Consider the following 115,874-nt stretch of genomic DNA (forward strand, 5'->3'; position numbering starts at 1 on the left):
CACTGCAGAAGCTCAAGTTTCACTCCCCAAAATGACGAAACACTAAACACTTTTTTAGCTGGACAGAGCCATGCAGTTACTCAACTCTGCCGAGGTTTCACCATGAGAAAAGACCAAACAGTTGAGGACCAGGGCTTTTCTTTGATATTTAAATAATTCCAGCAGAAGAAGCACTTGCCTAACGCTGAGATGAACCAGGGCATGCCCAGGGCTGTGCAGCACAGTGGGCACCACAGCTGCCACCCCAACACTGTCAGCGTGCGGCCAGCGCCGCGTTGAAGACCTGCAAAGGGTCTCCCGTTGTAAAAGGCCACAACATGAGGTGCCAAGGGCTTCCCACGGGTCTGGCAGCTCCCTCCCAGCACAGGTGGGGTTTGTAGGAGGCAGAGCAAGCAGCAGTGTCTTCTTTCTAGTTGGAGAAGAGATGGCTGCAAGGTCAGGCTGGGAAGGAGGGTGCTGGGAGTGCCGTCTGTGCTGCCAGCGCGGCGACGCCGAGGGAGGGAGGAACGGTCTGTCAGCCAGGGAGAACACCAGCCCAAGGACAAAGGAAGGGATATCTGCCCAGGAAAAGGAGGAACTCTCTTCCCCAGCAGACCCTGCAGGCTCACAGGCCCCAACAGCTGGTGACGTGGACCATGCAGACACCTGCTGCCAGCAGTGCCCCGAGCCGTGCATGCACAGAGGTCACTATGGGTGCAGCAGGAACATTTGGGCTCACCACGGGTGCAGTGGGGACATTTGGACCTCCCCAAAGCCCATCACCTCACTCTTGCCATGGAGAGGCCCTGGATCTGTGGGTGGGTGCCTCACTGGGATGTCAGGCACTGCCAAACCCGCATCCTGGGAGCAGAGATGGGAACAGCAGGGAGCACACGACTGCATGTGACCTGAGTGACACGAGGCTGCAGGCACAAATTACACACTTTGCAAGTGACATTTGCTGTCACGGGGGAAGGTTGGAATGAGGCTGTTTAAAATTCAACTAAACTCTGCCCAGAAGCAGGGCAGTACGTGGTCTTCTTTTCTTTTCCACCCTCCAGGGTGACACTGTGGTGTTTCCAGCAAGGAAGCCCCTCTCCTGCTCACAGATTTGGGAGTGGGTTTTGCCCCAGGGAATGTCTGGCTGCTTTGCAAGCTGCAGGCCAGAATTCTTGTCAGTAAGTACCACAGCAATTGATTTACACCATGAGAGGTCTGATTTAGACCAGGTAGACACCCCACAGCTGAGGAGATGCTCATTAGCATCCTACAGCTCCGCTGTGCAGATGGAGAAACTGAGGCACAGCAACTCTGTGCTCCATCAGGAGAACTTATAGCAGGATCAAGACCTCTGCAGAGCAATTCTGTTCTTTTTCTTCCTCTAGAAATGATGAGAAAGACCTGAAGGTTGTTTCTGAATTCACAGCTCAAATCCATTTTCCAGACAACTCAAGATGTGAAAGTAAAAGGAATTACTGCTCCCTTTCTCTCCATGCTCTCAGCAAATCCTAACAGCATTCCTGTGACTACATCCATTGGATATTCTCCCTCCATTTTTCTGGTCCTTCTGACTCTCTTTGGACACACACACACCTTAATATAGTTTCCCATCCATGAGTTGCTTGCACAAAGCTTTGCTCTGATTTGTCATAGATGTCTGTGCCATGACGATGCTATTAGGGCAGTTATCTCATAACACAGAATTACTTAATAATTTGCTCCATTTGTCCTCATTGACAGAAACAATGTGCTCAACAATATCTTATCTCAGTTCTCAAGGATTTTAAGCACTCTGTCAAAGCCTTGAGCAGCTCCAGCTCTTCATTTTATCAATGGGAAGATCAGAATATGTGACTCACTGCAGTGCTGAAGGATCCTTCAATCTGCAGAAGAGGAGCAGGACATAAACTGAGCTGGGCAAATTCAGATGAGACAATTACCAGTCACAGAGAATATCTATCAAAGGAATTGGTGGACTGTCTATGTCCTGAAGGTGCAATTCTTCTGATTAATGCCTGTATCCACAGGGAAAAGCCAACACTAACTCTGTCTTGATGTGCACATTTAGACCCTGGAGAGTTCTAGTCAAGGTGCTCAGGAGAGCCAAGGGGTTATTCTGATCTCTCTAGAGGACACTTCTAACAGGGCAGATGAATTGTGCCCTTGGAGTGCACATTTCCCACCACCTATGGTAAAGAAGCTGGGAGCAGCCACATTAGATATAACTGTATAGTAAATGTCTAGTTAGGAGAGATGATCTCCAGTTTTGCTGCTCATCTCCATTTCCAAACTGCCCAGTGCTCTTTGGGTGTGTTGGGTATCTGCACACATTCCTGCTGGAATGATAAAGGACCTATGGAGACCTTCATCTCCCTGGAATTTGATGTCATCCAGACTTGGGCCTCCTTTAAGTCCTTTGTCATGTCTGCCACTGCAGATGCCAGAGGAATCCATGGTATGTGCTGGCTGGGACGGACTGGAGCACCTCACAAATTAAAAGATGCCAGTGCTCAGAAAGCTGAGTCCCTCCTAACACAGCCAACAGTGCTGTTCTTCTGGCCAAAGGAATCACTCCCTGGGGTGCCTGGACAGATGGACAGGCACCCATTGCTCACTGGACACCATCCTGCAGACACTGTAATTCAGCTGGGTCTCCATCTCTGAGCTCTACCCTTCACACCGTGCAGGGAGCTCAGCTCTGCTGACAGCACGTCACTGTCTCTCACCCCTGGAGGGTCTTGGGGCTATCTTGCCCAGCTTTCAGCAGCTGCTCCAAGAGGGAGGGAGCCTGTAGGCCTGCATCATTTCCTGCCAGATTTGTCTGGCTGCCTCAGATTCTCACAGCATCCCAGAAAACCCCCATACACCTCCATTTAGACAAGTGAACAGTGCCCTGTATGTTTTCCAGGAACACACACATTACTCAAGAATGCCTTGCTGGATACATTGCACAAATACGGGGGTGAGTTTTTGTGGTGTGTGTACACAAATGCTCAGACTCAAAGACCTTGTTTCTGGCCATAAAATTTCCAAATGATCCCTACCTATCGTCCAGGATGTTTGCTTTGCTCAGTTCATTAGTGCAGGCAAGACACTTTTCCTGTGTTTTATCACAGGATCTCAAAGGGTAAACTATTTATATGAATACCAATGTTTATTCTATCATCGGGAACATTCAGTGAAGTTAAAATACAGTCAAACAAGATGCACTAGGACAGAAAACCACAAACTACGTTTCATGCATGGCCATAAACAAGCTCAGCTTATCAGAAAACCAGGTCCAAATGTGTCAGGAGCCAGAGAAAGGTTTTGATTACACAGCATCGAGCCCGTGGCCAATGTGGCTGTTGGCCTCTTTTCAGAGGAGCAAGTTATAATCCATGTTGGCATGTGTGAAATAAGGAATTGGCGGCACTCATTAAGAAAGAAAAGGAACGGAAAACCGTGAAAAGGAAAGTAGCTTTACCAGTATTTCCAGTGTGAATCACTGGCATTCAGGGCTGTGGCCTGGTTAGGGCAAGGAGGCTTCTAATTTGGGTGCCCAACTCTGACAAATCCTGCTAGGGAAAAATGCTAACCCTCTTCCCCTGGAAGCAGAGAGGGAGGAGGGTTAGAGCTTTGCTGTTGCTGCAAGGGATTATTTTTCTCCACTCCCCCCAGGAAAGCCATCCCCTTTTCAAGCTCCTGACTCCACCCTGGCCAGATCCCAGCATTCTGTTCCCAGCCCCACGAGCTGTCTTCAGCCCTGTCTACAAAGGCTGCTCTAAAGGTGTTCAACCCCTCCTTTTCCAACAGAGAGAGTAAGTCCTGGTTCCTTGAAAACCAATGTCAATATTCTCAGAGACTGCAGGGAAAAATACAGGGAGCTTTAATGTTTTCACCATCTTCCTGAGTCTGAGCTCTTACTGGGAGCAAACTCTAGTCCCTCTCACCAACAGTGCTTTCCCTATAAAAATAGGAGTTTCCAACAGAACAAGTTTTCCCTAATTGTTCCTGGCAGGCATTTCACCATCACCCTCTCTGTGGGCAAACCTGCTCCTGGTCCCTCCACTAAAACCACAGCAAACGAGGTCTGGAGAACAAAACTCAAGATGACAGGGAGATCCTTAAACAAAAAGAAGGGAAGAACAAAACCCACAGCAGGAACATAATCCAGAGAACCAAAGGGCTTGTCCAAGCCACCAACAGCTGTGTGACAAACCTGCCCGTCTGGCACGTAAGAGCAGAGAAAGTGGCTCAGCAAACCATGCAGGGGCTGAAAGTCAGCACCCTGTGATGAGTCACTGGGGCCAGGACTTGAATTTTGGGTGTCTGGGAGTGAAGAGGACAACCCAGTGCTGCCTGGAGCACTGAGCTCTCCAGGGAGATGCCTGTCTCCCAGCTGGCCCAGCACTAGAGGGTAACAGTGAGTCAGGCCAGCTGAGAGGATGGGTTGTGTTGGTGCTGATGGAGGGGATGGACGTGGTGGTGCCAGGGAGGTCAGAGCAGGCAAGAGCAAACGAAGGGAATGGTTGCACTGCCCTCATTGTCCTTGCTGTGGGGCACCTGTGGGGCTGGGCTGCCCCAAGGACAGAGCCGTGGGGTGCTGGGAGGGGTCTCTGTGCACTGGTGGGGGAAGAAATGAGGTGACATCAGAAATGGGTCACTGAGAAGACATGAGGTGACATCAGAAATGGGTCACTGAGGGAGCTCAGGGCCATGGGGTGGGAGCCCAGGGAAGGGAATGAGGAGCCTGGTGGAAGGTGCTTTCTGCCCTCACAGGATGGTTTTAAGCCCTGCTCTGCTTCTGCACCCCCTGAGCTCCATGTTTTACTCTCAAAGCCCTGGTTGCTCATCTTCAGCAGCTAGACCGCTCTTGAACACATAACACAACCAAAACCCAGCGTGAGGTGTAGACACAGAACTTCCTGCTGCTTCAGTTCAAGACCTCATCTTCTGGACATGGAAAGCAGAGCCCTGGCAGCCACCTGAGCAGCCTGTGGTGGCAGGAGCCAGACCTGTGCCAGTGTCTGTTGGCATGGAGCCTGGGACCTCATGTGTATGCAGAGCATCGAGCAGAGCAACTCTTCTTTAACAGTGTCTGTGCTCCCAGAGGGGCTGTGCCCAGTCACACATCACTTGGTAAAGTTGTAGTGAATTATTTTTTCCTTTAAAGCTTCAATATTTTTTGAATATTTAATCAAAATTGTAAAGCCTAAGAGCAGGTTCTCTAGCAATTGAAGTTAGGTATCTAGTGGTTAGGAAAGACCGGCAGTCAGGACTCCTGGGTCCCATTTTCAAATCTCCCACTGACTCTTTGACTGACCTTGAAGAAGTCAATTAATTTCTGTGTCATTTTCCAGACAGGTAAAAATGAGGAAATAATTCTTCCCTAGTTCACTGGGGGATTCTGAGTGTTAATTGTTTGCAGGGCACTTCTCTCTCCCCAGATGAGAAGTGAAGGCTGCAGGAAGGCTGAAGGTTGGCATGGCAGGCCATGAACACTTCAGGACCACAGGGCAGTGCTCAGAGGGCACATCTGTCTTTGCTGCAAGGAGGGGAAACTGCTTGACCCTAATTCCCATGCCCTGTACACCTGGATAGGAACCTTCCAGCACTGCACCTGGGGTCCAGGTCTCCCCACAGCTGCCCTGCCCCAGCCTCTCAGCAGCTCTGGATGCTCATGTCTCCTTGCAGTCATTTAAGGAGGCAGAGGCAGTGAGAAGGAGCCAGCTGTCTCCATCCAGAGCCTCTCACACATGTCCATCTCTCATCCCCCCAGGCTCCCAGCCTTGGCACGTTTGCTGATCCTCACCAATAACATGCTGATACCTCACCAACGGGGATGCATCACCAGCTGGCAGGCTCTCAGCAACCAACCGCAGCTATGAATTCCCATCTGGGCTATCAGCTGCTTTGTAGACCCTACCAAAAAATCCTTTGAGGACTTGGCTTTGTTCTAAAATGGAATATTTTCTTATCTAGAATGAGGTGATTCTTCTTCTGCTCTGGTGAGGCCAGCAGAGCTGTGTCAGGCCACTCCAGCCTGCCCTGGGGTGGGAATGACTCCTGTGGGGAAGGATCTCTGAGTTCATAAATGTGGAAGTTTATTTTTGCCTTGCAGGGAGGCTTGTCACTGCCCTGTCTGCAGAGCTGATCACTGCACAGGTTTCCCCAGGCAGGAGAGAGGACGAGGAGCTGCCACCCGGGAACCCCATCCAAATTAACCTACTTACCAGGCTGCTCTGCTGGCTGCTCCAGGAGAGGGCTGTTTGTTTGCTTTGGGCCATTTCTGTGCAAGCAGTAACCAGAGAGGAGCAAAATTCAGAAAAATTCCCCTCCCATGGGAAATTTCAGCCTTTCAGAGGTGGTTTGCATCCCAAATCAGGCCACTTCAGCAAAATGAAATTCTGGTTCAACTCACTTGGAGCAGTCAGATTCTCCCTGGTGAAAAAGTGCAAGCTGGAGAAAGAAGGGAGGACAGAAATGGGGGAGATTTTCTTTTACTTACAGGAAACTTCCCTTTATTAAAAATTGTATTTTTTCACTTGTTCCAGTCCCAAACTGCTCCAGAACTAATGCCAGGAATTCCCTCATCTATTTATACTGTTTTGCTGTCTGGGTCTTATTGTACCTGGCATTTGCTGTGACATATGACTGTGCTGCAAATAATACCAGGAACATTTACCTTGTGGAAGTATCATGGAGGGAAGGCATCCAAGGGCCCTTTGTCAGCCTGCTGTCAAAAACCTGCAGGGATCACCCCAGGCCCCCCAGCCCTGCCAGCAAGGGTCCAAAGCCCTGTGGATTTTAGAGCACTGCAGCTGCAACAGTGTGGGCGTGTTTTGGGCGGGATAAATGCTTTTTCTGGTGAAAGAAAGCAGCAACACTTCGAATTTCTGTCAGTTTTGCCAAGTGAATTCATTTAGAGTTAAAAAACATAAGTTGCTTGAGATGGATTTCACTATGAAATGTGTCTTTGTTCAGAGATTTCCTTTCACTCTGTTTTTCTTCTTAACGTGAAAAATCCTTAAAGAGTGAACTGAAATGTTTTCTCTGGGATGGAGTGAAACTTTTTTATTAGATCAGGAACAATATAGACATTTGCAATTATCTTTCAGCATCGCCAGCAAACCAAAACATCTCTTACTCACCTCATTGTAATTGAAAGCATCGTGGGACACCCTGTTAAAACTGAAGCGCTCGCAATTGGCTCAAATCCAAACAAATAACTCTTAACTGAAACTCTTGTTTTTACAAAAGGAACCATGAAAACATTACCATAATGAAGATCTGTCAGAGCTTACTTTGGGGGACAACTGCCAAGTGGCAGCTCTGTACCTAATCTCATCAACACTGCTGTAATTACAAGCAAAATCAGGCCCGTGGATTGCTGTTTTCTTGGTATTAAGTTAATGTCAGCGTGAGACAGACCAGATCTGGGATGGAGTTTGGCTGATTGTATGTAAATGTCTAAATTTGAGCTCCCTTCACAGTCACAGAAGTCTAATTATGACAGCCTGTGGTGTTTAGGGAACAACTCACTGAAGTAGGTGTCTAAAACAGTTTGGCTAAACCCCACCTTGAAAGAACTCATGTCACTGCTGCAAAAACAGCCCAGCTCTGATGGAGACAGAGGGTGTAGATGTGCAGGAAGGAAAACAGGTGCCTAAACACAGGCATTTCAAGACCTTTGGGATGCCCTGGTGTATCTTACCTGGCCTCTGCTTGCTTATAGAAGGACACAGGTGTCACAGAGGACTTGCTCCAAAGCAGCACTTGGTCACTGATTTAATTCCCCTGAAGCTGCATGAGCTTAAAATCATTCCCAAAGTGCCCAGGTCAGCAGGACCTGGAAATACCCCATTTGGAAGCTCTCCTGATGGGCCTCCATTTCCAAAGATGGATCATGTAGCAGCAGCCTGCAGCGTGACAGCCCTGCCCAGAATTTCGGGAGGCTGCCCAGCTGAGCAAGGCAGTCTCCTGTTACCTTACATAAGACACACGGGCAGAGGAGGAATTGCTGTGGGGCTGTCTTGGAAAGTCCTGCATTAACTTCCAACCTTTTGTCACCTCCTGCAGAGTCGCTTCCATGATTTTCCTGCTGACAAGTCACACCTCTTGCTTTGTGGGGGCAGGGCCATGCCAAACTGCCCCCAGTCTTTGCAGAGGCAGAGCTTGCTTGCATCACGCTAGGAAGCAGGAGATTTACACCAGTGGGATTGCACAATCACCCCAGATAAGGGGAATGTAACATGTCAGCAGTGTCCATGTCTTTATCTCTGTAGGAAAGACATACAGGAACACTCAGATCTCTGTGGCATTGATAGAAGAAATATCCTTCCCTTGCATTTCATCTGAACATGAGCACTGAAGAGTGAGCAGCGCTGTTTGACCAACAGCCCCAATGCTGCTTATCTGCTGCTAAGCCAGGGCTGGCACTGCTTTAAATCACACATTTCCCTTTCCCTGTCATTTTTAATCAATGCAGATAGTTTATGTTTGTGCAGCTTCCTTCATCCCAAGGATCCCTCAGTGTGTTATGGGGCACGATCCAGATGCTGCTCTGCTATTCTGCAAGTACATTCACTCATGAGGACATCCCAGAATCATGAAATGGTTTGACCTGGAAGGGACCTAAAGATGATCTCATTCCAATCCCCTGCCTTATGCAGGGACACTTTCACAATCCCAGGTTGCTCAGAGCCCCGTCCAACCTGGCCTTGGACACTTCCAGGGATGGGACACCCATAGCTTCTCTGGGAACCCATGCCAGGGCCTGTCACCCTCACAGGCAAGAATTTCTTCCTGAAAACTCATCTAAGCTTGACCTCTGCCCATTTAGGCTTATCCCCTCTTGTCCTAACACTACATGCCCTGGTCAAAAGTCCCTCTTACAGGGCACCTTTAGGGACTGTGGAAGGTTTGAGCTTTCTGCCCTGGTGGCTTCTTTGTTTATGGATGTACTGGTCAGTGGTGGTGTCCCAAGCAATGATGGAAAGAAGCACAACCATCCCATTTATATTCCTCTGTTAAAAATACATCCTAGAGGATGGTTGGAGAGACAGGTATGGCCCAGTACAAGAAACCTGTGAAAGCACGACTTCTGCAAAGAGCCACATGTGTAGGTTTTAGGGACTGAGTTCACATCATGTCTTTAAAAGAGGGCAAATCCATCTCCAAAGGTGACTTACTGAAGGGAAAATAGACTGAACAGAGGTTTGCTTTAAAATCTGAGAGCCATTAATAACTAGGCTCTGAACCTGAGGCTCTCCAACCCAATGTGAATATCTCAGCTGCAGATGTCTGTCCATGAGCTTATTTGATAGACCCCACCAGAGTCCAGAGAGACAACCAGGGGTTTTTAGGGCACAACCCAATAGGGCAAGTGGTGAAAATGTCTACTCCAGGGTGAGGTACATTGCTGGACTGTAAAGGGAGTCCAAGATGACTGTTCAGAAGTAAATATCCACGCTGCAGATGTCTGAAGTTAGGAGAGAGGAATCTTACCATATAATAGCACCTGTGAGCCCAAAACTAAACAAGGGATCTAAGCAGAAAACCAAAGTCCTTCTTTCATCTCAGCCAACACCTTTGTGTTCTCTGTCCTACACCTTTCAGAGAAACGGAGAAGAGGTGGCACACAGCACTGGGCTCTTTGTTGCTTTGGATCCAGGTGAAAAGGCAGTGAAACAGGCCTTACCAGAAAATAGTAAGTAAGTAATAAAAGTAGCCAAAAGCTTGCTTGGTTTAATTACCAAGGCCAGAAGGGGGTATAGAAATCAGCAGGGGCAGAATGAGGTATTCAAGCCCAGAAATAACAACCTTGATATTTAGTCCACTGAAATAAACAGAATGGAGATGGGAAGAGAAACTATAATCTTTGAAACACAACCCATTTTAATGTTTCTTTGGAGATCATCATGAGAACTGTGGAATTACAGGAGGAGATGAAAGTTTCCTATTTAGCAAATTAAAGAGAGGTTTTGAGGCTTTCTAAGAGCTTCACCCAGCTTCAAAACAGAGTGGACCAAAACTAAGCATCACCCAGACTAACCACAGCTCTGGTCAGAAGAACAGATCCAAGAATATTCTCTCTGAGCACCTGAGTCACAGCTGATGGGAGCATTCCCACTGACTTCCCTGGGTTTTGGACGCATGTGGAGTTTTTTCCCCTCAGACAGACGATCTTAGACCCCTGCCTAAAGCTGCTAACAGAGGCAGTGTTTGCCTGTCTGCATTCCAGAGCACATTCCAGCCCCTGAGGAGGACTTTGCCTCACCTCGGATGCACAAGGTCACCTCACCTTTGATCCTCTGCCTCGGTGTCAGGCTACCCGACGAGGGCTGGGGAATGACTCAGCAGCTCACAGCCCGCTCTGCTTCTCCCTTTAACCGGATTTTTTGCTCCAGTGGAGCTGTTCCCAGCCTGGCTGGAGCTCGCATGCCCGATCTTGAAGCGAGCGAGAGCGCAGTGACGCAGCAGGTGTAAAGCCAGCGCAGCACCGTGAGCTGGCAAACCTTGCCACGGGCAGAAGAGCAGCAGGTAACAACAAACTGCCACATGTCACCTTCGCCTGCCCCACCTCGGCAGGAGAGACAGTGAGCTGGGAACGCTGGGGATCTTTGGGAGAAGTTTGATGAGTCCTATTGGTGTTGCTGAGCCCCAGCAGTGAGTGGTTGTCCTGAGCTCACGGCATGTGTAGCAGAAATTTAAGATGGTCAAAAGCCACAAGATAAGTGAGCAATGGAATGACAGATTGAGGGTAGGGCTTGAGAAGTAGCACATGGACCAGGTTTGTCAACTGCTTCCCCTTGTGGGAAGGTGTCTGGCCATCTGTTTTAGAATCACAGAACGATTTGGGCTAGAAGGGATCTTAGAGACCATCTAATTCCAACATCCCTGCCATGGGCAGGGACAGTTTCCACTAAGCCAGATTGCTCAAAGTCCCATCCAACCTGGCCTAAAACATTTCCTGGGATGGGGAATTCACAACTTCTCTGTGCCTGTACCTCACCACCCTCACAGTGAAGAATTTCTTCCTAACATCAAATCTCTCCTGTTCAAATTTAAAACAGGTAGGGGTCAACATACAACCCTGGGTGGTTAAAGACAGTGACTTCAGTAGGAATCTTGCCTAGTTTTGCTTATCACTGGCCTCCCACAATCACAACTCATAAATCCCACAGGTCACTGCCCCACATCCCACCACACCACACAGCTCAATTCAAAGCCCATCAGGACCTGGCTCTGAAGACACCACAAGTACTCCCAACACACCTGCTGCTGAAATTCTCCCTGAATTTCAGCCATCATTTATGTACACTAATTAGTACTGGTTGGAACCCTTGAGAAAAGCATGGATAAATACTAAGAAACTACTTAATGCCCCAAAGCCTAAAACATCTTGGCTTTAGCTAGTTTATGCTGTATCATAGTATCCAACTTGCAGCACAGGGCACAAAAATAGCTTCCAATGATATTATCACTTTGTTCTAATGGGCTAAATTCAGCCCTGAGGGGCTGTAAAAATTAACAGGGCTTGGCCCAACATGTAGTTAATGAGGATGGTCTATTTCAAACCCATAAGGTACCACATTCTGCCACTACAGATTGGCTGGGAATAACTCACCTCTTTAGAGACACTGTATTCACTTGCAGCCCTGGCTATGTTTGCTCTAAATAGAGGCAGCAAAAATAGACATCAAAAACAAAAACATTTCTTTCAGCCTCCAAATGCCTCTGGCTCTGATTTTGATCTTGCGTGCAGTAGAAGCTCAAGTGAGTGGAGAGGTTTATTTCTCATTTGTGTCAGTAAAAATGAAATGGGCCCACTATGCTTAACACTGCTTTAGGATGCAGAACATTTAAGACAGTATCTAACAACATAGAAATTGTTAATCTTTGTTCAACAAGGCTAACCAGTACTTCTTCCAATCTCTTCCTATGGATAATCTCTTGGCATCTTTTGATTTCTGTACCCACTTAGTTATTAACTTCCCCTGCCCATACAGCCAGACTCTCCTTGGCAGAAGTCCCTTCTCAGGAGCTTCAGTATCAAACTCATCAGATTTCTAGTTCTGCATGACCCTGTTTTCATCTCTACAGAGCTTGTTCACCTAGCCAGGCCAACATGTGTTTACATATTAGAAAAGGTGCATAAGCATGTTTTCTTGGAGTCTGCCCTGCTTCTCCCTCCTTTTGCATGTCCGTCTTGGCCCCCAGCTTGAACTTGACCTTTAAGCTTTTGCTGCTGTTTGTTTGTTTTGAAATAGGGCAAAACCACAGAGCCTCAAAATGTACCCTCAATTCCTGGATGCAAACTCTCCATCATGCCTTGTATTTTCGTCAAAAACTCTTAAAAAAAGCAGAATGCTCCAGAAAGTACTAAATTTCAAATCGAGTGGTGTCAGGTCTTCCAAACATTCTTGTCATTTTTAATGTGGATGATTTGTGTAAGAATTCTCCCACCTTCCCTCTCCCGCTCATATCTTATCCCAGATGTTCTTAGCTGGAGAGGAAACTGAGGAAGGATCTCTCCTAAATGTCTGTTTTGGCTTTCTCTTGGAGTGGAGTAAATTCGACCAGGGGACATTTTCTGGTCCAGAAGCCAACTGCCACAGTCCAGCTGTGTCAGAGTCCTCCAGCCTCCAGAAAAGGGTGACTCCGTCCAGACTGCCTGTGGGGAAAGATCCCTCAACCATGTGAACTTCCAAACACCAGCTGGAGACGGTTTGGGACAGGTCTAGGTGGTCTGGGCCAAAAGTTGTGCCAGGGATAATTCTAACATTAGAAAGCAAATTCTAGGGGCTCAAAACTATTTCACTATTTTAGATGTGTGCTTTAAAATCTTCCCATCAGTATATAATGGAAAACCACACTGGATCTCTTTATTTCCTGGATTACTTACTTTTATCTTATGAGTTGTTTTCCTTTCCCTAGAAAGAAAGAGAGGTGTTTACTGCTGATGAAGGCTGTGCTGAGGAGGAGCACATCCACCTCTTTCCTTTGGGATAAGTTTCAGATTTCATTCTTACAGCTCGTAAACTGAAGTCCCCAAACTTGCTGACTTCAGCCAGACAGACAAGGGTGGGACTTGGGACTGTGAGTGTGGGCTCACATAGACTGCAGCTTTGGAGATGAGGGTTTTCCAAGCAGGAGAAAGAGCCCACCTCCCTCCCAACCCAAAGGTTCTTCCCTGATACAGACAGCACCTCCCAGCACCACTCCACGTTCCAGCAAAGATGAATGGGGTGATAACCAGTTTATTATATTTGATCTTTTACCACATCCAAACACAGTCCATTAATTACTTGGATCACAGAAAATAAAGAGCTGATTTGAGATTCTTGTCTACTTAGTCATTTGTTAACTTCTGATAGAACTGAGCTTTGTCTTCTTATCTCTCTTTGCCAAACAGAGAGGCCAAGGCCAGCAAGTGAACCTCATCTTTCACACTACCCTCCTGATTCAATCAGTCACATATTGTAGTTGATCATTAAATTTTTTAGATAACAACTTGCCCTCTATTCTAGGATGTAAGAAACGTTTGGTGCACTTACCAGCTAATAGGAAGGAGGAGAAAATGCAAAGCTCCACTGATATCACATCTTTGTTATCAATTTATTTGGTGTAAAACTGGCAGTAATTTCACAATTTATTTGGTCCCTAACCAGATGGAATAGCTTATCTGTCTGGAATGAAAAGAGTCTTTATCCTCAATATACATCCATTATACCTCATTCCCCAGGGACCATTCTAATACAAGTTTCTCAGCAAACAAATGTCACCATCTTATCTTTTATCATTATAAAAAAGCTAGTCTTTCTTCGAGGAGTTGTGACACCACTTACTACATCTCACAACTCAGGTTTAAGGCCTAGCCCTTACTCATGGATGCCCTGTGAGTATCCAAACTTTCTCTCAAATACAAACATCATCAGGTCCATTCTTCTGGCCAATGCATCTGTTCACGTCTGTCAGGCCTCTCATTTGGAGGACATTGGGGACAAGATGACATCTCTAGCCTACACTCTTTGAAGTCACATTCCTAATTTGTCACCACATCTAAGGGAAAATGGAAATCTTGAAAATTTTGAAAATCAACTTTAGAAACTTTACCATCAACTCTGAAAACTTCAGCTTTGGGCTGATGCCTTAACGGTGGAAAGACCTGACTTCATTTGGTGGCAGTTGATAAAATTTTTCTCTCATTTTGAGCAGCATAATTTTGCAGCAGATTTAATTATTCCCTGCAAGCATTTCCTTTGGCTAAGGAAGGGTAGATTTACATGTGTGTGGCAGATCATGACCTTTCTCCCACCCACCCCAAAGCTCTGGCACCATGTGTGTTCATGGCATGGTGCGCACATCACCCTGCAAGACAGGAAGGCAGCTCTGGAGAGCGAGTCCTTGCCAGCAGCAAAGAAGTGGTTGGTTAAAAGGATGGTTAATGTTCTGACATACTGAGTGGTTAACAACACGTCAAGTGTGTGGAGAGAACACTCATATTTACTCAGAGGTCAATTATTCACTCATAAATTTATTGGTTTAATTTCCTTGTCGTCTATTTCCTCTATTACATATTCATAATCATCTTCTCATAAGTTCTCCTCCTACAGCTACTAATTATTCTCTATGTTCGCCACACACCCTTTTGTGCCATATAGATGGGGAATATTAATTTCTGTAGAGGAGAGATTTTTTCTTAATTAAAGCAACGTTCTTTGGAAATAAATGCAACAACCATCAATTAAATTCAACAAATAAGGAAAAGTCATTACACAAAAATGCCAATCAAGATGCTGAGCTGAAATTCAAATGACATCAATCACACTTCTGTCATTCCAAAATGCTGATTTAATCAATGCAAAGTCCACAGGGCTTCAGTAAGGGAACCATTCTCACACATTACTTTTTATTTCTCTGGAAGATGCAGTTACAGCTCAGTACCTGGAGCAATCAAACATCATCTCAGCTACTTTGTGCAAAAGGTGTGCAAAAGGTGTGCTCCATGCTCTGGGTGTCTGAGAAATCAACACAGGACACATCTCAGACTCTGCATGGTATCTTCACTCCTCCATGTGAATAAGAGCAAATAACAAAATAGGTACAAATAACTGAAGTATTTTAAATATTCACTGAAAATAAGGGCTCACATCCTCTGGGGACTCACAACTACTTACTTCTATGGCAAACAATCAGGTGTCACTCCTTTTTCAATGAGGATCTTCCAACATGCTTGAGGCTTTTAAGGTCTGCAAGGGAGTATTTCTGCATCAACACTTCTCTGTTGTATTTAACCAAAGCAGTAAAGAGGGAAGAACACGGTCACCAAGAAACTAGAACTAGATTAAGAAGAGTACTCTGGTGGGTCTTAAAAAATTTACGGGAACTGGGTAAGAAACTCACAACTCTGTAACTGGTGATGATGGAGTATTTATTTCATACAGCTACATGTTACATAGGACAGAGCAGTTTCACACGGTCATCGTGCTGTAGTTACACAGAACAACAAAAACCATAATGTGCTTCTTGCCAATTGTGTTTGGCCCCGAGCTAGAAAAACTTCTGCAGTAGACGAGCCTCTTGGTCCAGAGGCTGGATTGTGTCCTGGAGCTATCTCATAGATCTGTTTTCCAGAGTGGCAGCCAGACGCACACAAGTCCCATTAAAGTAATTGATTGCTCTGTGAGCTTAATACTTCAATATCCCGGGATCCATAGATTACAGCGCCGTGATATACGGCAAATTGCACTGGAGTCACTTGGCACTGGCTAAGCAAAGACCAAAGAGAAGATGGATATCAGAGTCCAGGAAGAGGCACCAGGGATATGTCAGAAGCCAGTAGCCAGCTGTGCAGAGTTTAACCTGTCTATGATATTTCTGTGAGGGCTGCACGCAGAAAATCCCATCCCATTATCTCCAGAGAGGGAAGAGGGATCATGAAGAGAGAAGGGTGAATTATTAAAGGATAGGCCGAGTATGACTGAGAGCTTATTAAAAAGGGAGGAGGATGGGTAAGTGGAGAAACAGCTTGCTTGGCTGGTTCTATTAAAATCTAAGGCCAGATCCTCTGTGTAAATTAGCATAGCTCCATTGACTCGGGTCGACTGGTTGACTTCTCTGGCTTTATGGCAGTTTACCAGCTGACATTTTAGCCCATTAACTTGAAGCATTGCATGTTTTCCTGGGAGCTTGGTCTTTGTTCTGTCCCCCACTCTTTTTTTTTTCTGCCAGAACTGACAAAATTCTTCAGCTGAAACATCTGAGGAACGACATCTCATCAAAGATGGACGTTTCCATGGAAATATGTTTCGGATGAAATTTTTTTGAGTCTTTCACAGATAAAATATAAATAACTGGTTGGACAAGTTTTCAATAAATCAAAATAGAAACTTTGCTGGAGAAACTGAAATGTTGTTTGGGTTGCATTTTTCCTCTGTTTGCTCAAATAAAGAACATACAATGCCTGAAGAAAAGAAATGGCCAAAATGAAAATTCGCTGAAAAACTTCCAAGAGGAGACAAAACCCTGTATTGGGTTATTCCTCCACAAATGCCTACATTTATACCCCTGAGGGCAGAAAGAGATGATGAAGAGCTGATGGCAGTGAATGCAAGGCAGAGGAGGGAGAGGGAGAGATAAGCACTCCTGGTTTTTCTCTGGATGAGAGCCTTTTTTTTTTCTCTCTCTCTTTCCCCTGCTCCTTCCCTTCCCACTCCTTGCAGCTAGTGCATCAAAATGTAATCTGGTGGAAAAAAAAAAAAAAAACAGAGCAAGCTCTGCCTCCCCTGCACCAGGCATTGCTGATACAGAGATCCTCTGACATGGATCCAGAGGGTTTTTCCTTGCTCATTTTGAACCCTGATTCACCCACACAAAGGGACCAACATTTAATCATAAGGGGAAATACATTCCAGGGGTGAAACTGCTGGGCCTGTTTCCCAAAATGTGATCCTCAGGAAGAAGAACTGGTTATGGAAGATTATTCCCTGGAAACCATTTTAAAAATGAATATGTAAAATAAAATAAAGAGCTCTGTTCAAACACATAGAGGAGTCTGACCACAATGGAAGTTGGTAACTACATCCCTGAGGGTCTTATGGGGAGTTTCATCCCATGAATATTAGAAGAGTAAGAATGCATTGAGGATTCTGGACATATTATTACACCTCCACATGTGCTGGTAGTCCCATACCCCAAAACAGCACTGGGGAACCACTCCTGGGAGTCTTGACCTCATACATGCAGCAACAGCCAAGGCTGTGATTTGCAATGCTAAGAGATTATCAGAGATGCAAGACTCAGTTGAATATTTCCATGGCTTTACCTTACATCAACTGCCCAGAAAGCTCTCCATTAATGAAATAATAAAGTTATGGAATCATAGAATGGTTTGGGTGGGAAGGGATCTTAAAGACCAGCTCATTCCAACCTCCTGCCATGGGTAGGGACATCTTCCACAAGACCAGTTCAACCCGGCCTCAAATGCTTCCTGTGATGGGGAGTCCACAACTTCTCTGGGCAACCTGTGCCAGGGCCTCACCATCCTCACAAGGAAGAATTTCTTCCTGATATTTAATCTAAACCTGTTCTCTTTGAGTTTAAAATCACTTCCCCTTGCCCCATCACTATCTGCCCATGTAAAAAATGAGCTTAATCAATCCCTGGTTCTGGGAATGAAGCACCAGCTTCCTTGGCACAGCTCAGAATACCAAAGAAATTAAGACGCCTCCTACGACTGGGGAAGGGAGTTTGAGCTACCAGCTGCTTTGAACATTTGTAGAGGAATACTTGGGGACTGGGTTGCAAATACACTGCTATATTCCACTTTCCAGCAGCCTGAAGTGTGTTTGGCAATATACAAGAGAGAACTGATGTTGATGTGAAACACCAACCAGAACAGGACCTAATCCTACACATGGGTGAATATGGCCCTGCCATTTTACTGCCCTGCATGAGGTCCCATAAAGAATATGTCACTCGACTTACTTTCCCTGCATAAAGAATAAAAGGTGTGCTTAAGTCAGTGCTTAGCTTTAGGCAGTGCTTAGCTGCTGACCAGCATGGAAATCCCATCTGGAAATGACATGCAGATTCATCAGCACTGCCAAAGTGGTTTTCTACAGCAAGTGCAAGTGCAAAATGAGACAAGAACTACTTATTTTGGGGCAGGCAAACTTCAGCTTTTTCTGTGAGCCTGTTGGGTGAGGTCAGCCAGATTAAAAAAAAAAAAAAAAAGAGTTTGCTAAACTATAAATACAATTAAAACCAAAGAGGGTGAGAGGGTGCATTGGGGGTAGGTTATTCAGAGTGTTTGAGGGGGTGCCAGAATCTGGATCTGAATAGTTTTGATTAACAAACCTGGGTCTGATTTGCTGGAGAACTGTTCATTTCGTTAAGCCATTATTCATGGCCTGTGACTGGTCATAAGTAATGTTCTGCATCCTGATGAGAGGATTGAAGCTTACGCTGGCATGATGAATGCCTGACAGCAGATAATGAATAGTGTACTTCCCTCACAATTCACAAGTGCTCCGGGGTTTCTGAATTGTAAACTACCAGGCCAACTCACTGAACAAGTACATTGAAATAACATTCCCAAAAGCAGCAGGATTTCGGCTCTTTCTCTATGGGGTAGAGTTTAATTTCCTTAAATCAAAGCAGTACAGGTCAAGCAGGTGTCCTAAGAGCTGCTTGTTGGTTTTGTCTCAGGCCCAGGCACCCTGCAAATAAAACCCAACCCCTGAGACACAAATCCCTCCTCAGGGAGAGAGCTCGGGGTCCCCACCAGGTCAAAACCCAACTCTCCCAAAAAGTACCATCTCTTCATGACTACCGGTCCCACTTGTAGCTGGAGCTGTTTAAATACTTGCAAACAACAAACCACATGGTCCCATAAATAGCAGCCAATGGAAGCCCAAGTAATTCATTTATCAGTATATTGGCCAGTGGACTGTCTTAATTATTTAACTATTCTGGTAAAAGCTAATGCATAAAGAACTTAAACAGTGTGTGGATCTTGCACAGGGCCTTCAGCCAAGGGGAAAATTCAGGCTGTTCAAAGCCTCCCCTGCATGCAAATGTGTTGGAGAATGTTCCTGCTGCATGGAGCTGTGGGATGACTGGCCAGGGGCAAAGCCTTGCAAGGGATGCTTGGACCAACACATTGCCACGCTGTTTTCCAGCTTTATCACAGTCTCTAAATACCAGTTTGACTTGTTACCAAATATATCCCCAACTGAACACAACACAAATATGCAAGGAAAAATATTTCATTTACTGACCCAAGGGGAAGTGAGATGTAGGATCGCTGTCCTGTGAAGCCTGGAGAAAATCACCTGGGAACATCAAAATGCAGGTGCTGCAGCTGAACACTTGACAGACAGCCATGTGTAGAACACTTTACCCACAGCAGACAAGGAAAAAATTGTTTGGCTTGAGATATTTGTACTTCACAGGCTGATCTCTCAACCAAGCCGAAGAAGCAATTAATTGAATTAACAGGGCATATCAGTCTCTGGAGCACTCAACACTGTTGCTGTGACAGGCCTGCTGCCCACACATCTTCATCAGAGTGCTGCACCTCTTTGCTTCCACTCCAGCCACGTCTTTGCCATGCATGACAGCCCTGGCACTCATGAAGTTGGTGGCTTGGGACAGGCTTTAGGTTGGGAATGGCTCCTGTGAGAATCCCAGTTCAGCGGGATCCTGCTGGCATGGTGAATCCAAAAATAAACAAGTGGAGGCTTCCCACTGACCCACTGACCCAGCATGGGTTACGTTTTCACCCTTGGCACCTTCCTAACAATGATTGCTCTGGGGCTGCGTGAGGCCATCGTGCACGCTCCCTGAGCCCTTTGTGTCTGCTCACAGCGCCGAGCTCCCACTGATCCCCACGGGGCTCCTCTTCCTCACAGCTGGAGGACAGGAGCAGGAATTATGGACACTGCCTCTCTCCCAGGAGGGGTACACACCTATCACACCACAGCCCTTCCTGTGCCTTTACCAGGTTGGTTTTCAAGCTAGTAAAGGGCAGCTTCAGCCTCAGACAGGAGAAGGAGCAGACTGGGTAGTCCCAACCTTGCCAGAAATTCCCTGTGTAATTGCAGTCCAATTACTCTTTCTATGTTTCAGTTTTCCACAGGAAATGATATTTCCTTTGACACTTAAAACTGTAGCTCTTTATGCTGTGGGTCACTTCCTACTACGTTTTGTACAGAACCCAGCACAATGAGGCTCGTTTTGACAGGATTACTGAATTATCTTGATCTCACAATCAAATATTTTTATTAAGCTCAATTTCATCCTGGTCGTCCTACATAAGTGCTTCTTCCTGAGGCTCAGACACTTCTGTTATTTGTAGATATTTATCAGGGAACATTTTTCATGGCCTTTTTACTGGAACACAAATTTTACAGTAAAAAGTGGATGATATTGCTCCAAACTATTGGTGGGTGGCCAGTGCCTCTGGCTTTGGAAACCTCCAGAAACCAGTCAAGCAGCAGCACCTGTGTTGCTTTACATATTCAGGAAAGCAAAATTATATGGAGCCCTTGGTGCATTCAGAACTGGATTCCTTTTTATTACACAGGCAGCAAAAGAGACGATTGGAGAAGACAAAATTACTATTTCCAAGGACAGCCACAGAACTCCTTTAAATAATCTCTGCTTTTCCAGTATCTAAAGTGCCTTTTCCCAACAAAGGTCACCAGGTTTCTTTGCAGCTCTCCAGCAACCAGGTGCTGAAGACCACCCTACATTTGAAATTCTGAGGGGAAAGACACTAGGATTGAAATGTCAAGATTCCTTAGGAGTTTTTATTCAAGAATTTCCTATTTCCTCCTCTTTTTGAAGTCCATTTTCCTTTCCTCTGCCTTACCATTTCCTCCATCTACACTTTCCCCTCATAGCTTGTGTACAGAATTCACAGACGCCTTTCATAAATCTGTCCTCTTTCCTTCACTCAAACCTCCCCACTTTCACTCTGATTTCTCTACTTCCAGCCACACGGACCACACCACATCATGAAAAATGCTCTTTCACATTCCTGACACTCTCAGGGTCCACTAGCAGCCACGTGAATGAAATTTCAATTAGACGAATGGTGCGAGTGGAAGCATCATAGCTCCAAAGGCTTCAAAGAGTGCCTGTGGTTTCCATGCCAGCATTTTTTGTGGTACTCACTCACTGCTAGTAGGGTCTAGTATCAGCCTTAACCAACCAGGCCACTTCACTTTCCACAGCCAGCCCATAATTTTAAAAGGCCAATGGACTCTCGATGATGATGCAATGATGAGTTCTCAGGTGCTTCTCTAGGCATGAGGCCAAAAGCTAAGTTACCATTTATGCAATTTGAAATGAAAGGCACAGAATTAGGCAGTGACTAGAATTTCTCATTGCAACTCTTAATCGTTTTGACTTTATTTTTCCGACAGTCAGCAGGTTTTTCCTGTGAGGAGTCCTTTAAAAAATAAATTAGATGGCTACTTACCATGACTATCAGTTGACTCAGATGACAGGACATTGAACTTACAAGACCTTTCGTGTTCCTCACTCCTCCTTTTCTGTTTCTCAATTAGGCCAGATTCTACTGCCTTTGTTCATACTATTGCTTTATTCCATAGCTCACACGAATGATTTCAGCAGTGACTCCTGGAATAAATTATTGCTCCTGTGTGCTGAGATGACCTGAAGTCCTTGCCGAGGGCTGTTTCAGGTCTTTGTCATGACTTTCTTATCCCGTTTCATCCTCCACAAAGCCAGGACTTTCTCACAGCTCATCAGCTGGTTCCCCCAGAATCGGTAGACAAAAACCTTCCCATGTTTGCTGTGCCTCATGGGAAACCACAACTGTGTCACTAACGTGTCATGTGTCAACCTCTGCTCTCATTAACTCAGCAACCCCACCATGTACCTATCAGTAAGAAGGTGTGGTCCTGTTTTATATGTGACAATGGTCAATGCCTCACTGAATCAGGTATTACAGGAACATTTCCCACATTTGGGGGATAAAACACTTTTAAAAATGGGTACCAGCAGTTGGAATAAGAATGCTGAACATTTAGAAGCATTTGAAAATATTAACCTCTAAGACTTACGAAAGCACCATGGACCCATCCTATTTCCCTCCAGTGAAAGTCCAGTCAATCCCTTTTAAGTGCTATGAAATCCTCACTGGAGCTGGCACACAAGGTAGAGCCTAATTATGGAGCCTCCTTTAAATCAGTTGCAATCTTTGTAAGCATAAATCATAGAGCAAAATCAATTGTTTCCGAATCATGTCTCAGAAAGAATTACCAAGAGCATGCAGGAAGTCAAATCCCCAAAAGATAGGGAATGCCAGAGCTAAGATGATCATGACCTAGTCTGGAAAGGACAAGCTGCTACACTTGATGCTACGTAGCCTCAGGGGAATGTGCAGTAACTGGTTACCCCAGTGCCTTATAAAATCCACTCTCAGGCTTTCCACAGTTGCTATTAATAGGAGTTATAAACAGCCACGGAACCATAACATGAGATTAGCTGTTGTTATATCTGTTTCACAGATAAACTCTCTGACAACCAATGAAACTGAAATGGAAACCAAGTCTCTGCAGCCGTATTGGCAGGAATGCTGCAGCAGGATACTGGAGAACAGAGTGCTCACAATGGGTAACCAGATAAGGGCAAAGCCACCTTTTATCCTGTCCCACTCTTGTGCTCAAGTGAAACAGCAGAGCAATCAAAAGTGAAGCCCTGCTACTGTTGACATGTTCCACTTCTCATCTCTCACCAACATCAATCGGTTATAAAATCATGGAATGGTTTGGGCTGAAAAAGACCTTTAAAAGTCACCTAGTCCAACCTTCCTGCCATGGGCAGGGGCATCTTCAACCAGATCAGGTTGCTCAGAGCCCCATCCAACCTGACCTTGAATGTTCAAGGGATGGGGCATCCACCACCTCTCTGTAGCATTAATATGGTCTAAGGCTGCAGAAAAACAAGTAGTTGCACTGCTTGAAGTTGCTGTTGCCTCCTAAATGGTTGGGTTTTGGCCCTGTACTATTGCTTCTGGAGTTAGAAAGAGTCAGAGTAATCTCTGATCTGGTCTAGGACAAATTATTTGGGCTAAAGAACTCAACCTGCTGCCTTCAGTCACCTGGGTTGGACTGAGAGAGAGCTTTGTTACAAATGTTTCTGCCAGCTGAATCCTGGCAGCAGCTCCCCTCCAGCTCCAAAAGGTTGAGGAACATCTTAGGGCAGCAGGAGACAGTTTAAGCTTGGCCAGATGAACTAGAAGATGCAATGAGCGCATAAATGGGACTTTTCACCAGCCTTTGACAAGGCTGGAAGGTGTAGCATTTGCAAGGTAGAACTGGATATGTCATTTGTAGGTCACCTGGTGATGAGCCCTCAGAGCCTTCCAGCTGTGGGTCACCAGCTGACTTCAACCCAGAACCAAAATTACAGCCAGGCATTTTAATTATATGTTTGCTTCCCTCTGGGTCGAACACTCTTCAGGCATCGTTTCTCCTGGGGGTATCTGACATCTGGCACAGTCAGGCTTCATTTTAGTTGGATTCCTTAATCAAAGCTTCTGGATTAGGAGTCTACGGAAATTTGGGATTAAACATAAATTGTTAATGTTAGTAAAAAAACCATTCACCTTGTCTTCAGCACTAATTTAGCCCAAGGTAAGGAACTACATTTTCTATCATGTGCACAGTAAAAATCCCAGGAGAATAAAAAAGTCACAAGAACTCATAATTTCCAATGTTATTTTTCTCCCTAAAAACCTTTATTAGGGAGAAAGAAGAGAGACAATTTCTGTTACAGTACTTGAAAGCCAGTTTCATGACTCTTTCTCAGATTGACAGTAATACTGATTCCACCCAAACAACTCAGCCTGAAACAGACAACTCATAATGTTAAAGTTCAGGACAGTTACAGCTGACTGAAAAAGGGACTCGGAATGGAAATTGTTGTACAACTGCTACGTTATGACTTGCTGCCAGATCTGGAGATAAAACTAAAAGCAGCCATTTCTTCTGATTGATTTGGTTCTCTCTTATCCTTCTGTGGAATGACAATAGTAACATCTAAATGACAGCACTGCTCGGAGTTTTCTCATTTTTTTTCCACAGGAATAAATGTATTGTATTCAAAGGCATGAAATCCTCAGAATTCACAGCACTCAGTGAAACCAAAAGTGATCAAACAAGCACTAGTTTAATAAATTCTGATATGCGCATATATTCCAACAGGGAATATGCTGTGTTTTACTTGGGTAAAAGTAGAGTCCCAGCACACTTAAAGCTCAACTCTTTTCTTATCAGAATCTCTTCTGTCATAGCAAATAGGTCACTGTGTGGAAATCACAGCCACATTTTGAGTAGATTGAGTTAATTTTATGAATGCATCATAAAATGGGAACTTCATAACTTCCTATTGACATTGTTTTACTGTTGCAATTTACCATTCTAATGGCACTATTTAGGAAACAATGACTGAGTTGCAATGAGATAATTAAGGAATAATGTCCATTACTTCAAAGTATACAAAGCAGTAAACAGCTGCCAAAAGTGATTAATAGCTGAGGTGAAGTTAAGACATTTAATCAATCTAATAAACCATTTATTGCAAGAGTATAGCTGCTTACACTAAGTATGAGACATTTATCTTATTGATACAAACTGCAGTATTTTCCTTTCTTTAGGATGTAATATCACGAGACCTTGATTGTTCTCCCATTAAAGTCAAGGATAAAACTCCCATTGTGGGCCCAGGGTCAAGACTTCGCAGAGCTGATACCAATGAAAATAAATGCTTCCTTTTAATGTAGAACAGTTCTGCTAAAAACAACCCCCCCTGCCCCCCATTATAAAACATCCTGTGGCATTGAGACAGGGACACATTTTAGTAGCAAGGACAAATGTCAGAAGTCATGATGAAAACCTGGATCTCCTGTTAGCTGGTGCTGCAATTCCCTGCTAAGTATTGCTTTGTCTGTACCTCCACCTCTGATCTGTGACAGGGAGATGAAACCATTCCCTTGTTCCGTGGGATTATTTAGGATTTAGCTCGTGTAGCACACAAAGAAACACAGACAGAAGATACTGTACACACTTCAGAGCGTTCCCAAAGTAAAGCCACAAAGGATACAACATGGATTGCTCTTGATTCTGTAACATCTATCTCATAACCGGCACAGGGATGGGAGTGGTGGGGGTGGGAGAGGCTGATCCCACAGCCAGGGAAGGTTTCCGAGGTTACAGCAGTGCTGCTGGGACAAGAACAGCTGCGTTTCCTCAGCTTCCATTCTGCTTCCCACTGCCCTGCAGGAGTGTGGACTTTCTACAGCTCCTTGTGTGCTGCCAGTATCCTGCTTTTTTTGCTTTTCACCTTAGGCTGGAGTGGTGAGGGAGCTTCATGGCAGCAGCAAAGGGACGTGGGGAGAGACAGCCCCTCCTGGCACATCCTCTCACCCTACTTCCCCCTTTTATATCACCACAAACAGCAGTTCCCCCTCCAAACTGAAGCAAATACCAAATTCCTGATGAAGATGTACACACAGTGAGCTGTTGGACTGGAGTTTTACCACATGAGGTGCAGAAACAATCTTACCAGCGTTAAAATCACACAGACCGCATTGGCTCGAGGTGAACATTGTATTTGTCAAGCCTTGCAAAACGTGCTTTTCATCCGACAAGATGTTTCTGCCTCCTCATCCCTGCATAGAAAAGAGGCATTGGAATGCTTGTTCTCCCACCACACATTACAATTTCCCTTTCCCTGCAAAGAAGGGGAAGGTGTTCTTAGTGCTGGCTGACTCCTGAACTTGCTCTGAAGCAATTCTTTTGTCTTAATGGTAGCAGGAAGCTTCTTTGGTTTTTACCCAAATATAAATATTGATACAGAAACTCATACCAGATAATAACAGAGGTATGAATTTATTGTTTCAGCAAAAGCTCCTATGCAAATGAACCCTCAGATAATTAAAAATGCCTGCAGTGCCTGGGCGGGTAAAAGATCAAGCACTTGCAGGGTTACAACATAACCAGGGCTGCGATAAAGCTGCATAATAGCTCAGGAGCAGCAGCTCCCAGCCTTCACAGGCAGCAGGGCTAATTCCACCAGCCAACATGTACCAACTCCTGCTCCTCTGTGCCCGATCCAGCCTGTGAGGGACTGTTTGTAACTGCAAGACTCCTGTCTGGAGAAGCCAAAGCCAAGGAGCAGGTTGGAACTTGCACAGCTGGATGCAATGCAAGCAGTGGCATCGCGCTCACTCCCCGTGCGAGTGTTTGTCATAAGAGCAGGACAGGAAAACCTAAAATACAAGTCCCAGAAACCTGCAATACAGGTATCTCTGCCTGTACTGCTCTGTAGGGAGTGTTAGTTTTGGAGACAGAAAGAACAGGTAGATTTGGAATGGCTTTTTCTACATTGAAAAAAAAAACCAAAAAAAAACAAAACACAGTGATTTGAAGGCTCGCAGCAAAATGTTTAAATCTGTTGACTGCAGGAATGAAACAAGGCCCCCGAGCTGTTAAGTCATTTTCTCCAGAATCTGGATGTGGCACTGCTGCAGAGCAGAAATTCCTCAAGGCTGGGCCCATAGTTCTCTCTCACAGCGAGGAAGAGCTGCAACAAAAGCAGCTGGTTAAATTGCTGGAATTAAACAAAATGGTCATTTCTGCAACCCAGCTTGGCAGCTGAAAGGAATCCCAGAATCCCAGAACGGCTGGGGTTGGGAGGGACCTTAAAGATCACCCAGTTCCACCCTCCTGTCATGGGCAGGGACACCTTCCACTGTCCCAGGTTACTCCAAGCCCTGTCCAACCTGGCCTTGGACACTGGCAGGGATGGGGAGCCAATGCCATGGTTTTGATACTGTCAGGCAAAACTGCTCATAGATAAATTTATAAATATTTTCTAATGCAAATGGTCAGTGGTTTCCTGCTTTAGTGCAAAAAGAAGATCATTGTAACCAACATTACTAAAATTCATGTTGCCCGGGTCTCTGCTGGCTACAGAAGGATTTTCCCATTTATTTTATTAATAATAAAATTACACCTATCTTTAGTGTAGCAAGGTTACAATAGAGGCTTGAATATACATTAGGGTTTTGGTTTTTTTTCTAGGAGGTAAAGGAGGTTACAATTCTTTATTTATGTAAAATACACCACCATGCTTTTTAAAAGGTTTTCTCCTGGTTTTACACTCTGGCAGCCCCACAAGAGCCATTATTTGGGGTGGGTTTCCCCATGTACTTTCCCCACCACTGGGCCCAAGGCCCTGGCTAATGGCAGGTACCGAGGAGGGTGGGAGCAGGACAGGTACACCATAATTTATATCCTCATGCACCAGCAAACAGCAGCTCTGGGAATTCCTGGAGAGCCAGACATGCCTTTTAGGAACAAGACAGAGGATATTTGCTGTGACAGAAGCAGCCAAGCCTGCCATCGGCACCTCTGCAGTACAAGAGGGACATGGAGCCCCTGGGGTGGGTCCAGGAAGATTAATGGACTCTTTTATGAGGAAAAGCTGAGGGAGCTGGGGCTGTTCAGCCTGGAGAGGATGCACTGAGGGGACCTCACCAATGTCCCTCAGCATCTGCAGGGAGGGCTCGGAGCAGGGACCAGGGGTCCAGCAATGGCACCAGAGGAATGGACAGGAATGATCCCAGGAAGTTCCCCCCGAACATGAGGCAGAACTTCTTTTTGTGCGGTGACCGAGCCCGGAACAGATTGTCCAGAGAGGGTGTGGGGATATTCCAGAACCATCCAGACACAACCCTGTGCTCTGCTGGGGTCCTCTCTGCTGGAGCAGGGACATGGGACCAGGTGACCCACCGTGGGCACTTCCAAATGGAGCGATTCTGTGATTTGAGTGCACACTTGCTTCTGAAAAATACACCTTACAGACACCTGTAAAAAGACTTCATTCCACACGTCTTCTAATAGATGGCTTATATCTGTTCACGAATCCATTAACACTCAGATCCAGAGATGGGAATGGAGCTGGGAAGTGTCTGGAGCATCAGGGGAGGCTGAGGGAGCTGGGAAGAGGCTCAGCCTGGAGAAAAGGGGGATCAGGGGGGACCTTGTGGCTCTGCACAACTCCTGACAGGAGGTTTAGGTTGGACATTAGGAACAATTCCTTCACAGAAAAGTTGATTAGGACGCCCCAGAGTGGAATCACCGTCCCGCGAGGTGCTTGAGGAAAGCCCTCACGTGGCACTCGGCGGCTGACACAGCGGCGCTGACCCACACCTCGCACCCACCAACCCCACATCCCTTTTCCCACCCAAACAATTCCGACGCCGTGATTTATTTTTTCCCGCGCAGCCCGAGGCGGGAAATGGCGGCCGGGCCCGCCCCGCGCCCTCACGGCTCCCCGGCCCCGCCCTCCGCTAAGCCCCGCCCCTGCCCCACCCCCGCGGAGTCGTGCGCGCTGCCCGCCCCGTCCGGCCCAGCCCGGCCCGGCCCGGCCCCGCCCCGTTGTTTACCGCGCACCGCCGGGCGCTGCCGCTCCCGCCCCTCGCTCCGGACCCGGCGCGGGGCGGGCCGGGCGCGCTCACGGGCTCGGGGCGCGGCGGCGGCAGCGGCGGCAGCGGCGGCGGCGGGCGGGTTGTGGCGCAGCGCGGGGAGCGGCTCGGCCCCTTTCCCCTCCCTTCCTCCCCTCGCGCCGCGCTTCCCTCCTCACCCGCGACCCGGGATCGGGGGGAGGAGGAGGAGGAGGAGGAGGAGGAGGAGGAGGAGGAGGTGGAGGGGGCGGCCCGGCGTCGCTCCGCCGAGCGCTGCCCGCGGCAGGAAGGGGGGCGCGGGGATGAGATAAGCGCGGGGGCGGGCGGCGGGGGGGGCTATGCAGGGGCGGCTCAGGTGGGCGCGGGGGGCGGCGTGAGGCCGCGGGGGGAGGCGCGGAGCGCGGGGACGGGGGCTCTTCCCCCGCCTCGGGAGGCGGCGGGGGCTCGGGGGGAAGCGCTCGGCGGGCTTCCCGGAAGGGTGAATTGGATTAATTCGCCTTTTTTTTTTTTTTTTTTTTTTTTTAAAGGGGGGGGGGATTCGCGCTCCTTTTCTCCCCCCCCTTCGCCGTGCGGAATTGGCGCCGGCAGGAGGCCGCGGTGGCATCGCGTTTGGCGTCGTTCCCACCCCCTTCCCCTCGGTTTCGCTCCTGGAGCAGTTGCTTGTTGAGGTTTTGGTTGTTTTTGGTTTTTTGTTTTTTGTTTTAGGGTTTTTTTTTTTCAAATACAAACCTGCGCCTTGATTTATTTTTTTTAAAACAAACAAACCAACCCGCTCCCCCCCCCCACCACCGCCACCCCCCCGCACACAAGCCTGCCTCTGAGAGGGAAATAGCCAGGTGGAATCTCACTCTGTTTCCATGGACAACCCGTCCATTATCACCCAGGTGACTAACCCCAAAGAGGAGGAGATCCTGTCCTGCACTCAGGATAAAGGTGAGCTGCTTTCTGTCTTTCTCCATGATTTTTTTTTCCCTCCTCCTCTGTTTTAAAATGCACGTAGTAACAACTCGCATTCTTCAGTGGCCGTATAATCCTCTCTAGGCTGCTGGGAATAGAGGAGGGCTTGTTGGGGTTTGGGCTGGTTGTGTTGGTTTTTTTTCATGTGATGAAGGTATTTGTGTGAAGGGTCTCTGAAACTGCCTGTTGGATACAGCTGAGAACTTGTTAAAAGTGTTTAAATACCTAATTTCCTCAGTCATTTTAAAAAATACTCTTGTTCCGTGCGGTTTGGGGAGGTAACTTCATAAGGTGGTCACTGTGAAGTTAGTGCCCTGCTTCAGGGAAGGGATACCTGTGCTGGGTGTGTTGGAAGGTTTTGAAATATCCGCTGGAAAGATTTTAAATTCTTCTCCCCTCTCCATTTTTTTTTTTAACCAGATTTCTTTCATATATTCCTGCCCGCCTCCCATTCCAGAATCTGTGCAGCTTTCGTGTTTGTTGGAGGTTACTTGTGCTTCTCAGAAAGAGACACAGGCTGCTTGTAAAAGCAGGCTCTGTTTAACTCCTTAGATAAATAGTTGTTGCTTGCGTAAGGCATCACACTTGGACTGAGTTTTACTCCCAAATGAGAGGAATCCAGGCTGGCTGAAGGATTCCTCTGCTTCCCTCCAAAGTCTGGATGTTGATGAGTGCCTTTAACCTTGTTTGCTTTTGGAAGCTTGGAGCACTCTTGGGGCTGTAAGTGGTTGTGTTCTTGTGTCTGGTGGGTGAGCAGGAGGGGTTCAAGTTTTGGGGGCTTGTTCATGGCTTTAGGAAGTTATTTGGGTGTCACTTTTATGCTTTGTTACAGGTAGTGCTGGTAAATAGGGGAGAAAGGGCAGAAATTAGAATTAAAGAGTTACATCTCCATGTTCCTTGGTAGGTACGGTCAGATCTCTGAGCAGTCATCTAAAATGGTAGATTGGTAAATCTCCCACTGGAACTGGTGGATTTAGTGCCCAGAAAGCTTTTTATTTTTGTGTGGCTCATCTTGGAAATAGTGAGGGCTCCTGTATTGTTGGAGAAGTTGCTCCCAGTCACTTTTGACTGTAAGGCCATACATGAAATCTGTGTCTTCTTGCTTCACTAGTGCAGACTGCAGAAATATGGAGGTAGATCAAAAAAAAAAAAAACCCAAACCATCAGTTTTGGGGGGCGTTTGAACAAAAAATTATTTATTTTCGACATAGGAGCGTTTATGTAACTCTCTAATTCCTTTTGCTTGTGAGGTGGTACTTCCACCACGAGGCCTGGTTTGGCTCAGGAGATTTTTGATGCTTTGGCAATGTGGAGTGTGGGGTATCTGCAGTAAATAAGGTGCTGTGCTCTGCCTACCACTCCTCCTAAGACCTGTTTTGGGGTAGACATATGTGATACTGTGCTCAGATGTTGTGGCTTTAATGGCTTAGATTGTTGTATGTAATGGGCTTTGTTAATATCTGTGGCAACTGCTTGAAATTTTGGTGTAAAAAAGCCAGTTGAGACAAGCAGAGGAAGATTTGACAGCTCGGAATAAGAGTAGGCATCCACATCAAACAAGTGGCTTCGGAGTCCTCGGCAGAGCGAGTGAAAATATGCATCTAACTTGCATAACTCTGCAGTAACTTGCATAATGTGCATTGTGTTCTTGCTATTGGTTTGTCTTTGGCAGAAAATCGTGATGGTCTTCTTAGCAGAGAAGGAGCTTTTCAGGCTTCGTGTTCAGGGCTGGGCTGGGGGAGAGGGGAAGGAGGGGACCTGGAGTTGGAGATGAGGAAACTCCAGCGTCATCTTCAAGCAGGAGGTGAATTACCATTTTTTTTTCAGCTTTTGGGGTGTGTTTTTTTTTTAAACGTGGTTGGATTGACGATGAGCTCTGTGGTAAGACTTTCACATCCCTCCAGAGCAACTTTTGCAGCAGGAGATCCGCGGGTCTGTCCGTCCTGGGCTCTGGAAGGAGAGCGCTGCTTGCTCCAACCTCTTCCACGACAGGTTTTCCCCGTGCTGGAGGTAGGGAGCTTGTGGGAAGCCGTGTCTCTGCCTGCCTCCCTGGCGTGGCTGCACATCCTCACCCAAATTTCTGTCAGATTTCAGAGCGGTTTTAGCAGAGCCTTTAGGTCCAGTGAGCTTCGAGAGAGAGAGAGCCCGGAGCGGAGATGGGGAGTCCAGATAAAGCTCCTAGCAGGAGGCTGTGCTGAGTCTTTGCTGCTGGTTCAGGGTACTGGTACAAAATGGCTCACAAATGTGTTAAGGCATGATGAATTAACTCTCTGTTTCATGAAATCCAGAATCAGCTGAGGCTGAATTCTGGAATTCTGTGATAAGGTGAAATGCAGCAGCACTGTGCAGTGTGAGGCAAGGCTGTTCAGTTTAATGAAAAGCTGTTTTTTTTTTTTTTTAATCTGAGTTCAGGATTTGGCTGCAGAAGTAAATTCCAGGGTACTAAGTGGCATGTATTGGCTTTGGGAATCGGGGTTTTTGAGACCTTGTGTTGGTGTTTCTTGTGGGAAAAAAAAAATATTTTCTTGTTCAGCTGGAGAGAGGCAGTTCCAGAGTAACTGAGCAGCTGCTAAATAATGCATGTGTATACCTTTAAGGTTTTGATTTTTTCCCAAGATTTTTTTTAAAGCTTTTAATCAGATGTGAGACCAGCATTTAGCTTGATTTATTTATTTTAAATGTATTTATGTTTTAAGAGGAATTAGATGTGCAGTATAGGCTTTTGCCAGATTTCTCCTGTGCGAGGGAGCGAGGTTGGCAAGAAACAGAGCTGGTTCTCTGGTCCTGGGGCAGTTGTGTTTTTAGGTAAATAATGTGTTTTACAAATAAAAATGTTCAAGCTTTTTCTTGCTAGTCCAGGTGTATTAAAAAACAGCCTTTGAGATGAGTGAAGCTGTGGCAACTTGTTAAGGGGGATCTTTTAAACACTAAGAAGGATTTGTTAACATTTATTTTTTAAGAAATAGCAAAAAATTTTGAAGGTGGAAAAAAACAGGTCTTGGTATGTGAACCATTCCCTAATTTGTTGCCACATGGTGGTGCACTGGATTTAGTTGTCTGTCAAGATGAAAGCTGAGCATGGAAGGTTTGCTACAATCATATTTTATTATTATTATGTGTGTAATGTTCTCAAATGCCTGTGGTGCTGCTGGAGGATTTTGTGTTGTATTTGTGTTGTTAAATTAGTTCTGGGAAATAGGAACTTCGATTCTCCCAACTGGAGGTGATTCGTGGGTGCCTGGAAATGCTTTGGACACTAAATGTGCAGAGAATTCAATTCTCTGTTAGTTTTCTAAGTAACAGAAGAATAGTTCTTTGCAGAATGTTTTATGTTGTGGTCATCTGGTGCTTCTGGAAATTGGGAACATTAACAAACTTGAAGCTAAAATGGAGACCTAAGTATGTGAAAAGGAGGGCTTTTTTAATTGGGGTGAATGTGAGCAACTAAGAAAAATATAAATAAAAAGTATGAAGAAAAAGTGAAAGTCTGGATCTTTATGAATCAGTACAGATAAAATCAACCGGTTATTTTTAAATTTGTATTAATTCATATTACTCACAGACCTCTAATGTAAAATCTGTATTGTTAAATGTATAGAAAACTGAGCAGTGCTGGCAGAGCTGCTCTGAGTGTCATGTTGGGAGTGTGGTCGTGGATGGGCAACAGGCATTCAGTCCAAAGAAATGAATTTCCCTTTTCTACCTGCCTGCATTAATTTGATCCTCATAAATGATGCAGATTCTTGGCTGTTTCCAAGTGCCAGGTTCAATAGGAGTAAAAAACAGTCCAGTCCTTCAGGTCCCTCCTTCAGGCTGTGGTGGTTTGTTTTCTGTCTTCAGCTGCATCTTTCCTGACTTCCCTAAAATTTTCCTGTCAGCTGAGTGTCTATTTTCAGTTATTTAGAGTAACAGAATGTTTTAGTATCCCTACAGATGTGAATTGTCTTCTGCAATAAATTATATGAAAAAGGTTCACAATGGAACCTGAACCATTAGAGTTTTTTTAAAATCACAGTGTGAGTGAGTTTCTGGGGATGTTTTCACAAACTTTACCTTCTTTTCTTTCAAACAGTTGGAAAAAACCAGCAATGAGAGCAATACTCATTATAATTTTAAATAAGGATTTCTGAAGATCTCAAGTTAAAAGCCAAAATAAGTGTCTTTGTGTCTTCAATAAAAAAACCATTTTGAATATAGCTGAAAATATTTTGAATGTACTTTTTTGCCATTACATCACCAGGATTCAGAGTGCTCAAACACTTGAACATATGTTAATGATCCTGAGACATTGTCTCAACAGATTTTTATAATATTGACTTCAGAATTTTAACACTAAAGTAGCATTTAAAGGGGAGGGAAAAAAAAAAAGATGTGGAAACCACTCCAACAGTCCACTGGAATGTGAATTGCTTGCAGAGGGTAAAATTTTAAATCATTAACTAATGACATAGTTGTTATATGAAACCAGAGTAGCCATACAGTAGGTTTTATGTTCCAGGGGGACTGTAGTAACCTGTAGTAACCCAAGATTTGATTTAGGGTCACAGGTAACAGGCAGAAGTGCACTGGCAGATGGGAATGATAATCTGAATATCAAATATTCAGCCAGTCTGTAACCTGCAGTGTGATCATTTCTTCACAGTGCTTGTTGTCACCTGGAATTCATACTGGTTTCAGTGGATTTAACTGAAGTGTTCAGAAGTTTAATGTGCCTTTAAAAAAAAAAAAAAAGAAACCCAACAAAGTTGACCTACATTTTGTTAATTCAGTATTCAGAAATGCAAATAGCATTTTCTGACACAATCAGTAAAACGCAGTGTGATCGATGCCACGCTTCAGCTTTCAGAGTTTAAGCTGAACATTCCAAATAAGCCTCTGGATAACGGCCCCATTTGTGTTTCTTTAAAGGGATGAAAACTGAAATGCTGAGAAGGCAAAAGGCCAGGAGAAATGAAACTCCCTGACTTGGTCATTGTTGTGAAGGACGTCCCTGTTGCCCTCATAGATAGGTTTGACTGTGGGAAGTTTGCTTTCCCATCATGGAATGATTAATTTATGAGCTTGACTGTCCTGTAAAAGTCATCATTCCAACATGAAAATGGCTGCAAATTAGATCTATCCCACAATTTTATGTATATGTCAAATCTTAGCTCTTCTCTCTGTAAACAAGTGCACTTTTGATACTTTTTGAATTTTGAATTGTTGGCAATGACCACCATGGTTGGGGCTCAGTGTTACGTTTTCAATTCAAAATCCAGTTTCAGGCAATCCTGGCTATGGAAATGACAACTTAGGGGTTGAATTTGTCCATTTCTCATGCCCAGCCAACAGAGCATTAGACAATTTGAAGTTTTTCTGTCAACAAGAGCTAACATTTTCTTTGAAAAAAAAAAAAAAAAAGAGTAGGAAAAGCAAAGACAGGTCTAATTACCTACATTCTTGCTTAGGTTTTGCCCACTGTGTGAATCAGAAAGGGAAAATGTGGCTCATCCCTCTTTCTCCTCCCTGCCTGGGGGATATATCTTGCTGGGAGGGCAGAGGAATGTGGATGTGTGGAGGACCAGGAAGGAGCAGAGGGGTGCCAGAGTGCTCCAGCCTGTTTGGGGGATGGAGCAGGGAATGAAATCCTGCCCTTGGAGGCTGCTGGTGGGACAGGGAATATTCTGGTGCCTGCCCTGACCACTCTTGGGCAGTGGGGCCTCCCCTGATCAAGTCTGAGGGTCTCTGCCCACACATTGGGGTGATTTTGTCTGTCCCTTTATCCCAGCTCAGAATAATTTCCAGAAAGGGCTGGAATCTTCCAAGCTGAAACAGGAGAAGGGCTGATACAACTACGACGGGCCAAGCCTGTTTAGATGTTTATAAAGATCACATCTGGATTGCTGGTGAGGATTGTAAACCATCCCGTGCCTCTCAGCAGTGGAAACCTGGCTGGAAAAACCTCTCAGAAATATTCAGCAAAGTCTCCTAAATCTCCATGAGAAGGTTGTAGTGGATATTCCTGGTCTAAGCTCTGTTTCCAGCGCTCAGCTCAAACATCTCACTGGGTTTAAATGATTTGCTCAACTCCCAGAGCTGCAGGCAGGCACAGAGGAAGAGCCTTTTGTGCTTTAATGTCATCACAGACACTTTCTAGAGTTCCACGTTGGAAATGTTAATCTTCTGTAAATTCTGCTTTTGCTGGAGTTTGAGGGGAGCTTGCTTTATTTTTACTTGGAGAGGTTGAGGCATGAAACGGACATGGATGGGATGAATATGGAAAGCATAAGTAACATCTAAATAGATCTGAGTGAAAATATATTCCACGTGCTCTGCCATGGTATAATTTTGGCCTTTTTTTGTATTTCTGGAATGTTTGCTGTAAGACAAGAAACAAAAAATCTAAAGAGTCTTATACAGTTCAGTCCTTTCAGTGCCAGCTGCTACTGTGTAGCACAGATAGAGGCAGTAAAAATATCAACTTTAACCGAATGAGCAGAGAAAGTCCTGTTCTAAAGCTTGTAGGCTTTATTCAGCCTGTTATCAAAATGATCACTTGCAAAGTGCCACTTATTGTTTTCTTTGTACAAGATAATAAAGTATGATTTGTAAAAAGAAGAACCCAGTTATTAGAAGTGATTGGCTGCACTAGAAATGAGAATTCTATTATCTGCAAAATTTATGGCTAGTTAAAGCTGAATAAATATATGATAAACTTGGGTTCTGAGGGTGTTGGGGGTTGAAATGAGATTTTTTTTTCTTTATTTATGTTTTCAAGAAGCTGTTAGTCTCTTCTGAATGTTTATTAATATATTTAAAGCCTGACAGATGGGAAAATAAGACTCTGCAGGACCTATTTTGTACAGAGGAGCAGCCCCAAATAATGGATGCCTCATCTGTCAAAATCTAATGCGTATGTAACTTCTAAAATGTTTCTAAAAGATCAGAACAGGTCCGTAGGAGGCAAATATTTCCTGACCCTCAGCCTGCAGTTACAGTTTGCATATTGATGATATTGTTTAAAGTCAAGTCCTCTCTGCTCAGTAGCTGGCCAGTTGTTTGCTGCCACTGTTGCAAACCTTATTTTCCTGGTAGCAAGAGAAGTATTGATTTTTATTTGCTCTCCCCACCCCCGCAGCTCTCTGCTTCCTGACTTGTCCTCCAGGATTCCCAGCGGAATTGGCAGTAAAACGAATCTTGCTGTTTCCTGGCCTGCTGTAATCAGCAGTAAAATTTGAAACTTTCTTGTTTATTTGATGATTTGCAAAGCTTGGCTGTTCCCTTGGTGTGTGGGACTCCTCCCCTGGCGTCCAGGAGCCAGAGGGAGGGATGTGCTTCCAGCTCTTGAGGATGAATTCTGCCTTTGGGAACACTTTGGGGTAGATAAATCAGTTTGCATCCTCATAATCACCATAAAGAAATTGTGCCACAAGGGTGCTGTTACAGTGGACACGTGTAGAAAAATTCAGGTGTGTTATTTTTTTTAAGCAATGTTAGTAAAGAGTTTTTTTAAAATACACAAATTTTATACAAAGTCATTCTGAGCATGCATTTAACAATTGGCAGACAGTGCTGCTTTATTTCTGTCCACAAAAGCTGTCTTGTATTTTCATGCCTGAATATTTACATACTTGCATTCGTTACCCATGAGTGCACGTCCATGTGGTTACCAGGGATCTGATTACAGGAGAGCTTTCACAGGATCACAGAATGCTTTGGGTTGGAAGGAACCTTAAAACCCATCCAATCCCACCCCTGCCATGGCAGGGACACCTTCCACCATCCCAGATTGCTCCAAGCCCCATCCAGCCTGGCCTTGGGCACTGCCAGGGATCCAGGGGCAGCCACAGCTTCTCTGGGCACCCTGTGCCAGGGCCTGCCCACCCTCCCAGGGAAGAATTTCTTCCTAATATCCCATCTAACCCTGTCCTCTGTCACTTCTAAACCATTTTCCTTTATCCTGTCATTCCAGCCCCTTGTCCCAAGTCCCTCTCCAGCTCTCTTGGAGCACTTCAGGCCCTGGAAGGGGCTTCCAGAGCTTTCTCTTCTCCAGGCTAACAGCCCCAACCCTCTGTTTGTCTCCATGCCAGAGGTTCTCCAGCTCTCAGAGCTTTTTTGTGGCCTCCTGGTGTTTCTGCAGCAGGTCCACCTCAGTCCAGCTCAGAATGGTGGGTGTAGGTTTTGGAGTTGGTTTGCAGTGTGAGCATTCCCAGTTTTTTTCTAGTGATAGTCAGGTAGAGGCATTCTGCAGAGGAGAGGTCAATCGTGACACATTCCTAGAAAATATTTAATCATTTATATACTGGCTTCAGCCAAGCACAAAGAAAGGTCTAACATTTACCACCTGGAGAGAAGGGTACAATTATAAAGCATCTCATTATGCCTTCATAAAACCCTTAAAAATTTTTACAAATGGGCTTATGGGACTTTTTTCAACTAAAATTGGTTAAAGATGCACATTAACAATTTGATGAATGCAGTGTAAAGTGAAACATTTCAGGGAAAACACTTCAAGTATGTATTTCACAGGGATTTTTGGAATTAATCTTTGACCTTTCGGGGTTTTTTTAAAATTCTCTTCCTTGCCTTGTTTTACTTTCTTGCCTTTTTATCTTCTCCTCAGAAGATCTGGACTGCAGCAGCTGTCTCTTTGTGCTCTGATGCTGTTGGAGCTCCAGGGGCTGAGGTGTTTGGTGGCTGTGTGCAGGGGCAGTTCTGGTGTGTCAGTGCTGGGTTAAAGGTTGGACTCTACCTCAGAGATATTTTCCAAGCTTTCTGATTCTCTGAGAAGTTGAAGTGGATGTTTGGGGCTGAGGAGGTGCAGTGAGAAGGAACCCTTACTGTAGGGATAGATTGTTTCCTGGGAAGTTGGTGATATAGGAGCAGTCTTATAAGGAGAGATGTTCTATGTGTTGAAATTTAGGAATATAAAAGTCTTTTATCACCTCCAGTGGATGTTGTGCTGCATTTAAAGGGAGGAAATGCATGGAAAATAACCAGAATAATAGAATAAATATACCAGGACTCTTCCCAGGGTACAGCATGGCTTCAGAGTGAAAGGCAGATTGTTGCGTTTGGATTAAAGGAAATATTTGCTCATGCCTCATACAGGTGACCTGCATAACCTGTGAAGAAATGATTTCCAAAACTGTTTATCTGGGAGTTCCTAAACAGGATTAACTGGCAGCAATTTGCATTTGTTATAACTGATGCAACCTTTTAAAGGTACTGAAAACCAGTATTATAAAGATACTGATTGTGTTTCAGCATATGAATTGTGTGTCATCAGTCATAGAAAGGTTTGGATTGTAAAGGACATTAAACATCATCCAGTTCCAGCCCCTGCCGTGGGCAGGGACACCTTCCACTAGACCAGGTTGCTCCAAGCCCCATCCAGCCTGGCCTTGAACATTTCCAGGGATGGGGCAGTAGAGGCAGGAAGGGTAAAATTTCATTACAACTGAGCACATCAAGTGTTTGTGCTTCTGTTTATCCTGAACTCACTGACACTTTTCCTGTGCTGGGTTATGGGTGCTCCAAGATGATCACCTTTGCCAAGTCATTTGTTGGCCAGCTGCCAGTTCTCATTACTTTTTATGATGTGAAGCTGATTTTGTTGAGAATCCACAAGTTGAAAGTGATTTTGAGAGTTTTGGAAGTGGGCAAAGTGGGGAAGGTTATGTTAGTTGGGGAATTAAGAAAAGAGAAGGAAAAGAATACTGAATGCAATCTGCAGAGCAATTCATTTGCTAATTACACATTGACATAAATTGGAAAGTCCCAGAAGGAGGGGGTTTACAGCATAACTGGAAAACAATTTGCATCTGTGTAGAGGTCTTTGCTTATCCACAAAGGAATGAGATTTTAACTGGATTTGTTTAATCAGGTTTATGGTGAGTGCATAGGCCTTCCTTTTTCCTCACATTGCAGGATCTCCTGTCTTTCTGGAAGATTCCCTCTTGTGTTGAGATTAAATATGTCAAAGAAGGATGTATGGTGAAGTTTAATGGGATTGAAAGTGAAACCTAAGAAAAACCAGGAAGCGTCCTTCTGAATTTTAGAGTGGATTGAATACACGAATGTTTCTGGCTCCAGATTACCATGATAAAACTGACAGCTTAATTCAAACTTGGCCCTGAAATTCAAATGTTTTTTTTTTCTTTCCCCCTGCCCTCTAAGAAATCTGAAACACTCCAGCAAATTCTTGCTGTCTCTGCTGGGAAAGTTGCTAATAACTAATTGTGCACACTAATTACATGCTAACTAGTGTTGCTACAAAGAGCATTCAGTGTTGCTATTATGATAGTTTGGGGTTTTTTTCCCTATAAATCTTTCATATTTGTTGGTGCTCAACATGTTACCCTACACTTGCCTCCACTTTCCCTTTGGTAAACATGTCATGATGAGGAAAAGACAAAAATTTGAACAAAACTAGAAATCAAACTCGACAGTTTTGAAATAGGAATCTGTTCAGGTCTCATGCCTGTATTTACTTGTGCTGTTGCTGCTGCACATGATTATAAATTACCTGTTTAGCATCGTTCTGGCAGGCAGGGGAGCTGTGAGAGCAGAATGTTTTTAAAAATGTCACTTGTGGCAGTGATGGATTCTTTTCAGTACCTTGAAATCAATCAGTTATTTATCCTAAACATAAGAGCTAAATACTGTTACTAGCTCATGATACACAACTGTAATAACATTAAAAGGGGAAAAATGAGCTTTCAGAGCAAACCTGGCCCAGATGCAGGGAACAACCTCAGCAGGTTCCTGGGGACCAGGTGTCCCTGGATCCCTCAGCCAGGTGCCATTCCACGGGTGCAGAGTAGCCTTTAGTAACTAAAAACAAGAAATCAGAAGGTGGTTTTGCTTTATAATTTTTCTAAGTGTCCTTTCAGGAAAAGTCCTCAATAGAATGAAACTCTGCCATTTCATTTTGTGTGATATGCTGGATTAAGCCCTGAAGTACAAAACTTTTTGTTGACCATGTGCAGTTGTGGTTCTGTTCAAATACAGTTTCCACAGTGGTGAATTTCTGATGTCCCAGATGGTTCTGGCTCTTTCCCTCATCACCCGAAATTATTTATTTCACCAAAGTCTCCTCAAATAACAATTGCAATCTTCTTAAATTGTAAATCTAAAAATATTGATTATGGCTTTGCAACATAAAAAACAATTACCTGTGCTCCTAAATCCAGGAAAACAAAAAAACCAACACAAACCCCAGCCAGGAATAAAATCAAGCAAACCAGACTAAAGCACAGAAAGAATTCCCAGTAATATTAGCAGGGGTACAAGCTGTGAATGTGAAACTGCTCCTGGAAATGTGGCAGGTGACCTTGTGGTGGTGACCAGGAGGACACAGCAGTACAATTTTCAGCAAGGTGACCTGGCACTCAGCCTGAACAAACCACTCTGCAGCCCCTTGAGAAAGGGGGATGCTGCTGTACGAGGGTGTGCATTTGTCTGAGTGTTGTTTATACTAAAACACAGAAGTAACTCTGGTTTTATTTTGGAAATGCCTTTGATGGGCACTAAAAGACAGATAAGAGTGAAATAAGTCTGGGCTGACTCATTGCAGAATGTGCTGAGATAATCTTGAGTTCCTGTTAAGGTTAATATCTGTTTAGTTTAGGCTTTGTTTATCCTTGTACTGTGGATAGGGGGTGTTGGAATTTGCTTGAAATAATTCTAGAAATTCATAGGTAAAAGTTCATTATTTTTTCAGCAAACAATGCACATAGTAATTAACAAAAAAAAACCCTTGATTTTTTTTTTTTCTATTGCTGATGGTGAAAGGCTGAAGTAAAGTGTTTCCAGTGGCCACTTAAAATATCAGGTGGAGTCAATGGGAAAACAAAACTTTATGGTGCTGTTTTTAAACTGTTTTCCAGTAATTGTCAGCCAAATACATGCTGCTCTTTAAAAAAAAAATATTGCAGTTTTTGTTATGAAGATGATTTCTGAAGTCCCGCTGTAGGTGGTCCTGGTATGAAAGCCTTCAAGTAATAAATGGCTTTATCTTCTCTTCTGCTAATAAGGTCAGTAAAGGTTTCTCTTTTGGATATAATAACAAATTTCAAAGGCATAAGAATCCTGAGTGGAAAACACGTTCAGAGTTATCAGGTGATTGGCAGCTGCTGCTGCTAGGAAGTGTTGTACAGGAATAAACTCCTTTTCTTGCTTTAATTAGGACCATGTGTGTACAGCAACTGTGATTGTCTGGGGAGCTGCATCCTGTATTTTCAAATAGCTGATAAAATGGTGCAGTTGTGGAAGTCACTGCTAAGTCCAGTGGGCAGATGTCTTTGAAAACTCTTTTGGTTTTGCTATTTATTCATTCAAAGCAATCAGACATTGATTGAGGTTTGATTTTTTTTGCTGGAACAAAGTAGACGCAGTATTTTTTCCTCAGGTGATAAAGCAACTGTTTGGGCCCAGTTTCCAAGAACATATAAAAAACCCACCAAATTCCAAGTTTACTAAGCAACTAAAACACCTGTAAATTGTTGTTGTCTTTGCAGAGTCTGCATGGATTAACTTCTCTGTAGTGAGTTTTGTTGCATGGGAAATAATAGCAAAAATAACAAGAAATGAACAAGAGAAATTAATATGAACACGTTAAATTCTTGATCTGTGTTCTGGTGAAAGGGACCATCAATATTTACTAGAAAATTTTAGTTTTAATTCGAAAATTAAAATTTTAATTCTAGGATTTTTAATTGTAGAAACAAAACCTGTCAGCTGAAGGGAGGGCTTGGATGCTGGACCTAAAGATACTTCTTTGGAAATGTTTGGGTAGAAGTGACCACTAACGCCCTTCCCTCTGGAAAACATCCCATCTATTTATAGCACTTCCCAGAGGATAAATGCAGCCCTTGGAACGCTCACAGGAAATAATAGCAATGTGCCTCTAGACCATGAGCTGCCTTTTGGTCCAAGTGGCCAAATATGTCACTTTTCTTGATTGCTGGGGTGACCACATCTCGTTGTTGCTGCCTCTTGTGTGGAGGCAGCAGGTGCCAGGAGATGTCCCAGGGCACTCCCTGCCCATCCCTCTCTTCTGGGGGAAGTTTTTTGTTGGTTTGGTTTGGTTTTTTTTCTGTGTTTATTGACAAACACCACTGTGTTTTCACAATCCATTTCAGCCTTTTTCAGGAGAAGCTGAGCCAGATGTTGTGTTGTCTCTCAGCTGTGGATGTGTGACTGAAAGAGGCAGTGTCCTGCTCATCTCTGCTCATCCCAATTTGGCAATAATTGTCTCCCAGACCAGGCTTTCTGCCATCATTGGTGTTTTCAGTTCTGTCATTTGGCTTGCTTGGAGGGGTCCTAAATAATGCAGTACTTAAAAATCTGGTAGGTCTTCTTCAGTCAAGTATTCAAACTGTTGCTGGAACCATTTCCATATCTGAAAAAAGGAAATATTGCTGTGCCTGTTCTTTACCAGGTGCTGAGGAACAGGAGAATTTTCCTTCTTTTTGGTTGAGAAAAGTTTGAAGTGAGGGCATCTTCCATTTTGTTCCACGTGCTTGAATAGTTTTTGGTTTTGGTAGGGTTTTTTTGATAAAATAATACATGATAATAAAAATTTTAAGTGTGGCTTTGTCCTGTGTGCATGTAAATAAATTGGGTTTGTCTTAAAATTTGGCAGAGAAAACACAGGTGCTGTAGGATGCAGCTGATCCCAGTTGTCTGGTGAAGGATGACATGAATCTTGGGGACTCCATTAACAGTGAAGAAGATTTTCACTGACTTCTATGCAGAGATAAGTTAAATGGAGTTCAAAATCCTAATTTGACAGCTTTACCACCAGCTTTGTCACCCTGTGTTTCAGCCCTGAGGTTTGGCTCCATGTCTATGGCACTGGGGATACGGACCTGCAGAGTTCCACCATTCAGCTCCTCTTCACAGGAGAAAGGAGAAGAAGAGGGGAAAACTTGGCAGAAGAAATTCAGTGGTTGGTGGTGGTGTTCTGCTTCTCTAAGTTTAGCAGCCTTGGGGGTGGTTGTTAAAATGAACTTTCAGATTTTGAAAGCCAGCGTTGGGAGCAGCGTTAGGTAACGCGATGCCTCAGCGTGCTGGAAGCCCATCAGTGCTGCCAAACCCCCAACACCTGGGTGAACTTACAGTAATTCAGTAAAAAGGGAAGAGGTTTAAAAGCTCTCCCCGTTACAGGCAAGAATTTTATGGTTTTGTCATGGATGAGCTCGAGGCAGAGTATTTAAATTGGGATTTGTGGAAGTTTCATGTCACAGCAAAGTCCTGTAGCTCTGCTCCATAGAAGCAAACCTGAACCCAGCATCAGCAGGGACCCGTTGTTTTGCCACTGTAGAGAAACTTCTTGTGTCTGTTACACAGGCAGGAGAACAATATAGAGGCTTATGGAAAGGCTGCATTATCCCAGGGGCCTTTTGGAGGGATGTCACTCTTTCTATAGGATGGTAGCAAATGGCCCATTGCAAAAAGCTGCAAGTGAATTGGATAAAATATCACCTCTCCTAATTCTTTCTCTGATGGATTTTGTCAGCTGCCTTCCTGAGTGAGTACCACCAACTTTCTGTGTTTATCCTTCAGCATTGCCATGAAATCTTTTCTTTATTGCCTGTTTCTGAATTAAATTATTTTTGCAAGATCAGGAGCTTTGCATGATTATTCAGGATAATTCTTTGTAAGAAATTTTTCATTTCCTGCTTTTTTGAGGGAAGAGCATTTCCTGCTCTTTTTCCCATGCATCTGAGGGAAATCAATACTCAGGTCTGAAAAGGGAGGTGGATTCATCTGAGATAATGACTTAACACTGGCTGTAGTGGGAAATGGGGTGCTGTTGTGAAGTGAGGGAAGAGGTCACATGGACACTGGATTCTGACTGGATTTATCTTCCATAAATTTTGGTAGTCCAGGGAACTGCTAATGAAAAAGTCCAAAGCCTGCATCCTACTAGAAGAATTCCATACTGTCCTATTTTGTGCTGTATTTCTCTTTTAATGTATTCAGGAAGCATAAATTTACTGCACTCACGGTGAAATGAAGTTTTCACAGCTGTTTAGAATGTAGACTTTATATTATTTTTAATGAATTTCATTGGATTTTCAGTGATTTTGGTCTTCAGAGTGCTCTTGTCAGTGGAGAGAAAGATGCAGCAATGGGGAATCCTTGGCAGGGCTGTTCATGGCTTCTGTCTCCCTCATACCCACCCTTCTCCTCTTGTGAACTTGGAGCTAGGGTATTTTGGAATCTTGTCTCATCCTGCAGGTATTTGTGCCTTGGCTCCTGTACAGGACTTTGTGTGAGCTTAGCTCTGGTTCAGGGGGAGGCATTAACACAGGTATTTGTGTTTTGGGTTGGATTTACAGCCAGCTTTAAACTCCTGCCCTGAAATTCTCCCTTAGGACCAGATCAAATCATTCTGCAGACTCAGCTGGGAGCTCAGGGGTGTGATGTTAGTGGGGCTGGTGTGTGGCACTGAGGATAAAATTCAGCTCACTGCTGGAGCTTGGCAGGGTGAGATTCATGATCAAAGTTCTCAATGTAGGAAATATTTACGGGGCATTTAACAGATAGTGAAACTCTAACACTGTTCACCCTTTTTCTGTGATCACTGATCAGCGAGGTGGTGTTTTATTTCCACTGGCAGACTGTGAGATTGCTTGCTCTACCTCTACTGTTAATGTCCCAGAAAGTAATTTAAGGGAATGGGGATGCCTGAAAAGTTAGGATCTAGAAAAAGAGGATAGGCCAGTATTTCTACAGTAAATAGAAACCTGAGAAAAAGGAGAGCATGGTAACTAAGAGAAAACTGGAGGAAAGATGGAGGAAAGCTTTTAAGGAATTCAGTGTGATGTAAATGTCAGTTTGAAAAAAAAAAAAGTCACCTTTCAGGTGTCACACAACCCCTTTTAAGGTTTTCTTCCTTGGCAGTATAGGTTTTCAAGATAAAAATACTAAGCTTTAATTTTCTGCTGTAGAAAAGAATTTAAAAGAAAAGGCTTATTGTTCATACAAGACTGGCAGACTAATGTTAGAGAGGGATTTTTTTAAAAAGCAGTAGGGTTTTTAACCCATTAATGTTATTTCAGCCATTGTAAATAATTCTTTGAGTAGCTGAGGGTTAGTTTGTGCTCCTGTGATCACATGGAACAACTGTAGGTAAATACCTGTTGCCTACACTTGAGTTAATTATTGTGAGAGGAGGTTCCAGGAATTCAGGTTGGAAGGGACTTCTGGATGTCCTTGTTCAAAGCAGGGCTGAGGGTGCTCTGAGCATTCTCCTGTCAAATTTGGAGCATCTCCAAGAATGGAGATTTCACAGCCTGTCTGGAACCCCATTTGAGTGTTTGACCACAGAAATTATTAATATTTAGGGCAAATTTATCCTGCTGCAGCTAGGATCTGCTGGTTCTTGTACTGCTCCTGTGTCTGTAGCTCCACAAATCCCAGTCCATGTTCTACATAACCTCCTCAGAATCTGTATCTGCCTGAATTGTTAACCTGGTTATTAAAGGACTAATAAAATGCTTGTTTGTCCAGTGTTTCCCTCTTACTCAGGCAGTTCTGTGTTTACTTAAATATAATTAATTTGCACAGATCCTTCTCTTCCACAGTGTTTGTGGTGATTTTCAGTTTAAAGCCAGTGCTTCATTCTGTCCTCACACCTGCCTTGGCTATATGTGTTTCCTGTAGCTGTAGATTCCTCCTTAAAAAAATAATAACAATTTTGTTATGCTCTCATCTAAGCCATTTTTTGGTGTAGTATAATTATCTGTTGGAAGTAGGTGCCCTGTTGTACATTCACAGCTTTTCAGGTTTTCCAGAGTAAACAAAAATCCCACTTTCAGCTAAGTCATACTGCATGTCAAAACCCCCTCAGGATTGTTAAGTCACTTCTTTTGAAAGGGATGTTCTTCTTTTCCAGCCCTCTTCTGATAAAGATTTAAGGTGCTGCTTCTTGAGATGCTCTGCTCAAATTACTGAGTATTCCAGAAAAATACACTGTTCAACTTTTTAAATTTGCCCAATTACATATCCAGAAAAATGAATAATGTATATTCATCCTCATTCTTGAATTCAGCTGAAGTTTGGATTCAAAATTTAGATGTCATTCTTTACCTCTGAAATTCTACTTTCTCTGCTTTCAGATTCAGCAGTTCTTAATATCCTGCAGCAATTTTGTGTGGCACTTTGATACATGTTCTGTAAAGCACACAGAATCTGAGTCTTTTTAATTTCACTAAGTATGAGAATGGCTCTTCCGTAGTGCAGAGTGAACGTGAGGAGGCTTTGGGCAGAAGTGTTCCTGCTCTGCAGAAAATTGGTGATTGTGGCCTCTTCCAGAAATGAGATGATGATCCATAAACAGCTCAGTGCAGAAGCTTAAATGATGGGTTACTTCTAAATAAATTTATATCTGACAACTTTTTCCATTTTTAATGGTGTTTGTGGGTTTTTTCCTAAATGTATAACAGTTTAAAATAGAATTTGAGGTTCTGCTGTAAGGTGGTGTCTGTGGGGGATTCTTGTAGGGAAGGTTGGGTTTGGAGGGATTGGCAGCATAGGAGACCTTGGTGCTTTGTGTTTGGGGGGCATTTTCAACCCTTCTTCCCTTCTGTCTGTCCTCATTTGCTGAAGCTGCCAGTGACATCTTCCTTCTGGGGTTACAGAGAATAACTGTTGAGATTAAGTAGGGAATTATTTTGTGGCATTAGTTCTGAGGGCTCTTTGTATTTATTTTTTAAATTTTTTTCTCTCTTTTTTCCTTTTTTTTTTTCGGTTTTTATGTGTAGGATAATTTTCCTGCTGTTTGATTTTCCTAAGACGTGTAGGACAGCAGTGTTCTAGGTACTACTTTTCACCTGTAAGATCCTGTGGTCTTATTTTACCACAGGACCTGCAGAGGTAAAATAACTTAATTCATCATACAGCCTGCTATTCTCACAGCCTCAAAAAGAATTTTAATAATTATTATTATTATTGGTGTTACTCAGAATATCATGAACATTATTTTTCAATGCAGAAGATTGAGAAAAATTAGAGGCGAGGTATCCCTGTTGAAAATCTGTACTTCATTTTACAAATTCCTGTGAATTGTCTTCAAAGAAAAAAAAAATATAAAATTACCTTTGTATCTCCCAATGAAATTCTGACATCTCCTTATTTTTTTAGCTTCAGCTTTCCATTTTGCAGTGCCCTTTGTTTTACTGCTGTAGCACCAGCCAGTCCATAAGAAGCCAAGCCCAAACTGCATCATGATGGCAGGTTGCTTGTATTCTGTTAATTCTCTCAAATAAAACAATTTGTGTTAATTACTGCTTGGGTTTCTCACATTATTTGTGCAAACAGCTCTGTTACACTCAGCAGCACATTTTCTGATTGTTTGTTTGTTTGTTTGGGGAGAGTATTAGTGTTTTCCTTCAGTGTTTTAAGATTAACATATCATTAAGCAGCATAATAAGACACGGTCTTTATTCTCGTGCAGTGAAATGGCAAGGGAAGGCAGGGCATACTCTTGCAGTTTAGTCAAGAGAAGTGAAAATAAAAACCAGACAAACAGCAAAAAAAATCTCTGAAAGTGGATGAGGGGCTCCCTGTTACGGGATAGCAAGGCCCAAACTGAAGCATCTGCAGTAAAACTCATGTTTGTGGAGGTGGTTATTTGTCCATTTTTGCCAAATGTTTCAGAAAACATGGACTTCTAGTACCAAATGAATCCATGCAGCCAGGTTTTGCATCATTTGGGAAAAACACTCTGATTTATCAGCACTGTTTAGTGTATTTTATAATAGATTGTGCTCTGTGTCTCTGGTATGGATTAATAGAGGTCCCTCAAATAACTGCAGTTTGGGAGATTGCCAGTTAAAGGAGTCTTGAGTTTTGGAGGCAAGAAGTTAATCTTTGACAGTGTATTTTTGACAAGTTACTGGAAATCATTCTGTGCACTCACTCTACTCTCATTTTCAGCATAACTGATGTCAGTGGAGCCTCATGAAGCAAAAAACCCCAGCTAATCCACATGTGTTGTATCCACGGAGTTAAGCACTTCTCCTAAATGGAACAGAGACTTCTATGCACAGAAAACTACTTTTTAGTGGGCTGCTGCACCTCAAATCCTGTCTTCACTTTGGGGTCCCTTGATACAAGAAAGACTTTGAGGGGCTGGAGTGTGTCCAGAAAAGGGAATGGAGCTGGGAATGGGTCTGGAGCAGCTGGAAAAGGAGGTTCAGGGGGGACCTTCTTCTCCTCTTCCTGAAAGGAGGGTGCAGCAGGGTGGGGATCATGCTGTTCTCCCAGGGACGAGTGACAGAATCAAAATAAATGACCTCAAGCTGCACCAGAGAAGGTTGAAATTGGATATCAGGAAGAATTCCTTCACCAGAAGGGTTATCAGGCATTGGAACAGGCTGCTCAGGGCAGTGCTGGGGTCACCACCCCTGGAGGGATTTAAAAGAGGTGTAGATGTGGCCCTTGGGGACAGGGTTAAGTGGTGTGCTTGGCAGTGCTGGGTTAATGGTTGGACTCGTTGATCTTGGAGGTCTTTTCCAAACGAAATGATTCTGTGCTTCAGTGATTCTGTGATGTGACAGCCTGCTGCAGCCTCATCTGTTCCTTCATGAGTTTGGCTCCCTTTATAACCTAAGTTTAAACATGAGTTGTATTAGGCAGAAGAAAGACAAACTTAAACCACACAACTTTTTTTTTTTCTCCTTATGCTCCATAGGGCTTTGCCTTTAAAATGTGATTCCACATGGAACAGATGGTGGTTGTTCCTCTTCTGCCTTTTCTCTTCAGCTCCTTTATTGACTAGTACCAAAAAACGTAGGACACTGGACTATCTACTAGCAGTTCTGCACTTAAAGTTCAATGAGTAAAAGCATTTGGCAATCCTGTGCTCTGAAGTGTTTCAGAAAAGCTGCTTCAGAAGTTCCTGAAACACGTGGGGTTCTTTTCTCATCATGGAGCCTTGTGGTGCAGTCCTGGTAGTTGGTGATCCTTGTCTGCCACTGATAGTTGGTAGCTTCTCATTTCCTAAAGCAAATGGTGTGCTTGGAGTGAGATTAATATTTATTTTTACACCTCTGTCCACAAAAAAACTGAGTTATTAATATGCACTTACATCTTCAGAGGGGTTACACACACACATATCCCTATTGCTTAAAAAAGGGATCCTCAGGCTGAAAATTTCTCAAGTCTGACCTCTTACCATCAACTTCACAAGTGCCACTAGTTTTCCTTAAGATTCATCCTTTTCTCCCCACTCTTTTTGACTTCATGACCCACTTGTAGAGACAAATGTGCCAAACAGGCTGCTAATTGTTGTGCTTGCTTTAGCTGGGGTCTATAATAAGGCATCTCATGATGGAAAGGTGGTTGCTTCTGTTGAAAACCTGATAGATGAACATGTCACCAGTGACACAGAACACGACAAATGTGCCTCCAGTCATTTCATTCATCACTACAAATGTGATTCTCTTCATCTGCTTGGCATGAATGTATATGCAGAACAGATTTGAGCATCCCTGTGTCGAGTGGTAGTGTAGATTAAGTGTGGTGGTAGAAACATTTGTTGTTACAAGAGCCTCTCTTGAGTTTGGGGACTTCCAGTGTCAGCTGTGCTGTGTGGTGACAGTGGTTATTGCTTGAGATGGAAACCCATTGATGTCCCTCTGAGGTGCCATCACTGGCCTGGAACATTCTGTTTCTTCTTTATTTTGCGCTCCTTGAACTCTCCAGATCTTAATTTTTTAATGTTACAAACAGTTGAACGTACAAAGTAATGTTCAGAAATAGTGTGTTTTAAAAAAAAATCAGCCTGGGACAACCACAAAATAATTTTCATCTTTTCTTCTAAGGGTGTTTAATACTGATTAAAGTGCTGGTGACCAGTTTAAAACCTACCTATAAGGAAATGTGTAGGTGTTGTACAGACCTGTGTGTTTTACCAATGCACCATGCTCAAAAGTTCATTTAAAAATACTACAAAATTTCACAAAGGTTATTTGTGTGGTATTTAAGTTAAGAATTATTTTTTAAAAATGCTTAAGCAAGCAAGAAAAAAAAGGCATTGAAAAAACACCCACCAAACAAAAATAATTGGATTTGGTGTGGTGCAGGGGAGTCTTGGTCCCATTGACAGCTTCCTTAAAAGCACCAGGGCAGAGCTGGTCCATGTTGGATCAGAGGGGAAATGTAAATCAAGAGGTGCTTTTGTGGGGACCTGAGCTGAATTCCAGATCACTTCTGTGGGCTACTCTGCCTCTCTGGCAATTCTTAAACTCTGAAAAATACAACCTAAGATTGTCTTGGTAGGAAAGTACGTTTCATCCCTTAAGAATTAGTACGCTCCTCTCAAAATGTGACTTCCATATTTCATCTGGACGTGAAGATTTGTTACAGCACTTAGGTTTTTAAATGTCTGAGTTGTGCACTGGTGAGAAAGGGTCAGTGTGAGCCACATGCTGTGCTTGGTAAAAGCTGTGGTTGTGAAAGGAAGGGATCAGGAGAATGCAGGGTCTGTCACAAGAGGGGATTTTGGTGGGGACAGTCCTTCACCTGTGACAGGGACACCTCTTCAGTCGCAGCCTCACAGAAGGCTTTGGTTGGAAAGGACCTTGAAGCCCATCCAGTGCCACCCCCTGCAAGGGCAGGGACAACTTCCACCATCGCAGGCTGCTCCAAGCCCTGTCCAGCCTGGCCTTGGACACTTCCAAGGATCCAGGGCAGTCACAGCTTCTCTGGGCACCCTGTGCCAGGGCCTCCCCACCCTCCCAGAGAAGAATTTCTTCCGAATATCCCACCTAACCCTGCCCTCTGTCAGTTTAAAGCCATTCCCTGTGTCCTGTCACTCCTGTCTCTTCTCCCCAGCCCCTCTCCAGCTCTCTTGGAGCTCCTTCAGGCCCTGGAAGAGGCTTTGAGGTCTCCCTGGAACTTTCTCTTCTCCAGGTGAGCATTTCCAGCTCTCCCAGCCTGGTTCCATCCCTTGGAGCATCTTTCTGCCTCTTCTGGACTCATTCCAGCAGCTCCTTGCCCTTCTCATGCTGTGGCTGTTGTTTAAACCACATGAGGACTTTGGAGATGCTGGAAGAGACTGTCCATGGTCTGTGTTCAGATCATACACACGCTGAAGGGCACCAGGATGGAGCAGGGATGAGGATCCAGGGCACATCAGTGACTTCTACATTTGCTGTTTGAAGGCTGCTGCCCTGTGCTGTGGAACATCATAGCAATGTACCTAATTCTGACCTTGCTCACCTTCAGGATCGTGCTCTTGTAGAGTGCTGGGGCACCCAGCAGCCCTGTGAAGGGTCTCTGTGACACAGTAATTAATATTTGAGTTTCATTTATGGGGATATCAAGAAAGGAAGCTGGAGATGAAATGTTAGAAGTAACAAAACTGACAAATGTAGCACCAGAAAGGTACAGCAGTGGGCAAGTTTCATTAAAGCTCGTGTGTCCCAGTACAACAGGTGTACAATGAGCACTGCAGTCACATTGCAGTGGAGAGTTTTCCTTGGAAAACCTTACAGACCTTCGCTGTTTCTTCCCTTAATGGGTGCCCTGTGGTGGGTGAGACTTTACATTTTTTGGGGGGCAGGGCAACCTTACAGAAATACCTCAACTGTGGTAGAATTGTGCCTAAGGGCAAAGAGGCCTCTGCTCTCTGTTGCAGCTTTTTAGACACTCAAGGCACTTAGTATAAGTTTCTACTAAAAGCTAAAAATCTGTATTCTGAATCTATGTTTCTGTTTTACTTTGTGGCTTCATATATCTCAGTTTCTCCAGGGGTTTCAGTTCAATCCCTGTGCCCTGAGGGGCTTGCATTCCAACAGGTGAGTGCTGCAGAGATTCCAACCACAAAAGGTGCTGGCAAAGTGATTTTTTTTGCAATAGATACTTGGGGAAGGAGTACAGCAGGGCATGATGTCCAGCACATCCTTCTCATATTCCAGCAGGCTTTGATGCAGGAAAGGCAGCTGAGAGAGATCCCTAAAGGCATCACAGGTAATGAGGCACCACAGGACAGAAGTGGGAGGTGGCCCAGAAAGGGTGGCTGAAATTGTGACATTTACTGAGGTTCAGAGGGAGAAAGAGCAAAAACATGAAAATCAGTGAGCTGCAGGGTGGCAAACTTCAGTAAGCTCTGAGAAGCTGAAGACATGACTCAAGTTCCTTCAGATGCAAACCTGAAAGGAAAATTGGATTTAAGATGATGTAGCAGTTTAACAGGTTTTTTTTTATTGTGGAGATGGGCACAGGCTGTGCCAGTTCAAATGAAGCATAGGAAATATAGTAGTTCACTCACTTGATAAGTTTTTCCAGTGCAAGAGGAAGGAAGGAAGGCTGCAAAAAGTCTGCCCTAGTTTCCAACAGGGATGGTTTGAGCAAGAATATTTTTGCTTGCCTGATATTTTTGGATGTTGTTTTTAATTTTTCCTTAATAATCTTTTTATGTTCTGTCTTTTGCTTGCCAAAACATGCACCTGGCTGTGGAGAAGGCAAAAGATTGGCAAAGTATTGTAGTAATGAAAGGAAGACAAAGGATTTGGTTTGGTGCTTAGCAGGAAAGGGAAGTCACCAACTTCTGACACTAAAATATTGTATTAAATTGGGGGGAGGGAAGCTTGTATCAGTCTTTGGCTATGACTTTAATTGGGAGCAGATGGTAAATTAAATCACTGGATGCCTAGTGGCTGGTGTGAAACTGTACAGCTTCAGAACTGTGAGCTGTTACCTTTGACACCTTGGGAAGAGTAAATAAGCTTCTAAAAAAACCCTGTAAGAGCTAAAATAGTGCTTAGGCTGCCTTATTCATAATTTCCAATTTCAGTTTTCAGAAAGGAACACAGAAACTTGAGAAATATTGCAAGAAACCAAGGAAGCCCATAATACCCAGCAGATTTTTCTTCTCAAAAATAAACTATGCCACCGAGACTGAACTTAATTCTGTAATGTGCTAACATGGGGAGGAAAAAGGAGTAGATTGCCACGAGCTGAAAAGAAGCTTTTTAAGAATAAACTAGAAAAATGTTGGTCTGCATGTAAGCTGCTATAAAATGGATGCAGAAGTGTTTGCTGATTTATCAACAGCTCACAGCCTTTAGGGGGATGTGGGAGTGTCCAGGTCTGGTCACTCACTGGTGACCTGGCTGGTGCAGTGGAGCAGACTCTGAATCTGCAGGTACTGAAATCTGAGCCATACTGGGTGTTTCCACTAAAAATAGAAAGGGACTGGAGGAACAAAACATAAATCATGTGTTTTTCAAATTACCTAATCAGATTATTACAAGTTTTTGTGGAATAAATCACTGCAAAAGGTGAGAGCAAGAAGACAACTGGTAGTGTTGGTAGACCTTAGAAAATCCTGAGGTATTTGTAGTAGTCAGATCTGACACTTAGCAATAAGAAAAGAAAGAGATATATGTCTGTTTACACATTCCAGTGTGACAGCTGATTTGTAAGAATGGTGAAGTTCTCCTGCTGTACCCTGTTTTGGAAAGACTTCTCCTTCTCTCAGCTGCTGTGTAAAGCTTTGTCCTCTGGATTTGGAGTTGGGAGCTTTCCAAGAAGCTGGGAGAAAGCAGAGTAGAAATTCTTACCTGCAATAAAAGGCTGAACAAACTGAGAATTTCTTCTTTTTGTCCTGTGAAGGAGTATCCTGTTTATTTATTTATTTATTTTTTTACATATCTGCCCCTGGTTTCTGTGACTGATGTGACCACAGCATTTCACCAGTGAGTTTGCCAGTACAAATCACAGCAGTGTGATACTGGCACACAAGTTTTCATGTAGAAAAGGTGTGTTGGTGTGGTTAACTCTGCACATATTGATCCAGGTATAGTCACTTCTTTTCCTTTCTTCCCACCTCTTGTTGCTATTCCAGTATTAACCATTACATCTGTAGTTGAACACAAAATAAAGAGTGAGGCTTTAAAAGCATCAGGTTCATTCATACCATGGAAAGCACCTTAAATCAGCACTTCAGACAACGTGGAATAAATCACTTCAGCTGGCTCTTTAAGCACTGCCTGTTCTTCCCTCCCTTTTCAGAAAACACCTTTTCTCTTAGCCATCATATTAAATGCTTTTTTGCAGAATATGTCCATTTTAAGGAGAGTACTTTAAGGCACCCTTGATTTGTGGTACCCTTTGCACATCCTCTGGTGTTTCCATGAGTAGCTGCTGTTCCTCAGCCAACCACAGGCATCAAAGAGACTCAGCTCCTTTGGATGAGGCTCTTGATACAACAGTAAACAGCAATTTGCTGCTGTACATCTTAAATGGTGTAAAACTATTTAGTGTAAAGCCTGTAAAAGTTGTGGTGGAGTTGTGCTGATCCCAGTTGAAGGGAGGGTGAGTCTGGCAGCCAGGCAATCCTGCCCTTCCAAAGTGCCATGGCTGCATTTAAGCAAATTGCAGATGTCTTTATTTGTGGTGTAGGAGTTTTACCCGCACTCAGTAATTGAGGAAGCACCAGAATAATTGGAAAGGATGACAGGAAGGCTTTTTTACTCTATTTTAGGCTATGAGGTTCAGGAAGAAGGAATTGAGGAAGCTGCTGGGAGGGGACACACACACATAAATAACATTACAAAACAGTTTCAATATATGATGCTTGCTTGGTTTTTTTTCCCCCTGGAACATACTGGGGTGAGCCTGGTAATGTTGTAATGGCCAAGAGACAGGAGAAGAAGGTTCACTCTTTTAGGCTGAGAAGGAAACTGTTCTGAGGGGCTGATGGTGCAGTCCAGAGGCTGGCATGGAGCGAGCAGGCAGAGAAACTCAGCAGCTTTCAGAGAAAAAGGAGATGAATTAGAGCTGTAGATGACTCCTTCCTCATTTTACTTCCTTGATCTGATGCTCTGGGTTCCCAGACTGCTTTGGCTAAGCTCAGTCTTCTTTCAACCACATCTTCTCCATCTTCCTCCTCATCTCCCACAAGTGCTGTTGCTGCTGCTTCCCCAACCCCACAGGAGTGAAAGTGCCAGTTGAGTAACACTGAAACCTGTGAATAAAGACCTTGGGACGTTCCAGATTTTCTAACTGTAGTGGTGTTGCAAAGTTTGTTTGTGCCTTTTAGATTTGGATTATCTGCTTTCTGTCTTGATGTATAACATTCAGTGTGTTTGTTCAGCTGCAGGAATTTGTTAATCTTTCCTTCTGTTTTCTCCCTGTTAAAAAAAAAAAAATAATCTCACCGTGGAGAATTTTAGCAAAGATTGGATCGCAAGAGCTTTTTTTTTTTTTTTTTTTTTTCTGGGAGAGTACATTTGTAGTGGTAGCTGGAAGAGCAGAGAACTGAATGTGCAGGATTAAGTTTGAGGCCCCAGCTTCCTGTATAAGGGGAGAGGAGCTCACGAAGCTGAGGCAGCAGCCAAAAGGAAAAGGGTAATGGACAAACATCATCTGTGTGGATCAGGGCACTGCTTGCCTGCTGCTCCTGGGGGGATTTCCTGCTTGGGGACACCAGGGACCGTGGGGACAGTCAGTGTCAGTGCACAGCACAGGAGCTGGCTGAGGGAGCTCCTCGTGGGTTTAGCAGCTCAGAAGGCAATAGCAGTTCATTTCTGGGAGGTGCAAGAGCTCGTTATGGATTTTGTATTTAAGATTATGGCAGAGAAGGAGGAAAACAGAAGTTTGCCGGGAAAAAAAGTAACGCAGGAAATTTACAGGTCTTCAGTGGAAGAGACACAGGTTTGTAGGAGCTTTTTTGTGGATGCTGCAAAACCAAGCAACTTCACAGCGCAGATTCAAAACCTTGCTTGGAATTCACTTCCCTTTGAAAGCTGAGTTAGAAATGTGTTTGTGACAGGGTTTACAGCTCACTTCCACAATCTGTGATCTGGGAACAGATCAACAAACTGCGCTTGTAGATAATCCTCTGCAGAAGAGGCATGAGAGAGTCTCTGATTCCCATGTCTTGCACCTTAAATCTGCTTTTTTGGGGGAATGTGAAGAGCCTCCTAAAAGTCCAACCCAGAGTGAAATCTTTGAATGCCAATCACTAATAATAATTTTAAAAATTGTGATCAGTTAGGTGAAGAAGAACACTTTGTTTCCTACTGTTTTGCTGTAGTAATGAGCAGAGTATCCCAGCTCATGTGGAACACGATGCCTTGAAGAGAAATTAGAAGTTATTTTGAAAGAGTGTTGGGAGGGGGTGATGGTTGGCTGAAATCTGTACCTGCAGCCACACACTCAAGCTTGTAACATTTCTTCCAGTCACCTTAATAAAAATAACTCTTTTGCCATTTCTTCTCTGCCATTTGACTCATCCTTCCACCAGGCAGTGCATGGAAATCCTAGAATCATTTAGGCTGGAACAAACCTTTAAAACCATTGAATCCAGCCATCAGTTCTGCTCTATGCTGAGGCTGCCCTGGTGGCCCAGCCCTAAAGAGTGAAAGCAAAGTTTCTGCTGCTTAAATTTGTCCTTTGTGCTGCAGATTGCAGCGTGTGTGCTCTTTCTCAGAGGACACCTTGTCCAGTTCCTCAGAGTGTCATGAACTTGCTGCTGGCTTCCTGGAGAAGATGCTTGGAGCCTCCAGGGAGCTGAGCCCCGGCGGTGCCGCCTCCCGACGCGCCAGACGCGAACGCTTAAAAATACATCTCCCGTAGCAGCACGACTGGACTCCTGCTTTCTGATCCCTGAAACGTCTGGGTTCGTGCTCCACAGTCTGTTTATTTTTGTTTATTTTTGTACAAGCCTGAGAAGGAGCCTGAGGCCGTGGCAGAGCCCTCAGCCTGCGGAGTCAGGGCTCCAACAAGTGGCACGGGATCGATGCGGTTGCTGTTCTTAGAAGGACTCTCCTCTTCCTAGAAGTTTTCATCCTTTCACCAGGCACTTGTTTCCCTCCCTCTCCTCTCTGTCATCATTCTTGCAGCTGTTATTTCTTGTGGGGCTGGGTTTTATTTACATCTCCTGTTAGTAACATGGACTGTAGGTGCCTCCTTGAAGTCAGGATTCTCCTCCGTGTAAAAAAACTGGGTTTTGTGAATGGCTGAAAAAAATCTGTTCCACTTCAGATTGTAACACTGAGTTACGGAACAAAATGTCTTACACTCCTTATTGTGGATACGGTAAGGGATTATCTTTTTTAATGACAGTTACAAAGCTTTATAGAATTGTTTCAGAATTGGGCTGATAAATGGTGAAATATTTTGTTGCAGCTTAATTATGGTGAACAGGAGCTTATGGTTTACCCTTATTTAAATATGTACATGAATCTTTTCGAAGTAATAGGGCAAATATAGTACTGTTTCTGGAGGCTTAAAAAGAAGATTTGTGCTGTAATATTAAATTTTTAATGTATTATTCATGAGGAGAGCCAAGCTGAAAGCTTTTTTTTTCTTCCCCTCGGTGGAAATAAGCTTGAAGAATACATAATCTGTATAGAAAAAAGAAAAAATGTAAAGGATTCTAGCTCTTGCTAATATTGGCGTGGTGCATGCAATTTCCAATGCTGGAATTTCCTCAGGGAAACAGAATTTGGTTGAAAATAAGCTGATACAATCATTGAATAATTCATACAACATTACTCTAATTCAATTCCTAAAATAAGTCAGGGTAGTTCCAGTTAGAATGTGCTTTTTAGAAAAGCACATCCGAATGACGGACTGATTGTTTATTGAAGTCGCCTTAAACTCCATGTCTAAGAATTATTGCCTCTGGTTTGGATACAGGGCTGGGCTGCATATTTTTGTTACTTGTGCCACTTCCATGCTGGCTTCTGCAGATGTGTGTATGTGCACACCATGTATTCCTGCAGATCTGTGTGTACTTTTGGGTTGTTAAGGCAGGAAAAATGTGTGTGAGCTTTGGAATTTGGAGGAACTATATAGTATTATGTAATACATTGCATCTTTTCAATATGGAATATTTTATACCCGGTGCAGACTGATGTTTGTAATTATATTTCCTGCTGTGGCATAACTATAAACAAGAAGTATAAGCCAAGTGATGTAATTTTTGGTGTTCTTTTTCCTTTGTACTTTCTCATTCCTAGATCATGCTTGGTTTAGTTGCCTGAGATGACTCCAGGAAAAAAAAAAGTTGCATGTTTAAGCAGCTCTACAGATATTTTTCCATTGCCTTTCTAGAATCTTACACAACAATTGTTTATTAATAAGAAAAATGTCAGTAATTAGTAATGTCCAAACACCACAATTACATCTTATTGAAGGCCTAACTTGAAATGTTACTTAAATGCTGAGACTCATCTAGCAGGATTTCCTAGATACGGTTAATGTCATTTCTAGACACTGGATAAAGCAGGAATATTTGCTCTGTGTGATAAGGGAATAAAGTTAGGATGTTACAAGCTAAATGCTCCTCTAGAACCTACTATTAAATTATATGAGAACCTCTCAATTTTTAATATATATTCTGCCCCAAGGTCCTATTCAAAGGCTGTGTGTGTGCCTTACCTAAGAATAAAACTGAGGCAGAAAATGTTCTGCAGTTAGTTTTTACACTGGGTTTAAAAAATATGAACAAGGAACTGTTACACAAAGACTTGGGAGCTGCTTGTCAAAAAAATGGAAATTTGGAGTGGAGCAGAAAAGTGGATCAAGGTTCTCTTTGGACTTTAACTGGTTTTCATGGGTGGGGCTGACCAAATTCCCTGTGCTTTGCAGGACATACATCCTATTAAGAAGCACAGTGTCATGTTGTCTTTTTGCCACTTGATCCAGAGTTTAGAAATCCTCAGTTCTGCGTCCCCAGCTGTCATTTGGTACAGTTAATACTTTCTGGCATTACTTGGAACTGTTGAATTGTCTTTGCTTTTGATGGGAGTGTCCAAAACTTGGGGTTGCAAGAGAAAATACATGTTTGATGCATATTTGGAGCCACATATCTTCAATATTTGCTGTGAAACTTTCAGTGATGTAAGTTACAAACTGATACAGGAGTACAATAAGCAAAAGAACAGGAGGAATGTTTCAGATTTATAGAAATTGCCATTTTTTAAATGTTAGCCCTAAATACAATAATCTTTAGGACTGAATGAAGAAAAAATGCAAGGTAGTGGTGGGAAACTTAAAACCTGTGCCCAGGGAGCAGGTACAAACATCCCAGAGTGTTGCAATCACCCCGTGGTGTTATCAGGTGGTGCTGGGCACATGTTTTGACATGTGGCTTGTCACAGGTGTTTGGAAATTGTGCTCATCCTTCATTGAAGGCTGGGCTGAAACAGCTTCCTCAGTGCTTGGGCTCAGCTGTAGGTGTGCACCAGCTGATTAAATAAGGCCTTTAACAATTGGATTTCCTAAAATAAGAGAAATAAAAAAACCCCAAGTTTTGTGGATAATGTGTTTGCTTAAGTGCTCAGTGGCCAAGGCATCCTCTGCCTGAGAAAACTTTCCACTTTCACCTCTGGGCGAAAGGAGGAAGGAAGAGTGTTCAAAAAAAACCTGCTGTGAAATCCTATCCAGAAGCTTTGCCCTGTTTGTGTAAGCTCTCTCCCTTGGGAATTGTGTTGCGGTCTTTCAGCTGGTACAAAAAATACTTGGAGCAAACAATCTTCCACTAAACATTCTGCCATCAGAATTTTCTGTGTGGTGGCATTTTTCTCACAGCACCTCCTGGGGAACTCACAGGGTTCCTCAGGAATCCTGGAAGCAGGAAAATGTGCCGAGTGTCCAGAGCTCCCAGGTCAGCCTTGCTGAGGAACCTCACGTTAAGCCCTAGTCCTGTGTTTTGTTTTCCTTGTGAACAATATTTTCCATTTTGGATGTGCAGATCAGTAGTGTGGAGTGGTCAGGAAATAGTAGCACTGGGCACAGAAGCAGGAGGATTAAATGAAGGGGTTATTTTGCAGCATTTTTAGGGTAAGCAAGTTTTGCTGGACTCTTCCTGGTCTTGGCCAACTCCAGTGACTTACAGGAAGGACTGAAGCAGTGATGTGGGGGATGGTGATCTTTCCCTTAACTGTAAATGTTTGCAGTGTAAACAGCTGAGCTGTTCATCAGGGGTTCCCAGGGGAGAGAAAAAACACAATATTGGCATTTTTAGGGTGGGTTCTGGTGTGGACAAATGAGATGCATTGTGCCCTACAAGTGCTTATCAGCTTGGCTTTGTGAGCTCTGCTGTGGTCAGCTGGGCTGGTGGCTGAGCTGCCTGGAGGGTGAGGAGAAAATTAACACAAACTACTTGGGAGCTATAATGATGTAGTTAAAACAAGAAAATAAACCAATTTTTTGTCAGTGTCAAGACCCATTACTACCCAGAGACTTCCCCCCACCAGCTGGCTGGGTCTTGGCAGGAGGTTTTTGGCAGTGAGTGTCTCAAACACACTGGACCTTACTTTGTTTTTTTTGTAGGGCTGGAATTCTTTGTGTGTGTGGGGACCCGTGGGAGGGGACTCAGGCCTTGGTTTCTGCTCATGTGTGGCTGGAGTGCAGTTCTTCAGCAGAAAGGAGAATGTCCCTTCAGCACTGCAGGAGTTTTATCAGGAGTACAAATCTGGATGTTTGTTAGATTCGGGTCTGGGAAAATCCTGTTGGGTCATGGATTTCAAAGAATCTCAGAAGGGTTTGGGTTGGAAGGGACATTAAAGATCATCCAGTTCCACCTCCCATGCCATGCAGGACACCTTCCCCTAGAACAGGTTGCTCCAGGCCCCTATCAACACTTCCAGGGCCTTGGGCACTTCCAGGGATGGGGCATTCACTGCTTCCTTTGGCAGCCTTTTCCAGTATCTCCCTTGTCATGTTTTTCTATGTCACCAGGAGAAATAAGATCTAAGACAGGCCCTAATGAAGCCAATAATGCAGCTATTTGTCCTCGTTCTGCTTATGTAGGAGCGGGAGAGGTGCCAGATATTTATCTTGCTTTGCAGCAGGCGTGCCAGAGCATACAGAGCTTTCCTGCTGCAGCTCTGTAGAGCTTTGGGAGAGCAATTGAAATGCAGAATCTGTTTAGATTTGAGTAATTCATTGAATGTGCTGGGCCTGGGCAGAAGGAGCCAAGTGGGCTCTGCCCGAACTGATAGCGCTCAGCCAGTAGCCAGAAAAAAGCCTTTCAAATTGCTTGTGCCGTGGTGTGGTACAGAACATAATACTTACTGTTGGTGCCAAAAGGGATTTTTAAAGCTATCAGGATAAACAACACACCCAGCTGTGCAGGTGTGACTGTCTTAGGCACTGCTTTTCTGCACACAGCTGGGGGGGTCCTGGAGGCACCCGGAGGGTTTTCAGTTAGAAATTGTTGGGTTTGTGCCCCTGTTTCCCTCAGTGTGAGTTACAGCCCACGTGGCAGGGGGTGGTTGTGTGAACACCTGTGTGTGGGGTCAGTGCAGCCACCTGAACTGCAGAGGGGCACGGGCTGGGGTGGTGAGAGCAGCACGGGGAGCTGGGGGTAGCTGAAGAGGAGCAGTGCTGGTGGCAGTGCTGGCTGGGGTCCCTCGACTTGGAGCTTGTTACCTGCTGGGAGAGGAGGAGCAGCAAGGACTCAGCATGGCTCTCTGAGTGCTTGGGGATTTCTGTAAGTATAGACTTCATGTGATCCAGCATTTATGGGTCTTCGTGTCTGGGGTTTCCCATCTGAGCTAAGTGCAGAAAATGTGCTGGATCCATCATCTGCTTGGGGCTCCTGCCTGAGCTCATCAGCCCTGAGGCAAAGTGGGACCTTTGAGAAGCCCTCATCTGCTTCTCTGTCCTGAGCCAAAGTGGGACCTTTGAGAAGCCCGATCTGCTTCTCTGTCCTGAGCCAAAGTGGGACCTCTGCTGCTGAAAGGCTCCTGCCTCCCTAGGAGATGAAATGTGCTTCCTTCACCTCTGAGAACAGCAGGGCTGGAAGATCTCTCACCCCATCCCTGGCCAGCCTGGACAGGGCTGGGAGCAGCCTGGCATAGTGGAAGGTGTCCCTGCCCATGGCAGGGGGTGGAACCAGCTGATCTTTCAGGTCCCTTCCAGCCCAAACCATGCAGTGCTGCTGTGATCTGTTTAATGTAAATGGTGAAAATCTGGGTCTTCCGTGCCAAGAAAGAAAAGGATGCAAAGCAGTGGGGACAGCATTGCATCATTATGTACTAAATACACAGCTCACCCTTGCCTCTGCACCAGTGCTGGAGGAGAGCAGCAGGAGTTTTTGCCAAACTGGGCAGAGACCAGCTGATCTGTAGTGTTCTGCATAAACAGCCTGGGCAGGAATGTAGGCTAAGAGAGGCTGCTTGGACAAGATGCAGAATTAGAATAATTACTCTTGCCTCATGCCTGGATTCTCTCTTAAAATTAGCACAAAGGCACATGCTGCAGGAGTAAGCTAGGGAAGAGTTTCTGCCTTGTTGATAGGGTCAGGTGCAAGTTTTTTATCTCCTTTTAGTCTGCCTTTGATAAGATTAATACATGGCCTTTGTTTGGGGATAACAGGAGTGGGGTTTGTAGAATGAATCAACAGAGTTAAAATTATAATCACTTTTGCTCTAGTAAGTAGCGGAAAATCACTGTACTGCTTTTGTTGGGGTTTTTTTCCTCTAATATAATTAAGGAAACAGTTTATTTTTAAAGTTTCTAAACTTGTAGTCCTGAAGACACTGGTTATTTAATATCCTCAGTTATTCATACTTTCTGATGCCTCCTCTGTGAAATAGCAAGTGGGCTGCTCTCAGTGCCACAGGATTGTCAGGAGTTGAAGCATGGCCATTAAATCTTGTGCATTCCTTTAGTTCAAAGTTTAGGATATTTCAAATAGGTCAGGAGAGAGGCAGTTAAACGTGTCTGCAGCTGTTCCAACCTGCAGCTGAATTGTCAGCATGGTGGAGGCATCTGACTGCTTGCTTAAGACACCAAAATGCTTTTTAAAAAATCCCCTCCTCTTAAAACTTTTTTTTTAAAATATTTCTTATAGCTGAATTTCTCAACAGGCAGTGAACTGTGGCTTTGTTCTAGAAAGGAATTGCTGGAAGTTCATCAAGTTTCACTGCTTTTATTTTTTGTCAAAACTGTAGTCACTTTATCATACAAAGCTTGCAGTTTCCTGTATCTTTTGTTTCATTCTTAATCTAGTTTTAGCTTTCTAAATATCATATTTCCAGGTGGGAATGTGCTGTTTTTAATGGTCTGGGAATGCTGAATGGATAAAATACTCATGACTCCAAAGTACAAGGTCAGAAGAACTAGGGTTGAATATTTTCCAGCTTATTTCTTGGGATCAGTTGAAAACACTGTTAATAAAAAAAAAAAAAAAAGAAGAAAAAAAAAAGGAGTTTGAAAAGTGAAGGAGAGATGCAGCACCAGGGCAATGTGAGATATTTTAGCAAATTATTAATGAGACTTTGCAATGTGCTTCTGTGGGGGATTTTTCCTTACTTCTTTACTTAGTGTATAACAATAGATGCTCTGTTACAGCTTCAATTTTTTGTCAGAGATACCTGGCAGAGCTGCTCTTCTGCAGGTGACACTTCAATTGAACTGAAAACCCACAGTGGTTGATATCGTAATTACTTTAGATCTAAAATAGTTACAGAAGATGTGTAGGTTTTACTGAAAACGTAAATTGATCAAAATCCTTTCCAGCTTAACTGGTGAGGGTGGATTCAACAGCTTGAAGAAGAAGGCAGCAAATAAAATTACATTTTTCTCTCTGTAACAGGCATTTGTATTACATGTCTATAAATATTGTAATTATCTTTTAAAAAGGATTTATGAAGAGTAATCCAAGATAGGGTAAAATCTGCTTCATGAAAGCTAAAGCTGGAGAAGAAATTACCTTGGCAATAATTTCTCCAAGTGAGATTCTGTCCCAGCAGATACACTCCAGTGTAACCCAGACCTCTTATTGAGAAATCCCTGCAACAAATAAGTTTATAATCAAAACCTGATGTTTTTATTTTGCTCCCAGAAGGGCTGGATTCCAGTAACCTGCTAAGTTATACTTGCTGTATGATGCCTGTAAATTGATTTTAAGAGCATTTTTAGTTGTTAGAAACAGCTGTTACTTTCAGATTCTATTCATGACTGAAGCACTGAAGATAATACAGTGATTCAGAGAAAGTTTCCTCTTCCAACTGAGTGGGATTCCTCTTTATTCCTTTGTATCTGGGTCTCATAATACAGAGAAATTTGAGGAGGGGCATAGAGGAATGGGGGAAAACAGTAATGACACCAAGTAAATCTGCATCTGTGTTTAAGTCTGTGTCTTTTTGAAGCTGAGCCACCTTTATTTTTCTTCCAGAGAAACAAGGTAAATATTTCATACATGGCCACACCTTGTTCCCTGCTCCATTAAGAATCTTTTCCAGAAATTACATTATAAAAATGGCTTTGGTTCTGTAGAACTTGTCACCAGAAGCAGCATCATTTTAGATGTGTATTTTCTCACAGGGTGAATGTTTTATGAGACCTGCACTCAATATCCACAAAATACCAGTGGGTTGGGAGAAATAAATGGGGTTTAGAAAGAGGAGTCAAAGGAACTGCAGAAAAGATGTCCCAGTTGGATTTTTTGCTATTAGGGATGTGTGTTTTGGGGAGCAAACTTTGGATGAGTGAATTTCCCTGGCAGGAATTAGACTTGTAGCCTGGCCCGAAAATATCCCTAGGGAGGGAATGAAAAATTCATAAGGCAAAATGGAGAAACAAAACTTTTCTTTGCAGAGGAGCACCCTTTAACATATTTTTGCAAGATGAATTTGTTAGAGAAGAGCTGTTCCTAGGAAAGAGAGGAGAAAGCTTGCAAAAATAGACTAATGCTTTGGATTTGATGTCTTGCTGAAGTATTTGCTGCAAAAAGTACCATATAGAATTTTGCTGTCTCTATGGGAACATCTTTGGGCTATATTTAGGAAAATTAAATTAAGCTTATTCTCCTCAGATGAGCAAGGTTTTGGTAAGGCTTTGGTTGGAGGTCTAATGGTATTTTTTGGGGGAGGGAGTAGAGGAATTTCTTTGACCTTTGTGTTTGGTGAACTGCTTGTCTTACACTTTTCAAGTCAAATAAAAGAACTAAAACTGTCACTTAAATTTGAGTCAACCTGTGTGTGGCAGGAGGCAGGAAGAAGCTCTGCTTAATTTCACAACCCCAGGCTCTGAATTTGGTCACTGGGGGGAAAGAAAACCCTATTAAAATCCTTACAAAAACCAGTTTATTAAACTGAATCAATCTGATCAGGAAACAAGCTGATTATAGGTACCACGTCCAGCAATATTCTTTAGGTTTGGATCTCTCTTTGTCTTGAAAAATCAATGATTGGGTAAAAGTTGTGTGGCTAGGTGGGAAGCACAGAAAAAGAGGTTTTTGCAGCTCTTCAATAACTTCACACTAATTTCATGGCATAAATTCTTCAGGAAAATGTGGCCTGGGGCTGTGTGTGTGTGTCCATCCTTCTGTCTGTTCATACCTGGTGCAATAAGAAAATACTCTCCAAAACAAGGTGAAGAAAGTTTTTATCCCTCTTTCTTCTATCAGCATTGGTTCCCGGAATTTTAAAAATCTTGTGATGATGCCAGCTGTGAGTTAAGTTAATGTGTGGGGCAGCAGTGACTGCCTGGGCTGTGTGACGGCTCCAGGTGCCGCCGCTTCCTCGCCTGTTCCTGCTTTTCCCTTGAGTTTGAGCTGCTGGGGATGGAGCAAATTGTTCTTCCCTGCCTTTCCCAGCGTGTCCCACGTCAGCAGAGGCTGGAGCAGAGCGGATGCTGGACATATTTCTGCTCTATAAACACGTGCTTGTTTACATTCACTTCGCTGCGTTCCCGCTTGGATCCTCTCCCCGTGCCAGAGGGGATCAGCCCTGACTGACAAACGCCAAGATCCGGCCATTTTGACCCCATGTGCTGCTCCTGTTCCCATTTGTTTGTTTCTCCTTTGTCTTCCTTCCCAAGTATTTAACAAATCATTATTAAATATTTTCCAGAATTTTTTTTTTCAAACAGGCCAACCTTGGAGTGATTCGAAATCAAGTTGAGATTTGCAAGCATCTGATCTGGTTGCTGTGTGTGGTGGAAAACAAACTTAAGTGCTGAGTAAAATAGAAATAAAACAATCCTTTTTATTGTAAGCTGCTACTAATATTTGGCAAACCCTCCTCAAGAGAAAACCTCTGCCATGGGTGCAGCAGCTCAGGGAACCACGGCAGTGCAGATTTTGCAGCTTTAAACTGCCAGGTCTTTGCTGATCCAGCTCCACCAAAGCGTGATGTTACACCAACATTGCAAATACATCGAATTCTTTTTATCAGCAGAAAAGGCTGGGTTGGATTCACAGGCCACATCTGCTGGTGAACTTTGTGCAGTGTATTTTTTTTTTCTCTCTCTCTTTTACTAGAAGAAAGGTTTGTTTGTTGGCGGCTGCTCGGGGCGGGACAGGAATGTAATGCATGCACAGACTGCGCAGTATTTCCTGTTCAACTGCCGCTCCAAACCTCGGCGCTGGGAAAATATCCAGATCCAGCAGCTCCAGCCTTGCTCAAACAGCAGAGAAACACCACACAGGCTGAAATGCGTTGTTTTTCACAAAAATTACCATTTTTAAAGGGAACTGTCATGGTGTGCCGGTGCTGTAAATGTATCAGTGTGTGGCTGTTGCTCTGTAATATTTATAAATTATTGGGCTGAGACAAAACACTTGAAGTGCTGCAGGGACGGGAAAATGGCTCCATAATGCCCCTGCAGAAAGTTCTGTTTATTTTGTATCATAATACATGGCCATAGCATTGCTTGCATACTTCAGTTAGCTTGGTTTACCACCCAGTTACAAACCATGGCAATCTTGTGGCACTGCAGCTACTTTCTCATTATTTGCTGTGTTTTACTTGGCCCTTAAACTGGTTTAAGGCATCACTTTTACACTACGTGAGTTTTGTTCCAGGAGCGAAAGATTTCAAAGCAAAAAGCTTGAAATTGAATCATTCTGCCAGCTAGCACTGAACTCCAGTGCTGCAAACCTGGCCTTGAGTGTAGTGTGAAATGAGTGTAGTGTCAGATGAGTGCATTATTTCTTTCAATTTTTCTTTTTTTTTTTTTCTTAAGTGGTTCTGGTCCTTTTTATGTGTTTCAGACTATCAGCTGATGGAAGGGTGATTTTGGGGTGTGGCTACTTATTTACTTATATAATAATTTACTTATTTTCTTTAAGCATATGTATATTTTGAGCCTGTGTGTTCACAGGCTGCTCTGGAAGCTATGAAGTGCTATCACTCTTCTCACAAAAAAGCAAATACTAGGAAAAGATTTTACTGTGAACTGTGTATGTGTGCATTAAAAATTGTTGTATATCCTTGTAGCACCTTTTTTAGTGTGCTCAGTAGTTTTTCAGCCCTGTGTGAAAAGGAGGTGTGCACAGGTAATCCTTGAAGAGTGGGGCACATCCCTCCTGGCTGCTCCAGGGAGAGCACAGGCCAGGCTGGGTGGGCACATTCAGCTCCTCTTTAAGAGCTCTCCAGGTATTTATGGCAAAGGTACAGCAGCTCCCTGGCTCCTCTTGCTGGGGGAGTTACTGGAGTGAGCATCTCCTAACTTCTCCTTTGTATCCTCATCCATCTTCTGCTCCCAGTGGCTGTTTCAGTGGCAAGCAATACAGGCACAAGAATGAAAGTGCTGCTTGTTAATTAGTTCCTTCCTGGATTACAGGAGCCCTACTTTTCAGTCCTTTGGAGATACAGATCTGCATGTGCTGCTTCTCAGAATTGGAAGTGGTCTCGGTGTAGCCCTGTCAGCTTCTCAGGCACTGGAGCAGGGGAGGGGGCGGCCAAAATCTGCCCAGTTTAATTTGAATTTGAAGGTATTTTGCTCAGAACATGGTTCAGCAGGTTAATTGGGTTCTTAAAGCAGTATTTAGCTTTTGAGCTTTGCTCTGAAATGTGGATACCCCTGGAGCAGTGGATCTGCCTTGGGTCTTAGGGCTGAATAAATGCCAGAGGTGGGCTCTGACAGATGAATTTATTTTTATATGATCTTGCCTGGTAGCAGCTCTCCTCACTTGTGGAATACTGCAAAAGATGTTTAAATCATGGCTTATATGAGAAGCTGACACACATATGAAGGTTATGCCATCATATATACGTGTCCAGCCAAACCACAGTGTGAAGGCTGAAGTGCAGCAACAGCTTTAAAAGGTTTTGGAATTTGCCTTGAGATCCATCAGCTTCTTGTGCTGCTTTGAGCCTTTTCATGGTTTCTTATCCCTCCTTGTCATTTCAGAGGCTTCTGTGTGCAGTTGGTGTTTTTAACAGTTACTGGCTGCATTTCATGAAGCATCACAGCCCTTACAGCAGTGCTGAGTTCTCAGTCGTGTCTTTTAAAAGTGACTTTAGAATTTCACTACCTTTGATCCTTCAGATATTAGCATCCAATAACCAACAGCAGATATTTAATCTACCCAGATTTGAGGGCTGTAGTAAATAATTGATGTAGGGCAAAATAAGGGGTTTTTTTAGCTTCAAGCTGCTGCAACAGAAACATTTCCAAAGCTTTGTTTGGTTAAGTAGAGTTCTTTTTTCTTCATAGAGCTTTAGCTGAATTGATGGATGAGTTAACATCCATCCTGATGATTTTTGTCCTAGGTATTTTGTGAAATTGTATTTTGGAGGAAGTGAAACTGTAGTTTCTGATATCCACTGGGTAGCTTCTGTTAGAGTAAATAGATAGAAGGATAGGTTATAGGAAAAGCAGTTCTTGTGTAGTTATTTCATCCTAGCATACAGGTGTAACTCATAACTTGTTTTCCAAAGCATCATGGAATCATTTACTAAGAATAATGTTCAGTTTTTTCCTAAAATTCCCTAAAAGCTCCTAAATCATGTTGACTTTTTTTTTTTTCTGATCCAAGGGCACTGACCTAAAGAAATTCTCTCCAAAAGAAAAATAAGTTACTTGGCTATTTTTCCTTCCTGTCCCACCTTCCTTATGTATTCAAGTTTTTTTTTCTTTGCCCATCAACTCCATCCAGAGCAAACTACTAATGGAAAGCCTGGGAAGCAGGTTGGTGGAGAGGAAGAGTCAAATGTTTTGGAAATATTTTTATTTCACTAAACTAATCTGGGATCTCTTCCTTCAAAGTAATAATTTCAGTGGAAAACCCAAAACCTTGCTTCTACTTAATTGTGCTGTGGGGGGGAGAAAGGTTGCCAATTTCAGTTGAAATTAATGTAATTCTGGGGTATCACATGCTGAATTTACACAAAGCAATTTGTTTGGGCTTTACATGCTTGTAGGTTAAACCAGTTGTGGGTGGTTTTTTCAGGTATGTGACAGTGCTTTTATTGCTGTGTTTGCTGCAAAGTTTACACGGGACATGAAACCTTTCAATGATAAACTGCAAATAGCATTTTAAAACCAAAGTTATGAGAGCATCACATGCAGATTTGGCACCAGGTGTTGTAAAACAATTTCTGTCCTGGTCACATCACAGAGGAGCTGTGTCAGCAAGTTGATGATTTTCTACTTAACTCTTTCTATCTTGAGATATGTGGGATATAAATTTTTTTTTTCTGAGAAGATCAGGTACAGCCTCTAAAGAAGTTGAAGAAATTGGGCATTTCTAATTGTATATAGATTTTAAAACTGCTTCCTTTGAAGAAAGGCTTTGTGTAATATCATTTAATTCTGACTTGCCTCTCACCATCCTGTGTTACAAACAAACTCATGGTGAGAGCTCACCATACCCAGATGTTCATTTTATTGCATTTAGTGAGTTCATCTGTAAGCAGACAAGTCTCCTCATTACCCAGTTTATATTATTGGGAAGAACTGGATATTGCATTCATTTAATTAGGACAAATTCATCAGTAATTAGCTCTTTCCTGGCTGCAGAGGGGTGGGCTTGGAGCCTTCCAGTCACCCCTGCAGCAGCAAGGGTTTTGTGGTGCTGTGGCTGTGCACAAGAATCTGCTTTTGTAATTTCACACCACCACAGCAAAATCTATGATGGGGGAAGCCCTCAACTAAACTTATTTAGAGTACAGTGCCTGAGAGGAAAATCTTTTTCTTGGCTGTGTATTTTGTGCTGCTGCTGGCAGTGTCCTGGTGGGAGAGCAGCACAGCCCTTCTGCCTCCTCTTTCCTGTGTGTGAAAGGAGCTTGGAGAAGATGCTGTAGATTACTTCTATTAGCCCCTCTTGTATTAATTTCTATTCTAACATTTGAGTTATTATACCTGTGTGTGTTAATACTTGGGGTTTGTTATGGCCTTTGTCTCCCTGTTCTCTTGGAAACCACCCGGTATGGCTCCATACCTCTCATTTAAGGTTATGTGATTGCAGTAATTTATTTTAAAAATTGCCTTTATCTTTCCTTGGGCTCCTCCCCAGTCTTAGCAGTGATGTGGGTTTGTTAAGACTTGCCAGAAGACTTCCTAGAGCACAGTTCTGGGATTGTTTTTGGATTCCAGGCAATTCAGGGATTAACATGCCCTCAAACCGTGGGTGGCACAGGGGTCCTGGGCAGTGAGGCTTGTCCTTAGAAATGGCATCTGGGAATTACAGGTGAGACCTTAAACTGGGGGCAATCTGCACCAGAGTTACTTCCCTTCTAGGCTGTGCTGTTTCTGACCCTGGCTGCAAATAATGTTTTACAAATTCAGGTCATTTGACCACATGTTTCACTGAAGGTCCTTGCAGACCCCCAGGAGTGAAGCAGTGCTGGATCTGTGCACTCTGCTCTTCAGCGTGGCCTTAAACCACATGGAAAAATAATTAAAAGATCAGAGTTACTGAGGGAAAAGGTTATATATTTGTTGGTGCATGTAAATAGATGTGTGTGTTTATATGTGCATCTGTATATAGATTTAAAATTTAACTGAAAAGTTGTAGGAAGGCAGCATGACTTCAAATGACTGGCCTTTAAAATAGCAGATGGAATTAAATGTAGATACATGTGACATTTTCTGCATGGAAAGATAGAAGAATTCTTGATTTATGTTTGCAGTGATGCCTGAAATCCCTTCTAATGAAGAGATCTTGGTGTTATAATCAGATCTGAAAAATCACATTAGCCCAGTGCTCGCTTGTTATAAACCTCAAGTAAGATGTTAAGAATTATTAGAAAAGCAAGAGAACAAAGCATTGTGTGGGTGTATAAATTCAAGGAGGAATTTCTTGCTTTCATCCTGGATATTGTGTGTGCTTCCAGTCCCTCTCTTCCTGCTTCAAAAATATCAATTAGGGCCTGCAGAAAGGTAAGAAACAAGGATGCTCGGAGTTCTGAACTCTTGGCTGAGCTGTGGACTTCCCTGCCATGTGATACTTTGGGCTCTAACAGTTGGTGTAGGTTCAGAAAGTGGTGGGGCAAGGCCTTGAAAGGGGAGTTTGTGGAGGATTATTGCACACACACATTTGGTGTGTTCAGGTGAGGAGGTCCTTAAACTGCACTTGGAGTGAACCTGGGGTGGTGGGAGGGGAGAGCAGCTCTCCAGCTCACCCTGATCCTTTCTTCAGCCCTCCTGCAGACACCTGCTGCTCTCAGCCTTCTCTGCTTTCACAGATAACACATTTTCATGTTTTGCCTGGCTTTTTTGGGCTGTGGTGTTGACGTGTTCCATGTGCAGGGTTTGAGATGGAGAACGTCACTGAAGTGTCCTCGGTGTTCAGTGTGCTGGGGTAGAGATGGTTCACAGTGTCTGGGGAGGAAATCAGCTCCAGAAACTGAGGTTGTAACTTCTAACAGATGGAGGGGGGAGAAAAGAAAATCTTAATTTATTTTTTGTTAAACTCCATATGCTGGATGCTGCTCAGACCTGCAGTTTGGATAACTCAATTTACCCTTCCATTATTGTTAGTACCTGCTCTCACCTATTAACTATTTAAGGAATGCCAGGTTTGTCCTCAGTATTTTTTTCTCTTTAAAATTTGCTGCCATCAGGAATGCCTAAATTTGTGTTGGTAATTCAACATCAATGCTTCTTTGCACCTTTGTAGTTATATTTATGCTGTCACTGCTTCAAGGAGAAGAAATCCAGTAAACAGCACACAGATTGCAGGTGGCTCAGGGTAGCTGAGGAAGGAGGAACTATTTTCCATGATGCACAACACTGTCAGAGTAGCTAAAAATGAGATATGGGTGCAAACATTTTCTGTGTGTGAAGTACTTGTATTTTAATGTAACACAGCACATAAAGCCACTGAAAACTTCTGCTCCTTACTGCATCCAAAATCATAATTTATTAAGTCACTGTAAAGCCTCTATAATAACTTATTAGAGAAAATCCTGTTAAAATAACATTTAAATTAGTGCAAAGACCTGTTTGAAACAGCGCTGTGTTATGAATGGCAGAATTGTCAAGACTAAAAACCAACATGAAGGATTTTTTTTTCCTAGTAAAATGTTTCACCAAGTGAAGGGTGTGGCCAGGTTTCAAATGTATGATTTGATCCAAGTATTCTTAGAAGATTTGGACCAATCAGTATTTTTTTGTCTAGAGATTTTTGAATGTTTATTTAGACAATTTATTGTCTCTACAGTAAGTAGAGATGATACAAGTATTAGTTCTGGAGTGGGTTTGGTGTTCCCATTGATCTGTTGTGCAGCTGAGGCTGTGAGTTAAGAATTTAAGCACCCTGCTGTAATTGATACCTGCATTCAAATGAGATCATTTGCCCTCATATTTTGAAGCAGAGGCTGAAAACAAACCAGAAATTATGAGCAAGGTTTCTGTGGCAGTAGCTGTAGGCAGCAGGACACACAGCATTGTTCCTCCCGTTCTAATTTCAGCGTATTTCAATTTTTAATGTCGGAAAGGAGTTCTCCTTGCCAGGATTATATTGCAGCTAACTCGCTTGTGCTTGCAATACCATTTTTTCTGAGTGCTTTGAAAATGCCCTTCCCAACTGCCCAGGTATCCTTTGGGGATTTCTAAAACTGTGTTGTTGCAAACAGAATATGGCATTTGGAGAATTAGTCTTTGACTGTAACTTGCAGCACTGGTGGCCAGAGTTGTTCATGTGTTTTCTGTTTGACTGGAGTATTGATAAGTGATGCTGGGTTGGTTTCAATTTACAGATGCTTTTTAAAGTAATGAAACACTTCCTTAAGCACACAAATCTCTGCACAGTTCTGACTTCATCCTGTTATGGGAGCACTTTTTAAATAGGGGAGAGTCTATAAACCCCATTTAGTTTTTGTTATTGGTACACTTGGCTCTTAATAGCAATTAATAACTACATCTGGGCAGTACTCACTGCCTTAAAATGGAAAAGTATTTTGGCAAATATGGGAATGATGGGACTTACTAATTTTGGGATGGAGAGGGGTTTGATTTCCTACCCAAAGCAGGAAAGAAATACTTTGAAATAAGCATTATCTACAAGCATGATAATAGAGCATTAAAATATTTGGTGAACACATGAAGTATTTCTTAAAACATTCTAAAATTTTTCTCCAAGTCTTCTTTTTTATATATATATATATATATATATATATTTTTTTTTTTTTTATTTTTTTTTTTGTGTGTGTGTTCAGGAGTTTTTTTCCTTAGGGGAATCCCTAGATGACATAGGTGCATTTCTTTTCTCTAAACTATTGCTTTCAACTACAATTTTCATTCCTTAAAAATGCTACACTTGCTTTCATTCAGCTGTATGTAATTTTTTACCACTTTAGGATTATTTTTATCCTGGTAGACCGGTAAGCAAGTTGAAAGTCAAGGCCAGGGCTCCTGTTTTAGTACCACCCTTGTTCCTGTAGCCTCTGTGTTGTGTCTTCTGTCCTCCAGCAATGCTGTCAGACAGTCACAGAGGAAACTCAGAAACATCTCAGAGATTTTCCTGACCCTTGCAGGACTTGTAAATGTTCCACACATGATTGTGTAGTTGTGTAGAAACACTACAGGAGGCATTTAGTGCACCTCTGGTTTTTAGATCTCTTTGCTTCCTTCTCTTCATTCAGAGATGAATTTCAGCAGCGAGTTATTCTGTGTAATTACAGTATCCACCTTGGATGTTACTGGAAAACTCTCTGTGTTGTCTAAGTGTGATTATGCAGAGTTCCAGGATGTCACTGTGCGAGTCTGGCAAGGGAAAAAATGTGTTAAAAAAGAAGAAGAGCAGTCTCAGTCTGCTGGAAAATCTCAGTAATCTTAAGACTTGGTAAAGATTTCTGGGTATAGAAACCTTACATCTTCAATTCAATTGTTGTAATCTGGAAAACCAGGTCTGTACCACATGAATTTATTTTTCTGCTGTGTGTTTTTTTTTTCTCCAGTGTCCCAATGTAATATCAGCTTGAAGAAGCAGAGGAGTCGAAGTATCTTTAGCACCTTATTCTGCTGCTTTCGTGACTACAATGTCGAGCCACCATCCACCAACAGCACCAGTGCTCTGCCTCCTTTGGTGGAGGAGAATGGAGGACTTCAGAAGGTCAGGATTTTGTCTTATTTTGCTGTCATGTGGGTGTTTTGTAAGCAAGGATTAATTCTGCTTCCAAAGGTTTGTCCTAACAGATTTCCCTCATGGGGAACAGCTGTGAGGTACAAGAAAAAAATTACTGGTTTGATGGTGGATTGCTAATACTGTCTGTTCATCTGTAATATAAAATTAATATTTCTGTTGTGGGTGTTGGCACTTTACATTCTGTAAACAACCAACATTTAAAACCTAAGACACTAAAAAAAAAATGGAGACTTCTCATAAAATTTCAACTGCTGAGCTGTCCCCAGCTTTGGTTCCCTTTCCTGATTACAGGAAGGTAAAAATGTGTCCCACTGGAGCACAGTGGAGCCTTCTGAACATCATTTTAAAGGGTTTTCAGTGACATAAAAACAAATTAAAAGAATCATTATTATTTAGACCTTTTTTTCCCTAAGCAGTCCACTTATATTCAGTACATGCTGAGTCCAGGGACAGCAACTTTTGACCATTTTTCCAGGTTATTAAGTTTTGTTTAATGAGTCAAATGAATGGATGGAGATTTTAGATGGAATACAAACAGTGCAACACAAATTTCTTCTTCATATTTCTGATAACACTGAGAGCATTTGTGTTATGATCTGAAGAATTTCATGCCAAGTTTTCCATACAGTTTCCAGGACTCTGAGATTGCAAATAAAGGTGAATCCATGGTGGAGAATAATGGCAGAAATGGAGATGTCTCTATGGGTTCTTTATCGTTCCGCTTTTCACACAATTTTTCATGTCTGATGCAGCTGATTCCTTCCTTCTCTTGTCCAGTCTGTTTTATTCTGGTTTGAATTCTGCTGGTTGTGTTTGAATTCTGAAAAGCTCAGGAGAAAGAGCAAGGAGCTGTTTGGTGGGAGAGAGGGAAGGAGAGCAGATGAAAGTGATGGAGATTTCTGTGTGGAGGTAAAGTCTGAACTGTAACAGTTCCTGCTGAAACTGCTCTCACAGAGGTAAAATGCCCTGAAAATCCTGCCAAGAGGAGGATTGTACATATATTTTTAGACTTCTTCTGCTAGCCAAGGTACATTTGGAGTGAAAGGAGGGAAATCTAGCCTGGATGTGCTGAAGGGAAAGCTGAGGAGTGTGTAACATGTATGCACACATTCATCTGAGGGAAAAAAAGGGATGGGAAGCTACTAAAATTTCCTTTCCACTATGCTGGGGAATGGAAAGCAAAAAGAAGTGAGGCTACTGGCAAAACTACAGCTGAGAGAAAATGGGACTTCAGTAGAAACTAAAACATACAACCAAGTTGTTTTTTTTTTCTGTAGAAAAATGTGAGTTAAAATGGTCTGGAGTCAGTAGTGTCCAGATTGCATTTTGCAAAACAATTATTTTAAAAATATATCTTATGCCTTGAGAGATTGCATGAGTGTCCACACAAGTTTTCATCCTCACTCTGTGCTGCCTCAGTGAGCAGTTCTGGAGTTGGGCAATACTTGTACACAAGACCAGGACACAAATCACAACATTCCTAAAAAGACCAGATCAAAATATACAAGATTTAAAAAAAATCAAAGAATATATTGAAGATAATTTAATTAAAGAATGTTGTCTTCAACTGAATGAAAGGCACTCAGATATTCATATCTTTGTAGAAGAAATCAATATAGCTGAACTTTCAGGTGGTCCTTGAGGTAAAATAAGTCTGTGAGATTGCTATTTTAAATGCTGTGTTAAAAATTAAAAAGCTTTATATGTGTTTATACTGTTTGTATTTTGAGTGCTAGCACAGTAAGTAAGAAAATCTTCTAAGGAAATCAAAAGAGCATTGCAGACTTTTGAATGTGTTTGAATATTGTTACACTGTTGGACTGGTGATTTTCACCAGGAGAGCTGTTTCAGTGCTGTGCAGGCTGCTTGAATTTGGTGGAGTTACACTGAACATCTTGCCTAGATTCAGAAATAAGTAAGGTGGGGGAAGCACCAGTGGGCCTTGGATTCTAAATTGGTGAAATGAAATGTCCAGGAATGACAAAATTGCCTGTCAGGAAAGAAAATGAAACCTGACAACCCACTGCTTAAATTCCTCTGCTGTTTCATTAAAGCTCTTCTTTTACATTAGTTTCACTGCCAGGTAGGAATTGTTTAAATTCTGTTAAGCTGCTGCTCGGATGGTCACTTGGTTAAATCTACTCTCTCTTTTATGTTTTATTAATTATTTATCACATCACTGTTCACTTCTGGCTGAGCCCAGTCAGTTCATGTGTTGTGACCCTTTTCTTAAAAAATGGACAAGGAAAATTGCACAATAATGTCAAGCGGTTACCACAAGAAATGAGTATAAAATGGCTTGGAGGTACTTCCCTTATGTCTTTGCTGTTCGGTGGAGTTGGTACATGAAAACTGGTGCTAAAGACTCCAGAGGAAGGGAAGGAATGGGGGAAGCTTCTGCTGGTTTCTCTGGAATTCAGTGTTCTGTGTTGCTTCAGGCACATTCTGAAGCTGATGTGATAAACCAACTTCCTTTTCAGTAGGAATCTTGATTTTTGTAAATGCTGACCTGTTCAAAAGGAGGGAAAGAGTATTTTAAGGAGTAGTTGAAAACACAGCACTGAAATTTTGTTCAGAGTAATTGTGATATGTGAGAAAATTCTTATTGTTATTATTATTTGGCTCTAGTAGAAGAAATGAAATCGGTGCTTCAGATTAATCAGTGCTTCATGATGTGACTTGATGGTGCTTGACACATCAAGTGTTCTGTCACTTCTTCATGGGGTTGGAAGAAACACCAAATTGAGCGTGGTTTTGATTAAACAGTTACTTTCAGTGCTGAATTCTATTCTGTAATTGAAAATTTTTTTAAAAAAGCCCAAAAACTTCTTTAAAGTATTGAGTTCTCTTTTAAACCTTCTACTCACAGAGCAGCTGCTTGTCCAAGTGTGACTCTAATACTGGTAATGAATGGTCCATTCTGTCTCTAAAGTTTCAATACAACATTTTTTTCAATAATAACTTGTATTTACTGAAACTGTGGCATATTTGTTTTCCTTCAAATGCAGCAGCTATTCAGCACAGCAGAAGATGCTTTGTAAGATGTGATGTTTGTGGGTATATCAGCCTGCCTGCAGCTTGGATGCTGAGCCAGATGTGTTACTGGGAGCACAAAATATTCAGCCTCATGAACTCTTTTATAATTTTTTCCTGCCTCCTCTGCAGCAGGCAGCTCCTCAACAACTTCCAGCCACTTTTTTTTTTTTTTTTTTTTCTTTAGAGTGTTGGGAGATAGAGAATTGTGTTTTCTTTTCTTTGGGATAAATTCAAATCTCAATTTCCATTCTTCAGTTAGCAACTTGACTCAATTTTTGTGTTTTTTGCATGTAAGTTTTTTCTTCTGGGTAAGTTTGTTACCTGACTTCTGAGATGTTTGTGAATACAGATTTCATTCATTCAGACTTGAAGAGGGAGTCCAAATAGAGAAAGGTGAGAAAAGCAAGATACAAACTCTTTTTCCTCTTTGCTTTCAGTCGTGGTGGGTGAGGGAGCCCTGACAAGTCTGTGGGCACTTTGCCACTTCACTCCCAACCCACTTCCACTGGAGTCATCCTTGCTTTTGTTTCACAGCAAGGTCCAGATCAGGCAGATGGCTCCAGTCAATGAGGTGAAGCATGAATGAGGAAAGGGATTTCTGTACTTGCTGGGTTAGAGGAGAAGCTCTTGATCCACGCGACAGGGAAGAAGACAGAATTAGGAAGAGGATTTTTCTGGGGGCAGCAGCTGCTCCCTCTGCTTTTCCTGTCACTGAATTTCCACCTCACTCCAAAAGTTTTGGCTCCTTTTCCCCACTGCATGATGCTATCATCTCCCAGGTGATGTTGGGAAGCTGAGTAGATGCCCTGTGGTTGTGTCTCCAACACTCTTCTCTGCTTCAGGGATCTCTGTTTATAGCACAGTACAGGGAAAAGGATCTTCTCTCTGTCCCACATGAATAGGGCCCAGCAAAATGAGGAAAACAGCTTGGAGGGAGCACGTTCTTGAGGTCAAAGTAGCATCTGCTTCATGCTGGAGGAGCAGCAGGAGTGTGGGCTCTGTGATGAGGACATCATTAGTGACAGGCCTTCTGAGCAGAGGTGGGAATCCCTCTCCATGTGGAGGCAGGTAAATGAGATTGATGTAAAACATTCTGCTTTGTCTCCTGCTTAACCTTTGCTGATCAGAGCAGGAGAATTCCACATGTTTGGTTCTGTTGGTCACCATGGAGATGTGGTGTGGAAGGTGCGTTTAGAAAACAAGATCTCCTCTCCAAAACTATTCCCAGAATTCCCAGAATGACCAGGCTGGAAGAGACCTTCAAGATCAACCCAACCCCAACAGCTCAACTCAACCCTGGCACCCAGTGCCACATCCAGGCCTTGTTAAACACACCCAGGGATGGGGACTGCACCACCTCCCCGGGCAGCCATTCCAGAACTTTATCACTCTTTCTGGAAAAAACTTTTTCCTGATATCCAGCCTGTATTTCCCTTGGTGCAGCTGCAGGCTGTGTGCTCTGGTTGTGTCAGTGCTGCTGGAGAAAGAGCCCAGCCCCAGCTGAGCACAGGCACCTTTCAGGAGCTGTGCAGAGTGAGGAGGTTCCTCTCTTTGCCCACTCATTCTGATCTTCTTTGCTTCCCAAAAAGACTTTTTTGTTAAGAGGCAGCTTAGGAGTTTGTAAAATCACATAAGTGTCAAATAATAACTGTACTACTGTTGTAAAAGAACAACACGGTCATGGTCTAGTGCAAGCTGTGCTAAAGAAACTAATAGGATAAATCTGTTATTTTGGTCAGCTTCTTCTCTAAAGTAAAAACCTCCTATCTTTCAATACAGACTCCTCTGAAAAAAAGCAAAATATTGTGGCCTGTCACTTGGTGCTCATTGAGGCCACCCATGACCATAGTTAGTGAGGAACACAGTGCTGGAAATTGCTTCAAACTACAAATTACGCAGCTAGAGGAAAAGATAGGATTATCATTCCATCTGTATATAGCATGGAAAAAATAAAACCCATTAAAAAAACCCCTGATTTCAATGGCTGGGGACAAATCAGTTCCTGGGTTGTCTTAGGGATACAATAGGGAAATTTTGGCATTCTAGGAACAGCTTTGTTCTGTTACCAACATCAGGAGCTCGTGGAAAGCCTTCAAGAAATGCTCTCATCTGTCATCTCTTTCAAACTCTGCTGTTGTGACCCATTTCCCTTCCTGTTCCAAGGCATTAGGAAATGAGGCAGGACCTTGTAAGAAGTTTCCCAGAGCAGGCTTGCTTTTAAAAAGCATTTGCCTGTTCACGAACACTTTTGCTTTCCCAGCAGACTCTTGCATTTCTTTCTGCTTGTTTTTGCTGTTCTCATCTCCCTTACTTCTGTTTTGATTTTTCCATAGGTATTTTCAGGGTTCCTCTTAAGAAATTCGCTTGTTTCCCCTTTTTTTAAAATTTAATTTAAGAAATTCTTTAAGAAAAAATAAGCAAACAGTAATGCAAGTCCTTTAGCAACTTTGGTTTTGGGTTCCCATGAAAGTCAGTTTCACTAACAGGACATTAATTTTTTTTTTTTTTTTCTATTCTTATTGCTATTATCCTGAGGAAAACTTGTATTCTTACCAACTTTTGTGTGTGTTTTTTTTCTAGAAATCAGGTACTTTTTACTAGTGGCAAGTTTCTGATATTTCATGGTAGTTGCTGCTCTGTAGTTGCTCCTTCAGCTTCTCAGGATTTTGGGCAAACTTCAGTAAAAATTTCTGCTGAGCAGCAATAAAAAGAGCACTTTAAAAATAATACAGAGTTATTTCTGTTTGTCAGTGATGTGTCAACACTGGTAAACTTGAAAACAAATAAACAGGAGGCTTCTTCAGCTGTTCTAGAGTTGAAAACAGCTCTTTCAACAGTTTCTCTGCTGGAGATCAGAGCCTGTGTTGCCCAAATATTAAAGAATAAAATCATCTACCCTAGCAACATCTATGCTAGAAGGATCAGCTTCCTTTTTTTGTGTGCTGTGCCCACCAGGAAATAAAGTTGGTTTTGAAGGAAATAGAATTCTAGCTTCAAAAATATCTTATTTGGGTGAGAGTTTGAGTGAGAGTTAACCCATTTGAGCCAGGCTTTGTCCATTTTGGAGCTGGCCCTGTTTCTGGATGTCCAAGGATGATGTCCTTCTCAGACATTCTGCTCTTGCCAAAGTGAAAATGCTGTTTTTTTCAAATCAGTTGTCTCAAATGAAGTTGGGTTCAAGGAGTGGGGTTCTGCCCTCTGCCAGGCTCTGGCTCAGCCTCCTGCTGCTGCAGTGCAAATTGACAAATATATACCCATTAGTAGATGTTAAAGCTGAAAAAGTTCCAGTAAATACAGGTACTTTCTTATTGTCATCTCTTATTAATCATAGCATGGGTTTTATCAGTCCAGTCTCCTAAAAATCATAAATGCCAGTATACTAACAGATCATTTCAGCAACTAAAATGCAAAATCCTATTTTTTTTTTACCCTGGTTTCTTGAATACTTTGAACTTTTGGTTTAAAATGTTTGAGTGCTACATTTACTGCTCCAGACCTTTGTTCTACCCTTTAAAAGCCATTACCCTTACAGTGATTTTTTTTTTTTCTTTTTCCCCAGGGTGACCAGATGCAGGTCATGCCTATACCAAGTGTATGTATTTTTATCCCTTTTTCTTTTAATAATTTTCATTACTTTTGCTTTGATTCATTTTATGTTGCAGTCTAACAGGTCTGGTTTGTGTTGCATGTTAACAAAAGGATTTTATGTTCTGTCTGTAATGTTGTATCCCCAGAGGTGAATTGAACTGCATGTCTTCTACAGGGACTGAAAGAAGAGTTTGGGTTTTATCTGGGTTTCTTCTGAATTTTTAGCATTTTGAAAACACATGAGGTAGTCTGAAAATTACTTATTTGAATAGAGGCAAAAGGTGACTCATCATCATTGTGTGAGACACAATCACAAAAACCTTTTCCTCTCATTTTCCCCTGTATTCCAGTTGAAAAGAAGAGTTGGAAACTGCATCATTTATTTGAAATAAGTCATGTTAAGAAAACAGAGCACACTGACAGTTGCTCATTACTGCACTTGTTTGAGATGATGCTCTTGGTATCAGCTGCTGCTTTATGAGCCTCAATATTTCTCTTTATCTTCCCTGGATTAAACTTGGAATGCTGCTTGGCATCTGAATTATTTTTCAAAGCTAAATAAAAGGAAGAAAAAAACCCAAGTCCTTCAAACTGAAGCTTTTAATTTAATTAGTTTTAACCTTTTTTGGTCAAAAAGCTGCTCTTTTTTTCACAAGGATGAAGGCTTAGGCTTTGTAAAGCTAAAATAGTTTTTTTTTTTTTTTGAGCTCCTTTGTTGTTTGCAGTACTTCATCATTGCAGAGTTTCCCAGAAAACAGCAGTGCTGATGTGTGGAGATTATGACCCAGCCCTCTTGTATGAGATATTTGGTAGCTTTTAAAGACCTGGATATTCCCCAAGATGCCATTCTTTTTCTTCTTTCCTTTCTTTCTCACGTAGCCCAGCATTCCAAATCCTCCTGTAAGAATCCCCCTGTCTGTGCTGCAGTGCAGCAGTGCCAGGAGATCCCTGGGACTGTGCACATCTTCCCTCTTCCAACAGCTTCTCCTGGCTTTGAGAACTGCTGGAAATTCCTCTTTGTTGCTTACCTGTCATTTCTGGTATGGCTCATGCATGGTGTGTATGCAGGCAGGCATGGACATGCATGTGATTTGTATTTCTGCAAGTCTAGGGATAGAAAAACCTCAAATGTAAATCAGAAAATACTGATTTCCAAACTACTTTTCTTTTTTACATACCTGCCAAATTCTGTTAGGTGACTGTAGTTGCTCCACTAGGAATTATTTGAACATGAAATATATTCTGGCTGTGCTCTGACCTGGAATAAAAACCTTTCCCAAGAGTGACTGTAGGTACTAACAGAATAAGAATTGAAACAGAACAAAATTTTGGAAGAAAAATGAGTAGAGCTTTGACAGGTACAGAAATTAAATCAGATGCTTTGTTAGAACACTGCCTTTGCAATGTTAAAGCAGTGCTCTGTTAGATTTGGACACTGGTAGGAAAATGAATGATTCAAGAAGGGATATCTTTTTTTTTCCCCCTCCTTTGTTTTGGTTTTTTTTTTTTTTTTTCACTTAAGCTCAGCTGTAATTTTACAGACACATTCCCAGCACTAACAAGGCAGTAAAATTAACTTATCCTTGCAGTCATGATGTAGAGTTCTGAGCAAGCAGGTGACTTTAAACACTCCTTCCCCTTCTCCAGTGCCATCTGATGCTTCTTCTTGCAGCAGGACACGGCAGTGTTGTCAGGCAACCCTGGCCCTTGGGCACTGGTGTGACATTTACTCCAGTATCAAAGTGCTCCTGGCTCTCAGGAGCCAGCCAGCAGCACTCTGTCATCATCTAAATAAAGGCACAAGGGAGCTGCACATGTGCTAGGAAGGGAAATGCAGGGTTGTTTTGGGAAAAACACCTAAAATTGAAGTGTTGCTCTGCTGGTCTCAGGAGGGGTGTTAGTCCAAGACAGCTCTAATTTGGTGTTTCAGACCCATTAAGGCAGAAATTCTTGATTCTCTGCTACCTAGGGATGAGAACTGGGGCTGTGAGAACTGCAGTGTCGTGTACAAACCAGGAGAGAAATCTTCTGAACAGACACAGAGCTTGGTCACAATTCAGTGGACATTCACTTTTTGCAGGGCTGGTTGCAGATGTCATCAGTTCAAGTGTTCACAGATTTCCTGAGAGCTGTAAAAAGAGCTCTGCCCACTCCCCACTTTCAAATTGAAGCCTCCAGTCAAAATATGAGGATTTCTGGAGCTTTGTTGTGCTTTTTATCGTGTATTAAACCTGGCAGTGTGCTGAGGTCACCTGTTTGAAAGCTTCCATTGCTTTATGTGCGTTTTGCATTGCTTTTATTTGCATTTATGTGTGCAGTTCAGTGACATGGATCTTCTGCTCAATCAGATTTGTCCTGTATTAATTGCACTGAATTGAAAAGTTTGACTCAATATGGATTTTCACTTGGTTATTGATGAAGATGACTGCTAAACAAGAAATAATCCAGCTTCAAGTTAGGCACTTCAGAAAATAGAAGCAGCATTACTTTGGAGTTTTTTTAAATATGAAATTTTCTGTGTTTGTAACTCATATTTTTAAAATGTTTCCAGTTAAGGCATAGGTTAAATAGCAGTGTAATTGATTATTTTCCTTATACTGCAAAATTAATTATTTTTATGGCTGAAATAAACACAGAATTTTTTAGAAGGCAAACCCAAAACATCCCCAGTTGACAAATTTTGATGGACCTGATGAAATATGTAAGTGTAGCTCAGGATGCCTGTGTTTTCATGGATTTTATTCAGCTTTGTTTTGAAAGGATATGGTAGAGAAAACATAAAATCATACAATGGTTTGGGTTGGAAGGAACTTTAAAATATTATCTCCTTCCAACCCCCAAATCAAAGCAGACCCATAGCAGCCTCACTATTTTATATTCTTTTGAATGAAGATGAAATTCTTTTGAATGTAGATGGAAACACAAAGCCATGATTATGCAACATCTTAAATGAGATGTTGTCAAACTTCAGCTCTTAAATGAGTTGGAGTGTCCACTTTTGATCAGCTCAAAATTCCATTGTTAATGATTGGTATCAGAATTATCCCTCAGAATCCCTGCAGAAGTTAAATCTTAGCACAGGGATATTGGGGTTTTTTTCCACTTGTTCTCACCTACATTAGCTAAATCCTTATTATAATTTTTTCTAGCAGAAATTTTGGGATCTGCCTGCTCCACAAGAGGAGCTGGCATCTTCTGGCAGCTGTGTTTTAAGTAGGAATAATTTATCTTCTGTGAGAGTATTTCTGCACATAGCTGCTGGGAGAAGCTGTTAGCCCTGCAAGTGCTGCCCAAAGTGTGAGCAGAGGAGGACACAAAAAGTAAATTAATGTGCTGCACTTGGGCTTGACAGCACTGCCAGGACAGACAGAGGAAAAAAAAAGGCTTATTAATTCTGATACCTGTGGGAAATACAGGCCTGCAGGGAGGAAAGCTGATGGTTGTTCTGTACAGTGAATTTCTGCAAGATTTGTGTTGACCAGCTGTTTATGCTTCAACCAAAAGTCCTGTTCTCTTGCCGCCACCATCCCCTTTTTTTTTTGTTTTTTCTTAGGGAATTTACTATTTCCACGGGACTGAAGCAGTGCAGCAGTCGTTTCACTACAAGGTCTGTTGAGCTGATCAGCCACGAGACCTGGCTGGAATGCATAAATCCCAAAGAGTGACTAGTTTAACTTGTGTGTAGTTTGTGTCTTGTTGGAATGGAAGAGCAAACCAGTGAGAGATACCACGTGTCATTTTTCTGCTGAGTTCTGTGGAAGGCTGCAGCCTTTGGGGGAGTGTTGCATAGTAAATATGAGTTGCTGTTAGCCACAATTAAATATTCTTAATCATCTCAGATGTCTTTAAGTGATGTGTGTAAAAAAAATCTAAAAAAAGAGACATTGTCAAACTTCCATAACTACTCAGTGTTAACTGTGATGGAAATCTGGTATTTAGAGCTCTTTTTGGGTATGTCTCCATTAGTGAGAAAATTAAAACACTGTGTTGAGTAATGCTTGTTTCTGACTAAAAGCTTTGCTGCCCTTGACAGGTGGAAATTGCTTTAGATCAGAAAGCTTGAACAGCAAAACAAATGGGCTGATACTTTGCATACAAATCCTTTCAAGTTCCTAAAAGCCTCAAAAATGCCACCCTTGCTCCCAAGTCCTTCACCAGCTATTTAGCAGCCTCACAACTTGTAGTGGCTTCAGCTGCAGAATAATTTCCTTCTCCCTATTATCAAAAGTTGAATGTTTTCACAGTTGAGGGCAACAGAATTGCAGTTTGTGAAATGGAAAATTCATTTATTCTGATCTTCAAAGGTGTGAATTTAAGGAAACAAGATCAGATTGAACTCAAGATGCCAAAGCTTGTGGGAGAGTTGGTTGTGCCCTTGTTTTAGATCGAGTTAGGTCAGTAACTGCACATGATCCCTGAAGCAGTGCTGAAGAGGGAGAGGAGCTCCAGCAGTACCAGAATCTCTGTGTGGGTACCACAGGTGAATTGTGCCTCTCCCAGCCACTGCTTTTGAGAAAGCAGAGGTGCAGGTGGGTGAAAAACACCAGGTGCAGGTCACCTCACTGTGCATTCAGGGAATTTGGGCTCTCAGAGATGAAAGTTCTTGCATTTTGTAGTCCTTGGTGTGTGTCCATCCTTTTCTTGATGACAAATGCAACAGTTTGCAGCTAAAAAGATAAAGATACAGTGCTCATATTTTTATATATGCATTTTGATGTGGAAGAATATATGGTTCCATATGTTTTCCATAGGTACAGATATTTTCAGTTTGATGAGGAATTCACATAGCAGAAGGAATATTTGGCTTTGAACTGCTTGTGCAGATTAATGTAGTAAAAAACTCAAAGGAGATAAGAGTTTTGAGTACAACAATAAACTGAACAATTTTAATTTATTTTAAAAGTGTGTTTAAGGTTTCTTGGGATGTTCCTGCCTTTTTTTCATCTTCAAAGACAGGAAGTATTGGAACATGGGTTCTGAAGATTACTACTTTTTAAATGGGTTGGATTTTTCTTTCAATAAGCTTTAACTTTATTTAGGTTGCAAGTTTGGATCCTTCTTAATATGACAAACTGAGGTGGAGTGCTAAATACCTTTTAGGCTTTGAATAGGAGAGAAAAACCAAAATTCTTTAGGTCTGGTGCTAGCTGCCAACAAACAGAGGTGGAACTGAAGCTTCTGTGGGGCTGTCCATAACCTAGCCAGGTGTTGTATAAATTCCAGCCTGGCTGCGTGGCTGTGGAGCCTTTGCAGGCATTGGGCAGAAGCTGTTTGAATTGGAAAGTCCTTGTCAGGCGTGTGCTGAGGGGAAATGCACTGAGAGAAGTGGTTTGTAGGCAGGGCAGCTTCCAGTTTAGTGGCTATGGGGACTGCTGTTGATGTTAATTGTAAGGAATTTAATCAATTTCAGTGAATGCTCCTAAAAATCCCCCAAGAACTCCTGCTTTAGCTAAAAACACTTAATTTAAGTCCAGAATCTCATTTGTTAGGTGCTTCATTTAAGAGTTTATTAGGCATCATTGGCCAGTATCTATCAAGGTGACACTTGAATTCAGGCAGTGGTTGATGATCTGTCCTGGCTGCTGGAGGGTGTCCCTGCCTCACCTGTGACACCCCTCCCTGCACAGGGGTGGCCTCAGATTTCTGCCAGGACCTCTGCAAAGGGCCACTGAAAAGAACAAACCCATAAATAAATATAAATGATGAATCCTTACCAGAGCAACAGTGAACGGATAAAAAAATAGGAAAAGAATGGAGTTAGAGTTGTGTATCCAAGTCTAAATTAATTTAATTTCCTCTCTGTCTTAAGCTTCTCCCTACTGATGCTTTTCTATTGAGCTAATCCTTTTCTTTCATCAAAAAACCCCAAGTGGCAGCAGTGTTTCAGCTCCAAATGGAAGCATTTTCTCTCATTTCTGTGATTTCAGAAAGTACCAAAATCTACATATTTCTATTGCAAACTGGGGTGTTGAAGTGGAAAATGATCCAAAGAATATGAGAGTGTCTGCATTACTTTCAGAAAAATTGTCAATTCATGGGATTGGTACCATTTTTAGTAAGGGCAGTGTGCTGTAGAAGAGCCCAGTTCAGGTTCTTCACTGCAGTTTTAACACCTTGACTGGGAGCATAATTCACATGGAAGTTGATCACCACCCTCCTAAGTGGTAAAAACAAGAGTGAAGACATGTCCTGGAAGATAAAATTAGTAATGCTGTCTTCCATCAGGGTGGATTCCTCAGTTTCAGCATTTTTCATGGCAAACAGAAATAATGATTTGTGTAAATGTCCATCAGCCTGATATGGCTCCAAATGGCATTGACTGGAAATAGAATAACAACAGCATCCAAACCAGGCATTGGGAAAAGAGCCACTGGAAAAAGATGTTGTATCAAATATCCTGGGTTTATGATTTTTTTTTGTTTAGACAGTGGTGGTGTTTTGCCATTTTCTTTTCCAGTGCTTTGGAAGTCATTCTAAACAAGTCTCTAATTTAAAAAAGAAAAGTCTGTATGGGTATTGCAATTGCATGAGCCATTAATATCCATACATAAACTTGGGATGAGCCCAGAAAATCATTTGATTTCAAGTCATGTATTCCAGCTCCCAGTAATTACTAGAATAGTAATGTTGACAGAAGGGTGCCCCTTCCATAGAGGTTTTACTTTTTTTTGTTGTCTTCCTCTTTTCTTTTTATTTATAGCCACCAGCTAAATACCTCCTGCCAGAACTGACAGCATCAGACTATGGGAAGAAGTGTGTGGTCATTGATTTAGATGAAACTTTAGTGCACAGTTCATTTAAGGTAAGTAAATTCAAAAGGGATCTCTTGCAGCTTCAATCTGTCAGTGAATGCTGCAGGAACTGTTAAGCCTCTTAACACTTGAACTCCTCTTCCATCCTCTGCCTGGGAGTCCTCATTGCCTCTCCTGTGATTATTCATCCTAATTTAGCTCTCAGGGGAATGACAACAGAGATTGCTTTTTTAATTTTATTTTATTTTTTGAGAAAATCACACTGAATCCAGCAATGCCTGGAATAGCATTGACTTTGTGGCTTTAAGTATTCCACCAAAGACCTGTGTTTTGGACAGGTCCAGAGTTTGTTGCTTTGAAAACAGGGGTTTGTTTTTGCAGTTTCAATGATGCCATAGTTAGCAGAATGGAGAATCAGCACAGCTTTCTGCTGGGTTAGATGTACCTTAAACCTGGAGATTTTGGGCACAAGTTGTGGCTCCTCTCTGGCTGGAGGATGTTGTTTTCCAGGTCAGGCTTCTGTCCTGATCACAGCAATTGTTTTTAGGTATTCAGTTTTCAGAGCAGAGAGCAAATACCATTTAGTTGGTGGTGGTGAGTCAGTCATGCTCAGGAAGCAGCTTCTGTAACCCTTCAGAGCTCAGCATGTGCTGAAGGTACTGCTATTTTTTCTGTTGTTTAAGTAGGGCTGAAATTAGGAGACTTCAGAAACACAAAGAGTCTAAATTGGCTCAGGGTACTGATAGCATTTCTGATTAGTACAGCTAATAATGACAAAGCATCTGCTGGTTTTATACATTGACTGGAGAATTTATAAGAATTAATAATGGTACCTTACTACTCCCAAACCAGATTAACCACCCTTCCAGTCTTCTAGGTGCTTGCACTCCATTTTTCACTGGAAGCATCAGCTCCACTCTTTAATCCTTCACTTGTTCATTGCCAGTATTTGAAATGCAAACTTGTAATTCATGTTGTGGTTAGAATTTGGCAGCAGCCTCTCTTTATTGACTTAAAGAAAACCTTATATGGAAATATTAGAACAAATATTCCTGTGCCTCAGACTGAAATGAAGAATTTTTTTCTCTTTTTTTGTGCCTAATAATAATTACAGAATCCTGTACACAGAATAATTTCTGGTGTACAGGAACTTCCAAGCCTCAGTGCCATATTTGTCTTCTGTAGCCAGACTGAGCCTGCTCTAGAGAACTTTTCAGGGAGAGAAAAACCACAGCTGGATTGGGAAGGGAGGAGCCATGCCTTCCTATTTAAACAAGAGTCAAAAACAAGAAGGGAAAGCTGAATTTAAAAGTCTGTAATTGTGTATAATAAAATTGAAGTGTTAGGCTTATTGTTTCCTGAAAGGTAAAAATATAATTTTGCTTTCTGAGTGCTGTGGGTAATTTTGTACTGTGATTTTTTTTTTCTGGTTTTGAAACAAAATGAGATTCAGTTTAGGTGGTTATTAGTTATTTTTTACACCATTTTAAAGAAATGCATGTTTAATGGTTAACACAGTTGCAGATCTCTCTTGTAGGACTGAGATTTGCAGAGTGTTTCTTAGAGGGCTCCTTTTAATCCTCCCACATTCAAATGATATTTAATGGGTATTTAAATGATGTTGAGCAGATATTTAAGAAAAACCAAAAGATTTTTCTGCTTGATGATGAGCACTGAATGATGTTGTGTGTGAGGGAAAGAAAACTGGTCCTTTTTTGTGTGAGGTCAGTAGAGTTGGGCAAATGTTGGAGTTTCTGCAGAATTGGAGTTTTAGGGTGACAATGGTGTTATTTCAGTATGAAACTCTGTCATTGGGGGTCTGTAAGAGAAAACCAAGGGCTGGAGGAAATGAATTTAGTTGTTCAGTGGCTGGCACTGTCCAGTGGTGCTGTCAGGGTTTTGTTTCATGAAGAGAAATTCTTCAGCTGAATAAAGACCATTAATTGTCATCAAAAATGATGATACATTCCAGCAGAGCAGGGGTTTGAACACCTGGGTGCACCCTGCTCTGCCTGGATAGTCAAGTTACTTTTGTAGTTTTTTATTTTGTAGGGGTTTGGGGATATTTTGGGGGGTTTTCTTCCATTAAAACATGTGTGCTCTAACCAAGTAGGTCCCCACTTAAAAGCTAGAAAAGCATACATAAATTTGAGAGTTTTAGTACAAAAGGCTTTATTTAAAACACCTGATGCTTTAGAATTTGTAATTCTGTTATGAAATAGGCTTCATATTTCAAATGCAGATTACATGTTTTTTTGACACAACCAGAGAGGCAGAATATTTAAAGTGCTCTTTATGAAAGCAGCAACATCTGAGGGAGGGTAATTCTCATCTTTTTATGCCCCTGCATATTTGTGAAGCTTTTAAGGAGGTACTGGTCTTTCATGTTAGGTGCATATTAAAGGAATAAAGTTTGGGGTTCTTTGGCAAGAGTAAAAAAGGAATAGATAGACAGGGTAGTTATCATTCCCATCATAAAACAATAATAGAAGCAAAAAATAATAAATTATTCAATCAAGGAGATGTAAACACGGTTTTGTATAAAATGTATTAAACCACATGCAAGCCTGGAATGTAGTCCTATTCAAAACTGGCAGTGAAACACCCTTAGAACATTTAAAATGCTAAAAGTTTGGGGATTTTTTAATACAAAAGTTCCAACTGAGCTGAAGATTTTCAGTGGAAATGCATTCCTTCTTCCAGGCTCTGTCTCTGTGCTTCCCACTGGAGGCACGGACGTGCTTCATGTGCCCACAAACCTTTACCCAGCAAACTGCTGCAGACTTTTCTCCTCTTTTCCCTCCCTGAGGAGCACAGAGCTCCAGTCTGTGCTCCTTTCCTTATCACCAGTGCCAACAAGAAAGCAACATAACACCCGAAGTGGAAGTGGGGGAAGCAAATTGGGAGTAGCTTGTGACAAAGTCTGAGTTTTATTTGTTAGAAAAAACCAAAGTTGCTCATACTGAATGTGCTTTTCTCTGGCATCTGGTTGATGTTGCTCCTGTTAGGATTAAATTCTGTACAAGCTGCAGTTTTATCAGTGGATTTCAAAACCTCTGCAGCTTGCAGTGACCTACTCCTTTCCTGCTGCTGCTGCAGAGTGTTTCTCTTGCTGAAGGGAGTCATGCATATATAAATCCTTCAAGTGTGTGCAAGCCTCTTCAAAGTCTGCAGGAGCTGGCACCCACTGGAAAACTGGTGGCTGAGGCTTCTTGACAATTCATTTGGTTTTTGTTTTTTTTTAAGGTGAAGCATCAGAACTTTTGTGTAGCTGTTCTGTGCTTTTAGAGCTGCACAGTATCTTCTTTATCTGAGGGGCTTCATGCAGGGAGCAGATGGGAGCCTCCCCTCTGTCTTTTTCCACAGCAGAAAGGGGAAATTGCTCAGTGTTAGATAAGAAAAATATAGATTGATCTGTGTGTATTTGAGGAATTATTCAGATCACATCAGCACAGGGGTCAGCAAGAGGTCTGTTACCAATCCTGGCTGGTCAGGATGAGAGGATTCCACGTAGCCTCTCCTGTGCCCTCAGACCCAGCACTTGCAGGTGTCAGATCAAACCATCTTTATTTCTTTTCTCCTGAGAAAGGGTGTTTCCCTCCACAGAAATTCTTGTGGTCATTTTGCTCTCCTGGCAGGGAGGTTGTCTGGCAGGGGAATTAGAATCTGGTTTACCCAGGGAGTGGGATCAAAGTGCTGCTGGCAGGTTAATACTGCAGGATCCTCTTTTCCCACCATTTTTTCACAGAGCACCTGTTTAGACTCCCCAGTTTGTGATCTGCTTCTGAAGTCACTTTACCTCAGCTACTTCTCTGCTTTCTTGGCACAACTTTGCCCCCCTGAATGAGTCTAAAGTCTGTTTCCAGTGCCACAGATACTCCAGGGACATTTTGGTGGTGGTTCCTGAGATCAGCCTGTGGTGGGAGCAGGTGGGACCATCTGTACAGATCTCACAGAGCTGAGTGAAGATGTTCTCCAGCCTTAGCTTGCTAATACCAGTTCCAGCCTGGGCAGTAGCCATGCAAGATCCTGGCTGTTAATCAGTCATGTTAAAACTGTCTTTGGCAGCTCTGTCTCAGCCATTTCCAGGCTGCAGGTGATGGAATGAGCTCCAGGCATGTTTACATGACTTTTTTAGAATGGACACAGTGTATGAGCTGTACCTAAGTGTGGTGTCCACTTGAACCAGTAAGCATTGGCAGCAGCCTGTTCCCAGCTACCCCTGCTGTCTAGCCAGGATTAGATTATGAACTCCTGAACTGTCTTACAAGGCCACTTTGCTGCTTTCCAAGGCAATTTTACTTGACCAGCAGTTTTTCACAGTAAGTCTTGAGAATTAAGTTGTGTTCGACAGGCTGGAAAAACGGATTTAGGGACTTGGGCAGAGTGTGCCTGCTCTTCCTTTTGGAATTAAAATGCAATTTTACATGATTAGGTTGATTGAATTGGCATATTTAGAATCCTTTAGCTGTACAACTTCAGTCTTGCTGCAGCTGCTGATTCAAATATGACCACTAGGTATTACTTTTACCACTGTCTTTATTTTTAATTTAGTCACCAGTTGCTACCCTCGAGTAGAATGTGTGCAGTACACAGCTGATTTTCTTGATGGTCATTTATCCACAAAGACTGGATGGAAGAGTTTATCCAAAGAGATTGTTTTCCTGATCAGCACGCTCAGTGGTAGTGGGGGTTATTCAAGCAGTGAAGCATGCTAAATTTTATGAAGCTTAAAAATGGGAGAGAAAAGGGAAGTGCAGCATCTGAAATTACAACTGTGAGCGTCTGACTTGTGTAAGAGCACACACAGAGTGGATATTTGTGGTCAGTAATGATTATTAACTTGTCTCTCAGAAGTTGGTACTCTTCCCTTTTATGCCCCTGAAATTTTCCCTCTAACCATTTTATTTTTAATGCTGATTATTCCCTTGTCATTCTTTCTAGCCAATTAGCAACGCTGATTTCATCGTTCCTGTTGAAATTGATGGAACCATACATCAGGTAAGGGCTGTTTTTTCCTTCAGCATTGTGTCCTGAGTCCCAGAATGTTCTCTTCCTCCATTTGCTGCTTTATATCCAGTAATTTCTCTTGCAAAGCATGGAAGCTGTGTATTCTGGAATGCACACAGGCATCCCTGTGTGCTCAGGTGGAGTCTCTCTCTCAGGACTTATACTCAGCTCTTTGTCAATTTTAAAACATTTTCAAACAGGAAATTATGTAAGGATGGGGTTCTAAACATTGCTGGGCCCACCAAAAGCTGCTTGAACACTGCATTTTTCATTCCCTCCAATACAAATAGAACATAGGTTGGCTTTAATATATGTTGGTAGCTCATATGCTAAAGGTCATTTATATTTTATAAAAGTATAAAGGAAGAATAGACATTTATTCTGTTTTTGTGGAAATCTGTGTTCAATTTCTGTCCCCTTTTATTCCTGTAAGTAATTCAAGTTCCTCTGATAAGAGTTATTATATACTTCAGCATATTTGAAAGGTCTGGACAAAATCATGAGGAGACTGATTTCTGTGTCTTGTTCTTTAAGAACTTCACTTAAGGCTCTAAGAAATGGTTTTGAGTAAATGCAAAACGCCTATAATTTGAAAATCAGTCCCCTCCATGTATCTTGGATTGGTGTCTTTAATCAGTGATCATTTCTGAAGGGTTGAATAAAATAAATTACAGTGCTGTTACTTTCCCTCTTCAGGCAGACATTGAAGTTCTTACTGGAGATGAATTAAACAGGTTAATGTGAAGTTGAGCCTTTCTGATACATGAACTCTGTAAATTGTTTGAAACCTATTCTGTTGGGTGTTACAGTTAGCAAACCTTCCCTCCGTGTGATTGAACAGAAATTTAAAGTACTTTAAATTCTGAAATGTTTTTTAATATATTATCTTTATGGATTATTTCTACTTGGACAAAGAAGTTTGTATATTTTAAGAGGTTTTATATTTTACTTGTATATTATTTCTTGTACTAATTGGTGGGTCATAAAGATAGTTCATGATTTTGTCTGATTTCCTGTGATGGAAGCTCTCCATGTATTTGTCACTCTTAAAATGATTACTGAATATCAGTCAGTGGACTGAAACGTGCTTTAAAGTAATACTTGTTTTGACAGTTTTTACACTGTGCCTGTTTTATGTAGAAAAAACCAATATCTGGGGTACTTCCACCTGTAATGTTCACCAGAGCTGATGCTTACAACATTTAAGTGATGTTTTGGAGATCTGTGATTTTTAATCCTGATTTGATGTGGGTTTGAGCTGTGTTTGGTACTGTGGAACAGACAAATTCTCTCTCCTAAAACTTTACAGAATGCTTTTGAAAGTGAATTTTTGAGTGGCTTAGAGTTGTGATCACTTCACTTGTCAGGCTGACATATTTACATTTGAAAACAAATCCCAATAAAAGGCTTGGGCTTTATAGTCAAACATTTCAAAATCCTGTTGCTTTTCCATTCCCTGCTGCAAACTCTGAGATTCTTCACCAAAAATGATGCAGTTTGGCACTTGGAGATGACTCCATGTGGAGAAAAGAGAAAATAACAACAAAAAATACCCTGAAAACAAACAAAAACCCCACAGCTGGGTCCAGAGGGAGTGGATTTGTGCATCTCCTTCCCCTCTGACAGAGGTGGTCAGGTGGATTTGGTCTCTGTGCTTTGCTGGAAAGTCCCTGCATGGTTTTCAAGGAAATTGCTTCACTCTTTGAATTTCAAGTTCTTAACCTCTAAAATAAGTAAATACCTCAAGCATATTGGGATGGTAAAAATGAAGGTAATGGTAAGGAATTTGTGATTCTTGAAATAAAGGTCATTTGTGTGGCACACAGGATAGGCAAAGCCTGTGTGTGTAATACCTCTTGTGATATTGCTGACATTCAGGAATCTTTTCTTTTTTGTTTTGCACTGTGATAAAGGGCAAAAATGGGTATTCTGGCTGAGTGTGATGTGCATTAACACAGCCTGTAGAGCTCTGACAACCTGTTCCCACTTCAAACCTGTAATTCTGTAGTCACTTAAAGCATAAATGAACTGATCTGAGCAATTTCTGTCATTTAGCAGGATTTGTCATCTGTGTAATGCGTGTCCATTTTCTTGAGCAGTTTATAAACTCCAACATTAATCACTGACATTGAGAAATATTTCCACCTGTGCAAAATATCCCAGGAGATGGAAAATATTGTGGAACCACCTTGTCCATAGTGCATATCCCTGTTTTACCAGTGAGCCTGGTACCTTATCAGGCAGGAGGTTGACAGATTTTTATTGTCCTTGACCTCTGCCTTAGGCAGAACCCCGGTGGAAAGGAAGTTTCCTTGTGAGAAACACCATTTCAGAGGTGCCCATTTGTACAGAAACTTGGAATTGTATGAGATTGTTCAGATCTCATATACCAAAAAGTACAAGTTGTGGGAAATGGAATTGCTGTACTCCTCAAAGATTTTTGAGATTGACTTATCTACCAAGTTTTTTCATTGTAAATGCTGGTTGGGTTGTTTTCTGGTTGGTTTTTTTTTTTTTTTGGTGGTTTTTTTTTTTTTTTTGGTTTTTTTTGCAGCTCAGCAGAGGTCTTAAAAAATAATGTCTTTAGTTTAGGGAATTTGCTTTCCCTTATATAATTTATTATCCAAAGGTCAGAAACACTCTTGGGGTTTTTTTATAGGGAGGACAATTCATCATCTTAAAGGGTTCTTGGGTAAACGAGCTTCCCTAGATTAAAAACCAGCTTTTCTTAACATCCCTTCTCCCTTTCCCATCTTTCTTTCTCCAGCCTAAATTACCTCATCTTTTGAAAAGATTTGTCATTTTATTTTAAGAAGGAAATAAATCAAGTGTGAAGGAACCTCCCTTTCTCCCTGCTGTGGGTCTCTGGATTCCTGCAAAGCTGCCATCCTGGGCAGCTGAAGTTCCAGGGGAGAATCCCACATTTTCACAGAATTACCAAGTTGGAAGAGACCTTCAAGATCATTGAGTTCAACCCAGCCCCAACAGCTCAACTCAACCCTGGCACCCAGTGCCACATCCAGGCTTTGTTAAACACACCCAGGGATGGGGACTGCACCACCTCCCCGGGCAGCCATTCCAGAACTTTATCACTCTTTCTGGGAAAAACTTTTTCCTGATATCCAGCCTGTATTTCCCTGGGTGCAGCTGGAGGCTGTGTGCTCTGGTTGTGTCAGTGCTGCTGGAGAAAGAGCCCAGCCCCAGCTGAGCACAGGCACCTTTCAGGAGCTGTGCAGAGTGATGAGGGCAGCCCTGAGTCTCCTTTTCTCCAGGCTGAGCACCCCCAGCTCCCTCAGGGGTTCCTCTCAGGGTTTGTGTTCCCAGCCCCTCTCCAGCCTCGCTGTCCCCTCTGGATGTGCTCAGTGTCCCAAGGTCCTTCCCAAGCTGAGGGGCCAGAGCTGGGCACAGCACTGGAGGTGTGACCCCAGCAGAGCTGAGCACAGGGGCAGAGTGACCTCCCTGCTCCTGCTGCCACACCATTCCTGACCCAGGAGCCATTGGCCTCCTTGGCCACCAGGGCACTCTGCTCTGTGCTGGGAGTGATGGCCCAGGTACAGAAGGGGGTTCTGGTACAAGCTGACCCTTCTGGCCACTCCTGCCCTTCCACTCTGCTTCTCTGGGTGAAAGGAGCTCAGAGCTGGTCCTGCCCTCCCAAATGACAAGTGGGAAATCCAGTGGAATGTGCTGGAGCTGTGAGGAGGCTCGTTGGGGGTGGAAGTGGTGGCTGGAGGAAGATGTTCCACCTGTTGGGTACCTTGATTTAACTCTGCAGGAACACATCCTGTCCTTTGGACCTACTGACCAAGAGCAGAGTGACCACAGCCCCCAGACCAGAATCTGCATCAAATACAGCTTTAATCCCCAAAGGGTGAAGGTTTTTAGGGAATGCTTGTGCTTCATCTTTCATCCAAATTGAATTCCAGTGGCTTTGTGCCTTGCTTTTGGTGTTCAAGGGTAAAGAGTTTGATTTGGTGTTACTTTGAATTTTATTTTTAAAAACAATTTGTTTATTGAGTAAAGCTAATTTGTAAGTGTTTGTTTGGGGTGAGAGGCGTTAATTTAATTAGTTGCTTATTTTTAATTGTTGAAAGCTGAAGAAACATTTGACATACATATTTTGAATATAATACACAAAATTATTTTCTTTCTATGTTGATGGGGGGAAGGGCTGTTGGAATAATACATTTCCTTCCTGTAAAGCACAGAATTCATGGATTTTCTTGCAGAAGGCTGTGGCCTGGTTCAAGTAATCCAGGATAGGCTGTATCCATTCTAACTGGCCTATTCTTGGTTACTTGCACTGGGACACAGCCACAGCTGTGTGACCCAGGACCACGAGGGACACGTGGGATTTTCTGCTCACTGCTCAGAAGAGACATGAAACAGGAGGTTACAGGAGTTGGAGTTGTCATGGGCAGATTTTTGGTCATTACTTGCAGATTTCCTCATTGTAAGGCTGGTTTTGAAAGGGAATTCTGTGTGTCCTGTTAAATTGGTTGAAAATGAGCTGGGTTTGTCTTTGGGTTTCACAAATACTGAGTCTCAGTAGGCTGAAGCTGCTTTGAGGTATAGAAAATTGATGTGGAAGTATGAAATGCTTGAAAACAATTAAAGATAATTGCTTGTGTTCTGCCATTAGGAGCTGTAAGAATCCTGTGGAAACATGCCTACTGCTTGATTTGTACTTAAAATGTTGAGTAGGGTTCATTTTAAATAATTTATAAAATACTAAATTCTTGCTGTGATAAGGAAAAAATTAGTGAACATACAAAAAAAAAAGATTTTTTTTAATGCCCTGAAGACAGTATATAAATTTCAGAAAAATGCCAGGAGCCAGTTAGTCTAGAGATTTCAACTGAAGACATCAGGCAATGGAGGAAAAAGCCAAGCCACAAATAACCATGCAGCATTGAGATTCAAGTCCAGCCACTAACAAAGTAAAGGGGGAAAAAATTCCAAATGAGAAGGAAGAGGAGAAAAGAGCTGCACTGTCAGCTGAAGAAAGCTTTCTATGTGGAGTAAACCAAAGAGATTTTGTAGCCCAGGATACCAGTACATTTTGGAGTTGCTTCCAGGCTCTAAGTAGGACTTCTCAAAGAAAACTTCAACTCTGGAGAATAACTATCCAGAGTATTAAAATATGTTGTTCTGCCAAAAAAAAAAAAAAAAAGAGTAAAGGAATTTGGGCTTTTTACAGAGGGAAATAATTAAGGAAAAAATTTGGTGAGACTTCATCTTAAGAGATGACATTTATTATTAATTAGCCATTTAACATGAGAAGCAAATTTGTTGGCCAGATCCCAGCAGGGAAGGATTTAAGGCAAAGCAGCAGGAGAAACTCAAGTAGAGGAGGCTGTGAGTGCTCTGTGGTGGATCAGGAGCCCTGAACTGCAGAAGGGAGACCATCCAGCTAAAATTGCTGTGTATTCACAGCTAATCCTGAATTAGGGGCAGAATTAGGAGCTCTAAAAACAGCCAGAGGAGTGTTTACTGCCAAGGCTGGCCAGTGCAGCCCAGGCTGTGGCTCAGGGCTTGATTTACTGAGTGCTCCTGATGGAGGAGGTGGCTTGTGTTGCAAGCAGCAAAGTTCAGATCCTTGGCAGGGAGTTTGTAATTACATTCCAAGTGGAAATGCTTCACTGACAGGGGCAGAGATAGGGATGGAGAGCAAAGAAGAGACTTCTTCTGCTGAGGCTGGAAGCACTAGGCTTTAAAAGGGAAATTAATATTAAATTCCAGCACTAACTCTCCAAGAATGATGTTAAGACTCTGGGGTGCCCCTTTTGTGCCCTCAAAAATAAGTGTAGGAATAAAACTAAGGCTAAAGAATCAAGAACTGAATAATTAACTTGGATCCTGATATCTTTCCTCTCACATCTGGGAAGTTGGAAGCTCTCAGGAAACTCTCAGAGGGACTGCAGCTGTCTTTCTGTCTTTTAAAAAAATTAAAAGGTAGAATCTGGAGAGGAAATACTACAGCACTACTTTGTGTAGAAAGAATTAAATGAAAAATTAATTGTGTTGTTATAGGAGAGGAAATTACTTGGTTTATGCCTGGTGAAATACAGGAAACATTGCTGTAATTATCTGGGAAGAGAGTGGTGGTGAAGTACATCTGTTAGCTGTCTTTAATCCATAAAATGTCACCATTATTTGATGTGTTAGGTGCCGCTGTGGTTGTTTAAAAGAAAATCTGGGTTATAAATTGTTGTCTGTATCAAAGTTTGAATGTAATGTTTATGGGGTCAGAAATAGTTTAGATAAATTTCATAGAAATAACTTAAAAGAGATAAAGACTTCATGGTATGATCTGTATGCTGCATAAAAGGGAAAATTAACATTTCTGCTTTAGTCATTAAGGTACAGCTCCAACAAATGTGTTTTTAAAAAAGCTTTACTTTCAAATTTAGGTCTTCATTTTCAATTACACAGTTTCTTTTTTTTTCTTCTTTTGCTGAAGGCTTTAATTGTTACACTTGAGTTCAAGCTGCTGTTTCCATATTTTTTTCCTTCAGGCTTTATCTCTGACTACCTTGATTTTTATTTTTTTTACCTCTTATTAATAGGAATCTAGTAAAATACATTCAATTAATCTAGTTTTACATATCAAAGAATGAAATTCCTGAAATAGCATCAGTCTTGCAATTCTTCCTGAACTCAGCTCTATGCCAGACTTCTCCACTTGAAATTTCCAGTATTAGGGATTATTTGCCAAACAAAAGAAGATAAAATGCTGCCAATATTTTCTCTCAAACTTTTAATCTAACTGCAAACAAGACAGATAAATATTTTTCAAGCAGACTCCCCTTTTCATCTTCCCAGTATATTGTGAGCTGTTTCCAAGCTTTCTGAGCAGCACTTCCCTTGTTTTGGTATTTTCTGTGAGCACAAAATCATCTTGTGTGCTCTGCAAGGAGAAGCAGGGAGGTTTTAATAATCTGCTAATCAGGTTGTTGACAGCAGGCAGCCAAGGCAGTGCTGAAAGGCAGCAGAGCACTGCTGAAGGCAGGATGCTGAAGAGGAGAGAAATCCTGGGAATTTGCCATCTTTTGGCATCTTTAGAAGATGCTGTAGACTCTGTCAGATTTCAAACCCAGCATTTTTAGATGTTCTCTGTGATGATTTTTGGTGAAAAAAGTTCCCTGTAGAGCTGGAGGGCTTGATCACTCTCCATAGTGAGCTGTGGTTCTTAGCACCTGGAATTTCAGAAATGAGACAATCAGCCACAGAAGGAAAGCAGGTCCCTGTTGAGCAATGCCTGCTGTCAGAGAGGCTTCATCAGATTTATTCCTTCTGTGGAGCTCCTCAGCTTCCCAGCACCAGCATGGGTTTGGTGGAGAGATCTGAATCCTCACTTCCTGAGGAGCCCTCCTGTCTCCCTTTGCCTTTAATGAGATTTTTTGAGGAGCACACTCCTGGTGATGCTCAGTGTTTGCAGTTCCATAACCAGCAGGGGCTTGGCAGCCCGTGTGTGCCAATCTCTCATTATTGGATCCCTACTCTTATCTTGCATACTTTCCTTTTTCCCCAGCATTTCATTTGAACTGCTTCCCTGTTAACTTTTGTTTCAAGTGCTGGCATTGCAGGAGTGGTTTTGCTTTTTGGTTGGTTTTTTTTTTCCTTTCCTTGAGCACCACCTGACCTAAATGCTGTTATCATTCCAGGTTTATGTATTGAAACGACCACATGTGGACGAGTTTCTTCAGAGGATGGGAGAGCTCTTTGAATGTGTACTCTTCACAGCCAGTCTAGCCAAGGTTTGTTCCTCCTTTCATCTCTTTAACCCTTATGGTGCTGGTCAGTGGACTTTTGGTTGGGTTTTCTATGGATAATTATTTCCACAGTTGGTACTATCTTAATTTTTCCCCTTCTTTTCTGCTTCTTTGTCTGACAGTGTGTACTTTGTCTGCTAGTGTGTGGGTAAGTGTTTCCATGGTAACACCATCACATATGGGCTTGTCTCATAATGTAGCCTCCATGCATTGCTCATGATGCCAATATGAAAGGCTCACAAGTTACCATGGTTATAGTGAGAAATTAGAACAAATAGCGTGCCAGTGAAGCAGCACATGAAAGCTGGGCATGAAATAAAACACCGAATTAAACCCTGTCTGCACCATCAGCCAGTGACTCAGAAACTCACTGGAAATTGGGAAACCAAGCTTCTTGCTCTCTTGAGGTGCAATTTCAACCTGGAGTTAGAAAATGAGGCCTTTTTGCAAAGCTTGAAACGTCCCCAGGAATATTTTGTGCCCTCTGGTCCTGCAGTAGCAGTAGTGGCTCGTAGGTAGTTTTTGTGGTAGATGTTACAGTAGTAGAGTGATCTGGAATTCTTCACTTCCTTCAGTGTACTGTATTTGTGGTGTCTTGTTTGTAAAATGATGCTGGTTATTTCTAAATAGTGCTCTAGCATGGCAAGCTTTTGCTCCAGCCTAGTGCAGAGATGGTGGCAGGGGACAGGACCCTGATCTTCTATAAAGCCTTTTTCCCTGCATTCTCTTTACCACATACTGTTCAGTCATGTTGAAAAAATCCTAAATACTGCCCCAATTTCATACTGAAATTATGTGCCTTATTTCATAATCAAAAGATGATTGATTTCAACATCAGGATTTTTTCTTGGTTTAAAAGGCAGGAAAGTGGTAACTCCTGTTGTGCAATAATAAGATGTAACTATCATTTTCGACTATGTGATTATTCATGTTCAAGTTTATTTGGCTACTTCTTAGTTTATATAAATGGCTGGATTCTAAGCTGTGCCTCACTTAAAATACCATCTTATGTATAAAATGAGAATTTCCCTGGTATTGTACATGAGTTTTTGTATTAATAACATCTTTGGCTGATCTTTTTTGGCCTAATTATGCAATTTGGTAATCTTAAGAGTCTTGCTGACCCAGTTGCTCCAAGGGCATCATTTGGCAGAGCCACATCAGGCTCAGATTTGTTCCCTGCAGTTTAACTTCAGAGGCACATGGAAACAAATCAGCTGGGGAAAAGCTTCATATTGATTTTCTAGTAGCATTGGCTGGTTTTATGGTGATGGTAGGTGAGATCTCTGGATCCATCAACCTCTAGAAAACTCTCAGGTTAACTCTAAGTTGGCCCTGAGAATAAAACCTAATTAATAAATCACAGAAAACATTTAGAGTGCAAGTTAGTGTTCTCTAGTAAGATAATTGTCCTACTTTTGCTTTATCTCTTTATTAATCACTTCAGGTTTGCAGGCAATTGAGTTAATTAACAAGGAGCAGGGAAGAAAATGGAGAAAAAGGGCATTTTATCTGAAATTATTTCGTGTCCTTTCTTTGTCTGGCTCTGTGAATCAGCCTTATGTGCTTGTTGCTAACTTGATGTTTCTGACTTGTATTTTTAAGTATGCAGACCCAGTAGCTGACTTACTGGATCGCTGGGGTGTGTTCAGGGCAAGGCTCTTTAGAGAATCCTGTGTTTTCCACCGAGGGAATTATGTGAAGGACCTGAGTCGACTGGGCCGTGAGCTGAGTAAAGTTATTATAGTAGATAATTCTCCTGCATCTTACATCTTCCATCCTGAAAATGCAGTAAGTATTCAGAGTACTCGAGCCTAACTTCATCTCTCTAGTCCTTGCTCAGGTTTTGTGATTCAGAAAATAGACTTTTCAGAGCACTGGCTTGTGTCAGATTCTGTGTTTTCTTAGGCTGCAATGGGTTCTGGGGTTCACTGCCAAGTGCTGAAGGACGTGGGCAAAGTGATCTTGACAGAGTGTCACAGCCATGAGTGCTCGTGTGCTCTGAGCTTTGGCTGCTGGCTTGAGGTCCAGCAGTTCTCAGAACCTGAAAAACCAACCTAGCTCTGAGAAACAAAGCTGCTCTGCAGCACAGATTTTCTTCTTTGGAGCAGTGACTGCAGAAAGAATGGTTTGCTTGTATTGTATTTTCAGGCACCCCTGATGAGGGCAGGAATGATGAATCTGACTCCATGTTCTCAGAAGGCTAATTTATTACTTTCTAATACTATATCATATTAAAGAATACTATACTATATATACTGAAGAATACAGAAAGGATACTTACAGAATTCTAAAAAGATAATAATGAAAACTCGTGACTCTCTCCAGAGTCTCTACATATCTTGGCCCTGATTGACCAAAGAGTGAAAACAACTCACAGCAGAATCAATGAAACAATCACCTGTGGGTAAACAATCTCCAAACACATTCCACATGAGCACAACACAGGAGAAGCAAATGAGATAAGAATTGTTTTCCTTTTCTCTGAGGCTCCTCAGCTTCCCAGGAGAAAAATCCTGGGCAAAGGGATTTTTTCAGAAAATGTGAATGCCACATGCTTGAACTTCTTTTTAGGGACTCTCATCATTTTTCGTTGTGTGAATAATATTTTATTAGGCAAGGTAATTAATGATTTACTGGTTGCTACTGAGCTCTGCATTTGTGGGTAAGGGAAAGAAAAGAAAAAAACCAAGATCCTGTTGTGTTGTTATGCTCCTCTTCAATTATTTTTGTCATACCTCCATAATTAGAACTGTTAGTCAACAAGTTAATCAAGGTTTAGGAGCAAGGATGAAGGGCAGGCAGCAGTTCTGTAGGGCAGAACAATGAGGAGCAGTGTGCATTTTCACTGTGTGCTTGTGCTGGCTGCAGGAGCTCTGATGGAGAGGTCTGGGGTGCTCCATCCATGGCTGCAGCCAGCACAGCTGCTCACATCTGCTTTGGCTGCCAGGGGAGAAGCTGGAACTCTTAGATCTGCTGACTTTTAGACAACCAGGCTGTGCACTGTTTGCTTTGATGTTTTTAGGCTGCTTTCTTTGTGAGCTGTTCAAAATCAGTGTAGGAAAGCTTTTATTAAGAACACAGCTTTGCACAGTCCTGTCTCTCCAGAATAGGTTTTTTTTTTTCTTTCTTTCTTTTAGTAACATGAGCTATTTATCTTCCAGCAGTCAGCTTTCAAGTTCAGATCCTAATATTGTGATGCCCTAAGTGATGGGGTGAAAACATTTTCCTGGTTGGTGCCACACATGGTTTAAAGCTGCCATTTATAATAACCAGGACCTGTAGCTTTAATTTATGTTCATGGTTAAAATTAAAAACCTGATCCAAGATCATCATTTGGTATCTCGGAAATCAGTGCCAAGGAAATAATGAGCTGTAGAAATTTGGGAGGTGAAATTAAGGGCCTTGTCAGAGTGGTTTAATCATGGGTAGAAAAGTGCTGCTGGCTGATACTGGAGTCTCTGCAGAAACCAGAGCTTGCAATAAGATCCAAGATAGTCTTGGAAAGACCTCAGTGTGCTGCAGGTACACAGAACACCTTCCCCAAATCCAGCCTGCATATTTAAGAAGGTTTATTATCTGTGTTGTTCTCTAAACCCACTCACTAGATGTAACATTTTTACTGAACAATGTTCTGCCCTTGCAGTTAAACATTTCCTCCAAACCCCATGCTGGAAAGGGATGTTGCTGCCTGCCTGTGCCTGGTGACTCACTCTGATCATTCTTAGAGGGGGGAAAAAAAAAAATCCTGCAAATAAAGTGTCAGTGCAGCTTCAAAACCTTCCAGTCTGTTCTGGATACCAAGGAGGAAGAGCAAGGAGAGCTGCCCAGTGTGGGCTCACGTGGGTCACCTGGACATGCAGGTGAAGCTCAGCTGTCCTGGCTGGGCTTGGGGTTGACCCTGCTGCTCCACCTGAATGCTAATGAGTAGCTAATTGCCATGATTATTGTAACATGATGATGATGGTTACAGAACACCTACACAGACAAAACTCGCGTGTCTTTTACATCATGAAACCCTCTCAGTGTTTGTTGGTTGCTTTGTTTCAGGTGCCTGTGCAGTCCTGGTTTGATGACATGACAGACACAGAGCTGCTAGATCTTATTCCTTTCTTTGAAGGACTAAGCAAAGAGGAAGAAGTTTACAGTATGCTTCATAAACTCTGCAACAGGTAGCCCTTAACTCTGGCTGACTCCTGCTCCTAGATTGCAGTTGCTAGAGGCTGTCTCCATCTCTTTCAGCTCTTTCAAATGTAAGCTTGGGGAGGTCACCCCAGTCAGAAGTGCTACTCTTGATCTTCCTGTTACATTGGACACGAAGGACAATCATGAGTGATGCTATTAAGCCTTCAGAAGCCTGACTCCTAAGGTCATGTGTTCAGACTACTTTTTTAAAGGAAAAAAAAAAAGCTATTTTGAATGGGACTCTTTTAATTAATTTCATAAATGGACATCTTTTACTGGATCAGCTTTTCTTAAAACATGCCAAAAAAAAAGAAGCTTGTATTTCAGCAGTTGAATTTCTCTCCCTTTCTTCCCCTCCCACTATGCAGACAATTTTACCCCCCTGCTTAGAGCAGTTGACCTGACTCTGAATTTTTTCTTACAGAATGAAGTGCCTTTTTGAATGTTATTTTAAGATAAAAATTCATTTTTGTATAAGACGTATTTCCAGACATCTTTTAGTCTTGTATTGTCTAAATGCTTTAAAAGGAAAAAGGAAAAAAAAAATTTATAGAGCACTGTAATATATAACAAAGGAAAAAGTTGAAACCAAGATGCTGGGTTCCTGTCTCCACGATGACACTGAGTTGTGTTACACTTTGTCATGCTCAGAAGGTTCAGGCGGTCGTGGGAGGGGTGAACTGGGGTCATTAGCATGGTTGTTTCACTGATGAGGGTTTTGGGCACAGTTTTAAAACATATCTGCAGTTGTTTGAGTATTTAGGGAGTGATGTAGTTGAGGAAACGAGGTGGCTGATAGACCTAAAGCACCTTTAATTCCAGACAGATGAAGTTCTGCTGTCTCTGCTTACGCACAACTGCCATGCCTCCTCTTTTTTGGAAAACCATTCTCTTGGGAGAACAGCAAGGAGATCTATTTATTAGCTTAAGATTCTTTTCTCAAAACAACCCATCTGGGGAAGCTGGATCTACATTGAGCTGTTTGGAGTACTTTTTTCTTTTCATTGCTGCTACTGTATACTCACCAAATGGAGTTGACCATCGGCTGTTATACTGTTTTTGCCACTGTGCCTGTGCTATGAGACATTTTCTGTAAGCTGCAAACTTGGGCAATAAATAAAATGCAGGCTTCATAACCCACCCCCATGGATTAATCCATTGGTATCTCATATACCAGTTAAAGGTGACCTGTAAAGGATATTTTTTTTCAATTAAGATGAAGCCCTCTCCTTTCTTTGATACATGAAAATGCAGGAAGTTTGCTGCCCACACCTTTGATTTGTATTTCTTTTTCCCCAAGGTGTAAGGTGCAGATTATGAGCTGTATCAAGTCTTGCTGGAAGGGCAGAAGTTACTAGCCTAGACTAAAATTGGTCCTCTGGCTTTGGAGTTGGGTTACACTCATCTCTGAATCTGAGAGCCTGCTTAACATCTTCTGCAGTGCCATAGGTATTTCAGTGAATGACTTTTAAATATTTTATGCCTTTGAAGAACAAGGCACACCATTTTTTCCCCTCCCCCTTTCCAGTGTCACCTTTCAGTTATTGTCCACAGCAGAAATCTGCAAACATAAAAAGTGCAGCTGCCTTTGGCTGTCATCAGAGAAGACTAAATGGATTATTTGGTGCTTCTAATTAGCCTCGTGCTAAATTCTGAATTGTAGACCCCCTTTGCCTTTTCTCTTTTCCTCGAAAAGTCCCGGTGGCTTGGGAAAAAAACAAATTCCTTTGCCATGGACCTGGGCCTTGTGATCCTTGTCTCAAAAACATTGGTGAAGCAGCTTAACAAATCCACCTGAGAGGGGCAGGCCAGTCTGCACAGGCAGCGAGTGGGTGCTGGTGGGTGCAGTGTCACACTGAGCCCCCCTTGCAGTGCAGCTGTGCTCCAGCTGTGCTCCAGCTGTGGCTGGGCCCAGGGGTGCTGAGACAGTCCCATCACACCCGTGAGTCTGCAGGGCATCACCCTTTTCTTTCTTAACCAGCTGGCATCACCTTAGTACTGTATAAATCTGTGCCACAACAAAAAGACAAAGTGTCGAGCTTAAAAATGAAAAATATTAAAAAAAAAAAGCCTACTTTGTTTAAAATATAACAACAACAATTAAACAAGAAGGACGTATGGATTCTGGTTAGTCCATTAACGTTTATTTTCAGTTTAAGATGGTTTAATTTTGTATTTGACTCCAGAGTAATGAAACTGTAAGCTGCCAAAAAAAAAAAAAAAGTTGTTCTCTGAGCAGTATTTTCAACTGTGCCTGTGGCTCCTGGGCCCCAGTGCAGTTTGCAGGGAAGTATTCAGGTTGTAGTTAGTCGTGCAGGTATGAGAGGAATGGCTGAAGAAATTCAAAGACTTTTTCTCGTTAGCATTAGACCAAACAATCAGACAATGAGTAAACAGCCCACGAGACAGGGCCGTGTGACAGTTGTGACCTGTTGGACGTGAGACAAACCATGTCACCCGTTTGCATCTCTGGAAACAGTGATTTCATGAACCAGTTGCCTTAAGTCTGTGAATGAATGTTGATTATATTATTAAAGTGTCTTCTATTGTTTTCAAATCCACATAGAATGGGCAACTGAACTTCTGCACCAGCCTCTGGAGGAACGGTTCTGATGATGCTCTGTACAACCATACTTGTACTGTAGAATTTTGGCTCTTAAAAACCCCCCAAATTTTGAAAAACCCAACTTACTGTAACTTAGTACAGCATTAAAATGACACTTGGTGACAATACAAAGACAAAAAACGTAGCACAGCTTTGATCTCTGTTAGTGTATTAAGAGTATTTTCTATAAGTTCTGATCAGTTCTATTTTTTTTAACCCACCCAACTCATATGGGAATAAAACTTGCAATCAGGTTTGGACTCCCCTGAGTATTCAGATTTGGCCAACAACTGTCACAGTTGTTTATTTTGACACTATCATCATACTTGAAATTTCAAGTGTTGAGTTTGCGTGGATATACATACGCTATATATTTAGAGTTTCTAGATTCTAAAAAAGCAATAGAGTTCTGTCCATAAAGTCAGAGAACGAGTGGAATGTTTGTAAAATTTGCAATACGGGTATTTGATTGTATTTTCAATACAAGATTTTAAAAAAAATTCAAATAGGAAAAAAAAAAACAAACCTTGTTTCCTAAATCTCTTGCATATTTTGAAGTTCAGTTACTGCATGCAGGTTACCAGGGCTGTTCTAAACCCTGGGTTTCAGTTCTATTTCTGGATATTATAGAACTATTAAAAGGTCTTTCCCAGTTGATCATTCTAAAGACACGCTGCCTGGCCTGAAGTTCTGTTGTCCTTTTTATGTTGGGTTAAAAAAACGGTTTTTTGCCTGTATGGGTATTTTTAAATTAAGCTGTAAGGCAGGATGCCTTAGACCCTTGAAACCCAATGGAAGTATTAACAAAGAAATTGCCATTTGTAACCTTAGGGCTGTGCGCAGAATCCGTGCTCACACCACGAGGCGTGGCAGGCTGGGCATGGGGAGGTGGTGGCAAATGTACAATATTGCTCTGTTCATTTTAGGTAGCTTTGGAAGAATAATTTGTCTCTTTGTTTCGCCCTTTTGATCTTTATTAAAACAGCAAGAGTTATACGTGGAAGAAACTCAACACCTGGAGACGTTTTTGGTTGTCAGTGTACGCAATCACTTTTCTTACAGCATGATTTTGATTAGACTGGTTGGGGACAATAAAGTATCTAAATGACACTGGTGTGTGCTGATGTTGCAGCTTTTGAAATTTCAATGTTAAAAAAAAAAGAAAAAACCAAGAAAAAGAATCTGTAGCTCTGTGACTTCCGAAGGCGTAACCCTCTGTTGGACAGATTGTTTTTAACCTAATAAACCACAGTTCCGCACAGCCCTATTTGTAAAACAAAAACAAGTTTGTGCCTCTGATTCCAAGGTGCTGTGATGTTTTTTGCCTTTGTGGGGCGAGGAGGGGCAGGTGAGACTGGCGTGGGGCAATTGCTTCAAAATCTCTGGGCTAACTATGCAAAACCAGCTGTCAGTTTTCTGTTTCACGTGATGTTGTAAAATCCCAGCTGACTCTCTCTTATTTCTTGTTAAAGATCTATTGGGAGCTCCTCGACAGAGGAGTAAGCAATGGAAATGTTTCTTTCTTTCTTTCTTTTTTTCCTTTTTTTTTCCTTATGATGGAGCTGTTTACACTTTGATGCAATGAACAATCCAGCAATACTTGAGAAACACTACAGATACCATATGAGTGTTTGCAGGAGAGAGAAGTGTTGTCAATCAGGTATTGAATGGTTTCTTTACTGTCACAAATAAAAAAATTTTAACAATATAGTTACTTGTGCATGTAATACTTCTCTGGGAAAAAAAAAAGCATTTCTGCACTTCTCTTTCAGTAACAGGCACTGATTCAGCAGGGACTTCACTGCTGCTAATGCACATCCATGTCAGAGGGTAAAATCACCCATCCCTGTCCCACCCTCCTCCCCCTCTCCTCTCAGTCACGTGCAGGACTCCTCAGTGGCTGCCCTGGCACCTGCTTGTGCAAACAGAGCTGATGAACTACTGATGAACTCTGCTAAATAAATTGGTGGCGACTCTTGCAGATGTTCCAGCTATTTAGATCTCTTGGATGAGATCATACAATAATTTGTTCAAGTCTCAAAGCTGTGTGACTTCTTTTGAAGGGCTTACTTCAGCTACTTGAATAGCTGTTCTTAACATCACTGCCATATCCACATGAATATCTGAATAAAACACTTTATTTTGTCGGAAAAATCTATTTTGGGGCTTTTTATCTGACACAGTAAGACTTAGGCAGAGCCTTCCTTTCTAGGAAAAGGCACATATTATTGATGCTTTATGAGCAGAAAACCTCAGGCCTGTTGGAATTAGCAGCTGGGTCAAGATAGCACATTAGTTGCAATTAAAAATATTTCTTAATTAGTCCTATAATGGGTTGGAATGACCTGGCCTGCCTTTACTTTGTACTGGTTGGTCAGGTTTTTGATTTTTTAGGTTTGGTTTGGTTTGGTTTGGTTTTTGATTTTACCAATCTCTTTAGCTGCTACTTAGGATAAAGATGCCTTTCTCTCTCTCTTTTTTTTTTTTTCACTTGGTAAAACAAGTGTTTCAAAATTCATAAAACAGCTCATTTATAGTGGTGAGAAAGATCCTGTTGTTCTTTGCTGACAGAAACCAAGTGTCTGCAGAACTGAATACACAATAGTCTGTACACCTATAGGCTTTCCAATGGGTTTTTTCCCCCTTTTTGTTCTCTTTTGACTCAGAAGCAAAGCCAACTGCTCTGCAGTTCCCTGCAGGATGGGGTAGGGCTGCTCCAGGTGGGATGCAGCCTCCAGCAGTTTTCCTGGCAAGCAACATTTGCCATCCAGCCTTCCCACCAGCCCAGCCACGCTGGCAGGAGCCCAGGAATGTTCTGGGCTCCTCTGGTTCTGCTGGAGAAGGAGTGATCAGTGGGTAACCCACTGGTTTGGACAGGTTGGAAAGCTGAAGTGTTGGGAAGGAGCTGGGCTGGCAGCCTTGGAAAGCTGCAGTTTTGTTGGGAAGGAGCTGTGCTGGGAGCCTTGGAAAGCTGCAGTTGTGCTGGGAAGGAGCTGTGCTGGGAGTCTTGGAAAGCTGCAGTTTTGTTGGGAAGGAGCTGTGCTGGGAGCCTTGGGAAGCTGCAGTTTTGTTGGGAAGGAGCTGTGCTGGGAGCCTTGGGAAGCTGCAGGAGTTGTGCTGGGAAGGAGCTGTGCTGGCAGCCTTGGGAAGCTGCAGTTGTGCTGGGAAGGAGCTGTGCTGGCAGCCTTGGAAAGCTGCAGGAGTTGTGCTGGGAAGGAGCTCTGCTGGGAGCAGGGTGTCCGTGGTTGAAGCCGTGTTCAGGGCATTTCTGAGGCACAGGACACTTTGGGATCAGTGGCTCCACAGCGCAGGGTTCCCTCTGCAGTGCACCCCAGTGTCAAAAGGTGAGGTTTGGCCATGGCTAAAATGGGATCACAGAGATTTTGGAGGTGGTGGCTGTGGCTGTGTCCCCCCCGGTGCCTCCCACTGCTCTCCCCAAACCAGCATCGCTCGGTTTTGCACCCATATTTTGATTTCATGACATGGACACAGCTGGCGGGGGTGCAGAGGCAGGAAAAGCTGGACACGAGCACATCTGGCACCCATCAGCCTCCTCACCTCGGGCTGCACCCAGCAAGGACAAGGCTGCTGCTGCTCAGAGGGAACAGAGGAGTCACCGCTCAGCCAGACACGTGTCACCCCCTCGAGAACCTCTGTCCCTCCAGATAATGAGGGGTGATCCTTTTGTCCCTGCAAATGTGATGTCACCGCCTCTGAATTCCCAGCCTTGCAATAAATGTTGCACTCAGAAGCTCGGGGGGGGTTGTTGGGGAGTTGCTGGCTTGACAATGGGTTGTTTTCTTTGATTTTAATGAGCTTTTGTGATGAAAACCAAATTTCTTTACAGTGTAACCTTGTAAATTTTTTTTTCATGCTTTGATTCAGTTTGACAATAAACTGTGTTATTTTTTTCATTCTCTTCATGTCTGATAATGCAAATAGTTTAGGTCTGTTCCCAGAAATCCCCCTTTCTCTGTCCACATGCCATTCTCTGTGGGGAAAGCATTGGGAGGGGGAAGCAAAGACTTCAGAGAATCAGGCCAGAAAGTTCTCATTCCATTCTTCTCAACTCCTGGGAGCTGCTGGGCTTTAGTAAAGATGAAAGCCTTGACTGCTGAGCACCAAGGCCTTCTTCCTCTGCCAGCAGATTTGGCAGAAAGGTTCAGCTCCTGTTCCTTTTGGTTAACCTGCTGAGGTTTGGATAAATCCACCTGGCTGCTTTCCAAAGCACTGAAGCCTGTAAGATGGAGCTGAGAAAGGGAGCAAGATCCTGGATTGTGGGAGAGGGTAAGGGGGCAGGAGGAGACCTGATGGTGGCTGGTTTTCTGTACAAACCCCTTCCAGTCTCTGCATGCAGCACCCCTTGTATCATGACATTCCCAGCATCCCTGAAGCAGTTTGTTTTTCACCTGCTTGTCCTGGGTTTTTAGGGATAAACGGGGCTGAGAGTGGATCAGGATTGCTGCCTTTCTCCCAGCCTGTGTTGTCCCCTCTGTGTGCCTGCTGTGAGTGCTGATGTTGGGCAGCTGACCTGGCACAGGTCTTGGGTCACCCAGCCTGCAGCAAACCTTCATTCCTGAGGGAAGGAAGCTGGGGGAGCTGCTTCTGCTGGAGCTGGATGGGGTCAAGGTGCCCACAGAAGCAGTTTCACCTGGCACAGGTCTCCAGTTAGGTCTGCATGGAAGGATCAGGCTGAAGGAGTTGCAAGTGAAGCATTTGCTGCAAGACAAGCCCACAGAAAGGTGAAAGTCTGGCATTTTCATGTGTGTTTTAAATAGGAAGATTATTTTATAAAAGCTGTTAGGTTTCTTTCTTTCTAGTCTCTGCCTGATCCCCTGGTTAATACCTGCTGTACCCTCAGAGACTGAGAACCAGAGATCTGTGTCAAATTTATCTGTGGGGTTTTTAGTGCATCTTTTTCCTTCACAAGCAAATGCAACTAGAAGAAGTGGGGAAGATTTTTGTCAAGAGCCATTTAATGACAGAATTACAGAATCATTTTGGTTGGGAAAGACTCACAGCTGAGAGGAACCAGGTGCTGTGTAGGAGTAGGGCTGGGGCTGAGCACGTACAGGTCCTGCCCTTGGCTCTGCATCACAGGGCTGGAGCTCTGTGACTCTTCATTTTCCTTCTGGTTTTTCCTCTCAGTAGTGAGTGGAGCCTTGGCCTCACTGGAATCCTGTGTACCAGATCTTAGTCACCCTGAGCAGGTTCACATGAGTAACCAGCCACTGGTCTGAGCCCTGACCTGCTGGATAGAGCTTGGAATAACAGCCAGGGGGATCAGGCAAGTGCTCGGGGTGATGGTGCTTGGAAAACAAGTGGATTGTTGCATCCCAAAGAGGAGCATGAGGGAGGAAGGTTTGTGGCTTGGGATTGTGGTGCTCCAAGGTCTGGCAGTGGCAGCGTTTGGCTTTGATGTGTCAGTGATGGAAGTCTTGGAAAAAAGCAGGGTTTGAAAGGCTCTGGCCGTGCAGGGCTCGGTCACACCACGAGATGGTGCAGCCGTGCAGCGCTGCCCTTTAAAGGAGCCCTAGAGGAAATTTAAATGGCATTTTTATCTCATGGAGCATCACCACAGCTTTGGATGTCTGAGTGCCCTGCCAGGATTGTGCTCCACAGGTCCATGGATAATGCCTTCCTTCAGGTAAAAACATCTCTTTTGGTGCTTCACAATTTCTTCATTGCCCAATCATTCCTGAGTTCCTTTGACAAAGGAACCAGTGGCTCCACACCTGAATACAGGATAAGTATTCCTGATCATTCCAGTCACTGATTATTTTTTCTTCCATGAAAATGCAGAAATATGTGATCAGTGCAAGAAAATAAAAGAGGCAAATCAGCGTTTCTCAAATAGTTGAGCTCTAAATTATGGCCTTACACCTCCCCTAGTGTGCTAAACCATTTTTTCCTCCAAAAAGCTTTGCTGCTCACCTTTTTTTTTTCAATCAACATCACTTTAAATTGAGCTCTGGCTGAAGTACACGAGGAGAACTGTGGACAAATGTTGAATCTACAGGAGGGGGAGGGAAAAAAAAGAAGAAACAGAAGTGGTGCCAAGCTGGCAGGTGTGTGACAAGGACATTCCCCGTGCCAGTTCCGTTCCCTGCCCGTGTCCAGCGTGTGGGGGCGAGGGGACAGGGCAGCCAGGGGCACGGGGACAGGGGCCAGCCTGCTCCAAAAGGGTTGGACCTTTCCAGGGAATGGAAATAGAATCCTTGTTAGTGACTGCAGCACCTGCTTTTGGGGTTTTTTTGGAGAAGGGTGGGTTTTCCAAGCCATTGGCCACCCCTTTCAGCCCATCTCCTTGGCTTTCTGCTCTCCTGGTAAGGCTCCTTCCCACCTGGAAGCAGCTGCCCTGTGAGGAAAGACAGGAGGAGCTGGGTCCCTGCTGCCTGGGGATGGGAAGGCTCAGGGGGTCCCTCATCCCAGCAGCCCAGGGCTGGAAGGAGCCATAAAAAGGATGGAGGCTCTCTCCAAAGAGGATGGAGGCTCTCTCCTCCCCTCTCTCTTCCCACAGAGCCATGGAGAAGACAACAAGGAATGGCTACAAGTTGCCCAGGAAAGGTTTTGTCTTGACACAAGAAATCTTCACAGTGTGAATCATGGAAACAACTTCCCCAGGGATGTGGAGGAGTCCCCAAGGCTGGAGGATTTCCAGGTGGGACTGGCCAATGATGGAAAGCCTCACCTAGGCTCCCTTTCCATGAGAGGCTGGAAATGCAGCCTGGAGAGGCAGGAGATCAGGATCTCTTTCAGCCTGGGCTGTTCTTTGATTCTGTGGTTCCCATTTATCACCCTCCCCCTCCTGGAGGCTGTGCCCAGGAATGGGGAGCCCATGGTAAAGCAGGGCTGCTCTGCAGCCCCAGCAGCTGAGGAGGAGCCACCCAACCTTGGCTACTCCCTTCTGGCTTAGATGGCTGTGGGAATCTGTAAAATCAGAAGGTTTTGGGAAAGCTGTGAAAGGCAGGCCTCAGAGACAGCAGAACTGTGACTGGAGCTAAGCAATAGCCATAAAATAAGTCAGAAAAAAAATAGTAGAAAAGTAAGGACAAATGGGACAGTGGTTTGTGTATTAATGCTTGTCTAGAATAACTCCCTAAGCTGCAGAAAAGTATTTCTAGTGAGATGTTAGGAAGTTCTAAGCTTAATAATGGAGCTCTATGCATTGTGTTTTAAGGTTCACAAACAGGTATTATATTGGAAATAAGCAAGCATTGTTTAACCAAAGGTAGGTGTGCTTATAGTGGTTGGATAAATCTACTGTCAATCTGCTTTTGCTTTCTGTGATTGGTCAAAAAACTTTTAAAGCGAGTTGTAACACTGAGTTCTTGGTCTGCTGCCTGGGCTGTGAGCTGCTGGCATCTTCCCATTGTCATGACCATGGAATGAGGCTGATGCTGGAAAATAAAACAGCTCAGGACACGTTCCCAGCAGTCCCATCCCGTTTGTGATTTGTACACAGCCCCTGGCCAGCGATAGATGGCCTCTCCTCTTTTGCCTCTCCTTTAATTCATGAGGTCAAGACTGCCCTAAAAGTTAAATCCCATCAGGGATCCCTGCCTGGGCCCAGTTCCTGGCTTTTCCAGGCACAGCTTTGCCCATCCCAGGCAGCTCCAGCCACACAGGGCTCTGGGGCTGCTGGAGCTGCTGCAGGGAACTCCTGCATCTCTGCTAGCAAATCAAAGACATTCTTGGCTGCAGAAATCAGATTATCTGCAAATCCATGTTCCCCATGGGATGCAGGATGAAGGTGTAACTTGATGAATGTAACCCAGCCAATATGGAAAATTTAAATTAAAAGGAGAAAAATTCCTTGACAGGCATTTCCTAACCTTTGCAGTGTGCCAGAAAAAGGTCAGGCTCCAGTTAATGACTTGATGTTAAACCTGGGTCCCTACAAGATCCAGTTTCTCCTCAAATTCTTTCAGTTCCTTGGATGCTGTTGGGGCACAGGCACTTCTCCTTCACTTGTATGAAAGGGAAGGAAATTATCTATACCTCATTGTCCAAGGGGTAAAACCAAAATAATATATTTTATTTTCTATCCTGTAAAGGTTGTGGCCTCATCTCATTTGATTCCACATCACTCTTGTTCTCCTGAAAGTCTTTGGGTGCTGGGGGATAAATGTTTTTTATCTGCCTGCGATGAGTCAGCTACAAGGCAGCAAAGGGAGCCAGATTTTCTAAATTTCAACTTTACAGAAAAATCAAG

At 42.7% G+C, this 115,874-nt stretch overlaps 1 protein-coding gene across 4 annotated transcripts; it reads left to right on the forward strand.

Moving 5' to 3' along the window:
- Positions 1–29,021: 29,021 nt before the first annotated feature.
- On the forward strand, positions 29,022–109,369 carry CTDSPL (CTD small phosphatase like). 4 transcript variants are annotated; one of them, XM_064422397.1, is made up of 9 exons: positions 29,022–29,404; positions 74,524–74,678; positions 81,307–81,339; positions 84,889–84,942; positions 88,036–88,137; positions 93,032–93,088; positions 100,762–100,854; positions 102,475–102,660; positions 104,920–109,369. In XM_064422397.1, the coding sequence occupies exons 1-9, from the start codon at positions 29,329–29,331 to the stop codon at positions 105,043–105,045; spliced, it is 882 nt and encodes a 293-aa protein (XP_064278467.1). In that variant the 5' UTR covers positions 29,022–29,328; the 3' UTR covers positions 105,046–109,369. The 4 variants fall into 4 exon arrangements, with proteins under 4 accessions (XP_064278467.1, XP_064278602.1, XP_064278663.1 ...); XM_064422478.1 differs by lacking the exon at positions 29,022–29,404 and adding an exon at positions 31,086–31,232; XM_064422532.1 differs by lacking the exon at positions 84,889–84,942.
- Positions 109,370–115,874: the final 6,505 nt, after the last annotated feature.

Source organism: Passer domesticus, chromosome 1 (assembly GCF_036417665.1).
Source record: "Passer domesticus isolate bPasDom1 chromosome 1, bPasDom1.hap1, whole genome shotgun sequence".
Lineage (NCBI taxonomy): Eukaryota > Metazoa > Chordata > Aves > Passeriformes > Passeridae > Passer > Passer domesticus.

Coding starts and splice junctions, on each gene's coding strand:
- CTDSPL (XM_064422397.1), top strand. CDS start 29,329: ATGGACAACCCGTCCATTATCACCCAGGTGACTAACCCCAAAGAGGAG. Junction 74,679..81,306: donor AGAATGGAGGACTTCAGAAG/GTCAGGATTTTG, acceptor CTTTTTCCCCAG/GGTGACCAGATGCAGGTCAT. Junction 100,855..102,474: donor TCACAGCCAGTCTAGCCAAG/GTTTGTTCCTCC, acceptor TGTATTTTTAAG/TATGCAGACCCAGTAGCTGA.